The 144,179-nt window shown below is 39.3% G+C and overlaps 5 protein-coding genes across 9 annotated transcripts in view; 3 read left to right on the plus strand and 2 right to left on the minus strand.

Annotated features, from left to right (window-relative positions):
- galr1a (galanin receptor 1a) overlaps positions 1 to 913 on the minus strand; it is a 6,861-nt gene extending 5,948 nt beyond the window's left edge. Inside the window, exon 1 of the mRNA XM_049730112.2 lies at positions 1 to 913. This exon is cut by the window's left edge and continues 70 nt beyond it. Coding sequence (XP_049586069.1) covers positions 1 to 587 — 587 coding nt within the window. The 5' untranslated portion in view covers positions 588 to 913.
- A 7,446-nt stretch (positions 914 to 8,359) lies between these two features.
- On the plus strand, positions 8,360 to 32,497 carry LOC125975040 (myelin basic protein-like). Its single transcript, XM_049730113.2, has 4 exons — positions 8,360 to 8,578; positions 18,101 to 18,159; positions 21,719 to 21,818; positions 31,971 to 32,497. The coding sequence occupies exons 2-4, from the start codon at positions 18,115 to 18,117 to the stop codon at positions 32,267 to 32,269; spliced, it is 444 nt and encodes a 147-aa protein (XP_049586070.1). The 5' UTR covers positions 8,360 to 8,578; positions 18,101 to 18,114; the 3' UTR covers positions 32,270 to 32,497.
- On the plus strand, positions 32,367 to 43,771 carry LOC125975041 (myelin basic protein-like). 4 transcript variants are annotated; one of them, XM_049730115.2, is made up of 7 exons: positions 32,367 to 32,510; positions 38,644 to 38,748; positions 38,864 to 38,890; positions 39,355 to 39,384; positions 40,750 to 40,827; positions 40,916 to 40,931; positions 42,605 to 43,771. In XM_049730115.2, the coding sequence occupies exons 1-6, from the start codon at positions 32,391 to 32,393 to the stop codon at positions 40,916 to 40,918; spliced, it is 363 nt and encodes a 120-aa protein (XP_049586072.1). In that variant the 5' UTR covers positions 32,367 to 32,390; the 3' UTR covers positions 40,919 to 40,931; positions 42,605 to 43,771. The 4 variants fall into 4 exon arrangements, with proteins under 4 accessions (XP_049586072.1, XP_049586071.1, XP_049586074.1 ...); XM_049730114.2 differs by lacking the exon at positions 40,916 to 40,931; XM_049730117.2 differs by lacking the exon at positions 39,355 to 39,384.
- A 2,572-nt stretch (positions 43,772 to 46,343) lies between these two features.
- On the minus strand, positions 46,344 to 68,993 carry LOC125975032 (zinc finger protein 236). Its single transcript, XM_049730084.1, has 32 exons — positions 68,846 to 68,993; positions 67,088 to 67,221; positions 66,265 to 66,429; positions 66,008 to 66,186; positions 65,686 to 65,816; positions 65,438 to 65,610; positions 64,253 to 64,375; positions 62,519 to 62,686; positions 62,202 to 62,382; positions 61,803 to 62,075; positions 61,328 to 61,531; positions 61,044 to 61,176; positions 60,658 to 60,918; positions 60,284 to 60,516; positions 59,327 to 59,428; positions 58,891 to 59,033; positions 57,920 to 58,023; positions 57,497 to 57,648; positions 57,113 to 57,289; positions 56,485 to 56,785; positions 55,972 to 56,075; positions 54,834 to 55,268; positions 53,786 to 53,925; positions 52,683 to 52,914; positions 52,412 to 52,597; positions 52,064 to 52,216; positions 51,493 to 51,650; positions 51,257 to 51,388; positions 50,846 to 51,040; positions 49,410 to 49,539; positions 47,959 to 48,132; positions 46,344 to 47,293 (listed from the first exon to the last, which is right to left on the minus strand). Exons 1-32 carry the CDS (start codon positions 68,895 to 68,897, stop codon positions 47,172 to 47,174), a joined length of 5,550 nt encoding a protein of 1,849 aa, XP_049586041.1. The 5' UTR covers positions 68,898 to 68,993; the 3' UTR covers positions 46,344 to 47,171.
- Positions 68,994 to 83,815: 14,822 nt separating this feature from the next.
- LOC125975325 (zinc finger protein 516) lies at positions 83,816 to 120,064 on the plus strand. Of its 2 annotated transcripts, XM_049730695.2 has the most exons (6): positions 83,816 to 84,098; positions 102,999 to 105,191; positions 107,595 to 108,836; positions 111,258 to 111,362; positions 113,838 to 113,908; positions 116,711 to 120,064. In XM_049730695.2, the coding sequence occupies exons 2-6, from the start codon at positions 103,475 to 103,477 to the stop codon at positions 116,768 to 116,770; spliced, it is 3,195 nt and encodes a 1,064-aa protein (XP_049586652.1). In that variant the 5' UTR covers positions 83,816 to 84,098; positions 102,999 to 103,474; the 3' UTR covers positions 116,771 to 120,064. The 2 variants fall into 2 exon arrangements, with proteins under 2 accessions (XP_049586652.1, XP_049586650.1); XM_049730693.2 differs by lacking the exon at positions 113,838 to 113,908.
- Positions 120,065 to 144,179: the final 24,115 nt, after the last annotated feature.

Below are 144,179 nucleotides of genomic sequence, written 5' to 3' on the forward strand. Positions count from 1 at the left end.
ACCTTTTTCTGGTTGTGGTTTGGCCACACTTCCCAGCAAAATGTTAGATTTTCTACCGAGTGGATGTTCTGGTAATACATGATCGGCGCTGCCATGGCCAGAGAGAGTATCCAAATGATGACCACGCCGATGAGGGCATGTTTGGCCACCCTGATGGTGGAGGACTTTCTGGAGTGTACAATTGCCACGTATCTGTCCACAGACATGGCCGAGAGGGTGAAGATGCTGACCAGCATGGACACTGTGAAGAAATAATGGATGAATTTGCAAATGAACGCACCCAGGACCCAAGTGGGCAGCGTGTAGATGGTAGATTGGAAGGGGATGCAAAAAAGTAGGTAGGATAGGTCCGCGATGCTCAGGTTGAGGATGAAGATGTTCGTTGTGCTGCGTGGTTTTCCTGGCTTGCTCCTTGCCAAGACGGTGATAACCATGGAATTACCCAGCACACCGAACACGAAGATGAGACAAAAAACCACCAGCGTAATGACATTCTCCGTTCCGATCTCGAATAAAAGTTTCTCTTCCTGCGTCCGGTTAGGGTTCCACGGCTCTTCCGTGAGCCACGCCGACTCTGTGAGATTCATGATTTACTTCTGAACTTGGAAGGGTGCCAGACGAATCGATCAGAGCTCTTTCTGCGCTTCTGCTTCTTTGTGCCTCGTATTCTGTTCGAAAAGATGTCAGCTGTCCAGTAGCCTACGTGCGTCACGGGAGCTCCCGCATGAACACATTCGGGAGTCGAGCCAATCGAGCTTTAAGAAATCCCACGGTGTTTTCTTCAAGTTGCATCACAAAATGTATTATATTAAAACATACAAGATATTCTTGGAGCATTAATAAGCCATCTGAATGTGAGTCTCTAAGTGCACACCTGATGCGTGCGCACCAAACGCGCGCAACCACGCCAGGATTTTCTTCAATGCGCCTACAATTTTCCCATCCTCGCATTATATCAGGCGCTGGTCTGAACACACACGTCATCAATTAGCATATTTTTCATGCTTTCGTGTTTTTATTATTATTTATTATTGTTGTTATGTTAGTCCTTCAAATGTTTATGTCATGTAACGTTATAGTTTCAAAATATGGTACTGTCTGCCTTTAAATCTCTGTGAAGAATTCTCAAGTGATTGGATTACGGTTTGATTGTCTTTTACGGTTAGATCGTCAATCAGCAAACCCACATTAGAGTTTGTGCATGATCATCGGAAGATTAGTCAATTAAGTTATCTCAAAGAAACATCAATTTCCGCCTCATCACATGCACAGTCTAATCTATCATAAATTTGTATCCAAAAGTCTGCCTTTGGAATAATATTAATGGCCAGTGATTTGATGGGTATAAATGTAACAAGATGTTTATTGATGTGCTTGTAATGTGCTGTACATCTGTCTTGAACTAAATGCATAATGAGAACCATTTTCATTTACTCATATTCGTCAACCAAAGTAGGAAAGAAAATCTCTCAAAATTATTGGAAAATTGTGACCAACAGAGAGGTGATGAGTAATAAAGTAATCTTTGTTTTGACTAGTCTTGGAAAGATTTCGACATATTTACTTTACAGTTTAAAACATGAATAATCTATTGTTCACACTGTATAGGAGACAGATCACAGACAGTGCTGGTGTACAGAACTTTATACAACACAAATACCAACCTATACCTATATTCACCAAACCATACTACCTACCTACCTACCTACCTACCTACCTACCTACCTACCTACCTACCTACCTACCTACCTACCTACCTACCTACCTTAACTATCTTGGGGCCAGATGAAGTGGCTCCGGCATTTTATTAGGAGGCCACCCGGACGTCTCCCTTGTGAGGTGTTCCGGGCATGTCCCACTGGAAGGAGGTCCCGGGGATGCATGAAAATTTGTGTCTCATGATCGTACTCTTTAAATTATGTTCATTTAAAGTTGTTTTGGAGTGATAATAAGTCAGGGTTGGGATAGTCCCACTGCAGACACTGGTTGCCATGACAGGAATTTAGTTTTGTACTCTTCAATTTTCACCCTTTGTACAAGGCAGGGTTTCATTAGACTCTTGTGTGTTCGGAAATGAAACAGCACCATATCCTTTGTGTTCAACCAACAGCAATTGCACAGCAGCTGAAAAAAGAAGTTGCAATAATTAAATATTTTTCAGTTTGGGTTGAATACAACTCCTTTACTGTGTGTTCCAACAAGCAAGAATGATGTAGTAAAGAGCAGGGAGAATGGAGAGTGCAAGTCATGCAACAGACATCCATCTGGTGGAACATGATTACATTAAAATTCTAATTGGTCACCAGATTATACTTGAAAGGCCAACTACCAAACAAAAATGATGCCGGAGAAATGTACATTTTACAAACACTTGTTTTGTATAATTAAAAACTGTCAGTCTTTCTCCACTTTTATGTAGATATCCTTTGTCGTTTCTATCTGTAAGCTTCCGTTTAGAATGGTACCCGATTTTTATATTTCAGACTTCATCCTTCCATTAATCTTCTTTCACTCACCCATGGTTGGATGGCCTAATACAGGCCCAGACGTCCCTGTGCCTGGCCACTATATCCAGCTCTTCCAGCAGAATCTCTTTGTTCCCAAGTCTGCCAAGAAACATAAGGCTCAGCACAAGTCTAACTGCCCGCATGGGCAAGGTTTGCTTTGTTTTGGTATTTTTGCAGACACATGTCTACAAAAACTTCACATATGTGAAGTTAGAAATGGGCAGGTTGCACTGTTGTGGGCTGCTACACAGACTAGCTTCACGACCTATGATAGCGGCTCGGCTCGTTCCCTTTGTATTTGGCACTGGAGGGGTGCAAAGTCTTTGATAGTAATAAACAGAAAGTGCAGTCCATGTAGGACACAGGTGTCAAACTCAAGGCCCGGGGGCCAGATACGGCCCGCCACATCATTTTATGTGGCCCGCAAAGACAAATTGTGCATCAAATCCGTGTCATTACTAGAATTGCAAATTGTCTTCACTTTTAATAATATCTTCTTTTTTTTAATATTTGACCAGTTTTTACTCATCTGATTTGAAAACGAGTTATTTGTCAGTTTGTTTTGTAGCTTTTACTGTATAAAATATGAGGTGCTCATACATTTATTTGGGTTGACAGTCATAATGGCCCTCCGAAAGAAGCTATGACGACAATGCGGCCTGCGAGAAAAAAATGAGTTTGACACCCCTGATGTAGGAGATTGAAGGGTGCTAAATACATTACAAGGAGCTGCAAAGTTGATGTGTGCAGTGCGTGTCCTGAAATCTGCCACATGATCACAGGATTTCATGGTGAAGAGCTGAGTTTCCGCTGGAACAACTGTGCTTATAGAGAACTATTTGTAAACAATAGCCACACTTTAGTTCGCATTGATACACCTTTTGGTCATTATTTCCAGAACTTTCGCTCTTCTAGTACGTTTTGTATTTAAGTAGTATTATTTTGTCATGTTTAAATTATTTCAAGCTTGTTTTTTGTCTTCTACATGTCTGATTCATGTCAATCTATGTTGTTAGCTGTAAAGCTGATAGCCCATGAAGAAGAGCGATCATATAGCGAGTGGCTCCAAACTATGCTCGAATGATTTTGAAAGAAAATATCAATATAATAATCAGACAATAGCCCATTTAAATTGAGTTTGAGATCCCTGCTGTAGACAAGCAACCTTGTCACTGAGCATGACAAGTGAAGACATGCTTTTCATACTGCCTTCCCAGGAAAATTAATCACTACAGCAGGCGGTGACACTAAAAATAATTATCAACAATAATTTTATCCCCTTCACCAAATAGTCTGAACACTTACAGACATAAGAGCAATTTTCATATTAGGCTTTTATGTTATTTTGAAAAAGAGCTCTTTAAGGTGTTTTAGCATTGTTATGAAAACTATCCATCCATTCATCTACCCATTTTCTATGCAGTTTATCCTACATGCAGGGTCACTAAGGATAGTTATCTAACCTTAAACTATCCCATTTCCAAACTATAACATCGTAGCCACATTTGTTTCTGCCTTGTCGATGTTATCAATCTTATCCATTTTCCATGCGATGAAAGTGAAAAAGAGGAAACAAAAAAGTATTTAATACCCATAAGCTTTCCAGGTCATTTACAAAATGTGTAGAGATAAGGTGACTGCTTGTAAAATGTCCCGAGATGAACTGTGCAGTACATAGAATGCTAGATGAACGTAAAAGATCCCATCAAGTGTTCTGACCCCACCCCTCAAAAAAAATAAAAACAAAACAGTGGTCTGGTTTTATGTTCATTATGATACATGAACTTTAGAGCCAAACTGAAAAAAAAAAAAATCAATCAATTTTGCTCCTTGCTCCTACCCCTGTTTAGATCAACCCCATCCATTGACTCATTGTAGCCACTGAGACTACATGCTTCTCTTCTTTATCAACTGGAAGGCTGAATTACAGAGCATAATCGGAAATTTTGTTTAGCATAGGTTTAAGTCTTAAAGTGCCACCACTCTAAAACATTTAATATCTGACCCTACAAAAACATTCTATAATATACATATGCATTGTTTTCACCATCATAGCTCAATGTTTGTTTTTTTCCACACAGTATTGTTTGATGATAAGAGTGAACCCTGGAACCCTTAGTCATCTTAACATTACCTATTGCCACAGTTTTTTTTTTTTTACAAGAGCAGTGTACCAGATCTATTGCCCTGCGAGCTATTGGAAGTGTCATCCAGTCTACTTCTAAGAAATCTCCAGCCATCTTCCAGCCATGATATTCAGGGGCAGAAAACTCTGGTTTACACCGAAGACTTCTGTGGACTGCAGCCTACTAGTCAGCATGCTAGATGTGCATGTGTAAAGTCTTTATTTGAAGGTAGACTTGAACAACCTACTGTAACTGTTGCCTTGTTAACATCTATAGACTCCTCAAACTTTTTCCTAGTTCTCTAAACAGACTGATGGACTGTATCGTCTGGGGAAACAAGCTTTTTGTATGATCTGGTTTTCCCCACCCCAAGAACAGCACGTACAGTTTCACATCCAGAGAATGGATAAAAGAAAACAAGGGCATTGCATTTGTCGTCCCCAAGGTGGCCGATTGATCTCAGTAATATGTGGACTTCTGCCATTGAACGTATCAAAGTACAGGTGTCCATCGATTTTGCAGCAAAACCCAAGAGCAAGCACAGATACATCTGTTTTTGGGCTTTTGATTACCAGGTAACTGTTGCATTTTATGTTTGTCTGCGTGAGCTGCATACAGCAGAAGTGTTGTGTTTTCTCCAGCTCCTCAACACCCTTTAAGGTTGGAAATGAATGCATCTGATGCCACTGCTGGGTGTTGTAATGACTCAATGCGTTTCTGCGTATTCAGCAGAAAATGAAGAGGAGCGCGAGATAAGGCCCATAGGCCTTGAGTTTGACGTCAATCAAATGTTATGCAAATGAGATGCTTCCTTGAACAAATGGACAGAAAGTATTCATGTATTTGGGGTTAAACAAGGACTCTGAAAAATATACATAACTATAATGGCACCTATTCTCTACATAACAGAAATACATGTCTTTTAATATGTATGAGCACTTTCAATCAGTCTAATTATATCTGTGACAAGTACAGATAGGAGAAAAACATGGATATTTTTTTTAGCTAGTAATCAGGTAAAGCATCCAGTTTACATTTAAGCATGAAAGCAGGATGTCTGTTTTTCCCCAAACATTTTTATTCCCCATCTGTCCATTAATATAGTTGAAGAACCCTTGTTCCTAATAAGAATGACAATGATTCCTATTTTAAAAGACAACAGCGCCTATCTTGCTGATCAGTGAGCACAATTTCTCCAGACAAAAATGTATACTGATGATATATTGATGATAAAACCAGCTGTTCTTTCTCCCTCACTTGCTGTGATGTGTGATGGATAATCCATTACCTTGACTAAGGTCTGGCTATTGCCAAGGCAACAAGTTCATGTATCTCTTTTGAAATCTGTCCAGGCTCTAAGCTAATGAGGTATCATTTTATGGCTGACAATGTTGAGTCATTTTCTTTGAAAGAAGCTGAGCTCTCCAGAAAATTGTTGAATCGTATTGCCAATCTTTTTTTCCTATAACAAGGTCCCATTAATACTATAGTTTCATAGGATCTTTGAGTCAGGATCACTTGGACCCTCTATTTACGCAACTCGATGCAGTGTCATTTCACTTGTGTACATTGCCACATCATTCTATTTGACATTGAAACAAACAACAATATAGTGGAACCTCACATTAAGAAACTAATTGGCTTTGTGAGCCTAAATGTAACCTGAAACTATCATAAACTTAGTTAATGTTTCCAATTGAAATGGAATTAATCCATTTCAGGCACCAACTAAGTGCTTTCGTTGAAAAGTTTTATTTGTTTCACATTAGGACCCTTATATTAAATATGTGGCCTGTATGGGGTTTGAACCCTTGACATTATTAGCATCAAACTCTAACCCAGGGATTTTTTTTTTTTTCTTCTTCTTTTTAAAGTCCACTTTCCAGACTCCGCTGGGTAGGACTGGATTCTCAATATGGCTTTCTTCCACTGGAGGTGGTCCATGGCCAGTGGATGAAATGCCATACTGAGAATATTTTTGGAGCAAAGGTTTTTACAGTCGGATGCCCTTCCTGACACCAACCCAAGGGGAAATTGATTTTCTGTAGGGGTTGACTCCCTTAGCCCAATTCCAACTCTTTAATGCTGAGTGCCAAGCAGGGAGGCAATGGGTCCCATTTTTATAGTCTTTGGTATGACCCGGCCGGGGTTTGAACCCACAACCTTCCAGTCTCAGGGCGGACACTCTACTACTAGGCCACTGAGCTGGTAGGGATTGTCAGCAAAAAAGTAGTACATTTTGAGTATTTTGTTGGCATGATAATGGCGAAAATTTTTAATTTTACAAAGTAGGAATTTTTGGCATAGGGATTCTACTCTTGTATTAAAAAAAAGGTAACACACTCAGGCACCATCGCGTGACTTTTATGCCCTGTAATGTTATGTGACCTGAGACTTGGTAAATTGCTGTGGTTCCTAAACACCCAAATCTTTATAGGTGATGCAAATTGTAAGACAATATTGCAAATGTGATGCAGTGGATATAAAAATCTACACACCCCTATTAAAATACTATTTTTTTTTTTTACCAAGATAAAACTTTCCCAGCATTAGTGGGACTTCCAAAGTAATAAAAAATGAACAAATTAATAAAAAAAATTGGGAGATGAAAAGTTAAAACAAACAAACAACTAATGTGGTGTCACAAGTGTGCACACCCTGTTCATACTGCAATTCTCTCCACCTTGAATTAGGCCCAAGTTCTAGCTGAAGAACAGTCCCAAAGTACGATGCTGCAGAGGTGGATAAAGTACACATTGCACTAAAGTAAAATGTTTAGTGGAAAAAGTAGTACATACTCGTGTTAAAATACTCTGGTTAAGCTAATGGTTCTACTATTTAGTATAAGAAGCCGAGTTAGGGAATACAGTAATCCCTCGTTTATCGGGTATAATTGGTTCCAAAAACCAGTTTTTCCTAATTTCTTCAACGCTTCCTCATTTACACCACCCCACCTCCCACTCCCTCAGCTTCTAAATCTGAGAGACTTCAGCTAATTAGTAAATAAAGATATTGTTTGATTGTTTTTTACTCTCTATTGTCTTTCCTATATCATATTGTCAGAGGTTGATATAAAAACCCAAGTCTAGTTTGACAAAGAGTGAAGGAAGGAATATTTTCGAAATAAAAGTCATCAGTAAGAAAGTGAAATTTAACCATCTTCTTAAATACAGCAAGTAAACAAAGTTGCGAGTGTTATCCCCTGCTGTAGCTGGAAAGTGAAGGATTGCACTGACGGCGGCGCTCTCGTCTGGTTGCAACACACCTGCTTCTCAGGTACACACCCGCAAGGAGGAAGCGGTCACGGGGCGCGTCTTTGACAAGCAAGTCGGAAGTGGGCTGGTCGGAGAGCTTGAGCCAATGCACCACAATTAAGAGTCTAGTTTTGCTGTATAGACTACATATACCCATCAACATACAATGAAGGAGAGACATGCGGGTTCCAAAAGTCATTTTATTCATTTAAACTACAGACATTAATGTCATGATATTTAAAGCACAGCATTTCCAAGAAATGCCAACTTTCGGGTAATCGTTTATATATGGAGATAATTTAGGGAGCCTCTATGGCAGACTGTGATTTCATGCATGCACGAGTCCTTCAATTGTTGGAGTAAATATTTAACCCCTCCCAGCCATTTACACGCAAGCAACCTATTTTCACGCAATAAAACATGCACGGACGTGTTTTAGCTTTCCCGGAGCCGCATTCCGCCCCACCCCTTGCAAACATCATCATCATACCTACCAGCGTAGCGAAATCAGGAAGCGCCGACACGCGCCGTTGTTTTATTTTTCTCCTTGTGTGAAAACACGTTTTGATGAGAGCAGCGTCTAGAAAAAGAGATAAAGGGCTGACATATTCCATGTTGACACCTCGACAGGACTGGTACTGACAGCGAGGCTCAGCTGTGGATGCTGTTGACAGTGTAACTGGAGAGAAGGGTACGTGCACGCTATAGCCACAATAACAACTGTGATATAGTGAAGTGAACGATGATATGATTTTCTATATATGATTGTGTTTGACACGCTTTGACTGCAAAAGCACAGCGCGAGTGCCTTTGTGGACGACAAACACGCGTATTTACTACGATCGGTACAGTCGTGTTTCACAGCAGATCATGTTTTATGAATGGCGTTTTCAGATATTTCTTCATCTCTCAAATATGCACTTTTTGCAACGAATTTTACTTACTACGGCCATCACACTCCCAACTGACATGCCCCTCGTGAAACCACTGTTCATAAATCTTATGATTTAACACTAAAATAAATAAAATAAATACATAATAAAACACCACTTACATGACGTTACCCTAAAAAAAAAAGTCATACACTTAATTTCAGGTATTATATTAGTTTATTCAATCTTTTTATTGAAGTATGTTTTGGTAGAAGCCGAGTTTGTATTGACAATTAAAAGTGTAGTATAAATGTTGATCAACCTTTTTAAAACAAAGAGCTACATTTGGAGTATTGATTACTGGTGAATGTCAAAGGTTCCCATAATTTGATTTGACTGTTTATATTTGATATACACAGATAAATAGTAAGCAGCACTGGAAATCTCTGCAAGTGTTTACATTTTCAGATGCTCACTTCTACAATTTTCTACAATGAATAAAGTTATATCATCATCATCACTTCTACAATTTTGAATCGGTTAATACATACTAGTAATTGATAAATAAAAAACTTTGTGCTGGCCAAACTAACACGTTGACACATTGCGGTGCTCGTCGCACATTGAATACGTGGTACTGTAAAAGTCAGTCACAGCATGTGATGTAATATCCAAACCAGCTAAACTAGAAAATATTAATCTCGGGTTTATTATGTCTGTGGTCATAAGGAAGGAACACCTAACACATCAGTGACGTAGTATCTCAGGGCAATCCCTCTTTTATTATTTACGTGAAATCCGTTTGTGTGATAAAACACAGTCCAATACAAACATTTACTACTAACGTTGTAATTTATGCATCTTTTATTTTGTTTAAATACAAGATAAGTTAAATATACCTTGAATTTATTTTAGAAATGGAAATAGCAGTTATTAATACTGCATTTAAAATAGTACACCATGAATGCAATTTATATTTTCCATCCACACATCCATTTTCTGTACCATCGATAATACATGACTCAAAAACAAAGTTGGTGTTGCATCTCAAGTACATGTGAAAGAATTTCTGTAAGGTGTGATTTCTCACAGTCATGAGTGAAATATGAAAATACACACTTGTTTTGTCCCAATATGGATATACAGGGTGGATGAAAAGTAACCAGCTATTAAAAGTTTGTAATTGCATCCATGTTTATCCTATTACACATTTATTGAAACAAATGATATATGTGGTAAAATTAAAGTACAAAATCTTTATATTTCAACACAAGCACCAGTGGGATCAACCTTTTCCATAAACGGCCAAGAATGAAATAAACAACCTTCTGAGGGACGTCGTCAGGGATCTCCTTGAGAATCTCCTGAATCTGTGTTTCCAAGTCCTCCAGTGTGCAATGTTTTGTCTATGTCAGATAAATACCTATTAGTGTTGTCTGTTTAGTTTACTTTGTAATTCCAATGAGTGATACTGAAATATCTATAAGCAAATTCTAATGCCACGCTAATCTGCCATAATACGTCACCAGTCTAAATTTAGTTTTCACAAAAATGATAATACTCAATCTGAACAGTTAAAGATACAGTGCATAGACAATTTTGATATATAAGTAGGAACCAAAAAAAAAGTGATATACTATTTATAAAAGCGCAGAGTTTGTCAAATCTTGCCAGAATTTAAACAAATGATCACAGCAAGTTCAAAGTTGACGATAGCTGGCAACTTCTGTTACACACTTCCTGAGGTTGAATGAAACATAAATACAAAGAGGCCTGCCTGGCACGCTGCATTAAGAGGTTACATTTAAAAGCTTCACATTTTCCTGTATGTGAGTCACTCTTGTGATTCCTTGTGGACTTTGGCATAAATGTACTGTTGTCTTGGCCAGGGATCAGGAAGCAACCTTCTTTTTCTTATAGGTCTTTACTGGTGAGCACCTTTAAAGAGTAAGTCAACCCAAAAATAATATGTTCTGAGCAGCCCAACTAGACAAAACACAGTGTTCAGATAAATGTTTCTTTTGTGAAAATCAACCTGTTTTCATCCATTTCAGGACACGGCCATTTTGCCACTGACTGTGACTGAAAATGGTATCAGTTCCCAGGTAACAGGTCACGACCAATAGTGATGTCACATGCCGTGATTAGTTGTGACTTGAGATCTGGCAACTCTGATGTCATTTTCAGTAGACGCCAAGTGGCAAAATGCCCGCCCCCTGAGATTGATGAAAACAGTAGTACTTTATCTGTTTGATCCATATTTCACAAATTCAATATTATTCAGAAAGCTGTGTTTGAACTAGTGGGGGCACATACAACATATTATTGTAACGAAATTGTTTGGGTTGCCATTTCATAGACTCATTCTGTTCACATTGGCAGTCATACTTGCTTTTCTAATGTGAACCAATACATAAAAGGACATGATGTACAAAAAAATCCCAAAAGGTCATCATGCTCTGCAGGGTGAATGTAGCCTAAATGCAAGCGCTCCGGTTCTTCCGAGTGATGCACATGCTTTGATGAGCAGTGGAGACGTAGTTCTCGGTTCCCTAGAAGCCCTCTCAGTCACCACCTACTCACTTGAATTCATTAGCGCATGGTTGCATCATCACAGCATCATTTTTCGTCCGTGTTGCGTTTGTGACCAAAGACTTTTGGACCGAATCCAAGAATGCACTTTTGGGCACTTTGCAGCCAAAAACCTTCTATGGATGAATTTTCTGTGAATTTTCAGAATTAGAAGATACCAAAATATATTGCTCTTGGTCAATTTTGATTATTTACACTTATTCATTGTGCATGTTCCAAAAATAATGTCTGTTTGGCTGCGGTTCCAAATTTCCTGTCACCAGGGAATGTTGAGCTGAAATGTGGCTTTCATACAACCAACCGTATGTGCATGTTGTAATCCTCACCTTTTTAGTTGATGAGGGATTTTGTGTTTTGAAACCATCAAATTCCAGGCTGCATGAAAGCAGATGAACACATTCACAGCAATTTTAGATATTCATATCATCAAGCTAATTTTTAATTTTTATTCTATTGTATTCTATATTAATTTCTACAGACAAATTTTGAGTAATTGGATTAGATTACTGGCATACAAGAAAGGATGCCAGAAACCGCAATTCAAGCTTCACATAGTTTAAGGCCAAGGCTCTGTTGCCTGTGACTATTTGGCTGGGAAAGCCGCAGGAATGCATTCGTCTGAATTTCTTAGGATTATCTTTAGCACAGTTGGCACAAAATATAATACATTTGGATTACTTTTATGCAAGTTCCCTAAATTGTAAGTGTATGTGAATGCACTGAACAAATTTGTTGAAGGTGATTCAGTATACTGAAATGAGTCAACTTCCGTTCTCTCTTCCTCCTCATTTGTGCCGCTTCTCGGTCAACAGGTTGAGTCACATTACCTGCATTATGAAGAGCACCAAAGCTGCAATACTGTTGTTGTTCTTTGACCATAATGGCAAGGTGCTGTCAGTCAGAATAAGGACTAGACTGACCACATATCCTGTTCTCTGCAACAAGAGCTCAGCTTGCATTCTTGCTATAGTTCAATATTTTCACTCCAGATCCATGTGACGAGTTTGTAATTTGGCTTTTAAGACATTAAATCCCACGTGGTTTACGGTCTTCTCCATTTCATACTTATATCACAAAAAAAAAACTCCTGAGGAATGGAAGTGGCCCATGGATAATGAAAAAACAAATAAATGCCTGAATCAACAACACATCATTTATGCACACTTGTAATAAAGTGACATGTGGTAGCTATCAGCCTCACAACTGCTTTCATTGTAATCTGAAGTCTGTTATTTTCCAACATCTTTCCTGCGATACATTCTTTTGACAAGGCATGGACAGAACAGATGCATTTAAAAGCGAGTAAATTTTATCTAATGTTAAATTAGCAGTTTGCTTTATGTTGTGTACAAGTAGGCTGGATTTTAATGGGTATATAGTTGAATAAGAATAGAAATTAAACTTTCAGGGTTCCTGTGCAAGTATGGAAAGTATAGAAAAGTATGGATTTAGAATTCATACATTACCAGGTCCGGAAAACTATAGAAAAAGAAAACTATTGTATGGGAAATTGTATGTTTCCAAGACTGTTACAATGGATCTATTTTCTAAATTTCCAAAGAATTATCTAAATAATTTTGGATCCATGTTTTTTCAAGGCACTTGAAGTACAACTACAATGCTTGTGAGAGCACACGGTAATATCATATGTTCTTGGTGAATACTATATTCTGACTGGCTATGAAAATTATATCAGTATGCATTGTCGCCTTTAGTGTAGACAACAAGATAGGCAATCCAAACGCTTTTTGGCCCCAAAACAGACAAATACAAACACTTTTAAGTCACTGTCTGTCAACAAAGACCGACAGAGTGCAGCATTGCCAGCTTCAGAGCTTCCATCAACCATCACACATATACATAGGCTGATTATGTGTACTAGGGCTGCTCAATTATGGATAAAAATCAACAGTTTGTGACCAGCATTGCCAAATCCTTCGTCTCCCGCCTTGTTTACAGTGTGTTTATCGAGGTTTTATTTTAAGGTCTGAGAAGAGAGAACCTGGCATCCTTGAACCAAAGTAAACTTCCATTCACTGAACCCAAAATGAGTGCATACACAAAAAAAGTTCACGGAGCAAATATGCGCTATGTTCAGTTCACGTGGGAATTGTTTAATTAATTATTATAGTTGGCAAATGACTATGGTATAAGTGGGTTAATGCCCTACAAGGTTATCGAGGATTAATGGATTTTGCAGACTATGCGGAGGCAACCGTCCGCCGGTGTACATCGGTTCACACCTGCACATCTTCCAATAATCCATGAGAATTGTACACCTCGATGGGCAATAACCCGGATGTACATATGTCAGATTTGGTCACGAAGACTGGAAAATACTGTCTGGAAAAAATATTGAAAGAACTCTTAAGTAAATCATTTACTTATTTATCAAAATGTTTGTGAACAAGCCATTCTTCAGTGGTAACAGTGTGTGAGTGTGTGTATGCGTGCGTGCGTGTGTCTAAGATAAATATGCTTAATTATGTGTATTATCAGTGTTTGCTTCTAATAAACACCAATTACTTGATTGTCCCGGGAAGTAGTTGGGGTGAAGTTTATGCTTATCATTCATGCAGGGTGCTATTGATGTTTGACGAGAAACTCCAGTGTAATGGACAAAAAAACTTTTCAACATAATTTTGCTTGATTTTCAACTTCATCATTTTATTCTCTTATCCCCCAAACGGAAGCTACGGTTCTAAGACATTTCCTGGATTCAACCAACCTCTTCCCAAATTGCTTCTCTGTGGATATAAGACCATAAGCCCGTGGCGCCTACTCGCTAGAATACATTTACCTCCACAAATACTGATTTAATGTGGAATGTGAATGCTTACAAAAAAACAACTGGATTTCACCGAAAACCTGAATGAAGCATTATAACCTGTGGTGAGAATGTAGCCTAAAATACACCAGGAAGTCTGCCACATCCACACCACAGAATAAACTACTCAATCTTTGTGCTTGCGGCTATGTAAGGATTAAAGTAATACCACAGTCAGCACCTCCAAATCCGAGTCCATGGTCCTCGATCGGAAAAGGGTGGAATGCCCTCTCCGGATCGGGGATGAGATCCTGCCCCAAGTGGAGGAGTTCAAGTATCTTGGAGTCTTGTTCACGAGTGAGGGGAGGATGGAGCGTGAGATCGACAGGCGGATCGGTGCAGCGTCGGCAGTAATGCGGACCCTGTACCGGTCCGTTGTGGTGAAGAGAGAGCTGAGCCAAAAGGCAAAGCTCTCAATTTACCGGTCGATTTACGCTCCTACCCTCACCTATGGTCACGAGCTATGGGTCGTGACCGAAAGAACGAGATCCCGGATACAAGCGGCCGAAATGAGTTTTCTCCGCAGGATGTCCGGGCTCTCCCTTAGAGATAGGGTGAGGAGCTCGGTCATCCGGGAGAGACTCGGAGTAGAGTCGCTACTCCTCCACGTTGAGAGGAGCCAGATGAGGTGGCTCGGACATCTTATCAGGATGCCTCCTGGACGCCTCCCTGGGGAGGTGTTCCGGGCATGTCCCACCGGTAGGAGACCCCGGGGACGACCTAGGACGCGCTGGAGAGACTATGTCTCTCAGCTGGCCTGGGAACGCCTTGGGATCCCCCGGGATGAGGTGGATGAAGTGGCTGGGGAGAGCGAAGTCTGGGAGTCCCTCCTAAAGCTGCTGCCCCCGCGACCCGACCCCGGATAAGCGGAAGAAGATGGATGGATGGATAATACCACAGTTTACCCTTATATCACGTTCATGCTTACCAACAGTGGTAACGCCATTGACCAGTATAATTTATTCTGCCACTATTCCTCTTTCATGCATAGAGGCCTTAGTATGGCGTGGGACCAGCTGAATACTAAACGGACAAAAAAAATAAGAGGAATAACAGTTGTTGTTAATAATAGAACAGGTTCGTAGTTGACATTGCAATGTGTTTTGCCCTTGTTAACAAAGAGAGGAGGACAGCAGGCAGTGGCCCTGATGTTTCAGAGCAACAGTGGAAACCCTCAGGCTTTTCTTAGTGGAGGAGCTGTACTCCTCACCAGATATTTACAGCTGACTGATCACTGTTCTGACATGTACTTGTTGTTCTCTTCTCTTGGTTGCATTTATAGTCATCCTCATTTATTAACTCGCATTGTTTTCTGGCATGCAACAATGACACCATAATCAGTTGTGATGATCAGCTGTCTTCTCTTTTGAGATTTTTGTCACTTTACAGGGAGGGGACGGACCATGGTTTTCATAAATCTCTTTCTGTCTCTCCTGTCAGTGTTGTCTTGGGGACTACCAACGTGTTTATGAGCTTCTCATGACATTATGGGCTATACATACGTATATATAAAGTCAATTTACAGTGTGTATGTAGCCACACGCAGATTGTCTTCATCTTCAACCATAGCTGCACTTCTAGCACTACTAATATCATGCATTGCACCGTCACATACTGTTAAGCGTGAAATAAATTTGACTTGGTCCAGATTGGATAAATGTGTCCTTCTCGATCCCCAGTGTTCATGCATGGTTTCTTTAGGCCATGACTCTTCTTAGTTGCTGTTCTTAATGGGAAATGTTTATCAAATAGAGAGATTACGGTTGTCAAGGTCTTCATTTGAGAAAACCCAATTTACTTTTCCGAGAAAATATCAGCCTATAACTACATCTTGGACATGTTCGAGAGTCACAATATACCACTTAAGCGATGACTGTTGTGCGCAAGTGCTGCCAAGTCAATGACAGGGACAAAAGATGAGTATATGTACTAGGCATGTAAGTATTTCATGATAGTACATTTCATGTTAATTCTAAATCATCTCTTTTGAGATTTTGACTATGATGAAATGCTAATTCCTTACCAAAAACCCCTAAGTGGTCTTTTCCTCCATTCACTCATCTTGGGCCATTACTGATCATTCGTCCTTTCTATGCACCAACCCCGCCTGATCGAAGAAAATAACCGGGTCCTCACTTTGCAACGTCACATCGCCCCTGCAGACTAAACACGTGCCCAGTTTATCAGAGCAATTGTCGCTGCGTTGACATGTGGCCGTTCTGATTGGTGCATCAAATACATTATAAAATGTTTCCACGTAGCACCTTGCAGCCTGTTTTCGTGAACCAAACGTCTTACTCTCCAGGTTAGAAAAATAGCCACCAGAACAACTCATATTTCATATTCATATTTCATAGGAGATAATTGTGCCAAAGTTAATACATATACAATCATATATACGTATGCCTATAGTGGAAAGCTGTAGCAAAATGTGACCAACTTTATTAATGTGCAGATACTGGTACACTGCAGAGCTTTTCCAGAGTTGTACCTTGTTGCTGGTCTCTTTTATGTGATTGTCTGACCCCACCCTGTTGGCAGGAAGCGACATTGAAATGGTTTCTCTCATAAGCTGGCGTTCCCACATTAAGTCTGTAACGGTTATAGAAAGTGAACTTACACCAGCAGTTTCGATAAAAACAAAACGCTGCTTTCACCATATCATCCATAGTTCACGCAAAGGCTAATGGGGCGCAGGAATTATATATGTTGTTGTGAAAGTTGAACTGTGATAATGCAGAGTATAATACTATAAAAGGTTAGACTGTTAATATATTAAATCCTTGCTGCATGTTTGCCAGCGGATTGCATTTGCCTGTTTTGTCTTTTGAGAAGTAATGCTGCTGAATTGTAATTGTAGGCTTTTACCTCCCCCCCTCAACATCCTTTTCTGCCTTTTTCCGCTATATTATGCAACAGTCTTTTCTTGCAAGTCCTTGCAGGATCACAGCTCTGATTGTGTAACGTTGTATAGTGAAACTGGCCGTGTGTTTACTGTTGTCTATGTGACATCTTTCTATGCCTGGCCAAGATATTGTGGTTTGCAGTAAGGTTGAGTGTGGTTCTAAATTGAGCACAGGCTTAGGCAATTGTAATGTTCTCCCCTTGCATAATTAGCCGTTACTTACAGGGTTGAATTAAGTAATTCAATTGATTTTGTGCATATTAAGGCCTTACATGGCATTAAAAACCATTGTCCAGAGACATTAAAAAAATAATGTAATTGATGAAAAAAAAATTGTGAGGAAGCGCCACTGTCAGTCTATGTGTGTACCTCAAGCTCCCTCACTCAAGAAAGCGCGGTGCAACCCGCTTGATGCATTTTGATGCACCTATCTATTTCATACACTGGTGGATGTGGCATTATAAATACTGTTTATCAGTCATGAGCATTCCGTCCAGAGACGGAACGGTCCGTCCGTCCAGGATGGACACCCATTATCTGGACAGAGAAGGGAGGACTTAATTTAAAATAAAATGAAAAATAGGAGAAAAAAAGTCAAAAGGTTTTGCAAGATACTCCTACCCGGTTAAGAAAGCTGGCTCTGTTGTTATTTGCCTCTCGGTCCCGGTTACGTTTACATTCCTCAATATTTAGGTTAAGGTCAAAATTCCGGTTATTAATACATTTCCAATAACTCATTTACGTCTGGATGGACAGAGCTACACCCGCATTTAAATTTCCCCAATTGAACTTGTGACACACATCGACGTCATGATACAAATAGACATAATTTCTGCTGGTTATTCTCTACCATAAAAGAAATGCATTATAATCGTGTCATTCGTCAATATTTTTATTTCTGTATTTTTATTCATACTTTAGTAATTACTCGTCTTGCTTATATAAAACTAGTCCAACACACGTTTTATAAATCCCTGTTATTTACTGGTGTTTCATTTTTTTTACCCCTTTGTGCAGCCTCTGTCAGCATCATGGGGCAACGTCATGGAAAGCGAGAGTCACCAACAGACACCAAGGTATGAATCCCCCAAGTTGCCTGTATGTCAGTGTGAACATTATCTTTTATTAGTTGGAGTTTGGACTGATTGTGGACAAGCAGTCACGCTCCTTTATTCTCACTGAGTTACTGTAGTCAGATGTTCAAATCCCTTCAAATAACACAGCATAGTGTATAAAATGTATCTTTACTTTTGACATTTGATGTTTGTACTTGAGTAATTTTTGATAAAGGTAATCATATTTATTAAACCATCCTATTTTAAATATATCTTACAATACATCTTTATGTAGCGCTTTCACATGTTTTTCACCGTAACGATGGATGGATGGATGGATGGATGGATGGATGGATGGATGGATGGATGGATGGATGGATGGATGGATGGATGGATGGATGGATGGATGGATGGATGGATGGATGGATGGATGGATGGATGGATGGATGGATGGATGGATGGATGGATGGATGGATGGATGGAAATCTGTTAAATGCAGATTGTATCAAGTGCAAACCTTCAAGGGAAGGCTTTATGTCAAATAGAGCAAACTACAGCATATAGAGATTATATTTTTAAGCATCTCTCTTACAGCATTACTGTAAACGGAACATGATTTTCTTTGTAAAAGTGGAATGTTTGCTATAGTTCTTGAATTGGAACTTAGTATATTGTGCTATAGTGGCTATACCTGGTCAGTGTATATCTAATTTTCTCATTTATTGCCTTTTGATTTCACTATAGTTACATCAAGGTTAATAGCGGTCTTGCAAAACAGCTGGTAGTCATAGCAACTATTAGACGCAACCAGAACATGACAGAATGGCACAGGTTGTGTTTTTGTGCTACTCAGGTCTAATTTGTAAACCCCTTTCAATTGGGAAGGGTATGATATCACTCTCATCACACCTCAAACATGGCTTTGTTCTATTGTTAGTTTCTAGCTCTCTGAATGATTGGCGCCAGTGGAATGTATTAAAGAATAGATGCTCCCAAACTCTATTTCTCCAGAGGAGGCATGGTGCATTGCACACGTGCCTTATTGTGACACATCACTTTAAGATAGTTCCTGCTGAGTTGCTGTAAAAAGCATTTGTTTTTCTGCGGTCTCAGCATCAGCATGTACTTGAGGATGTGGTGCGAGGCTTTGGGGGACACTCTACATTCAGACTGCTTGTAATGCTAAGCAGAAATATGTACTGCGGTAAAAACAGTGTATTTCACTCGTTACCAGTTTCTCAAGTGGTCATTCTGTAAGAAGACAAGGCCACAGTGTCAGATTGACAGCCACATTTTACAAAATGAATACTTTGGCATGGTGAAAAAGCAGTCTGCATTTCAATGTGCGTGTATATATTTAATAACTAATATTATACATTTACAAGTTAAACAGCATTTATATATATATATATAATATGCTGTTTAAGCTGTTGTAAATGTTCATTGTAAAATATAATCCAAATATTAAATATTAGTGGTAAACATAAAATTAAAACAAAATGAGAAAACTGACTAAAAATGCCAAATGAACTCTCCAGATGAGGGAGCCTCAGGCCCAGCTTGACACACCGCTATTGTTTCCAATTTGGGCTTCGTGACCAACCCACTTAGCTTGTCCCTGTCTCTCAGTGGGCTGTGTTGTCAGACTGGTGTCTCAAAAATAACTGTACTGTTAACACTGTAGCGTTTTCTTGGTCAGAGTTCTTAGGGTTTCCCCTGAATCAATCTGCTCTAACTACACTGATGTTTGAATCAAGATTAGATCACATGATGCTCCATCGTAGTTTTTAATGCACGCAATTGTACTCTTTCGTTATTCGAGTCGGACCATAGTGTGTCATATCCCATGCAAATGCTTTTTGAATATATGAATTTGTCTGAGTCAGAAAATCACAAAATGCAAAGTGCATTTATCCATTTTGTTTCTCAAATGAGCACCGGATATTGTTTGGTATTCTTTTTTTCCTGATTTGCAGATTTAATAGATGAACTTAATGATTTAAAGCACATGTGAGAAAAGTAGGTCCTGCGGCTCACGTTGCGCCCATGCATGGTCATTAACCAGCCCTCGCAGCTTTTATGAAGCAAAACATAGTGTTTTTACGCACAGTCAGCAGTGAAAGTGAACAGGGAATATGAGACCAATTTGATGCTGTGAAAGCTCTTTGAGGACCATAGTTTATATGACTACAAAGATAGAAAAGCCTATTAAAAAAAATCTAACTTTACTTTGGGTTAATCAGTGGCACTTTAAACTGTGGTAGGTGTGTGCGACAGGTGGAGACAGAATAATATAGATTTGTGAATATATATAGTTGAATATACCCAATTCTGACTTGGGAGCATTATACATATGTATCTGTATGTGTATCTGACATAGACCATAAATGAACCTTGAGTACTCGTTACTGCCTATGGTCTCCATTATAAAGAATATGGTACTTATACAAATTATCAACGATCAAGCATAATTAGTACACTTATGTCTTTTTTTCAGATCCAGGTACAAATTTGCATAATTTCTAAGGTTGGAGGTCACAAGCATAATGCAAGGCTCTTAGAATAAAATGGAAAAAATGGCTAGAATAATCTTTCTGCTCTGTTTGACACGTGCCAGAGTCAGGGTCATGTGATAGCACCTAGCTGTATGCAATTTCTGGTGTGATATGATGCTAAAAGCTTTTGGCAAAGACAACCTTCCCTCAGTGCCTATACATTTCAGTGCATATACGTGTGTGTGCGCGCGTGCGTGTATATATATATATATATATATATATATATATATATATATATATATATATATATATATATATATATATATATACATATATATATATATATACCATTAAAAGTTCAAGAAATGTGTCTAACGTCCCTCAATAACAAATTGCAATGTTATTAAATGAGGAAAAACTAATAATAATGAAAGCTTTCCACAAAAATCTTTTGCACTTACTCTGTTGATTCCAATTGAAAGCATGACATTGGCCATAATAAAGACCTGCAACTGGTCATACACCGCATTGACAGACGTAAATGAAGCAATTGCTCTTGCGTGCAAAACTAACAGATATTAACCTAACAGATATTTTGAGAAAGTGGCCTCATGTACAGTATATCATATGTCCCCCCTCCCCCCCCCCCCCCCCATATGATCATGGTAGAAAAAAAATGGTAGGACAAAAAATATATAAGTGATAATATAATTAGAAACAACAAAAATAATACTTTTTTTTTTACATGAATGCTCTGTTTTTGGACTTGTGTATTTGGATGCTCATTTAAGTTAGTCAAAATGCAAATAATAAATATGTAAATCCTTAATCAGCTTCAATTAGCCATCTTCCCAGAAATTAATAAATCTGTATGAATAATTATAAATCAAACAATTTCTCAATCATTTATATCGCCAATAAATGTATATAGGATAACATGGAGCACTACTGTACAATGATATGTACAAAGCATAGCTGTTTAAAAATAGCAAGTCAATTAGGGTGTGACTTTGTTTCTCACCATTGATCCAGCACTGCTGTTTCCATGGTAACTCACCTTGCAAACCTGTTTTTGTATGCCAAAGGCCTTATCACCTGAGACCAATGATGAGAGAAGACCACCAGCAGCAACAGCAACCACATTAGCAGAAGAGCCACAAGAAGAAACACAAGATGAAGTTTTCGGTAAGAGGTTAATCAATGTTTGAGTTGGCATTTGGATATGTACTGGCACCAGACCAGCGTATAAAAACCATTTGCATTTTATAACATACGTTGGAGTTGTCAGTGTCATCATCAGATAAGGTTAGTATGAGTGGGCAAGGGAGGAAGTTGCGTAAAATTACAGCCACTTCACAGGGTTACTTCTTACATGATTCTTCTTGGACTGTTTTCACTCTATTAATTACATCAGACTTGATGCTGTATCTATAGTATATTCACAACAAGTAAAGGGAAGAGCTAGAAAGTTTTATTCGGGGCCAGGAGTCTTTACAACTCTCACAATGTTTTGGTCAACATCTGTTGCCGTTTTCTATGGTCTACCTGTTTATGTCTATAATCTAGCACAAGTGTTGTTTTTATGTTTTTATTTCCCTTCATGTCATCCCAAATGGTTGGACTCAATAGCCAGTTATGCAATGGTTCTGATTAATGTAACAGTACTGGCCAAGGAAACATCTGCCAGTCACATATTGTCATACTTTTGCTCAAATTTAAAATCATTGCTGTTTCTGCTAATTGTGGTTCAGATCCAGATGTAGTACCTGGAACTAAAAGCTGAAATGAAACAGCCAACAATCCAAATTTGATGGACACATAGATATTTGCTTCAATGTTGAAATGCATTTTGAAAGAGAATGCATTTGAGGTTTGGTGTTTGTGTGTCATATTAATAAGGCATTGATTGATTATAAAGCAAACATAAACTCAGTGAGTGCAGCTCAGAGTGGTGATGCAAACTGTAATTTTAAAGACAGGTCAATATTGTGATTTACTTTGCTGGATATTTGGTGTCCACATTTTGACAGCATCTTACTTGTTATAGCCTTTAATTCCAGAGGCAGCGTCTTAGACCTTCTCTGAGTGATCTGACTCTCAAGAGTCCACTCGTGTTAGTTTAGTTAGAACATTGACAGAGATGGGGCAGACTTAATCCATAGTCGTGTCCAGTACCATAATGCTGCAAATCAGTCCCAATTACCTTGGATTCAGTCATCCCTGCATTTTGCTTTTTGTCATCTGCAGTGTGGTCGCGTACTGCAGATGTGACTAGACGTGTTAACGTGCCGGGGATTTAATGACTCAATCTTTGACCTTTGGCCAATATTTTTTTTTTCTATTGTCACACACTATTATGTGTCTTTCTTCTACAGATGTAATGTTTGAATACTGACTTCACTGCAGTGATTCTAGAATTCTAGTTTGCTATTTTTTCTAATGTTAAGATTATATACACATCAAATGGAAAATGAAGACAAGAATCAGAAATCTTAAAAAAAAATTGACAAACTGTACATTTTTGGTCAGTACAGAAAGTTGATAAATGTGCTGTGCTACAATGATTAATGTCATACTGTAAGGCAATAGAGATGCGTGAAAAATAAAGTTTCACAGTCAATTTGTGAGTCAAATGTTGAAAAGGTTTATGACGAGGGGGAAAGCACATTTTGGAATGTAAATTTTGGTATGCAGTGTTGGTCTTGAAACTATAACATGGTGGTTTTACTGCCGCTTCAGAGAAATACTGTAATGCTCTTTGATGCTTAACCTCTTTTTTTATTGACTGAGAAATGCCCCATTTGCTTCTAATGTTGCAGCAAATATTGTATGGGCGTGTCTGCTAAATGTGCTAAAACAGGGGTGTCAAACTCATTTTTTTCGCGGGCCGCATTGTAGTCATAGCTTCTTTCGGAGGGCCATTATGACAAATAAATGTATGAGCACCTCATATTATATACAGTAAAAGCTACAAAACAAACTGACAAATAACTCGTTTTCAAATCAGATGAGTAAAAACTGGTCAAATATTAAAAAAAAAAGATATTAAAAGTGAAGACAATTTGCAATTCTAGTAATGACACATGAATTTGATGCACAATTTGTCATCGCGGGCCACACAAAATGATGTGGCGGGCCGTATCTGACCCCAAGGGCCTTGAGTTTGACACCTGTGTGCTAAAACCACTCACAGCTCAACTGTCAACTATCGATCAAATACTACTACTACTCCAACTTCTGACACTAACTGCACTAGCCTATGTAAAAATCTTCTTACTCCTCTCAGTCTGTAGCAGAATGCAAGTCATTTATGAGTTAGCAGTGTGTATATGTAGATAACCTAAAGCCACTAATAGTTTAACTATCATCAACAAACTAAACGCGTCATCCTCACTTTATCAAATAATGTTATCTGATTTTTTTCATTATTGTAAGATAAATTAAGGTCTTATATACATAGTTAGGGAAGGTTGACTCATGTCATCCATCTATCTGGACAGCAGTTTTAATCATGCACTCAAAATCAGGAACTCAGAAATGGTGAAAAACAGTTTCACAAATTTGTTCTACATAGTTCTGTGTTTCCAAATGTTTTCAGCTATTATCTTCGAACGTGGTATGTATTTAGAAACAAAACGCTGACTATTTTTTTGCAAATTGGCCATTGTGCAGTACAGTACTTTATGACATGTACGTTAGTTCAACTTTATTGGTTCCTATTTTAGCACAGCAGACAGCAGCAGGCGCCATGACTCGCCCCATGATGTTCAGTGTTGGGGGTGCCTCTTTGCTGTACTTCCTGTTTGTGCTACTTTACCACTGAAAGGCAAACACCACCATCAGCTGCATAGCTGTTAAAAGCCCATAATGGCTCCATTACCTGGACCAGTCTAAAGCCGACATCACTACGCAAAGGAGACCCCCCTCTGTCTGTCTGTCGACTGCTGTACCGTGCCGTGTTACCATTTCTCCAATATGGCATGGAGAGCTGAGGTGACCTGAATAGAGGTTAATGCATTGGAAAACAGAAACCCAGCAGCATTGAGGAGAAAAGTACAATGGTCTTTCTTGAACGGTCTGATACAAAGTAATAAAGCAATCAGCTGTAGACCTATTGTTCATGTGCGGAGTAGTGCGCATGTCTTGTTTGGCCCCATTCACTCTAAACTATCTGAAATGGTGTACTATTTCCCTTATCTCTCACCTTTGACTTCTACTCAAAGACTATAAGTTGCATGTGCTATTATTTAACAAGTAGCTGATACAATTTTCTTGTAGTTAAGAATAATCAGTAAAACATTACAAAACATAGATATGGTCCTATAATAGACTGAATGTTTTAAAAGTTTACAGTATGAAAATCCATTTTAGGTAAGCAATCCATTTTAAATGTGTTATATGCCTTGCCAATTTTAGCAGGTCAATATGGCTAGGAAAAGAAAAGCTGCAGAATGGGAACATACTGCTTTCTGTTAGAAGAGATCCCTTAAATCAATCTTTTCTGCCATGACTCTCGCCCGATGTACGGATCAAGGTCCAAAAAGTACATGTGGCTGCTGACGTTAACCTTATCAACATCTTAGAGATCAAGTCTATCAGTGATTGTGAGTCAGGCTCACTCATCCAGCAACAGTGACTTCTGAGCTCACAAATGGTCTTTTGGATGAATGGACGAGAATTTATACAGAAACGCTCAAATCTGTGATTTACGGGATTAACACACTATATCCTGGGGTGCATAATTGTGAGACTGCTACTTTTCCTCGGGTAAAATGCAACGAAAAGACTCTGGTAAGTAAAACGACTGCAGAGTTTAACTCTGAAGAATGGCACTCTGAAATTGCTAAAGTATTTTAGAGCATAATGACTGAACCATCAAATGTTTTGTTCTATTGCAAGAACATGTGTGGTGGGGGGGTGGGCGGTTGTTTTGCAGCTAGTTTTTAGCTTTCTTCAGGAAGTGTTGCACGAGAAATTGTACATTTTTTAAGAAGCCCAAGATTTTTATGAACAATGTTTCATTGTATGTATCAAAGTACAGTTTATAAAGTACACTTGATGATTATCAACAGATGGAAAATGTTAGACACCTCAGATCTAAGTGCTGTGAACTATCAACGAGTATGTGGAAACATTTGACATACAACTACAGAAGTCAAATTATCATCAGGATTTCTTTTTTTCCACACACCCTGACACTCACCAAAAACCTCAAGGGCCTCATTGAGTTTGCATTCAATACTGGCTGCATTTGTATTGTAACACTCAATAAGTGTTTGGGAACTAGGACACCACTTGTTAAAGCTTTGTACGGTACAGTAGGTGGAGTACTTTCCCGTTTTCACATCATAACATCAAATTGCTCAACAGTCCACTGTCTTTGTTGGCGTATTTTGCCCTTGATAATGCACCACACATTTTTAATGAGACGCAGATCTGGACTGCTGGCAGGCCAGTTTAGTACTCAGACTTTGAAGCCATGCTGTTATAAACACATGTTGTATTTGGCTTGGCATTGTCTTGCTGAAATAAACAGGGATGTCCCTGAAAAAGATGTTGCTGGATGATGCAGAATATTTTGCTCCAAAACCTTTATGTACCTTTTAGCATTCATGTTGCCTTCACAGTTGCACAAATTACCTATGCCATGGTCAGATCTCATAGAACCACAGCATATTGAATTTTCAGCCCAGAGAAGCAGGTGGCGTTTGGCTTTGCTTGGTCGAATTTTAAATTGCATCTGAAGATGTAGTGAAGTGTAAAATGTTTTTTTTTTAAGTTTTCCTAAGCCCATGTGGTAATATCCTCTACACTCGGCTGCTGGTTTTTAATGCACTACCACTCGAGGGATTGAAAGTCACAGGCATTTAATGTTGGTTTTCTGCCTTGCCACTTATACATGAAGACATTTCTCCATATTCTCTAAACGTTTTGATGTACGTAATTATGGACTCGAGATGATGAAATCCCTAAATGCCTTGCAAGTGCAAATTGTCATCCTAATTGCTCACACGGTTGTTCAGCGAACCTCATCGCTTCTTTGCAATTGAGCCTTTCGGGTATGTTCTTTTTATACCCAGTTATGACACTCACCAGTCAAATCTTCCAAACAGGTGAACATAAAACAATGTTTATCAGTTTGAACATCAATTTCTTGTTTTTGTATTTGATTTAATATAGGTTGAGAAAGCTTTGCAAATCATTGTGTTCACTTTTTATTTGTTTAAATTGACAGCCTCACCTCATTGGGATTGGGCTTAGTAATAATGTGAAGTGAAGTTGTGATTCAAACCACGAACTGTGATGAAAAGTGATCAGGTTCTGATTTTGTGGAGAAGAGCTATTTTAATTGTGTTGCATGGCTGATCATTGAGTTGTTTGCCAACATCCGATGGCTACCCTTATATAGACGGAAAATGGTTCTTGATTTAACATTGCGTATTGGTTTAATGTAATGATTGTCAAAGTGTTACGCTTGCATTACTGCAGTTGCATTGTTCATAAGTTCTGAAATCCATAATTTTATGGGAGACCCTAAAAAGCAACAAAGTGTAATTGGCAGAGAAAGTGTAGGCTGACAGTTGCAGTACAGTACTAGTTTAATCTTGTCTTGGCAAGATTACGGCTATTCGTTTGTTTCGAAATAAATTGTTGACAGTTCACTCTGTGTCCTAGGACCTTCGTCCAATCTAAGGTGTCCAATCTAACAACTGTGGCGACTGTGGGAGCGCTAGTGAATGTACCTGACGTACTCAGGCTGCCAAATTGGCTGGATAAAATTTAAGAGACAGCAAATGAACAGGGCAAGCCAGTGAGAAGTCCGAATATTAAGGATATAAAATGTGATTTTATTTGTAGCGGTAGACAGGAAATGTCCAATCTGTGATATGCGGCCAAGTGCTGAGCAATAGCTGCATAAAATGATCACATCTCAAATGTATTGGTGTGTTGACGTGTCGAAGTGTGCGTGCATTTGTGTCCTGTTAAGTGTTGCGGTTCAGTATTTCGTCTCTATGCCAGTGTCAGACACAGGTTGACACTTGCCCCATCACTGCCATCATGAAGCCCCGCCTTCCCTCTCAAAGGCTCTGATTGTTAAAGGGAAACATCCATCACTGAAACAGTGGTCTTTGCTTTCACACCATTGTTCACATTCACACATTGCTTTCAGCTCTCTCTCTCTCGCCTCTGATCTCTTTGCTTCTCTGTCAGATTCTTCGCTTTCACTTGCAAAAGGATGAGCTTTAGTTCATTGAAATTGGCTGCAGTTTTTTTTTTTTTTTGTCCCAGATGCATCCTTGATTATGCAGATGCATTCATTTTCCTCTTTCCAGATTACATTGAAACGCACCATGTTTCTATGCATTTTGTGTTGGTGCTCCATGTTATCAGGCTAAGTGCATCCTTGTTCTTGTGGCCTCTTGAACTTGTTATCTGGCCTTGACCAGCTGGCAGGACACTCATCCAAATTCTGTGTGTATGTATTTGTGTGTGTGGTGCATGTTTTTGACTTGAGTCCAAGATGAGGGAATGGTGGGTAGCGAAAATACCAAAACTGACACTTCCCCATTGCACTGATTAAACACGTACATGACTGAATCATAAAAAATGCAGTTATGATAATGTCATATTTTGTCAAGTGAAGTGCTTTGGTGTAACCACAAGAATTCATCACCTTAATTTTACAGCAGCACATTACCAAAGATTGGGTATTTATGAAGGTTTTAAATTAGTACAGTAAATTTACATCTCGTCAAGACTTGGGGATATTATGAATTGCCCAGTCATGTTGCATGTATGAATAGCAAGTGCATTTTTGGGAGCCACATCTGTCATTTGAAATCATTTTGCAAATGGGAGGTCAGATCATTAGAGGAGCTTTGCTGAGAATGTTCTTGTTGTTACATTATCTGTCTTATCGCTGAACATCTGAACTCTTGAATGCTGCCTGGGGTTTTAGAGACAGTGAAGTGTCTTTTCTTGCATTGTGGGTGCTTCACATCCAGCATGAATGTAGCAACAGAGGGGTTTTCACTGCTGGGTAGGAGTTTTGGTCTCAAGCCACATACTGTAATTCCTTTTTTTTTTGTTATCTGGAATGTTTTCCGTTCCACCATCCCACGATGCTCGGCTTCACATCCTCTTCATACCGAGAAGAGGAGGAAAACTGGTGAGCTCTAGGGCCTACTCTCTGCATATTAAACCATTAAGATCTGGATTTTTCACTTTTTGTTCACCAAACCTTCCAGTTGAACTGATAAAAGAAGTGTTAACCAAGACTAAGAGGATGTTAAGTTCAGTCTCATTATAAGATGTATGAAAGCATTTTATAATTTGACCTAACTCTCAGTGTAAATACAATTGCAGAGTCTTACTAAAAGCAATATTATGCTTATAATTTTTAGCATGCACCAAAAGACTAAACAATAATGATTTGAAAAATCGGCATGCAAAGTTATAGTAATTAACACATTTTTAGCATGCACCAAAAGACTAAACAATAATGATTTGAAAAATCGGCATGCAAAGTTATAGTAATTAACACATTTTTAGCATGCACCAAAAGACTAAACAATAATGATTTGAAAAATCGGCATGCAAAGTTACAGTAATTAACACATTTTTAGCATGCACCAAAAGACTAAACAATAATGATTTGAAAAATCGGCATGCAAAGTTACAATAATTAACACATTTTTAGCATGCACCAAAAGACTAAACAATAATGATTTGAAAAATCGGCATACAAAGTTACAGTAATTAACTAATTAACTAATGTCCCTGTAAAATTAAAATAAATGTCATGTATCTAAGTTCAATTTACACAATGTTTAAGGTATATTTTGTACAAGGGTATCTTTCTATGGACATTTGTGGTCTGTCCAAGAGGTATATAACTTTGTCATTACATGCAAATTTCAGCTCATGAATCTTTCCAATATTACTGGAAGGAGCACTCTTTCAAAATACACCTGCTCCCACCAGACGAGTGGATAATTAGCCCTTGGCCTGTTTTGCATGAAGTGCTGCTTCTGCAGTTGTAGTATCCTTACAGTGATAGCTATTCATCAGGTGGAGAGTTGTTAATTTTGTCTTTAATTATTTGGCTCATAATTTTGGCCACTTTCATGAAAGGTCATTCTGTGCCAACTGGACCAAGGGTCACTTTGAGTCATGGATTTTCCTGATTTATTTTTTGTGAAATATTCAAATAGATTTAGGATATTATGCAAAATTGTATTGCCCTAGACCAAATATTTTATATTCTGTAGCGGTTTAAAATTTAGGTAAAATGTATTAGATCTTTTCACATTATTCTGGCAAAAGTCTCACGAGTTGTTTTTTTCTACGACCACTTTCTCAAGATTTGTTGTAGATGGGGAGGGGATAATATACATACAGTTTATTATACAGTTTATATTGAAGTCAAATCTTGAAAGAATGATGTCCTTAGTCCTTACCTTTCCTTCGTCTTGTACTGTTGAGTACATTTGTTGACAATACGGTATCTTGTGAAACTTTGTACAGTGTACACACTGTGAAGCACAAAAATGTAATCAAACTTTGTTGATGCCATTGTTTGGCATGGACATGCTCCTCATAAAATATGAAAACTATGGCAGCAAGTCCTTGCTGGAGACTGTAAACATTTTTGACAGAGTTTTAACATCAAAAGATGAATAATGGTGATGTCGCTGGGTTACAGGCTTGTACCAGTCACTGCGAGCAAATAATTTGCACCGTTTTTATGTATACAACCCATGTTTCCATGTCATTATCTTTCATGTTGTATTAAACACGGTCACTGAGATCAAGGGAACAATTAAAAAGGGGGTTAATATACTTTATTATAAAACCACTTTCTTACAATCTTGGGTGTGGTGATGTGTGCCATCTGACAGATGAGGATATTCTGTAATATTACTACAATATTTGTAATATTATCAGTCTGCAATCTGTCATCGATGAGGTTAACATAATCTTGCAATGCAGTTCCCGCCCGGTGTAATTACTGTATTTTTGGGACTATAAATCGCAGTTTTTTTCATAGTTTCATACCCGTAAAATTATTCAGCCTGTTGTTGCCTCTGTTCTATTTTTATTTTAAATTGCCTTTCAAGATGACATGTCTGTTCTTGGTGTTAGATTTGATCAAATACATTTCTATACTCCAGCGTGACTTATACATGTCTTTTTATGGCTGGTGCAAGTTGTACTCTGGAGCGTCTTATAGTCTGGAAAATATGGTACATCACTGTGTGTTTTGGGCACGCTTGCAATGTTTCCCCAAATGCATGGGATAAAAAAATATTTGAAATAATCTGCATGAACTTCTATTAACTCTGAGAACACACATGAAAAGAAAAACATTGATAAACTAACTACATGCTGGAAGATTAAAGTGAAGAATTTAATGAATCCTAATCACATAATCCTAGTGTGAGTAGCGAGCTAAAATGGAGCAGCTTGTGTCAACAGCCCTGTAGCCTTTAAGTCTCAAATCTGGTAGGTGTCACCATGTTGAAATCCATACTTATAGGAGTTATTTTAGTGACACGAGACCCTTTGTCCCTTTGTAATAACTATGTAGCTCTGACAACGGGGTCATTGTTTCAGTCATATTGCATATTGTCTCATGTAGTGCAACACCATTCCTCCACAGTACAGTGTGTATATTGTTTTGTTGGCAGCAATGCACTAGATGTCTCGCAGCGCTCTGCTTTAGAATTATTGAGTAAAATTTACCTGTAGGTACCCGTGAGGGGTGGTTCACTGTGACTGCCTCCCGATAGGCTTACATATATGTCAATCAAACCATTCTAGCCTATAGAAAATATGTTGTTGTTGTTTTTAAATGTCATGCGATCGACCAGTAGTAGTTTACTTTAGTGATGCCCCTGACCACGGTTGCCGTAATGCTGAAAGCGATGCGACCTTGTAATTGACTAGTCGTACTAAAACGTACTGAAACATTTTGGCAGAGCGCTGTGTACAACCAGTATGGAACAACAAATTCATCAATTGATCCATATATAAGGTACTCTGCATTATAAGGCGAACTGTGTTTTTTTGAGTACGTTTTTAAGTGCGACTTATAGTGCGGAAAATACGGTACTTTTTCCACTGCACTGTATGATAAAGAGAAGGCTGGAAAAACGGGATGAATATTCAAGCAGATGTCAAGGTTCATTCTGGTTCAGATGCTGATGTTTTTGGACCTCTTAACCCAGCAGCAGGAAGGGCGCAGTGTCATCAAAAGGGCCCATTGTGTTCTTGCAGTGTGCTGTGTGCCATGCAGGCCTCAGCCCATAAGTGATCCTTGTTGTTTCTTTGTAGGAACGGGTGAGACAGATACAAACAGGAACAATGGCTGCATCTCGGAGAAGCCGGCGGTGACTGACTCCACAGGCGCTGAGGGCCCCCGCTCAGCCTGGACCTCGGCCAGCACAGCTGACCCTGACGCTGCGACACCGCGCCCCCATCTGGCCCGCCTCTTCTCCCGAGATGCCCCGGGCCGAGAGGACAACACCTTCAAAGAGCGACCCTCTGAATCGGACGAGCTGCAGACTATCCAGGAGCACAGCGGAGCGACTTCAGAGTGTGGGTCGGAGAGCCCCGAGCAGGACCTAGACTAAGCTAGCCTTTCCTCCCTCCCTCTTCCATCTCACTTCCATCTTCTCGTTGCGCTCTCGTTCCAAAGAGAGACGTAAACCCACACTTTTGACAACTTAACCACTAATTACGACTCTCCCAAGAATGGCATCCGCAAGCAGCGCCGCACAGGCCACCTTTGGGTTAGGCCGTAGGAAGAAGAACCCCACCGTTCTGGATCAGCTTGGAAAATTCTTTGGAGCAGACAAAAAGAAGAAGAGCAAGGTGAGGGGGGATGGGTGTGTTTCAGTTTATTCAATCAATTCTCTCCCAGAACTACAATTTTTCTGGCGCTTTAACAAATCGGTACAAAGATAATCCGCCGGACAGGCTTGAGTGTTTCCGTTCAATTTCTCAGTCAATTGTTGTCTTTGGGTTGTCAATTTTCGTAAAAATAACTTTGGCTGGGATTGTAATGCTTTTGCTCTTTTATCATCACAAAGGTTGTGATTTTGAATCATTTAAAGATATCTCTATGTTCTAGTGCTTCTGTTTGAATGGTACTAAAATTATCATTTGTATTAATGTTGTACAGGTAATATAATTGAAATACTTTTGTTTATTTAAACTTTTTATGATTTAAATTCAAGCGCAAACGTATTATTCAGGATGCCCCAAAATGGATGTGAAAGATTAAACTTTTTGCCAATATTATTAGAAATCTGCAATATTGTATATTTTATCTTTGACCCTTGGTAACATTTAAAGCGGAAGTGAGAACTAATAGTAATGTTGCAGTCCAGTACAAGCAAATCACCAAATGTATTCATTCATTCATCCTCCAAACCGCTTTTCCTCACAAGGGTCGCAGGCGTGCTGGAGCCTATACTAGCAGCATCACCAAATTAAGTCGACAGAATTTACTTTTCTTTGAGTTCAGGATGTAATAAAAAAAAACACAAAATTTGGTGAAATGTTTTTTTTTTTTTTTTTTATCAAACAGTAATTGTGCTATTCTAAAACGGTTAGATTCAGAAGTAAATGGATAATGGCAGCGTTTGAATGATTTGTCTTTGTGCACCACCACAATGAAACTAAACCAGTCAAAACATAATTGAATTATAAATGTTCATATTTTTTTTTTCTTTATTCAAGAAGTTTGCTATTTACTATTTATGAATTACAGTCATTTTATGCAGTTCACCTCCAATTTGGGACTTGTGTGATTCATGTCACAGCAGCACATCAGATAAGGGGGTTCAGGTTAGTTTATCATTTATCATACTCATTAACTTTTGCCCAACGGTTCTGATGTTTGGGATTTGAATCTCAGTTAGGAGATCGCCCTCCTCCCACGTCAAAAAAAAAAAAAGTTTGGTAAATTGTCCTCAGGTGGTTTGATTTCGTAAAATCCTATCCTTTTCCAATCGGGCTGTCCCATTAGGGGTCTCTTTTTCCATAATTACAAACTAATTAAATGAAAAACAGCCACTCACTTATTTTTCATGCGTGGTTGATTTGCCCTCTCATTTCTTTGCTGATCATAACCATGAAATATTGTACGTACTGAAAACGGTAAACAGAGAATGGAAAGGGAAAAATTGTGAAGAAAAAAAAAAAAAAACGTTATCCACATACGTCTGTATCTAACTGTATTGTTGGACATAATTTCAGTCTTGTGTTGTCAGAATCCCATTAACTAAGCTCAGTTGTATTGTTTTGGGGCATATCATTGGGCAAAAAGCAAAAGTATGTTTGGCTTAGTGGTTATGAAACCGCAACTGTGATACACTGAAGCTGAATCCAAAGCAAGCCTCTTGTAGTTTTGCCAGAAAGAGGACGCAGATGTTGGCTCCCTGTAATTTGGCATTGTTCGCTATCACTTTTTGATTAAACACTTTATCAGGGAGAAATTGTGCCACAAACTGTTTTGCATTAAGTTATTTTATTCATTTCTGTTGAGCAGACTTTTTTTTTCCTCTATTGATAAAATCATAAGCTTGCCAAGGAACACGTTAACGAAACAAAGGTGGACTTTTTTATTAGGTACAATTATTTCTGCAACAATATTTGATCATTTTTTCTGTGTACGTTGCTTGTAATAATTTAAAGCATTTACGTTAAAATATATATGTATATAGAAATATAAAACAGTACTATGTTTATGTACACGCCAAGGGTTTGCCTTCATATATTTAATGTTCATGTCTGAAGTATCTAAGATGCAATTGGCCCACCTTTGTTGCCTCAAGCCAAAAGGAACCAGCACTTTCTGCTGTAGACGCTTTTCATTCACAACAATTCAGCATAAAGATATTTTTATACAGGTATAACTACTGCACAAATACATTAAATCAGACTTAACACCTGTATACATAATATATGACTGTCTAGGTGTTTGCTTGAGTTTTAAATATCCGTGTGTTTAATGACAAATTTTGCAGGTATGAAAATACGTCCAAATTATCTTTTATTTCAACGGGTTTGCAACTTCCGCTTGCTCGATATGGCCACGTTGCGCGCATCCTAAGCTAAGAAAATATGGCCTCTTGTCAGCTGCAGGAAAAGGTTTCATTTTAATGCCAAAATGTGTCCAGTGGAAGAGCCATTTTTCCACATGAATATTAGTGGTTCGAGCAAAAGAGCTGACATTCACATGAAAACGACAAAATGTATTTTAACCCATGTGTCTTGGATGGAGGAGGGAGCAGGAACATACTCTCCCTTCACATCAGTCGCTTGCCTCAGGTTCATGTCTTTGACCTCCAAGTGTCAACTTTACAGTGGATACTTGTACTGTATTTGTTTGCTGTGAACTCTTTGCTGTGACCAGTGAACTGTTCCTAGCCTGATCCCGTTCTCAGCTTTTTGTATTATTGCTTAATTAAAAATCTTTAACACCTTTTGTGTTTTTGTTTTGCTTTGCTGCCCAAATGTCTTCAATGTTGTGCTGCTTCTGTTTTTATAAGGACATTCTAACTTTTTACTTTATGTCCTAACAACTGAGCAAAAAATTGCTCTGGTGTTGACAATTTGCAATCACTCATTTTGTGAAGTTTAAAGTTCAAACAATGCATAACATATATAGTTCGTTAGTTAGTTACGTGTCTTTTGAAATGTGCATCACATGTAAATAGGTCAAAATCAGATTGGACTGATAAGCTGCTTGGAGCATAAAATCATTTGAGCAAGTAGAAGAATGATTGACAGTTTCTTTCAAATGTGTCATGCTTCAAACCGTGCGCCTGAAGTGAAAGAATAGAATAGATAAGAACGGTATTGTGTTACCCATGAATGAGTTTTGTGAATTGTCATTCATTGCCTCTCGGTGATGAATTCAGTATCATGTATTATGAAGTGATAGATGTGACCTTGTGGTGGCTTCCAACCTCAGAGGAGAACCTGTGATCATTAGCCTGCCCTTTCTTCTATGCAACAATATACTAGTATTTGATCTTTAACCTGCATGCTAAATAGATTATAATTTTTTTTTAGAATACATTGCGTGATGCACCTCACAAAGAGAGCAAACTAGTTAATCATTAGTCTAACTTTATTTCAAAAAGATAAAAGTAGAAAATATTAATTTTGGATATGGATATTATGTGATATGGGTATCACAGCTGTCAATCCAAAGACGTTTTGGATAGTTTAGTTAACAATAGAACACATCAGCAATTCTCTTTGATTGTAAGATAATTCAGGCTTACATAAAAAAAAACAAAAAAAAAAAAAAACACTGACGTTATTCAACTTGAATTATGAATATTTAATGCAGCAGCCATTCTAGTTCCGCTGAAGTCCTGCCACTGTTTGCACAGTGTGACGGACCACAAAATCAAATGAAGAAGGTATTTTCATAGTCTGGATTTGGGAGATGATCTTCTATTTTAGCAAATTCATAAGATGAACCAGCCTTTAATTAAGGCAGAAATGTGAAGTTAATTGTTATCATGAGCCACGTTAGTTGTGGTTTCCCTCAGAGGGACATCCTTGTGACTATTAAAAAAAAATGGTCTATGTAAATTGTCTAATAATAATAATGAATTAGATTCATATAGTGATTTTTTTTCCCCATCCATCCATTTTCTATACTGTTGTCCCCACGGGGGTCACAGGCGTGCTGGAGCTAGACACTCAGAGATGATTTACAGATTCATGCACTCAAACATTCACACTCTGGTGGTGGCAAACTACCTAAGGAGCCACGGCTGCTGGATAACTAGCCGGATCATTTGAATCAGGTTTTGCATTATGCAGCATTAAAACATTAAAACACTAACACAACAATTTGCACATCTGCAAGATTTTGATCTCAAGGTTGATACTATATTGGCTCTTTTTCTGTTTTTCGACACAATCGGGCTTGGTGCGAGCCACACAATGTAAGGATTTGAGATTTTAAAAGCTGAACGTGTTGACCATTTGCAGTTGAGCAGATCGAGATGGATAAAACACTCAACACAGAGGCCAATTGGGCTTTTACTGACATTCTTGGGAAGAGGAAACATTGATGTACCTGGCTCTTGTTCTTGCTGCATTTGCTATGGTATGGATTAATATAGAACTTTAGTATCTACTCATTGAGGTGGGAGGAAGTTTCAACTTCATATTATGGGCCCACAAGATTGTTGGCATGGTATCAAAATGATTCGAGTTGAAAATGAATGAGTTCTATACATTTCCAGAATTCTACAAGCTATTCTTTTAAGAAAGCTACATGAGATGGAAAGAGTCATACATCAAAGTCTGAGATATTCTTAGTGTGTTTCTATTCCTCCTTTGATCTCAACAAGTTCCTCTCACATGCAACATTCAGACTGATAGATTTGAGAAAAATCAGGTTCAAGTAATAAGAGAACATCATAAAGAGGTCACTGTCAGGGCTTCAACAAGAAGGTAGATGCACTATTCAAAACAAATAGACTATGAAAATGCACATCAAAAGCCTTTTATAAACCATCATAATCTCCAAATTTGTGGTCTGACCTCCCTCCTCTTTGTTCCACACACCGCATCTGATTACAAGCATTATCGTTACATTAATGAGGTCAGAGAAAAGAATGGCTCACAAACATAATGCCTGGGTGGAAATGTGTTTATTTTCCCTCCTGTGTCTGCTCCAATAATGATGTTATACAAAATGATAATTTCTACTGTTAATTTCTTACAAAGATCCTTCATTACGTTGTTGTAATTATCGAACTTTGACAGTAATCGCAATAACTAGAGCTGCGGGTAGCGATCAAGCACCCTTGCACCCCAAGTGCAATGAAGTACATCAAATTAAAGACTATTAAATATGACCTCAATAAGGAGCCCAGAGTGAGGCAAATTCTGAAAGGAAATAGAAAACAGTCGAATTCCTGTTGAATTGAGTCCGTTACATACCTGCATGACTTGAAATTTTTAATAGAGCCTGTCTAAAACTGTACTATGTACTTTAGTGACAACAACAGTGTGGGGAAAAAAGGAAAAACATCTTGGCTGATTTTGAAATAGGCTATTGTGATTTTTCTAGGTCAAGGAGGTCAACTCATTTTGTCGTGGACCACATTGTAGCTATAGTGTCCTTCGGAGGGCCATTATGACTGTCAACCCATATAAATGTATAATGGCCTTATGGTTAGTATCATAATAGTTTTGAAATGAGAAGCCAGGAAATAATTGCATTTTTTACATTTATTTTAAAGGAGGGATTGGTAACCAAAATGCTTGCAATGTATTCTATCTCAACATTGTTTAAAATGAAGACAATTTGAAATTAACATTTGCTTTCATGGGCCACATAAAATGATGTTGTAGGCCAGATCTGGCCCCAGACCTTGATTTTGACACCTATGTTTACATATGTGGTTTACATGTGGTTACAGAGTGATTTTTTTGAATTAAGCATCACGTTAACCAACAAACGTTTGTTTCTATGGCAACCCGGGACATGAAGGTTAAGGAATTTCTATGTATTTAAGGGATTTCCATGATGTTGTCGTTTCATTTATGATTGATTGACCAGATAAGTAAGACAAGAGAAGACAATTTTTGATAATCAGCAGCAGAACAAAAGTAGGTTTCACAAAATGCAGCCGTTTATCCGAGTGGATTCACTGTGTTGTTCTCATATCTAAGATGGGGAATCAAAGCCAAGTGGTTTTGCATAGGTGAAGTTGTTTCCAAATTTAAAATTGGAGTAGCATCAGATGAAAAATCAAGTAAAATCCAAACACATTTGTCAAAACTGAACATAGTTACGCATTTATTTTGTACCACATGTACCTGGTAAAGTGGGAAGTGAATATATTGTATCAATATATATATATTGAATCAAACGGCTGCAGCTCAAGTCCTTTGTGACTAATGCTTAATAAGAAAGATGTGAGGACTTTGTCATTGTTTGTCCAATATTTTTGTCTCTTCTCAGGGGTCTTTCCGTGGTGCCCTCTCTCCCGGCCCCCAGAAAGCGTCTGCCACATCCCCTCGTAAGCGAGGGCCAGAGAACGCCGTTGTCCACTTCTTCCGCACCATTGTGAGTGAAGTGCCGCTCTAATGGCCTCACATGAACTAATCTGAGGAGCCTTTTGTCTCCTTAATGCGCTCGAACTGACCAAACTCTTCGCTTTCTCCCATGAAATCTCTCTCAGGTTTCTCCTGCCCCCCCAAAGTCAAGGGTGAGTTTTCACAATATGACACACTGATGACTGCATTTACACCAAGTGGATAATATCGATTATGATGTGAAAACGAGAACAGCATTGGCAGGGCTTTGTCGGGTTTATAGTAGGTCAAATTTGAAAGTTTCAAAACATGCACATTAGGCTTCAGGAAAAGCAAAATAGACTTTTTTGATGCAGTAATTAAATCTTAAAGTATTTTAGATAGAGTGAACCAGATAGTACTGTTGGAGGGGGCTTTCCTTTTTTTGTCCGTTATTGTGCGTCTGTTTTAATGTCAGCCACCACTTTTCTCTCCTTTTCCCTAAGCCTTCTCCTGTTGTCTTTTCACATTCACCCTTGTCGCCACGCATGACCCTGTGACATCTTCCTTCCCCTCAGACAGACTGGCATTTTCTAACAGTTCCTTCTCCCTTTTACTTCCTATCCTGTCAATGTCTCTTGTCTCTGGGCATGTCCAGTGGAGAGGACTAGCAACCAAGATAGGCCTGGTAGGTGCTTTGACAATGCCAAAAATCACAGTCATGACTCATTTTACCACTGGGGTCAGCCAAGGTTACCCTATCAAGTTTTCACGCCTGATGTAAATCTGTTTTCCTTTAGTCTACATCTACCACTTCAGCCATTCTGCCTCACTGACTGCCTGTCCATTAAAAAAAATATCTTGACCATCTGCACCTTAACGAATGCATGTATGTGCGTGTGTGTATGGTGTGTGCTTCATGTAAATCGTACATAGTTGAGAAGGAATATTCCTTATGATGGATTGCAATTAAATGTTAATGGGATGCTAACGAGAGAAGTGATGAGTGAGCTGACGTGCCTACTAAACATGCCAAATAATCTGAGGCTATAATGCACCATCAAAGGTCATGACCTCTGCTAAATTTTGCCTTGTCATGGCTGTTCACTGACATCAAAATGACTTTATAATGCTACATCACTACATCCTATGGCATTTGCAAAGTTATGACATTATAACATGTCCAGTCTTTTGGATAAACTTGATTCTCGGCATATACATCCATAACATTGGTGTGGATGCTGATAATGTGGCTTTGTGCAATTATAATTGGAAATACTTTAATGAGATGAGGAATTTTATTAGGGAGGGTGTTTGTTTTGCTTCTTATACAGCACTGTACTGAATCAATTGTGCTTAGTTCACTTTGGTGAACACAAAACATGTGACAAGACAACAGTGAACAGACTCCTTGTGAGCTGATTAGTATTGTTTTTCTTTCTTTTTCTGTCATGCTGTGAGTGTCAGAGAGCGGTCAACGTATCTATTATCACAAGAAGCTACGTCAAAGATTTTAGCAGTAATTCCACGAAATAGAATGAAAATACCATTTGATACACTTTTTCTTGATGAATTGAAGACTCTAAATTGCCCATAGCTGTGAATGTGGGTGAGAATAGTTGTATGTGTTTTATGTGCTGTATGTGGCGTATTTCGGACAAAGACCATCTTTTAATACTACCACATGTTATAAAATACAATGTCTGTGTGGGATGAGCCAGCACCGGAAGTAGGAAGGCCCTGAGCAATCTGATTGGATAGAAAATAATTACCCAACAAAGTACTTGAAACTGCGAAGCCAAGAAATATGCTATGGTAAATGTAGGACAGTGCTGAGCCAGAAGAATTTTCTTGAAGGCCTTGACTGCACAGGGTGTAAAATGTAAAATGGATGGATGTCTGACTGTTTCATTGTTTAACACATCACAATGTTCACAATGTCATCTTTTAACTTTAACCTCTCTTTAGTACCAGAAACAAGTTTGACTGATATCCCATGAATGTTCTTCATCCAGATCTCTCATACAGAATCCTTTTATTATCCTTGTTATAGGGTGACCAGAAGTCTGCTAAAGCCAAGAGGTCCAGTGGAGGAGATGGCAAAGGCACCCTGACTAGAATCTTCAAAATGGTATTATAAAAGAAAATCTTAGTTTCCAAAAACATCTCCTCTTTCTCAAAGTCCAAAATTGTATATCTATCTTTTGTTTCTACCTCAGTGATAACAACAAAAGTGTGAGTAATTTTATTTACTTGCGTTCAAGGCTGAAAAACTCAGGAAAAAAAATATTAATCTCATCAAATCCACTGCAGTTTTAAGAGCCACGATTGAACATCATGCACAATATACTGTATTATCTGAGCTTTGTGCTAGTGCTTATCTAATCCCGCTGAAGATGCCACTCACTTCTCATGGCAGGGCCCACAAGTATGGGCATTAATATTACATGATTATGTTTTATCATCATGTTGTTTTGGAGAAGCGTTTTACACCTTTGCTTTATGTGTAACAACTTTTAGCTGCTAATCCCATTACAACGAGAACAAAACATTGTGTAGACGTTGTAATCTAAATATGTTTAGAACGTTGTTACTTCACAAAACTACTAATCAAGAAATGCTTGTTTGGTTAATCAAAAACTAAATTGTTGTGAGGTGTGAATATGAATGCAGCTGGTTATTGGTCTAGTGAGTGGCTTGTGACCACTCCAGGTCATCTCAATGTAAGTTGGCTGGGTTGTGCTGCACATCACCTCGACCCTAATGAGGATGAATGGGATAAAAAAAAAAAAAAGTATATTATCATGTTTTATTAAATGGATACATTTGTGTGTGTGTGCGTGTGTGTGTGTGCACGTGCGTGTGCATGTGTGAGGGGGTCTATGTGTGAATTAACCAGCCGCTCTCACTATAACTTTGTTGGTTTAGCACACGCTAAAAGTGAAATTCAATTTCCCGGAGGGTTGCACCCTCATCTGCAGATGCTAAATTGTTGTAATTAAGATACATCAGTGTAAACACCAATGACAAACTTATGTAATGTGTCTAATTAGCACTGACTCACCCACGTCAGACTATCGATATCTTTTGCGTAGACGAGTTGGAGAAATCATAGCAGGGCTATGACAGTAATTACCTTTTAAATATGTTTGAGTTTATTCCCCCCTTCTATTTATATTCCAGCTTGACTGAAGACTTGTTTTCTTTTCTGAAGAAAGAATGAGTTAATAAGGAAGTACAACAGGGCCTTGATTGATGAGGGCTTCCTTGCCACTCAAATCATGGCTTATCTTTATTTCTGAAGAACTCAACCTTTTCTTTCCATTCATCCATCTTGAATGGTAGTAGTAGTATGGAGTAGGAGGAACAGTACAATTGTGTTAAAAAAGTCATTTGAAACTAGCGGAAAAGAATCGTGGGCACACACATGCTAGTAAATTCTGATTACACTTGACAACAGTGGCCTACTACAGTTTTTCGTTTTAGTCAGGAGGTTATCAGAAAAGTTCAAAGATGGGCATCACAAAATATACTACAAGTTTTCCCTTTCAAAACATTCCTCTCTGAGTCTGACACACTGTTATTCGGAGCCAACTGGCCTCCTTGAGCCTGGGCAGGGAGGTTTGGGAGATCACATAGAACCAAATCAAGCCAGTAGGAAGGCTGGTCAAGCACAGCAATTGTCTTCTTGGTGAGGAACTGTTAGATGCTCAGAACAATTTGTCAAGTCACAACTCTCATCTCTTCTCATGCACTGAACAAATCAAATAGTGAGTGATCTTCCTGTGGACGTGCTGTTTGATTGTTTGGCCAATTAAAAGGAGGAAACTGTTAGTTTGTAGATTGGCTTGTCCAGGACCTTTTTCACAAACCTTTCATATCACTCATCACTCTTGTCTGTTGTGCAGGGGAGCCGCAGCTCTTCTCCAGCCAGACGCTGAAGTTCCAACATCCCCTTAGAAGAAGCCAAGAACAGGAATGAGTCACGCGGGCAAGGAGAGGAGGAAAACGAAACTTTGTAACCTTCAAAACTTACCTTTGATAACCTCTGATAACACATAATAATGTATCAATCCTGATGGTCTGCCCTGTTCCCTCCCCCCCACACTGGCTGACACAATCTGTTGCCTGCCTATGTCTTTTTGTGAACGTGACCCTGAAGCCACTCTCGTGACCCCGACACCTGCCACGGCTGTATATGTGCTTGAGTTCGATTCCACTAAAACAAAAATTGTTGCTGAGAAATGCAGACCTGCATTGTGAGAGGAAAGGCCTCGTTCAAAATCTTAACTTGCCTGTAGTTGCTGCCTTAAGTGTGTTTAAGGACCAGGCCGCACCCTCTCTTTGTCTCGTCACCATATCTGTCATGTCCTTACACTCTCCAGGAACTTGTGATGCAATTAACTACACTTACATTATAGTCAAACCATTTTGGTCCTAATGATTTAATTCCACCTCCCTGTGTCTGCTAAGTGTGATGTCTTCAATGTGACCTACTTGTTTGTCATTTGAATGGTTGTGGTTATTGATTGATATTCTCAACCACTTAAAAGGTTTTCTGCAATGAGCACTGAAACAACACATAGATTTGTCTTTTCCAATAACAGATACAATATAACAGCACATTGCAATTTTCCTCTCCCTCCACGTTGCTAGTTTTTAAACATGGAGTTAAAAGTCAGCTTCTTCTTAGTCTCCATTTCTGTCTTCAGCCTCTCTTCTTGCCTGCTCAAACATACTGCTGTTTCCTTTATATGGATTACTGAAACAAACAAAAACACAATTTCAAAAAGGTGCTCCCTCACTAACTAAGTGGTAGTGAAAGATTCCATGGTGCTTCTGTCCGAAACCAAATAATGGCTCATATAAATGCAGACCACCTTTATTCCAGATGAATTAAAATGCAGGTGTGTGCGTGTATGTGTGTGTGCATAAAATATGGCATCAATCTACAATGTGTGTCTGTAAATCTACTTCCAATGCATCTTTTAAATGAATGTAAAGACCCTCCAATTTAATAAATTGAGTAGCCACTTACCTGAAAATAAAAATAAAGAAGCCATATACCTTGGAAAGTGTGTGGTGCTTTATGTAAACCTGATTGAAAGCAAAGTGATGTGGTTTTAAAGTTGGGCATACAAACATTTGATTATGTTTTTCCTACAATATGAAGAAAAAAAAAACATGGCTCATTTCAGGCATTATGCAAACCAAGCTCTTTCATAGGCCACTCTGGTGTATCCTGGTATTATGGTGAGAAGAGCATAGAAAAACACTGAATTGAAGGAGTACTGGAAAGAAATAAGAAAAAAAAAACATCCATGCTTACTAATTTATTTTCTATATTCATTCTTTTGAAAAGAAGCAGCAAACCATTTTCACCTAATAAAAGAGCACCCAGCAACAATACACCACATTGGTCGTATTAGAAAATCACAGCTTTTGAAATCAGATCTAATGACAACCTGCAATGGTTTTCTCTCTCTCTCTCTCTCTCTCTCTCTCTCTCTCTCTCTCTCTCTCTCTCTCTCTCTCTCTCTCTCTCTCTCTCTCTCTCTTTCTCTCGCTCTCTCGGCTCGGTCTCGGCTCTCATTATTATGTATTCAGTAATTTCCAACCAAGTATATAAAGGGGAAGCTTGATTTATGGTTGACAAATTGCTCCATATAACACAGCACCGGTTCTGTGAATACATTGTGAATACTATGTGAAATTACTACTTTGGCACCTCTCTCTCAGTCCATGGCCAAGGTTAATAACAGCTTCCAGTCAGTAGGATAGTCAGCAGCACATTAGTTTGAACACAACCTCCTATAATTTCAATTCAAACACTGTCTGATCACCTGAATTATAGCTGAAACACCAAATAACATCAAGAATTACCTTTGATTGAACGCAGCAAAAATGAGAACTGGTAATGATATTAGTGTGATGGTATCAAGTGGGTGAACTTAAGACATGTGCCATATATCCTGGTTTAAACTAGATTCAGCGTATTGTTTTGTGCACAGTGTGCAAGTAGAACACCTACAATCCGATCTGGAAGTAGTAGGAGAGATTCTGAGCAAACTATTTTATAGGCAATGAGGAATGCTGTATTTTTGTTGAAATATTATTTTTCAAACAAGTAGTACTGTATGTGAGAGAAGGTCAAACTACCAGCCTGCAAACAACTTAAAGGCACATACAATCACACAATTCTCAGTGCATGTCAGAGCACAAACCAAGCATAACAATGTCAACAAATTAACGTGTAGACCTCTCCAGGCACAGATGTGGAAAGGGTACAGAAACATTTCTGCTGCTCTGCAGGTCCTAGTGAGCACAGTGGCCTCCATCATCTTTAAATGGAAATTTGAAACCACGAGGAATCTTCCAAATGCTAGCCACCCACAGCAACTGATCAATTGTAGTTGAAGTGTCTTATTGAAGGGAAAGACACATGGTGGTGGCAGCTAAAATTGTGAAGATGGAACTGAGAAATGAGTCAGGTAAAGATGAATGCAGCAATGAACAACGACTTCCTAGATGAAAACCTGCTCCCGAGGGCTCTCAACTTATGACTTAGGTGACGCAGTCAAAATATCAGAGGAGTGACTTAAAGTCAACTATGAATGCCAAGTCATCCAGCCACTCTCTCTGAAGAACTCTGAAAATGGCTGGGCACTCAACCAACCAATTGATGAAATTTGAGAGGTGCTGCAAAGAGGACTTGCTGAAAATGCCAAAAGATAGTTGAGTCAAGCTTGTGGAATCATATCCAAATTGACTTAAGGTGGAAATTAAATATTTTCTTTAATTTAGTTATTATGGTGTTCTGTTCAATTTGTTGTAATTAAATAGAAATATTTTCTTTAATGTATTATTGTCTTCTATGCACAATTTTGAGCAAACCCGGGCAAAATACGGCCCGCGGGCCATATCCGGCCCTTTGTGCGTCTCTGTCCGGCCCGCAATCATAAATTACATTTGATTACAACTGAATAAATAAAAAAAATCTGTGTCGTACATGCAATACAACTGTGCTGCTTTAAATTTGAAAGGCGTCACACTTCCGTGAAGCGTGCGTGCATGTGAGCTGTGCGTGTAGGTGAACAGCGCGAAGTAATGCTGCTCTCTAAATGTGTGCTGATACAAAGTACAGAAAAGTTGACAAGGAGTGCCGTGTTTTCAACAAGACATGGACTGCCAAGTATTTCTTTACAGAACTGAAAGGTAAAGCCGTGTGCCTGGTTTGTGGCACACAGGTCGCTGTGTTTAAAGAATATAATTTGAGTCGCCACTACACGACCAGGCATGAGAAAAAATACATCTGTCTGATAAACAGCGTGCTCAGGTTTTTCATGTGGCCCCTTGTAAAAATTAATTGCCCACCCCTGATTTTGAGGAATGTGGTTAGATAACGTGGAAAAGGTCAACCACTGTCAATACTTTTTTTTGGTCCATTGTTATTTTTTGATGCCAGCGCTGAGGTACATGTGAAGATGCCAAAAAAGTCTCAATTCCACAAATGGAACTTAATGTGGCATGAGAAAAGATCAAGCTGCCCAGTGGAATACAAACACCTTTTTTTTTTTTTTTTTTTTTTTTTTTACCAAACCGACCAAACTGTCTTTCAAATGAATGAAAACACAGGACAGATTCAGATAGTATAAAAATTACTTTTGTTCATCTTTATATAATTGAAAACAACAGAAAAAAATACATCTGCTTTACAATAAGCACAGTAATATAACAGGATGACCATTCTGCGGAAGATCAACTATAAACAAATATCGCTATATACAAAAGGAGTTACAGAAATTAAAAAAGTACAATATATAAACAAAAACAATTCATCATATACAAAGGGAGCTACAGAAATGAAAAAAAAACACAATATACATATGTATTGTTAACATAAATATACAAGTAAATTAAAGTAATAAAAAAAAAACAAACAGTTGAGTGGGGGATGAGCTCTTGATGCTACTTTGGAAACCATACCAGCAGTACCGTTGGCTGCATTCGTCCCAGCGACCAGGACGGTTAAAAAATAGTAAAAAAAAAATGTTTAAAAAAAGTCTCGTTTCTTCCCCTTTTTTCCTCATTTGAAAGAGCAATCTTGTCTCCTAATTGATGTCCATACTTATGAAAACAAGACTCAAAGATGTCCATTAATTAACCCTTCCACTGTAATACTGGCAAAGTTAACATTTAAGACTTACAATACAGAAAACATTTACTATTATGTTTATTCTAATGCCATAATCAAGTAATTCTCTGAGATATCATTGTTGTGGGGGAATTACATTGTTCAAAACTTCACGTGATGAAAAACAATGACAGAAAATAGAGTCTAGAGTTAGGAAGGCAATTTTTTTTTCAAAGAAATAATTTCAAAGGCAAGATGTTTGGCAAACTTTAGCTGAACTGTTGTCAAACTCTCAACTGTGTAGTTATAACCTGTTTAGGATTTGTGTGATTTGGGTTGAGTCATGGGAAATCATTTTGCCAATCTCCAGATGACTCAGGAACCACTTCCAGATCAAGTTCAGGAGTTACAGTGACTTGAGTAGTTGGTTCTTCTTGGCGCAGGGTCACATCCTGAATTTGACCTGTGAAGATGAAAAAGGGCAAAAATAAAAGCGAATGAATGAAAACACAATGTAAAAAATGATGTAACATGAGAGCGATAAGTCAACCACGATGCAGATTTAACCATGGGTCAGATTTTGTTTGTTTGGGGCCTTGATGACTTAACACCAATGATGCACCCAATTCAAACTTTTAAATTTGGTTCCAAGCATGACCTGTGTGGGTATGCCATGTACCGTATTTTCTGCGCCATAAAACACACTTAAAAGCCTTTGATTTTCTTTATTAAGGTGCGGCTTTTGTGTGGACTGAATTCCAAAAATCTATAAATGTTGGATGTAATATGTAGGCATAATATGTAGACCCATTGAACCAAACAGAGGGCATTACGTTTTACGTAGATCGGGGCGGTAAACCAATCAGAGCACTGTACGTAATACGTAGAGTACGTCCCTCCGCCGTCATTCTCTGTCGTTTTTAACCCACAGCGCCTTATGGTGCGGAAAATACGGTAATCACTGATTACAAGGAGAAGCAAGTTTTATATGGTGAAGCACTAAGATGTTCCACTAAGGTCTGTAACTAGGTGGGATCTCCATTGAATGGCATGTACTGCAATTCTGTAAGGAACTTTCATCATTGTTGAAATTGGAACGTAAAGGTCTTGACGTGTCGAGATGCTCACCGTAGCCGTGGGCTCTCTTCATGTGATGTCTCATGTTGCTCTTCTGAGTGAATCGAATACTGCATATCTCACACTTGAAGGGCTTTTTTCCCGTGTGTTTGACCATATGCACTTGTAAAGAACTCTTTTGGTTAAAGGCTTTATCACACTGAAGACACTTGAAGGGACGCTCACCTGTAGGACAACGAGACCCAAGTGAGACTTGGCGGTTGGCTTTTCACAGGATCTGCTATATACATAGTTATATACACACACATATCTACAGTAATCCCTCGCTACATCGCGGTTCGTTTATCGCGGCTTCAGTACATTGCAGATTTTTTTTTCAAATTAAAAAAATGAAGTTGCCCACACGCCACCAGAAGGCAGGGAGTGTCCACACAATTGTAGGACGTACACTTTTACCTTTTTATAAAAAAAATAGTTGTTATAATAATAAGAGTTCTAAAAACATATTTACAGTATTGTGCCTTGTTATAAAAAAATGTTATAACAATAAAAGAGTTCTAAAAACATATTTACAGTATGTATACTTTAGCTACATCTACACACACACACACGCACACACACAAAGAGGATATGATATCTAATAAAAAAAGAATTAATAATTTGATATCCTACTATGGTGTCCTGAATTATTTTACTGGCGACAACAAAAAGCATCCCCGGTACATAAGCTGGGTATCAAGAATAACAAAATAAAATGCTTGAAAGGGGCTTTCCATGAAAGCATGTGGATCTGCTCAAAACCCTGACTGAAATATGCTGTGCATTTCAATTGGACTGTGAATGACCTGCGAATACCGATATCCTTTACTGAACCTGTTTGAAGAGATTCAAAGCCTTCACCATGGCTGGTTAGCCAAAACTGCACACGCTCACAAATTTATGTCAGCTCTTTGCCAAAGCTGCTTTCCCATGACAACAAAGCGATGGAAAAGCTTCACACAATGTCATGCCCGTTTACTGCACATGAGCAGGCCCTCATGTTAATTGCACTTTTTCAAAAATGAGTACCACTATTGAGTTTAATCATCTTAAAATCGTTGTGTTCACCAAGAAAAACATTTGAATGAAACGGGTTTTACTCAATTATGTTGTATGTCAGTATGTGGAAATAGGACAGCAGCAAATTCAAAATGCTAATGTTGTTGGCACCGTGCTTATGACAGCTTTCTACAAAACGTTACAGGCTGTGGTGGCGGTCTCAGTAGCCTTGATGACAAGAAAAGCAGCGTGATGGTGGCGCTATTGCTACAATATTGCACAATCGCTACATAAGAGGATAAGAGGCCATATGGGTTTAAAGGATGACTATGGTGGCGTCCACATACACTCATGAGTCTATTCAAATGATAATGATCTGAATGTCCCTATGCTTAGAGAGAGGGAAGTGGAAGCCATCTGGTTAATGTTAAAATAGTATACGGTACACATTTATTCCAAATCACCTGTGTGTGTGCGGTTGTGTCTCTCCAGCTGACTGCGCTTAGGGAAGGCCTTCCCGCACGAGGAGCAGCTAAAGTCTCTAGGTTTGAGGGAGCTGGGCGATGGGCCTGGCTGGTGCACTTGTTCATGCTCCTATTGCGAGATAAATGTATCCAAATTTAATGACAGGACAGAGTAAAGACGTTTTCCCAATGAAAATCAGACATTGCTTTTGAATTGTATTTAAACTAAAAGAAAACACATGAAACAGGCCTGGACATGTACTATCAATTTACCATGAACTTTTTTAACAATTATTTCACTCCACAATGACAAAAAAATTGGCATAAGTGTAAAAAAGAACTATTTATATCCAATGTACTATTTGGTGATACAAATAAACCATACTTTACATTTGCACCTATATTATTTGAAAATAAATTACTTTATAAATTTTGTTTAGCCCAAAAGGAAATTCCATAATTAGTGTTTTAAAGAAATGTATTTGTCTTGATATTTTTTATGTTTTAACACTTTATTGTGTTGTACAATAAAAAAATGCTCAAATAATTGTGATTTCATTTAGGTATTACCAAAATAATCATGATTAATATTTTTTTCATAATTGAGCAGCATTGCAGGTCTTATTGCTCATTTGACACTTTTTGGTGAAATTTGCTGTAAGCATTCACATTACATGTTAAATGTCTAGTGTGTGAACCAAATCATCTTCCAAAGTGCCCCGCAGTCACAGGATAGGAGACGACATCATTTAAAACGTAGTGTTTACAGAAGTAAACGTGGTCCAGCGTGTAGGGGCTCATATTTTTATAATCCTATCTTCCCAGCAGAGCGATTCAGGAGGAGGTATAAATACTGTATTTTGAGGAAATGAGGCGAGGCTTTTCAATCTCATTTCATGGCAATGTCACACCATCGCCATGGTCTGCGAGAATCCCTACTATCTGCACAAATTACCACTCTATGCTTCATTTTTGTCCCTGTGAACAAAGTTTATGTGCCTTTATGTTTATGTGTATTCTTTTTTTTCTTTTTTTTTTTATTCAGGTTTGTCCTGTCTGAATAGAACATTCTTCTAGAAGTGATATGACACTAATTTAGCTTGACCTTGGACACGAGCTTTAATTAATTTGGCGGATGTTCCCGCCTCTTTTCTTATTATTTGTATCTTGAATTTGTCATAATTCTTTTTTCTGCAGCCACATCCAGGCAGGTTAGCTACAATCCTGTGGATCCTGCACTTCTGAATAAGTGCAACTGTAGTCACACCAACATCAGCAAGAAGCTTGGAGATGGCATTCTAGCTGTTAACATAATTGTGCTAGCCTATAATTTTCCTTCTAATCTCCTAAAACAACACTTTGATTTGCTTTTAAGGATCCGTGGGAACGGTAACGGTGGGTGTGGAGTAAGAGCTTCTGCTCTGCTACACACTTACCTTAAGATGCATCGCTCGCTTAAAGGCTTTGTTGCAGATAGTGCAGACATGGCATCGGTCTTTACCATGATCTTGTCTACAGTGTCGGCGTAATGAGTTGGCATTTGGGCATACAAAATTACAGTAGAAACATTTATACTGATTATCAGCATCTGAGGGCAGCCCTTTCCTACCCTTACGGCTATCATTTCCAATCTGGAACATAAACCCAAAACAAATAGTGTCAGTGAATTATTTATGCCTCATGAAAACAGAAATACATAATTGTAGGCAAACATAATGTAATAATGCATGCATTTTTTAAAATGTATTTAAGTATTGAAGCGGACGGTATTAGATTAAATGAGCCGCAGCCTCCCATAATCTAATCTATCATCCACTTTGGTCTCCCTGGCTGATTTAGGTACTTACGTTATATCCATTGTCAGATGTTCCCATCACAGATTGGGAATGATGGCTGACTAGTATGACTGGATGGCCTGTAATGGATGGTTGCCCAGGTTGTAGATTCGAGTCATTCAACACTGCAGGGAATGTCTGACCCTAAGGATCAAAATAGGTTACAAGAACTGGAATGCTAAAGAATGTGAAATCTTGAAGACAGTTACATTAATAATTAACAAATGGTGCATGTAAAACATTTTTACCTGTGTATTGAGGTTTACAGTGACGCCATCCAGCATACCCTGGTCATCTGCTAGGGTTAGTGTAACGCTACCATCACTGGCCACACCTCCCGGTGACAATACTAGGCTTTGAGATGAAGTGATGTGTGATAGAGAGGTGTTTGATGGAAGACTGGTGACTGTAGGAAAAATTGTTGTATTTTAGGATTTTCATTTTTGTGTCCCTGATGAACCATAAGGTGCAAGTGATGCTTTCTGGCAAGATTTTATTGAAGTTTTGTAATGCAATTAAACATCTTCTGATATCACAATGTGAGAATGATGATATTCACTCTGTCCAATGTTTTACTTAATAGTACAAGTTAAGAAAATTGCAATAGATGCATGCATTTCACATTTATTTCTAAAATTATGCAATAAACAACAATATGAATCTATTTTAGCTAGAAATATCTTATGGAACTGTTTGGTAAAAGTAACGAGGAGGGCAAGGTACTATAATTTTGATCATCATTACAGAAAGTGAATTCTATATATAGTTGATATAAATTACAAACATAAATAGGCATATTCTTTATTTGCAAAGTCTTACCAGCCATTCCAGTGTCGGTGGGATTTTGAGGTAGAAGATGGTCGTTGGTGATGGTCAGGGTGGCATTGGTGGGCTGGCCTGTGAGTGGTGATGCCAGTCTGAGGCCACTGTTCATCTCTGCATTGTTGCTGTGCTGGGGGAGTAGATCTTGACCTGCAAATGTATTTAATTAATGGGAAATTATAGGTTAAGGAAATGCAACACAAACTGTTAGTTTGATGAAGACATGTCATTAATTACCATTGTTTCATTGTGCAGTAGCTGTGTGTATAGTACTAGTATTATACCAGTACATACTAGTACTATATCCATGATTGAGTGTACACAGGCTCTGATGCTATATAATACCTGATATGGTGAGAGTGATCTCTTGAGGGTTTCCCGATGAGGTGTTGGAACCAGAAGCTGTTGCCTGTACTTGTGCTAGAGCATGTGTGAGGCTGGAATCGTTGATAGTGAGTGTAATCTCTTGACTGCCCGTGCCTGCACTCACCAACCCAGTGCTGCTCATAACATGGTTCAGGTCCTGAGAGCCTGGATGATTCATGATAGTTAAATTCACCACTCATTATTCAGCTCAACGAGTATTGTTAACAATTTCCACAAGTAAGGAACATACCCGCAGTGTCCTGCTCCGAGAGCCCAGCCATTGTGACTTGGGCAGGTGTGATGGTGGAGGGCTGCAAGCCCAGGCTGGTCAGGGGGTGGAGGACAACATTGGCTGACACAGATGGATCATTAGTAGACATGAGCTGACTGCCAGAGTGGAGGACAAGCCCAGTGTCCACACTCAGAGGCTGTGAGAGAAGGCCGCCCTGCTGTAGAGTCTGTTGGAGAAGGGCATGGTCGATCTGCACGGAAAAAACAAGGCGTTCATGACATTAGGATTTAAATCTCTTTTGAAGACATAGTTTGCTTAACATCTGTTACATTTTAGCAACCTATGCATGACCACATGAGTGTGGCCTAATTGTAATATATAGGATTAAAGTAAAATCGTAATTAAAGACTGTATGCATGTGTGCATGGTATGAGGGAATACGTAGATTAAATTAAAATATATAATTCACAATGTTGATTAAGCCACCACAACCAAATAGATATTCTAATGAGATCACGTACAATTCTTGCATAAAGGTTTGCCTTGAACGATGAATGAACAAATAACAAAAAGCTCAGTTTTTAACGACGAAGAGGCAATCAGTCAATCATGTATTATGGTTTTTGTAGTTTGCAGCATTGCAAAACAGAAGAAAGACGGCTTTTAATGTTGCAGTGCAGTAGATTCACATCGACCTATAACATTTTCAAATGAATACCTCTTGAATACCTCTCAAAATTAGGCCTTGTTGTTGAGATTGTATCTAATGATGTATTTGGTTATGTGCTTTTTTCCAATTAATTAAAAATATATATCTAGTAGAAATTAGTATGCCTTTAATTAGTTATACCCCAGTGCAAACAGACATTTGGTTTACAATGATTCATATTCATGTCTCAAGATTATGATGATTTTAAAAAATAAAACAGCTTGGAAAGTCTCCAGCAACCTTCACGACCCTGAACAGGATCTATGGTGTTGAAAATCGATGGATAAATCTAAGGTGGCCTTCATGTTTCATGGGTGAGTAGTTATGGATTGTGAGCAAGGCTGCAGCAGCAAGAAACAAACAAAACCAAACAAAACAAAACAAAAAAGGTTTACTAGGCAACATGCCTAACCTGAAGAGTGATGTTGTTTAAGTTGCTCGTGTCGATACCAGAGATCTGGACATTAGGGCACACCAAGTTGGTGGGAGTCAACTGGAGGTGAATCCCTTCAAATGTGGTCAGCCCATCTGATAGAGACACATTCACATCTCCTGCCACCGCAAACAAAAACAAATGCAGTTGATAAATAGTAAATAAATGTTTCCCAAGAAAAATTGGTGGAATCTGAATTATGAATACGAAAATGTGAAAAAAAATACAGTCTGTGGTTATTTTGTTCAAATCCTTTGTTTTTAGGGCTGGGTAGTCGTTTTTTGTTTTTAAATTAAAAAACATTAAAAAATGAAATATAAGCGCACATATTTGGCATGGATGCAAACATTTTGTCCATATTTAAAATAGTAATAATTTTAGTCATCTGGTCAGGAAGTGTGTGGCCTCTAAGAAGCAATGATGGAAAAACTGCCCCCTCCTGCACTTGCCCATCCCTGCTTTCAAGGATATTGTATTAAAAAAAAAAAGCTAATCCATCCAACAATCAAATGCTGATTGCTGGAGAAGAAAGGGAATAGAGTTGAATTTGTGGCAATAAACCACCTCCTTTCACATCCTGATAAGACACAGACATTTGGCTTGTCGCTGTTCAGCAAAGATGGTACCAGGTTATGATCAAGTATCAAGAATCAATGAAACTTATAGAATGTCAGTTTTACAAACAAGACTTCATTTAACATATCTTGAATTACCCAAGTTGTCATTTGAAGGGTGTATTAAAATAAACTTAGAATGTACATCTCTCGCTCACATTATTTGGAAATGGAACAAAAGATCTTCAACCTACCTAAGTTGTGTCTAAACATGTGATTCAAACTTATCAATTATAATGTTTAACCTCGATGTAGTCAGATTAAACTCAAATTAATCAAGAAAGTAACGGTGAAATACATATGTCTCTTAAAACGACGAGTATCAAATTCAACGGTTCAATTCATGACTATAGTATTACACCAACAGAAAAGGTTCTACCAAAAGTTCATATGGTGTGAAAACTGATCCATACCTGACATTGAGGCTGGCAGAATTGCCTGTCCCACTAGGCCCGACTGTAAAAGATTCTGGTCAAACTGCCCAGTCAGCACTTGGTTTGCTGGGAGGTAGATGTTGTCAGAGTTGGGGGTTTGTAGCAGGCCAACAGTCTGAAGTGCCTCTGATACTGTTGTATGCTGGGCTTGTACCGAGGCCCCGGTATTCCCTGCATCTTCACTAAGACTGTTCTGAGCAGAAGACGAGGAAGGCCGTTTGGACTTGCGGCTCTCTCCATTAGTTCGGAAGTGGCACTGGATGTGGGTTTTGCGATGCCCAGAAGTTCGAAAGCGAAGGTCACAAAAGGGGCATTTGAAAGGCTTGGAGCCAGTGTGGAGCCGCATGTGCACCTTTAAGCTCCCCTTTGTAGAGAAGGATGTGTTGCACATGTGGCAGTTGACCAGTTTCTGACCTGCAAAAATCAGAACAAATCGAAGAAGTGAATGAGAAGTACTGAACGTATTAGGGCACCAAATAAAAACAATTCCAGTCGAAAAAATGGTCGGTTTGATAATTTGACAAACAAAATGAAACCATTACTGTATAAAATCGGCGCATCCTTGAATCGTATCTTCCTCTTATGAGAGATGTACAGCAAATAGAAATTGTTTTGATGTTGCTGATGTGTTGTTTCTTAGAATTTATCGTGATAAACTTAAAAAAAAAACTAAATCAAGGTGCATAAAATCATTTCATTTTAAAATTGTTACGCGCTTGAATCACATTGTATCAAAAATCGTATCTAGAATTGTTTATGTGGAGGAATTCACATTAAAACCGTTCTCAACCTGACTTGTTTCGAGAACATAGCATAATTACCTAAGTTGTTTTTTGGAAAATAAATAAATACATGTATTTAACAAACAAGAAAAATCCAGTTGCCTTGATTCAACTTTTGAAAATTACCATGCCCTTACCTGTATGGCTGAGAAAACAATATTTAGCAAGTGCAATGGTATTTTTATTGATAGTGTGAGAGTACTGTAAGGTAAAAATGACTTAAATAATTATGCTATTAGAATAAAAATATGTATGCAGCCATGTTGTTAACTTACACAGTGACTCCACGTCCAAAAATAAATACAAAGAATTTACTCAACAACATTAAGACTAACCTGTGTGCGTCTTCACATGGCAATCCAGAGTAGATTTCACCGTAAAACTCTTCCCACATTCATCACATTTGTATGGTCTTTCTCCTGTGTGGATTCGAATGTGCCTAAATACAATAGAGGTGGAAGATTGAGAATTGTGCTTCTGGGTTCTCCCTTCAGTTGTGAAGAGGAATGTACTTTAAGATTGACATTGGTAAACAGTTGGAAACTAACAATGGGGAAAAAAAATAAAGAAGTTAAGTTAATGAATATGCAAAAAAATAAAAGCTGGCATAGCCTTTTTTTTTTTAGCAAATCGGGACAGAACTAGATAAGAAAAATTGCTTCAACCTGCTTCCCTTCTGGACAAGTCATGTAAAACAAAATGTGGAATGAAGTCGCAATAAGTGTGTCGCACTTGCCAAAACAAACAAAATCTAAAAAAAAAATTACATTGGAGATGTGTTGTGGGGCACAGTGTCACATGTTGGTATCAGTATTAGTGTCATGGTATTAAAATGGGGCTCACAATACCTGACGAGGTCACTGGGTTTCTTGAAGCTTTTGGGGCAGAACGTGCAACAATTTGCAAATTTGGGTTCTGTCTCCGACACCACCGCCTTGTCTTTGATCTCACTGATACGATCCCTCTCGGCAGCAGACTGGGAAAGGATTCTCTCTGACACAGATGCCTCCTCACCAGGGTCCTTGGCCAGTTCTGCCGCTTGCTCCTCTGTGAAAGTGATGATTTCCATTCCCCGTCTCTTAGATGTTTTTTGATCCCCTTCTTCTTCATCTTCATCCTCTTCAACATCTTGACTTTCGAAACCAATAACTGAGGCAACAGAAGGCAAAGCTTTGAGTTCCAGCACAAATGTATACATAAACTGGGCACATTATTTTGAGTGACACAATCTAATAAGAAAAAATTGGAATTTAAATAGTATGCTGAATTTTGATTGACAGCAAAATAGCTTTGTCTTTGTCATATAGTGTAGCTAAGTAATGTAACCAACATCTCAGCATTAACATTCACCAAACAATTACGACAATACATAGTACTTCAATTCAATCATCATGTTACAAGTTATCAATAACTAATAATTGTCTGTCTTTTTCAGTCCAACGTTAAGTGACCATGTTGTGGACCCAGATTACTTACCTCGACTCACTATAGCATGCTCCTTTTTTATATGCTTTTTACAAAGCAGGCTTGTCCTGAAGCTCTCATCACATGTGTTGCATTTGAATGACTTAACATGGATAATCATGTGGCGATTGAGACTGCCATTAGTTGTGAAGGAGGCATCACAAACATTACACTTGAAGGGCTTCACTCCTGTCAATGGGAAGGAAGTACATAAGGACGTGTCGAAATGAAAATATGCCAACAGAACCTTTCGAATTTGCATGGTAATGAAGACCCAAAAAGTTTGAACTTACATGCAAATAAAACATTAAAATAATCAAATTTAAATACATTTTCATTTTTAAAAAAATCACAGTAATTTGGGGAGAGAGTTTGAGATTTCTCAACATTCTGTACCTGTGTGTGTGTTCAGATGGGATTTAAGAACCCCGCCGGATACAAAAGCTCTTCCACAGAGGTGACATCTGAAAGGCTTTTCTCCAGTGTGGGAGCGCAAATGCTGTTTCAGATGACTTGACTTTTTGAAGCCTTTATTACACCAACTGCACCTAAAGATTTGGGGGTGAGGACCCATTTAGTCCCTTCAGCTAGAAAACGTTCACAAAACCCAACTTCTTCATGTACTTTGCTGTTCAAACATTCCAAACATCTACCAAAGAAGCTGTGTACATTAAGTATGTTTCAGAGGCAAATGTCTGCAAGACAGTTGAAAACAGGCAGATATAACAGACATCAGCTTTTTTTTTTTTTTTTTAGCTCCCAATCTTCATCTTGTCATCAGCCCCAAATATACCATATTGGTCGGAATCTGAAATTAACCTGTACGATCTTTTGCTGTTGTCTTCACTGTCCTCCTGGTAGTCGTGTGGCTCAGTATCCAGTTGTAGGTCTTCCTGGCTGTTCTGCTGGAGAAGCCCATTTGTCTACATGGAAAAGAACAACTACATACAGACTTACATTGGCACTTATAGGATAGGTCTAGTCGTAAAAATGATGTCAGCACAAAGATTTGCGCCATTAAAAGAATCTGTAGTGATTTAATGGCTTATGGGGGATGAGGTTTATGACAAACTGGCCCGCTTAATTTTGGAGCTCACTTCAGCCAGTCTACAACACAGGAGGGAGGCAGGCAAGTGTTATAATGTGTATTGTTTCTTTGCTTGGCTTATCACATTCTGTTGTCAACTAGTGTCTAAAATGGTGATTCATTGCCCCCAAAAGTCATATGCAAATTGCTACTCTTGTTCTCTTCAACCTGTGAAAATATGAAATGGTTCGACACAATATTCTGGATTTAAGCTCAAATGTGAGCAAAACCCACTATCACCTCAAAAATAAAAAATATTGTGCCAATTTTTTTTCAAGTTATTTTTACAGGTTGAACTGGACAATAGTAGAAATGTGCATATGAATTTGGGTGGCGATTGGTTGTAGTTTTCAGACTTGTAGCAACGCTCTGATTCTGCCAGAGAGTGATGACATGCTTTCAAAAAATTCCAGCCTTTCATAATTTTCCTTTTTCTATATACAAGTGTTTTCTATTCTGATGAAGTATGTAGTGACATGCCCACTGCCATCTAAACTAACGGACACGCTCATGTTGAATCCTGATTAGAAGAGGCTATCAATCAAGCAAATTTTCATAGTAATCAGAAATGTCATTTTGTCTTTGGACTGTTCCGTATGAGCCACATGTCTTAGTTAAAATATATGCAATGCATGAACCTCTGTAAGTAACTAAGTTCAATCGAGGCCAGAGCTGCTGTACATGTTTTGAGGCCGGGACTCACCACTTCAGCATTTGGAACATGAAGTAAACTCGGAGGAGGAAAGCTGGATGACAAGGCCTGAGACTCCAGAGTACTGGAGTCCTGTAGCTGCTGGACAGTAGAGAACTGGCTTTGATTGTAACTTGATTCTGTCATGGTAAAGCCTGGGAAGCCCACATAGAACGAAATATTATGAGTTAAATATATGTATGGCAGCAAAAGGCTTGACAACATTTAAGACAACCCAGATTTCACAGTTAATATATGCTAGAAAGTGTAAAATATTCTACAAAAGCTTTTTGCTGTCATCACTCTGCATATTGTCAATGACTATTCAAATGCTATTACATACTTCAAATGTGAAATATCAAATCTAATAGAGATTGCCAATGTTCAATCCAGTGAAACAGAAAAGCATTTTCAATTCACAGACAAAAAAAAATCTGTCAGAATGCACCTTGTGTTAAAGCTTGCTGGTCAAACGTGGTCTGAGGGAGTGTTTGCGTCTCGAATTGGGTGATGTTCTGTGGTAAAGTATGTTGGGTAGTCACATAGGAGTCTGTAAAGATATATAGGAAAACAGATAAATAGGATGCTCAGAATTTAGTCAATAAAAATCTGGGGCTGTGAATAATATATTAAATGGGAATATTCAAGACTTGAAAATACATACAATGTGGGAAGCATTTAATATAAAAATTAAAATGACCTTTTTTGTAATATTACGAACAAAGATGTTGCAAAACTTACATAATAGCCTCAAAGAGTTGTGTCTGGTTGCAGAACAAAAGTACTACTGTATCGACACTTGTTCAAATGGGCATCAAATAGTAAGTAACAAAATATAGGGCAGTATTAGAGGTGAAAATTCACGGTTCAGATCACATCACGGTTGTGTTGTCAGTTACGTTCCATTCAGTATATGTTAACCATTCAAAAATATATATACCGATATGTCTTGTATAGTCATCTTAATATTGAAAGAAGAAGGTAGTTTCACAGTTGACTTGTCAATGTGACAGTTTGAGATTCTTGCTGCAACATGAGACATTACTAACTACAATACGTTTTGGGCCGAAAATTCATCTTAAATACTAAAAACAGTCATTCACTGTCACTTATATCAAAGAAATCGGAATCTTTATGCATTGTATTGAGTTTTAAAAAGAGGATTTTGCGCTTAGTGGAATGGGCAAGCAAACACTACTGAGGTAGAGAAAATAATCATGATCTTTCCAAAATTTTGAAGGAAACCAGCAACCACATAAAAGCCACTTGTCTGTGTAAAACCAAAAACATGCGGTTCATAAGGTACCATGCAGAGCATAGCTAATGCTACGCAACAGCCCTAGTCATTATACATATCTGGCAGTAAGTCAATGACGATTGGTGCGAATGTGACCATTTGTATTACCTTCGCTTTGCACCAGTGCTTGGTCTCTCAGTTGTGCTTCTAATGTCACTGGCTGACCTCCATTGACAGCCTCTGCTTGACCAAGTGCCAGCATGTTTTCTTGCTCACTTGAAGTGGCGGGTGGTTGCTGAAGGGAATTTCCCTCCATTTCCACCTGCATATCATGGGGGACCGTGCCAGCTTCTAGCGGGTCATCAGCTGAGTTCGGCTGCAATTGTTGAGCCAGTTCATATCTAGTTTGGGGGCAAATATGAGGGGAAACAGTACATTAAAAGCTTTGACTCGAAAATATTTTTCATCAAACTAATCACTGCAAAGGAAAAAAATACAATTGAAGCGCCCATTTTTACACACGAGCGAAAAAACACTCAAACCTGTGTGTCTTCATGTGTTTCCGACAGTTTGGAGATGACTTGAAGGTCTTCTGGCAGTAGGGGCACATGTAAGGTCGTAGGTCACTATGGGTCGTCATGTGACGTCGTAGGCTACCACTAGTGGTGAACGTTGTATCACACATGACACACTTGTATGCCTTCAGTCCTAAGTGGGTCCTAATGTGAGCCTTGAGAACCCCCGAGGAGGCGAAACCCCGACTACACTGCACACACTTGTATGGCCTTTCACCTGTGTGAGATCTTGAGTAAACAAAATGACCATTAGTTCCGGGAGATCTATTTTCTGTTTTTACAGTTTTGAGCTAGCAGCCAAAACCAATCATTTATTGAAATGATCAAAACAATCATTAGAAGATTTGTCTCACCTAACGTGCTGTTTCAGATGACTTGATTTCTTATAGGCCTTATTGCAGAACTGGCACTTGTATGGACGATCGCTGCCTTCCACCTCCAGGTACTGTTGGAATGCCAGGCGAGGATTCTGAGATGGGATGAGGCCTGTTGAGCGACCAACACATGATTTTTAATGTGTGATGCAATTGTATTATATACAATGACATGCTGCTCAAATAAATGAGGAGGAGGAGTAAAGTGTTGTACTAACACAAGTAAAACTAGTCTTATTTTGACATTGTGGACATTCTCTTACCAAAGTCCGTAATGAGAATGGGCTCCTGCAGTGGGATGTCAGGTAACGGTAAATTACTCTTAGACACCTTGGCTTTGTTAGTTTTTCGTGGAAATCTGTGTTTCTTCTGCTGTAAGCTTTTGAAATGAGATGCTATATGTGTTTTCCTGTGTCCTGATGTACGGAAGATCTTGTCACAATGAGGGCAGGAGAAAGGACGAACACCTAAAAAGAAAAATTCAATTTGGAAAACTTTGACAATTGAAAATTGTGCTGACTGTGACACATTTACTGTATTAGAAACGTATTAGACCACCACCATCAATTTATCTCAGGGACCATCCCAGCATCAAACAGTGAAGTGCTTTCATGCAGATTTTAATGCTCTCGAGGCAACACGAATGAGGAATTTTAATATCGTTTAAAAAAATCTTTTTCTTATGTGTTTCCTATGGTGTTCTATACAATAATCCTTCAATAAAGTGGACATACTTACCAGTATGCAGTCGCATGTGTACCTTCATGCTGCCAGAAGTGGAGAAGCACTTCCGGCAGAACTGACACTCAAACGCCTTGATGCCTGTGTGAGTTTTCATATGGGCTGTGAGTGTACTCTTGACAGCAAATGCTCGGAAGCACTGCTTGCACTTGAAAGGTTTCTCGTGAGTATGAATGCGGATGTGGCGGACAAGGTCGCTGGGCTTCTTAAATTCCTTGGAGCAGTAAGGGCATCCATGCCAGCGGATGCCATTTTCCTCCCTGATGGAGCCTAGGAATGGAAGTGGACAATGGAGTCAGAATTTCAATCAGCTGTTTCAGCAGTACAAAGAAAAAAGGCGTGTTTTTTCAGCTGAATAATACCCTTTTCCAAAATTGATCTATTATACTTCCATACCTGGCATTTGGATAGGTTTCTTGAAAATGCTTCTTTTTCTTTCTCGCACAGGTTTGTCTAGAAGCGATGTTTTTTTCAAATCCACATTAGTCCCCTCCGATGTCTGGCTCGGAGGCTCCCTGGCATTGGCATCAACATTCTGAGTTGGGGCTACACTGAGCCCGCTGTTTTCTAGAGCTTGCTATAAAAACAGAATCTTCATTAGCTCAAAGAACAACATTAGAATATAGTCTGATACATCATATGCCTCTAATATTAAAGTGCTAAAGCGCGTGACTAAGTCTGGGATGTGCATTATGTGAATGTCCTTGGCTCACCTGTAGGATGTCTTGGTTAATGGCGCTTTCCATGGCAACAGCTGGCTCTGGGGGTTGGGGCTGGGCTGTCTCTCCATTGACTTGCTCAGAGAGTTCTAGTAGCTGCTGGATGACATCTGTTACTGCCTCTCCGCCATCCGACCCTGAAGGACCCGCAGTGTCTGTCTCCTGAGGGACAAGCAGGGATAAGGGGAATGAGAGATGTGACAATTGGCAATTAGGGCAAGGTGATTTTTTAAAGATCTAATCAGTACACTATTATATGCAATGCAAGTCAAGATCATTGTTAATTAATATTGTAGTTGCAGTGTGTTCTAGCGGTAGAGATAGAACTGAATTGCAGCAAATTGAGAACTCTATATTTTTGGTTCTTTATTGAGCTACCGGAGAAGGGAAAATGTCTCTTAGTATAATCCCGTGCATATCTGCACCACTGCTGACTACATCTACACAATATTAACTACGTTTTTAGATCAATACGTCAACCTGTGCAACATTCACTTTTTAAAGGCAGGATTTGATTTCATTCAGGCACACAATTGTCAGTGTTGCAGAAATGGAAGCCATTACACCTAACTATTTTTGACATAAAAACATCCCACTGCCGAACGAGAGAAATTACTTCATTAAAACCTTTGGTACTTGAGGTAGAAGCACAAAATACCATTTGTAACATATCAATACTCTTGGAAAACAGAGGCATTCTAAGCCCTTTTTTGGCCAGATACAACACAATACAATTTGTGGTAATAGGCTTTTCAATGGACAGCAATATCATTGGTATAGATTATTTTATGTATAAAGTGTTTGCATTCTTCTGTTTCAATAAGTGCAGGAAAAGGAAGTAGGGAAGTAGTGCGCACAGTGATGACTTTTTTTTACCATAGTGAAAAATAACTACATTAGAGATTTGTCCCAAGGGTTTGTGGTGTAGAAAACTCTGATAATTAAGAGCACACAGCAAGCTCTCTGGTGAGCAAACATTTCAAATGATTTTTTGCTCAGAAGATAGCGCCACAGTGCAGCAGGCAGAACACATTAGAGGTTTGACAGAAAGCTGTGCAATAATATGTCATTTTTAGTTTGTTTTTTTGTCTGGTACTAGATGGGGTAAGATGACGCTATTTTATTGACTTTGTAGAAAGCTTTTTCTGGCTTCACAAAACATAGTGTATTGAGCAAGGTCAAAGTGACAGATCAATGTAGTGCAGCAATAAGAAATGTCTGAAGAGATATTGCAGGGCTTTAAGTGCTAGCAACTAGGTTTAATCTAAATCTTAATGAATGTTTGCAGAAGGAGCTGAAACGTTGCAGGTGAGACAGCTGGAGCACTTTGCTTATGAAGAGTGGGCCAAAATAGTAAGTAAACCGAGTGAAATGTGCCGAATCTCACTGAAAGTTACAAAAATATATGTATGTGCAGTGATTGCTTCTAAGGTTTGTGCAACAAAATATAAGGTTAAGGGTACAATCATTTATGTCCAGGACTCACACTTTTTACTTCTGTTGAACCACAATTAAAAACCAGTGTCTGATTTTCATTTGTTTATTTTCCTACATTTTTTTATTGATTGCTTTGTCAGATTTGTTTGACTACTGTGGGTTTCTCTTTCATTAACAAACGTTAGAAAAGGTGTCTGTTTTCAAGAAATTATTTGTTAATTTGTAGTAATAACCAGTAGGCTTAAAGTACCACCGCCCAAGATACTGTGCCTATAAACTGTGCTTTATTACCAAAGTGCTGGAAGGTACATCCATGACAGAGATGTGCATCTTCCCGATGTGTGCATTCAAACTGCCCAGCTTTTTAAAAACACAGCTGCAGTCCATACAGGGAAACAATGGCACACCTTTCACCTACAAAAGAATACATTACATAGATACATTAGATGACAGCTCTATGACAGTGGGTCACATATTGTGGCTGATTTGATTTATATACGTATTGTACACGCTATGCAGTTACAAAACACCTCACCAATTCCATATTCATAAAATATTTGTTCCTAAATTGCCACATACTGATTGCACCATTTAAATTTCAATGTCAAGGAGTGAGGTATGAGGCTGCTTATAAATCAGAACATGCAGATGTGGCAACTGGGTGAAAGATATACTGGCAAGATGCCTATACGACTGAGGGCCAGCCAAGTACCCCCTTGACAGATGACAATGAAAGCATCTTTGTGAAGGACAAAGAAGTGGCAATTGTGACGTTGGATCAACGAACGATAAGAGCTGTGAGGAAATAGATGTCAAATATGAAAGCTGTATAAAGTGGAAGGTCAGAAAATCATTAGGTGATGAAAAGACCCTGAGTAAAATGTGGAGTAGGAAAAGAACAATGAAATCTCTATAAGTACTATACTGAAAATAAATGTGAAACAAAAAAGGCTGTATCTGAGTGTCATTATTCACTAAACTCAGATTGGAATTTTGTGACCGTCACAGCTAAAACTGTTGGACTTATACATTTCCCCTTTAAAATTGGACTTATCAGAGCTGCTATCTGTGGGTTGGGTGGATGGATGGATGGATGGATGGATGGATGGATGGATGGATGGATGGATGGATGGATGGATGGATGGATGGATGGATGGATGGATGGATGGATGGATGGATGGATGGATGGATGGATGGATGGATGGATGGATGGATGGAGGGAGGGAGGGAGGGAGGGAGGGAGGGAGGGAGGGAGGGAGGGAGGGAGGGAGGGAGGGAGGGGAGGGACGGACGCATACAGGTTCTCTGAAATTTCATGCATGCAATAGATATATAGCCCTCTGAATTGTAATATAGAACAAGTTGGTAAAGACTTCTTGATTAAGCAACATTTGCATCTAAAAATGCAACTGCTAAACATTCACCAATTACTTTTATCAGTGAAAACATGCCAAACTTACGATGCTACTCTCTTACCTCTGAATGAACCCTCTGTACATGGGAATGTAGGTTCCCCTTTTGGGAGAAAGATGCTGGGCAGAACATACAGAGATGAGGTTTTTCCCCAGTATGTCTCACCATGTGAGTTTGCAGTACCACCTTCTGGTTGAAAGCCTTGCTGCAATGTGTGCACTTGAAGGGCCTTTCACCTGAGGAAAGACGAGGTGAGACACATTAAGCTGTAGCAGGCAACAGGAGAATATGTTTCTGCATGTACCGCTTACCTGTGTGTATGCGTATGTGTCTGACAAGCTGGCTGGGCTTTTTGAATGCCTTTCCACAGTGATGGCAACTGTTGGTGAACCCACTGCGATCAATGTTTTTCTTGTAATTTCTGGAGCTAGATGACAGCGGCCTAAAGGTAATAAAAAATGCGCTAAAATTTGGAGAGCCTGTGGATTTTTTTTGTCATCAACTTAACAATTGTTAAAACAATGTATTACTATGATAAAACAGCAGTGTTAACAGTTTCTATTTTTTTGGAAGAAGGCTAAAGTCCTTTGACTTTTAACATTACTTTTTATTTATTTATTGAAGCGTCCTAACCTCATTTTAATGTGACACTTCATGTGCTCCTTAAGGTGTGCAGATGTCTTGAGCTCTTTCCCGCAGTTCTTGCAGGTATAGACATTAATGCCGGATAACTCCTTGCGATGGTCTTCTGAGTGAAGAGAGAGTTGACTCTGAAGAACAAACTCATCCCCACATTCTGCACAGATCAGGTTCTGAAACGTAGGAAAGTGGAGATAAGATTTGTTATAACTGGGTTTATATTCACCAATTTGCTGCGTTGTTGGACCTACCTCTTCTCTTTCGTGGAGCATAGTATGGGATTTGAGACTGGCAATGCGGGAGAACTTTTTATTGCATACAGGACAGGTGAAGTCAGAGGTTGTGTGAGTGGACTTGTGGAGTGTGAGGTTGAACTCCACATTAAATGTCTGTGGACACTGGTCACATCGATGAGGCTGGGAAGAAGAGCAGAGAGACATAATGTTGCGTAATATTTCAGATATGCGTTATCGCGAATTTACACGACATTCAGGTGTGTTCGGCCATCCGCGGGGGGGAATAGCATACCAGCTCTGCCAAACCCCTAGGGTTCGATCGAACCCAGGTTAAGAACCACTGCCCCTCACCCACACGACACACTACATGCGGTCCGAATGTGGGCATTTGCAAACAACAAACTGCAGTCAGGCTCAGACCTTGATGGGGACGGCAAGCATGCAGATGAGCTTCCCTCGGACGATCTAAACGTCGGTGCAGAAATTTGTTGGTTATGTTAAATTGTTTGTACAGGATAGCGGTTTGGGGACTGGTCTCTGATGACCTTTGACGTAAAGATACTGGATGTGGAGGAGGTACAGTGCAGTTGTGAGGCCAGTTGGATGAATTGCACATTTCTCTGAAATTTCTTTAGAGATGTCAGCATGCCAATAGAATGCTCCCTCATAACTTGTGACTTCTGTGGCATTTATATTTCTGTTCAGTATATCATCCTTAGTAGCAGACATACTAACATAATTGAGTATGAATTATAATCATTATTTATAATGATAATCAGGAAGTAGGTATTGATCACCTCTATAGTGTGTTACAATACATTAGATCTTGACCTCTTACCTTGTCATTGACCTCATGCTCACGAAGATGCCTCTGCAGCTGGCTCTCTGTGGTAAATATTTGTGAACATATTGTGCACTTCTTATCCTTGAATTCACCATCATTGAAACCTTCTGCCTTATTTTCATTAGCATCTGCATCAAAAATAAAGGGCAAAACAAAACATTTTGCTCAGTTCAATCCTTACGACCTTAACCTAAACCTATAAGAAACTGGACGCGATGATGCAATAGCTCTGTGTTGTGTTCACGTGTGAGTATTTTTTTTTTCATTAGTACTCTGTGTATTAAAATGTCGACTTCCCTGGATAGGCCAAACGACCAAATTGTTCCAGGTCCTACAATAAATGAGTAGTGGTGGCCCTGCCAGTAATACAATAAGTTTCAATGATTAAGTCATATTTAGCATCTTTATAACGGGTTTATTTATACTTTTAAAACATTACTTTTGTGTAGTTATTTGTGCACGTTTTTTGTGAAGTATAAAATCTAACAAAATATTTAACATTTGACCCTTTCTTTACTTCATTGGGTTCAAGGCGTTTCTTATGGAAGGATTCAATGTAACGTGCAAATTAATGTATGCAGCGCAGGAAAGAGCTCAATGATGACTGATCAGTTAAAGTAGATAAACTTAAATTCTGTTGATTTGAAGAAATGACATTTGAACTTGATCAGTTGAGACAAGTCAGTGAACTTCAGTTGCCATGACGCTCATAACGTGGCCCACTAAAGCAAGCAAATTTGTGATGAAATGCATGTAAAACAAATTCTGTCTCACCAAATGGTTTGGTAATTCTGTCAATTTACAAAGCATCATTAGGGGAATGAAAGTGAATACTGAAAGCAGTTTATGCACTGGTATTGTATTTGTGTTGGAATTATTATTCTGTTGCTCTTTTATAGCCCATTCAAAAACAGTGGAGTGGAATAAACTGTACTGGGTTGTTTTGTAGGAAGACCAAATCCCAGCTCAACAGACAAAAACAAGCATGGGCACTTCGTGACGTGCATTTAGAGTCTCAACAAATATCCTTTGAAATGTGGCTGGTGTAACTTCTGACACCTGAAAGCAGCATCATGTGTTCATCCAGCAGGTATAGTTAATAAATGGCATTTCCCCGCAACCAAACACGTCTAGATTTCAGTCGTCACAGAATTGACATCCTAAATGTCGACGATTTCCACATTTAGTCACCATTTCAGTTATTTCGCCAGTGCAAGACTTTGACGTTTTTTATGATGTGATCTTTCAAATACAGACAAATGGATAAAGAAACGTATGCATGCTTGGTGAAACTTCTCCCACACAACCTCGCCGGGGCTCGTAGGACTGTTTCACAACACCTAAACAACTACAGCCACCATTTGAGCAAGTTAGCGTCTAAGCTAGCTGTGGCAGCAACGACGAGTTAGCACAAACGTGCTAATGGCAAATAGCTAACAAACACTGGTGCAATACAAAACACACAGGTTGAATTCGATCGTCTAAAGATGAGCGAGCACTTCTCCTTTCGGCCACCAATTCGGTCTGGAAGCTAGTGAGAAGAGCCACCGAGATACTATTAATATCATTCCGCCTCAATCACTCCTTCGCCGCACAAAGCAAAGCCCACCCGCAATACTATATCCGGGGACTATATACACTACATTTAAGTGTTATTAGATACGATCTAGAAGTGTTTATTTAAAAACCACCGGCTTCTTTGGACAGACTAACATCTATATTTTTTATTCGCTACATTTTGGCACTTGTTACCTGTTCCGTCGTTGCTTTTAACTCTCAGTTTGCGAGGCCGGCCCCGCGGCATAGTTCCAGTTCTCTGAGCGGGTGTGCTATGAACAATTTGCCTTTCAAAATGGCGTTTCTGTCATCTGTAGTGCGGAGTTGCAGTGGAGACGCGCAGTTGCGCGACGAGAGAGACATCTACTGTTTGACCTCCTGTAATGCTTCCATGGATGCTCCTCTTCTAAACGCTAACACTTACAAACATAACGAGAGTGGAAACTACAAAGAGACAAAACAATTGCACCAACAAAAGTAACTGAATGTGATTAGCTTACAGAGAAGTAATGTTTTAATCAAGGTGCAGGGTGCAAGACTTCGGCGTATGGATCTGAAGGATTGGAGTGTATCAAAATAAATACTTTAAAAAGCAAAGATTACAGTGAACCTAAAAATCAATAAAATAATAATCACCAGAGCCGGGTCTAGGCAGGGGCAAGAGGGGGCCTGGTTCCCTCTGACTAAATCCCCCAAAATATATTGTATTCCATATGTTTTTATTCTCATGCCTCTTTCCTCCGCCCCACTTCCCAATGTCTTGCTTGCTCCCTCAAATATATCAAGTTGTTTTGTGTGTCATGTTCCTCAGCTCCATCTCTCATGCACTCACATTGATGTGGAAACAAATCCCAAAGGCAATTGAGCTAGTTTATTACAGTGATTGTTTCAGTGTTAACTGTGTATACAAAATCAGACTGAACACTCCCTTTTCTGTGCCCTGACTGATCCTGCTGATTTTTCGACATTTTATATTTTTAACAAATGCGATGGTGTCAAAACATTTAGAACACCAACAAAGTATGTGTTGATCATCTTCAACAGCCTGCCTCCCGTTAATGAGCAAGTCCACAGTCTCAGATCCTCAAGTGAGGGCCTGTTACTAAGTCGAGGGTCAACCCGAGAGCATTCTCCATCATGGCACATTGACTTTGAAGCAACCTGCCTGAATATATATATAAAATAAATAAAAATGGATGCCAACTCAATCACTCCCTCATCAATTTAAACTAGAACTTTTCCGACAGTTATTTTTTTTTCAGTCAGTTGTGTGTTATTTTTTATTTGTTTAGGTTTCTACACTTGTTAGAAGTTTTGGTTGTCGAAGCACTTCACTTCAAAAACACATTTATAAGAGTGATGCAGTATATGAATAATACATTATTATTATTATTATTATTATTATTATTATTATTATTATTATTATTACTGTATTCGGTCTAGTGAGGCCGCACACACTTCACAAGAAAGCTACTATATGCAAAAATAGACACATTTATAAGAGTGATGCAGTATATGAATAATACATTATTATTATTATTATTATTATTATTATTATTATTATTACTTTATTCGGTCTAGTGAGGCCGCACACACTTCACAAGAAAGCTACTATATGCAAAAATAGACTGCAATAAAATGCTTTCATACAAGGTGACTTAAAAACAAAACAGGGACACCGGTTTTGTCGGATTTGGTGCTCTGATGAAGATTATTGTTCCTGTTGTCACGTTTGACGTTGTGGTTTATTTCCCACAATCGCCAGCAGAGAGAGCCATTGGGTAATCTTTAGTCACTGTCAAAAGCAAATTGACTGACAAAACGGATGTTGTTTACATTGCTTGTTGAGTGGGGACTTGAGATAGAAGATATACAATATAACTTGAATAAATTGATTAAAATCTGGTATTCACAAATATAACATGTATTCAGAGTAATTATAACAAGCAAAAACAATAATAGCCTCTGGGTTATTCCATTTCACTGACATAGTGTGTTTTAGCCAAATTCCCATGTTTGTTTGCTTATTGAAGACCTTTGAATCAGCCCTGTTGGGAAATTAAATACAAATTTGGTTTTGATGAGATATTAACCAACTGTTTGGACAAAACATTACACAGTTTCCTTTTTTGTAGCTAACAAGGGGAAGTTTGTGGCTTGGTTTTCTGTGAACAAGTTAGTTGCTATGTGCAGTTTGTGTTCTTGCCTGTCCCCTCAGTGCTACGCAGCACAGGCCTCAAATTTCATCTCTGAAAATAAAAAAAATAAAAATTGATAACATTTTGTAGAATAACAAGATTGATGACGTCGTCCTTTCCTCTTCCTCAACTGTAAATTATTGTCCTTCCCTGTTAACCTGCCTCTTCCCGTTTGACATATTCAGAATAAGAATAATTAATCAATGAAACTGTCACAAATGTGTTTGCCAGAAAACCTCCATTAAAGCTTTGTCAAACAACATGCAAAATTCATGCACTGGAAACATGCGATGTGTCAGGCAGACTCATTCTTGCCAGCTTTTTTTCACACATGACTACACATAGGTCAGACTGTAAAAAATGGTTTGACAGGATGCTATCTGCTGTATGAGTGGCTGATAGATTTCAATAATTCCTCAATGTTACTCAATTGCAATATTTTCTTTCTTTGTTTGGATAGTTTATTGCAATATTGATGATAGAGCCAAACAGACAGTCGTGCTCATCTCAAACAAAGAACTAATTCAGCCGTAACATTCTCACTTTAATCAGTACTCAACCGCTCTGTGAAATGCAATGACGAAGAGACAGGTGGCATCTCATCATGACCTCTGGAGTGACCTTGTTCACCAAGATTTCACATTCTGCCAATGTTTCTTCTCCCAGGTGTGGCATGATTTACCACTGCGTTGTCAAGAGTCCACACTCCAGCTCCACAAAACCAATCATTCCTTGGCATCATGAAAACAGCATGTGACAGCCGCGGTCACCATGGGCAGTTCCCCCTGTGACCATCCCCACAGGGGAGGAGCACTAAGGTAACGTGCATGGCAACATTCTTTGTGCTGCTGGGGTGTGTGAATACAAAGGACTGTAAGCCATTTCCAACAGAAAATCAATAACATAAAATAGACTAGATTACAGTAATATACAAACCACAGAACTGAACTGTATTCAGGTGAGTTGATAGCTAGATAGAAATGGGGATTAATGGGTTGATGATCAGTGATTGTCAACGAGTGTGCTGGGGCACATTGGTGTCCCGTAAGAGTTCTTAAGGTGTTCCGTGGCAAATTATAAAATTTCACTTGAATGGCGCAGAAATAATTCATAACAATGTATGTATTTTTGTTAATCTACCTATGCCAGTTACTTAGAGGGAGACAGAACAAATGAATGGTCTTCTAATAGATGGCTGAACGTATATAATTGACGTGTATCCACTTTTTGTGACATTTTTATCTGGTGGTGTGCTGTGAGAGTTTTCAGCCTTAGAATGTATGCCTTTCATCAATAAAGGTGGGGAATCACTGGGATAGACAATAGGTACCATTAGCTCCCCATCAGGTGTTACTGCAGGCAGAGAGAATAGATAATAGGCATTACACAAACAAAACTTTACAGCCAAGTCACACACATTAATGCAAAGGTGAGCTGCTGTAACATAAAGCACAATAGCTGTGGGCTTGACAGATGAAATGGCAATGCAGCAGTGTTTTATAATCAATAATGCATGACTGTCCATCTTCAGCGAAGGAAAAGCCCATCCAAATACCAAAGGCATGAGGACTCTTTTCATTTTATGCTACTGAAGGTCAGTGCATTCACATCTATACTGTACTGTTTACACACACAACAGAGAAAAAAATTATACATTTTATACATTTGAAGAATTGTGCACATTTGCAGTAATGAAAGGACACATAAGACATACTTAGTGAAGTATAATTAGTATAATTGGTGATACTGAAGTCTGTATCTTATAATGTAATTGCTACATCAATAGGTCACTACAGATTGTTTGAATTATTAATATTATTATTATTATTATTAATATTTTGAATTATTGACCAAGCTTAAGAGCTCTCTTTTATGATGCAAATGGTTCATCAAACTTACCATTTTGGGAGGGGGGCTCCTGAAAGGTGACTATTTTGCAGGTACAAGGTTTTAGCCCAACACCAGTGATATTTTTCTGAGTTCCTGAATGCACATACTACAAAAACAAGCACCAGATACCTCATCCCCTCATTTTTACTGACACAGATGCAAGAAAAACAACACTTTCTTATATTTGTGCAATTGCTAGTACTATATGCATCTGCAGTACATACCTGTATGTTCATGCTGTAAAAGCACGACAATTTCTGCAAGTATGATGCACAAGGATGCAGTCATTTTCCACCTACCACATAAACCCACATCCCCACGATTGCTCGGATCAATTAGATACCGTTGAAGGCTAATCCCAGAACTGTCACAGTGACTTCCTAATATTTTCTTCTCCTTTGTAAATCCATATTTTTCTCACACAAAAGTAAATACAGGTAGAGATGTGCAGTTTGAGATGAAAAACTGGGAGACGCTTTGATGGATGGTGAGCAGGGACTCACAAACAGAGCAAACGGGCAATTAACATGACAATGGGGATAAGGCCAAACAAAGACACAAGTGTGTTTGGTCTGCAGAAGTGGAGGTTGTGCAGATGTCTACTCTGTGTGTTGCTGGGGGGGGGGTGACAAAAATACGGTAAATAAGCAAATAAAAAGCAAGTAATTCGTAAATAATAAGAAAGAAATGCTGAGGGAAGCCAAGATCAAATTTCTGTGTAATGCTTTCAATTTAAAGATGTCGCGAGGGAGAAAATGAGCGTTCAAGTCTACATACTTCGGCAGGGGGTGACCAGAGTCTTAAGAGGGGTGTCGACATGTCGCACAGGGGTAAATAATGAATGTTCTGAAAATGTACACCTACTTCATTTTTTATAGCCGCATATTTCTATAGCTGTTTAAAATGACAGGTAGATAGTAACTTAAAATTCGCCACCTCAGACATTAAATTATCTCTCACTTTCTGATGTCATTAAACTCACAGACTACATTTACATGCAGTCAATATTTGGGTTAAGTCAAAATTACTGCTCCTGAAACGTTCCGAATAACCTGTTTACATGCGTGAGCAGACGGAGTTACTCCTGGATTTGAATACCTCAATGTAAACGGTGACGCACAGACACTGTGACACAAATAGACGTAATACCCTCTAGCATCAATAAAACATTATATTCATGTCACTCATCACAGGAATAAAGCAGACGGGTTACCCCTAGCTGCAAATGTTTCGCTATTATCGTTTACCTCTGCGTTGTGTACCAGAAATAGGTGCAGATGGTACTGGGGATGGAGCGGACACGTCTCCTTCAGTTTCATAAAGGCATAAAAGTAACAAGACAAAAATCTCTGGTAAAACAGAGGAGTAATGTTGCATTTACATTATACAAAAAATAAATTGTACTTCCGAGTGATAATTTTCATCATTTCTCTTCCTGAAACCAGATTGCCAACTCAGCAAGGCAGACGCATCTTACAAGCCAGAGAAAATTAATGCTATCTGCTAATCATGTCAACACGATATGTTTTGTTCCACATTTAAAAGGCTGAGAAACACCGAGAGCACGCAACTCTCATGTTACAGTGTCACAAGCTCTAAATCCCAACTCTCAATTGAAAACAGCATCACGTCTTCCCACGCTGTAAAAACTGGGGTGTTTGCCCAATGGGAAAGTTAGAAAGAGCAATTTTTAGTTGATATCAAAGCATTTTAGAAGATGTTATGCCTTTTAGCGACAGTGAAATGAAGAGAAAAAGTTTATACTTGAGTTCAGTGGAAGGGAAGGCATGTGAGAGCACAAGGTAGCTGGTGAAAAACAACAAACCTCAAGCGATACGCACAGTTGACCACAAAGACTTAGTGGTAAGTCAACACAAGAGTTTGGTGGTGGTTATTTATAACATAACATAACATAACATAACATAACATAACATAACATAACATAACATAACATAACATAACATAACATAACATAACATAACATAACATAACACAACATTAAAATTACAGCTACAATTTTCCAACAGGAATGTTTAACAGACCGCAAACTTATGCTGACCAATTTACTAGTTTGTTGCATGTAGTGATAGTAGCCACTTGTTGATATACGACTCACGTGAGAAGTTTAATTTGTGCCAACTGAGATAAGTTATACTGGTCGGGCAACTGTGCTTTCAGTTGGGCTGCAAGTTGAGTGAAAGCAAACAGCAGTATGATTCCTGTCATTTTTACCCTAAAACGCCTAAAACGGAACACCCAAAGTAAATTTGAAGCTGTTCTTGAACCATTTGGAGTATCTGTATTTTAGTCTCTTTTTAAAGTTGACACTTTGAATTTTTCTCCCCAACTGTCAGAATCTATTAGAGTGCTACTGGCTGTGAGTAATGCAAGTTTGAATACACAAAAAGATGAATTTATTGTCTGCCAATGTATTATTTTAAAACATCTGCCTGGAAAATGAATGTAGCATTAACATGTAAATAAAAACGTATTCTCTGTCCACTACTGTTATTCATCAAATGCAGATGCAAACGCAATGCAAATGCAGTGTGTGGGTGCGTGCGTGTGTGCTTGTGTGCGTACGTGTGTGTGCGTGTGCATGACAAATACAACTTTTTCTAAAGTTTATGGAGAATGTGTGGCGTCAGTCAGATGGTTGTGAGTTCTGGAGGAGGGCAGCAGAGAAAGTGAATGTTTTGCTCTCCGTTAAGCCTCCAAAGAAGAATATAATTAGGGCAAGAACAAAAGAAGCTGTAATGCGCAAGAATGTTGTTACAGTATAAAGGAAGGTAAGCATTTCAAAAGAATGTCAGTAATCTGCTTGTACCGATAAGTTATCAAGTGGCAAGTACAAAAAAGCACTCTTCCTTATTGAACCCAAAGTTAAGTACCCTGAGTTGAAGGAAGCATCATCACGTTGCAGAGGCGGACATTTGGCCAATGACTGACTTGCACTTTGTACATTATAACAAAAATGTGAGTTACGTGTTATGTAAATGTTACAGGGAATGAAGTACTTTTCATGTGGTGGTAAACGTGATATTTTACTTTACATCATGAATTATTGTGGAATGCAAAATATTCAGAATTGTTGCAGGGGTCATGACCTATACCTTAAAGTGGAATCCTGTAAATGTCAACTCTGTGCATAGTGAAATATGTTTCCAACTAAATACTAAGCGTAAAACATACCTATATCTTCTTTGTCACCAAAATCCAAAACAACTAAACAGTGTGCAACCATGCCTGATGGCTTATCACATGGTTGAAATACACAGTAATTTCCAGTCTGTGAAGAAAAGTTTCTATCTGATTAGTGTTGTGGACAAGAGTTCTTTGTTTTGGGTTTTAGTCTAACAGCTTCACTGTCCTGGAATCACTTTGCAACCACAGAACTCCTTTCTTACCAGTAAACAGACACAGTGAATGTCATCAGCCATATCACAATGCAACAACTCCCCCAACTGAAACAGATAACACCATTCTACAGAATGGTCACTGGTTCTTTGTTACAGTAAATATTTTATCTACAGATTGAGGGTGACCTCAAATTAAACAACACATTTTCACCAACATGTGTGTCCAGTTAGCACAATGCAGTTTTAAACGAGAGAAGAGTGTGAGATTTTCAAATGCTTTCAGTGGGGACGCTCTGGAATTTCCAATGCACATTTGTCATGCTTTTAAGTGATTTAAAAGTGAGAGGAATGGATGCATTGTGAGGGAGCTGCGACAAAGGTGGGGTGTTGAATGGCTGCCTATGTCCCTGCCTGACCACTGCATCTAGATAAAGAAATATACTGTTGTGTGTCATCATTGGTTTTAAATTAAGAGATGTACCACAGCCACTTGCATTATTCCAGTGATAGACGAAAGTGCAAAAGGTAAGGCCCATGATGATCTTAATTCTTGTAAAAAGGTTGTTTGTAGCAATAACAGATGCATTATAAAACAGATTTAAAATAGAAAGTGAGAAACTCATGAGGATAACAGGGGCCTCTATCAAATACATACTTTATGCTTAAATGCTGAGGTTTTCTAATTTAAAATAAAAAGAACAAGCTATTTCTTCGTTCACTTATTCATCCTTTCACAAACAATTTACTGTCAGAAGCACACCCACATTACCATAAATAAATAAATAAATAAATAAATAAATAAATAAATAAATAAATAAATAAATAAATAAATAAAGCTTTAGGCCCTACTGCAAATTTGAACCGGTGAAAAAAAGCACATTGACTACTTTCCAGCCACTTTCAGACAATTCTTTTATACTTTCATTCAGAGAGAGGTGGCTTATTTTAGTTGGGCAACCACTGAACAAAGATGTGGGGAAAGACAGTGCAAAAAGACAGAGGAAGAAGGAGGAGTTCAAAAACACCCATCCCCCTCTCTATGTGGGGAAATATGCAGCCTTGCCATCTATTATTGCTTCCTTCAAAGACCTTGGCTTTGAATTAAAATGACAGATTGAATTTCCTCATAATAGCTAAGACCATCTTAATTAGTAATATTGATTTTATGAATTGTGGCTTGATTGTGTTTTGTTGAGATTTTTTTTTCTTGAGGCAACAGGTTTCATTTATGAACTGATATGTACGTATGTTTGACAACTGACTAATTATGAACGTACACACAGACACACTGCTTAGGTCTACTTTCATAAGAGCACATTTTGATGTCAGCTGTTTTGATGCCTTCTCAATTGAGGCTATTGTGTGCATGTGTGTCTGCGTGTGTGTGTGCGTGCGTGCATGTGTGTGTTTAAAAATGGTTGGGGGTGGGTAGAATCTGATTATGCTGGTAGTGCTGTTCCCCCCCACCTCTTAACAGTTAAGACAGTCTAATTACAAAGTGGGTTTGAGCGCTTGGAACATTGCAAACAACAGCTGTCTATGGCATGAGTAGGAAAGTCAAACACACGGTAGAATGAACACAACACACCCTGATTATAAGATTGACACACAATTTATGTGTTGTCTTTTTTTTTTTTTTACTGTGAACTGGGGGGGGGGGGGGGGGTGAAGCATTTCTAGTAGTAGAATTTGAAAGTAGAATGAAATATATTATCTTGAGGTGTGTGTGTTTTTACAAACAATTCTGAGATTTCATCCAAAGAATTTCGTACCAGATCGGTTGTGCCTCAGGTTAAAAACAGCGGCAAAACCTTACAAGGTGTCAGTGGAAATTCAGCTACTGTGCGTCAAAGACATAGGAAAGAAAGAAAGTGGGTTCATAGGTTTAAAAAAAAAAAAAAAAAAAAAAGAACACAGAACCAACTGAATGAAGGGATTTTTAATGTTGGGACTATAACAGGAAACGATGATTTGGACAAAAGTAGCTATACTGTGCGTTCAGTAGGGCAGGTGGACAAGCAGTAAAGCTTAAAGCTTATGATGGTTCAAAATTTTTTACCATAGTGTTTATGCTGAGAGAAATGAGTAGGAGTTATCTGAAAGGAAGAGTGAGTTAAGTATGACAGTAAAATGATGAGACTTAATCTTGAAATCGGCCTTGTATTTATTTTTAATGTAATTAGTTGTGATGCTATGACCCTCGGGCAGGATATGAATTAGAAGCGAAAGAAGAATTCAAGATGGAGCTAGACTAAGCGGTTCATAGCTCCTCAGGTAGAAAGTTGTGATTGGTGAAGATTATGATGAACTTGTTAGCGCCAACATTTAAAGTAGAAATTGATGGAGCAATGTTTTGTTGATACAGAAGTCGCTATGGCTTCTTCTTCTACTACTACGTTATTTCCAATATATTTGGTCACTCTGCATGTCAGAAGAATTTGTTCTGCCCAAAAGTGTTACGGATCAATATTTTAAGCGGCCATAAAAACAATGCATCAGATTATAATTTTAATTCAAACTCCATTGAAAAGGTCACGAGAGAAACAGATCATTTTATTCTCATTCAGTTTGCTCCACATGATGTGGTCAAACCCAGTGAGGAAATGCTATGCGTCACTTCGACTAATTTGAGTAATAGCACTTCACTTTAAACATTAATACAAGCTAATTCCTTTTGGGCAAGGAGCTGCACAGATAGGCAAACAAAAGATAATCAATATCATATGGTGCATGGCCTCAGTAGCTTCCCCAGCATTCTCATCACATGCCTCTGAGCAGTTGTCTATCAGCAAATTCAATGTCAGACACAATGTCAGACAGGCAACATGTTCAGGGCACAGAGTTAATTATGACACCATCATTCATGACGTAAAACACGCTCCTCTAATATGGGACCATCAACGCAAAGAATCATTGCATGCCCTTGCCTCACATAAGAAGATTAAATACAGTTATGACATTCAATATGGAATTACATTTAATATTTTCTTGTGTAATGTTTGCGCCGTTTTGTTGTAACCCTAACCCTTGTTTTTAATTTAATTTCAAAGGTTTCCAAGGCCTCTCAGTGTAACCCTATATTTGTGGCCCATGAATGTACACAATAATTACTCTTTTTTGCCCTTCATCATATACACACACTCTCTTTGAAATGTGAGGACACACAGAGTCTTTCCTGTATGTGATGTACAGTACCAGGCTTCACCTAGGGTGTATTTTTTTTACTTGCCTTGTGACAGCTGTATGTGAAAGGGTCATTGTCACCAGTAAAACAAATCACGTGTGTCAAGGTGTTTCAGCTAATTTCCTGTTTTTATAATAATAAACATCACATTCTTATTTGAACTGAAAATGTATAATACACCCATGGAATGACATTTGATAAGAACATTCCACTTGTGATAGTGTGTGTTTCAAGTGGCTGTTGTTGCCTCCTCCTTGACACCCATATTGCGTTTGCATTTTTTTTCAAAGATGAAAGAGGATTGTCTGTGTTGTTTTCCACATCCTGTGTATTGAATATGATTTGTGGCTCAATATTATCACACTTAATACGACATCTCTCGATAGAGTGTATGTGTGAGCGTGCATGTGTGTGTATGTGCGTGTCACACTGTCTATCTGTGTGTGTTTGTGGTGATAATTCTGCTGAGATGCAGACAGAGAGTAGGGGAGGGGTTGGAGAGGGTGAAGGAGGAAGAGGAGGACTGAAGACGGTGTCAGCGCTGCAGTATGATCCTGTATCTGCCTCCTGCAGTCACAGCTATTTAAAATGCACTGCCATAGACTCTCTCTCTCTCTCTCTCTCTCTCTCTCTCTCTCCCCCCCCCCCTCCCTCATGTACACAGACAGACACGCACGCACACACACACGGACAGACAGGAAATGGCCTCAATCACTATAGAACACAGCCCCAGTTTTTCATTCCAGATGGGATTATGATGTTATTATTGCACGATGACGCCACCTAACTATATTAACAACAGAGCACAACCTGGGACATTTCAATCATTCACCTTCCCTTTAAACCTCGAAGACTTTTCATCAACCCCTCCCTGCTTCACACATTGTACACACCCTGGAATAATACCAGAATTAAACAATTCACCTTTGTGCTCCCTGCTGCTGGTGAATTAGTTATTATCAACATGGTGTGATTATGTTGGCACAGTGATGCGTTGTCAACATGTATGCATCTGACTTGGTGAAGATTCAGTGCTACAATAACTTTTCTGGTGGATCAGATGTTTTTCTGCAGGTGGAGGCTGTGGCCCATCCGAGAGCTTGGCACAGCTAAAATAGCATGAATAGACTGATGATCGCTCGTGTGGGTGGATACGCCTTCACTTCCCCTCCCCACCCAATGGAATGTGATAAGATGGAAAAGGAAAGGTGGACAAAGACTGGAGATGGGAAGAGGCTAAAAATAAGAGGAATGTGAGCATTTCAAAAAGATGAGGGCCAAGAAATGGACAAATATCTGAAGCTTTGAAAATCATGATATCAACATGATAAAGAAAGAGGGCAACAATTTGAAGACATATTGGAATTCTCAAGGATAAAAAAAAGTATAACAAAAAACTGAATTTCACTGAATTAACACTTTATGCAAGTCTCGTTTTATTTTTTTCAAATTGATTCTGTCCAGATCAACCACACTAAAATGACACACAGGCAGCAGAGTCCAAAAGGAGGTGTTATGATTTTTCGTGTTCAAAGGTAATGTGATATCCTATAAATATTGAATGCAGTATGCCGTGATGTGGGCTGTCCTAAACACTATACAGAGCAAAAATACTGCATGCATGTGCTCATGGTCTGCGTTAGCAGCAAAGTGCACGTTTCCCCCCCCCCGGCCCCAGTTTCCACAATCTTATCATCTCCCTGAGGAATCAACATGAGGGCTTGTCTTGCACTCCTATGCCAGCTGACAATTAGCCTGTAATTTCTAATGCACTACAAGCTAATTGAACACAAGGGGCTGAAGGTGTCAGTCACCGTTAAATGCTTGTCACAGCGGCATATCTTATTACTAACTTATAAAGGATGATTTTGGTGAAACCATTTGGAAATTTTCAAACTGACTAAAAATGTGTGTGTCATTAATAAAAATGTATTGTATTTGAGCCTGATTCCGCCGTATCACCTAGCATAAAGAGCTGAGCTTGTGATTCAAATGTGTAATAATAATAATAATAATAATAATAATAATAATGTATACAGCACTTTTCTGGACACTCAAAAACCTTTTACCGCGGGTTAATGCGGCAGCGCACATTGTTACGCTGGATTGCGCAGGGAGATTTCCAAAGATTTGCCCTGACCATGTGCTTGTGTCTGCAATGCATGCAAAATCAGCTTGGTGCGCTATCAGGAGCAAATGCATGGATACGTTTTAAAAATGTGCTTCCATTGCAGTGGCATGCTTGGGGAGGATTTTCAAACTTCTATCCTTCTTCTGTAAAGGTGAGGGGTCACTGGTGTATGTTTCCTAAAACCCTACGAGCGACCAGCAGATAAAAGGGCACGTGCTAACGACAGAGAAGTTTTTTTGCTGATTGATTCCAAAGGAACCAGAGAGAGGACACCTTGGTGTATAATGTGCCTGACAGTCATACAGACTGGGAAGCATGAGAGAGAGAGTGAGCGAGCTCAGGAGTTAGGAAGTACAGTATCTAAATCATGAAGCACACTGCAAGGAGAGAGAAAGAGCTGGTGACTATTGACTGTGATGTGTGGTTGTTTCCTTCTGGGAGTCATTGTTGATCATTAACAATAGGACAATGATGACCAATATTGTAAAATGCGTGTATTCGTGTGTGGGTGTGTACTTGTATACATATATATATATATATATTTTTTTTTTTGGGGGGGGGGGTCACCTAGACAGTTTAGTGTTTTCCATGAAAACTAACATAACGGCACAAGGGTTTTCTAATCATCCATTAGCCTTCTAACATAGTTAGCAAACACAATGGACCATATTAGAACACTGGTGGGATGGTTGTTGGAAATGGGCTCTTATACACTTCTGTAGATATTGCATTAAAAACCAGACATTTGCAGCTAGAATAGTCCTTAAAAATGTATAGAGTATGCATGATTGGTTTAATGTTATCCTCATTGAAACAATAGCTATTTTATTGTAAAAATAAGGTCATTTTTAAGTGTTTTGGCAAAGTCACTAACAGCAGTTAGAAATCTCTCTCTCTCTCTCTCTCTCTCTCTCTCTCTCTCTCTCTCTCTCTCTCTCTCTCTCTCTCTCTCTCTCTCTCTCTCTCTCCCTTTTTCTAGCTCTTGCTCTCTAACGTTCATTGCATAAATGCTGAGTCAACAGGGCTTTGTGCAGAATGCCCCTAACATTGTGGAGTGGCAGTTATTACCTATGACCATAGCACAGACACACTGGAGAACACAATACCTGTTTGAATGCGTGGGAATGCGATGTTTGTTTGTTTTTTCTCAATGAGATGAATCTGTTTCCCCATTTGTCACAGTTATCTTCCTTGTTTCTCCAGAAATTCCAGTCTTCCAAGAAAGTTAACCCATTTTCTGCCTGTTTCTCATGAGGCTCGAGGGAAACATGACCTAATTAATCACCTCACTTTAGTTATTTTTGGTAGATTATCTTACAAAACATTTCCAAGGGATCACCAAGGATCCCTTGGAAATGTTATACCAAGTATATCAGACCTGCAACAAGAGGAGAACATACTGTAAAAAACAGACTAGTTGTTAGATAAGTTGTGTTTTCCACAACAGCGGTCCACATCGTTTTTACGAGTGTATAAAACTCTTCAAGTCATCATAGAAATCACGAAAAATCCATAGATATACCGCACCGGACGACCAGCCGCAGGGTTCAAAACTTGAGCAAAAAGTAGCGGCTTATAGTCCAGAAATTACGGTAATTGAAATGAATAGAGCTGTTAAATTCAAGTTCATATTAATCATAACTGTGCGGGTCCACATTCTATGACAGATGCAGACTTTAACGATGTTGGAACATCGATTGTGCAGTTTATAGAAGACATTTTAAAAAACAGGAAGCGTCCCACTAATGTAAGACATAGAACAACCATCTGAAACTCACAGCCCGCGAGCCAATTGCGGCCCGCGGTACAATAGTTTGTGGCCCTCTCCTTAATATGAAAGTTTAATGTTATAAATAAACATAACTAATTACTTGACAGCTTTTATTGTGTCATTGTCCACCACTGCTTACTTTGGGGACAAACTTTGTGGTGTTCTCCATTATAGCGTCAAGTCTCGCTCAGGACTTTCTGCCGCATGTGATACATTCATGGACAAACTCCAAACTCCGAAATTCCCTATTTAACTAACAACGGATCATGCACGGCAAATGATTCATCCCAAGGCCAAGTGTAGTTGCAAATTTACTGTCTAAAAACCTGCTAGACAGCTGTATGCATACGGAGATTGATCATGGATGGCCAAGAACATGGATATCAGTCATGGTACAAGTCTCCCATGGTGTGATCCTGAGGACAGAGAGAACGGATGAAACGCAAATCTTGCCTAAAGTAATGTCGAGCACATTGTGATCCAATTGTGGTCTAATTGCGGTCTAATTGCTAAGTTTGCAATTCATTGCAGACAGCTAAAAAACAACCATGATAATCATCGACACTTGCGCTGCACATACGTACGTCTACTGTTCTTAAAGAAAGTAAACTTTCCACAGTGTCAGTGAAGGCAGCACCGGTGAAACGACAGAGACCAGAGACACACACAGAGTAGAGTGAGAGAGGAACCTGTACTCTTCCACAACATAAGGAGACGGGAATACACAAGAGATATTAATTATTTTTGCTCGATTTATGCAAAGTGGACTGTCAATGCCTTCAAGAGAAGACACATAATACTCCGATCCTTGTTTTACCTTGGCTGGATCCGGACTCTTGACAGCCTATGCTTTTTTGGAGCGGTGCACCGGTCTTTTTGTGTGTGCGTGTTGGGGCTTCAACGGTGTTTCAACTGGTAAGGAAGTGAATGCAGACATTTATTTGTTATTTTGATGTGGTGTGTTTGCTGTCGTTAGAGTAGCATGGATGAGCAAGCCTCCTTTTAACAAGTCATTTCCCTTAAGAGTGAGAAAGAAAAGTGCATTTACTATAATGCAGATAAAGGGTCATTCTGAGGAATGCTTGAACGGCAGAAAACTGGAACCCCTCCGGACTAGAGCAAACAATCCGTTTGACGTCTGTACAAGATTGGTAAGATTAAGTTACTATATTTTGGGACCGACTAACAGAGAGCAGACCCATTAGGTCAAGTTAAAAATAAATCCAAATGTCTTAATAACTGATATTTAACGATTAAACATAATCTTTATCCAGCCATCCTCCCCTGGGGGCAGACTTATCACAATAGTTATGTAAAACATTGTTAGTAAGGGAGCGCGCGAGAGAGCGTGCGCACGGATGTGCTTGTGCGCGTGCATGCATGCCAAAGCAGGCTCACTGGTTGTTTTACAATTTATCTAGCAGAAATGATCAAGAATCAAGGCGTGTCCAATTTTCATGTTGCTGGACTTTTTCTTGAATAGTAGTCTTTATGACACACGCACGTACTTGCGTGCGCACGTACGCACACATATGCACGCACTCAAAACCAAAGCTGCATACTGTCACTTATCTTAGGTTTAAGGATATTTATTTACAATCGGCTCTGGTATGCCAAACAATTCAAACAACCTCCTACATGTCTGTGTTTATTTGTGATCTCCTTTATCTGCACTTGATGTGATAGAAGTAGGCCTATTTATTTCCTTCACTGGAAAGAGAAAGAGAAAGAGAGAAAAGGAGGACGGAGACTGTAGATATAATCATCTCACACGCTATTTGATTTTTTTTTTTCTTCCATCGACAGCCAGCTGCTCTCACTGTGTAATCACATAAAAACCAGCCGCACGACACACCAGTAATTTATGATTCATCGTAGCCAAGGTGACTGAGTCAATGACAGTCATGACAGTGGTCATGGTTAGTCACCAAAGCTTTATGGAAAATGTGAAGAAGGTCTAGATTGAAATATTTTAGATCCTTACATGTGATTCAGTTAAAAGAGAGAACATGTCAACAAAAAACAACAACAGTGTCTTCCTGCATTGAGGTTTTCCTAGGAGTCTCCATAACAGTGGTTGTGAAGCATTGTGCGGATGAGAGACAGTAAAGTGGGATTCACCAACTATCTTCATGGACAGTCAGATTAGGGGCTTGAGCCGCAAATAAAAATGAAATAAAAATACCATTTTGGAAAAACATTATTTGACATTTATTATATATATTGGATGGTCTGACGGGGCGGGATTGGACAGTCCGGATCTGGCCCAAGGGCTGCCAGTTAAAGATCACGCTGTATAATAAAAGAAAAGAACACCACTCGCCTTTTGTAGTTACAAATTGAGTAATGACTAATGATTATATACCACTGTAGCTTTTTGTATTGAATTCTTTCTGATTTGATGTTTTAAGTAGGGCTGAGTCTGATATATGAAAAAAACAACCAATTACCGATTAATCGGCTTATTAATTTTAAGAATATGTACAGAACATATTAACTTATTTTTTTGTCACTTCCAACAAATATATAAATTAAAGACATTTGACTGTTTTACAATACATTGCCCTTCAGTATTTGTTTGTTTTTTAGACAGAGAAATTTAGGGACAAAAAATTGCAAAAAAAATGCAAATAAAAGCATTAAAACTTTGGCAAATGTATGCATGTACTGTTTTATGAGAGACTAATCGAATATTTGGACAAATTTAAGACAATGTTGATTATTCTTCAAAAGCGCTATAATCCGCAGATTTAATCGGCAGAAGGATTAATTGGTCAAATAACCCTATTCGTGTCATATTCTGGTTTGTCCATGTAACTCTTTGGCTTTTGTTAGTAGCTTATGTGCTTCACATCCCATATGCGTATCATTAACTTTTAAACTCTGTTATGACTGTAAGTTTTCCAATTGATTTTTGTAAAGTTACCCCTAATACTCTCACCCCACCCACTCACAAACTTACACAAACACATTTTGTCTCTGTATTTATTTTGTGGAAAGTTTCTTACATACAGAAGTTAATATATATTATTTTGCAAGAAAGCGTTTTACTCATGTGTCAAGAAACAATGAGGACAAGGCAGGGCTTTGTGATGGTAGAAATGCATGTTTAACCCATGTGAATGAATGAAGCCTCACATTCCACAGCAGCAGCCTCTTTGCTGAATGGCAGCACAAACTGCTGTTTTCATTACTCATTACTACCCCCTGCCTTCATCAGTAAGGACACAGTAATTTACCTCTGAAGATCTTGACCCGATCAAGACATCAAAATAGCTGTATATGGTAACATTAGTATAATTATCCCCCTGCCCAAAAAAACAACAACCTGTGCCTGGTAACCATTGCATTTTACTCCTCACACATACCCAATCACATGCAACCCCCTACCCACTTCATCGACTTGTATGCAGTCTTGTATAAAGGACCTAAAAGTGATACTTGATAAAAGTATAGGTGTTTTAACTGAAAAATATTTTTTGACCTTGTGGAATATAACTTAAGTAATGTGCTTAAATATCAAAAGTCGTGTTATTACGTTCAAGATAACTAAAATGCTCCTTTTTTTAAGCGAGTAGTCGTACAAATTTTAAAGACTTTCTGATTACCTGTGTCTCATTTTCACAACCTCCTTTTTAAGGTATCACCACCACATCAGTAACGGCAGGACTGGCTTTCTGCTTTGTGGTCCTCTTTTTTTGTTGTTATAACAACGTTGTTATAACAACAAAGAATTACTTCATGTTTTATTATGAAGTATTGAGTAACTAAGATTATGATGAATGTGATGGAATAAAATATATAATTTTGTATACATACTTTACATAATAGTATATTTTTTATTTAGGCCATATAGTGGAATAAAAGATGCCAGAAATATAAACCTGTCAGCCAACACTGCCATGCTTTGTTGTTCAGAAAAAAGGTGAAAAATAGTTAATGAATGTACTCGAAGAATACAATCAAATAATATTGTGTAATATCATCTTACACAATGCTTGCATCTCTCATCTAACTTATACACAAAACCAATGTGTAAATGTTGGGTGGTTTCGAACTGACACATCAATGGATTTGAAAAAACAAAAACAAAAAAAAACTACAACCTTTATCTGGTTGGCCCTGCTTCTGATTTTCTCCATTGATCATTTTCTCAATTAAAATTCACTTTGCGACACTTCAGTATCATCACTAACGCTAGGAAAAAATACACTGCACAACTCTCAACTCAGTATTGATACAAGGTCCGCTGTCTATTTTGCAGTGATGGCATTGATCCTTTGCCGCTTGGTGGGGTTTTTCATTCTTAAAGGGCAATCTCACTGTGTTAGCCTAGAAACGCTAAGACTCTGGATTAAATAATAAAAGAGCCCTCCGTGGGAAACACTGCTTAATCTCATGGAATGAAATTTTTATGCATCTTCTATCTTTCAACTTGTGATATATGTACTGTATACTGTAGTGTTTTACTACATCATTCCGAGTTGGCAAATTTTGGATACCGCAGTAACAGGTGGACAGTTAATCTCTTTATTTGGGTCACATCTGTATCCCCCTCTTCTCATAAGGATCAATGCAGTCAAAGTTATTCACTGTAAAGCCACTTTGCTGTCTAAATTAGAGTCCAAGACATTAATGTAGTGATCAGAGGCTTATTATAGCAGAGGGTTTGGAGTTGTTGGGTGGCAGGGGAGGTGCCACTGTGGGGATTCAGGCACAAGCACATTTTAATCTTCACCCTTGCTGGCAGGGAGGGGAGAGAGGAATGTGTTGTGTTGGTCTCAACTGTTGATAATACTACTATTGTTTAGTCAGTGCGGCCAAAAGTCTGGAATTATCTTAAATAGTTGGGCAAGGAATCCACTGATATGAACCAATGAGTTGGCTCAATTTAGTCATACTGCCTGTTCATATTCCCAGCATTGTTTCTTTGAATTATAACAATTATCTGGGGAAATTAATGTAGGCTTTAGAAGGTACGTATAACAGGAGACTTCCCAAAGGGGTTGATGGTTAACAAAAACAGCTACATGTGAGAGAATAATAGCATTTCCTATACAGATAGAACAATGCATATAGAAAACAATGTTGCTTTTTTTGAAAGTGTCTAATTACGAAACAGATTAGAGATCTAAGGTTGTAATCAATGGATTTGGGTGAACCTAATTGTAGTTCAGGGTTGTAGTATCCTCTAAGAAGTCACAATAATAATGCAACTGGAGAGGTTTCTACGGCATACTATTTTTTGTTTGTTTTATTTTAAAGGGAAGGAACCAGTTTTTGATGCAATTACTATTGGTTCACAGAGATGACTCAATAAAACAAGGAAAAAAATTATAGCAGTGTTCTTTATTCATTACCAAATGTGTTTTGGCAATTATATTTCTGTCCTTTGTTTAAAAGGCTCCATTATCCTATCAGCGTTATGCACATTCCAGTTGTGTAACCTTATTAATTGCATGCAAAACAATGAACCACAGCATCACAATATAGGGCCACATTCTAAAAGTGTGGTTTTAGTCAACGTGTGACCGTTAAATGGTTGAGGGCAAAAAAAATAGCATATGTATGCATGATTTTGACAAAACCACTCATTGTTGATTTTTATTGAGTACGAGCAGAGCATTAATTACCAAGAATAAAATCAATGAATCTGGCCTATTACTGTTGATAACTCCATTGATCCAATTTTAGTTTCAACCAGTGCAAAATAATGATGCAACATATGTCGCAGCAATTTGCTATTAGATTACTTAATGGTGATACTTTTATCGGTGTGTCTGATGACCGAGGTGTTTAATGTGAGTAATGCTCATTTGACATGCTGATGTTTTCCACAGTCATCTGTACCTTCGCGTGGGTGTGAATTTGACATATTTGCTTTTTGAATACTTCTCCACTCTACAAATAACCGCACTAGAATAACTTGCCCGGCTCGCGCACTATTTCCACTCCTATGATAATGGCTATGATTAAGGTTACATAGCACTGTCCAAGTCTTTAACTTGCAGTGGCAGAGACCCTTATCAAACAGAAGCTGTATCTTAATGAGCGGCTAATAATCTTTTGATAATTGCCAAGTATAAACCCCATTTATTAGTGTTCGGACTGCTACAAAAGATGAGCTTTCATTGTGTTGCAATCAGATTTAAAGCTCTGTGAAGACTAATACCTTTTCTTGCTGGGTCGTATAAAATGACATTTTAAAAAGAGAACAATCTTACATGCCAAATTAAGCCATCAAGCTTTGAGTATTATCCAGTCTGCATATGCGTTCGTAAACATCCAGTAAAATAGCAAATGTGACCACAGCGCAACCATTTGAATGTTAAGGATCAATTAAGTGTACTAATCAGTTTTAGTTAACGTAGAGATCATAGTTCTGCCTGCATCTATGACCATTGTTGGTGGTGATTGCTGCAGGATTAAAGAAGAGAAATAAACTTAGCTGGGCGAGAACCACGAGGCTGTGATCAGGGATTGAATGAGAGAGAGAGAGAGAGAGAGAGAGAGAGAGAGAGAGGGAGAGGGAGAGGGAGGGAGGGAGAGTGAGAGAGAGAGAGAGAGAGAGAGAGAGAGAGAGAGAGGGAGGCAGGGAGAGATGGACTGATTCACTCATTAGAATTACTATATTATTTAAATCCTGTATTGGGTTACCTTAAGAAAATAAATCTGAACGCAAGTATGTTCGCAAGTATGTATGCATGTATTTCCATTAAAACTAGCTCACACAATGTTTTCGGTAAAATCGGTTAGTAAGTATATTCTTCCTTTATCAAATTTATTATATTCAAAATTATGGCCACTAAATCAACATTAAAGTTATAATCACTTTATATCTTTAAAACCTGTGGTCAGACAGATAAATGACATATTTTGCCATTATATATTTTATAAGTGGGGGCGAATGAGTCCATATATTTAGAAGGAGTGACAGTGGGTCTTCTTTGGGATGTGACATGGGACCTAAACTTAATCCAAACACACAGCAGCCTGGAGGGCATTAAGGGTGAGTGGGGGTTGGAGGAACAGATTCTTAAGCAGAGAGCTTCCCTCTTGTGAGCATCTGCTGCTTTGTTGCAGTTGATAAACACGCTCCACATGTTTTAAACAGCCAATAATTGTCTATAGTGTATATAAACAAACAAGGGTTCCCCTATATTGTTTTTAGTTTATAAATAGCATATTGTATGAGATAAATATGCATTAAATATTTGTGAAGTTATCACTGCCCATTTCATAGCAGTTTTAGAGAGTTTGCATTGCTTTTATGCCTCACTGTTTACGATAAACTTCATAGATGCATACAGTTCAGATGATGACAATGTTGGCCAACAGAGGAAGTAGAAATACTGTAACTTAGAAAAAGTCTAAAGAGACAGTTATGACATTGCTCTTGAATAACACACACACATGCACACATAGACACTGATGCTCTCGTCCAGCTGCTAAGTATGTTGTGTCTTTGAACATCCAGCCATCTGTCCTTCCATCCATGTATCCATTTCCTGAGCTGGGTATCTTCACTATGGTTGCAGGTGTGCTGAAGCCTATCCCAGCTAATTTATAACTCACAAGACAACCTGATTCAATTTGGCAATCGTTTCAACTATTCAATTTGGAAACTGTTGAGCATCGTAAGAATACATATAGCATGAGAAGGAAAATTGTTCAAAGCGATGTGGTTTTCAGGCTTGTTAATTAATAACTACTGGACCAACAATTAAAGTCCCAATGATCATCGTCACACACACATCTGGGTGTGGTGAAATTTGTCCTCTGCATTTAACCCATCCCCATGTGATTTTGATCCATCCCCTGGGGGAGAGGGGAGCAGTGAGCAGCAGCGGTGCCGCGCTCGGGAATCATTTGGTGATCTAACCCCCCAATTCCAACCCTTAATGCTGAGTGCCAAGCAGGGAGGCAATGGGTCCCATTTTTATAGTCTTTGGTATGACCCGGCCGGGGTTTGAACCCACAACCTTCCAGTCTCAGGGCGGACACTTTACTAATTGTGGACAATATAGTGTACAAACGTGGTCTCCAAACCGTGGCCGCATACAGAATTTTTTTTAAAATTTATTAATTAAACACGCTGAGGGCAATAAATGTATTGTTTATTGTTTATGTTTTCTCTTTTTTTTTAAACAGCTACGTAACAATTTTCTGTTATAGCGTATAAGACAAATAGTTTAGATTTTCAAGATTATGGTGTGGTCTCAGGCCTGTATGCGACTAAATCCTATCTCAACATTCAGAACCACAACACCAGAAAATTGTTGCAAGCATATCATCTTTAAAACCGTTACTTGATAATTATCAATGTTCATAAATCAGACCTTGCTACAGAGAAGAGTGGAAGGAATCATTTTTATTAACTTAATTTTTATAATTATTTTTGTTGTAAATAGTTTTTTCCTTGTATATCTTGTAAAACTACAATATATCTATCTATTAGTCTATTAGTCTATATCTATCAATTTATTAGTAGTAGTATTGGCATCTATGTTTTTACACCCTCCTTTCTTGCTCTGCCCACCTCTAGACTTTTTTTAAACTAGCCTTTTACTGAAAAATGGATGGGGGGCCGCAAATGGCCCCCGGACCATAGTTTGGACAATTTAAGGGAACAATATGCATCATGCTTCCCTTCTAGCTACAACCTGACTAAAAGTAGTCACTACAAAATGAAAACCCAACTATATTATTTGAGGACACAAGCCAGAGTGTGCTTTACAGTATGTGTTCAAGACCTTGTTGGGAAGTTTTCCAAACGAGATATTATTATTGTATTATATTTAAAGAATGTCTTGGCAGTACCTATTCATATATATATATATATAGTATATGTGTGCTGCATGCTCACAAACTTCGACAACAACTACATGTACTACTATAATGTAATCATTACTTAAATACAAAAATCACTTTGAATCAACAGAAAACACACACGCACTCTCTCTTCCCCAAATCCTTCAGTTAACTGTCTTTTTTTTTTTTTTGGGTGAGTAAGAAGGTGGCTTTTTTTTTTTGGGTGAGTAAGAAGGTGGCTGCAGTGCAGATTGAAGGCCAATGATTTTGCCTGTCTGACTAACTTAGGGAAACAAGCTGGAAATGTCTCCAGGCTAGTGCAGCTAATCATTCAGCTCACAGAAGAACTAATCGTTAGCCCTCGATGTCAGGCTAACCTTGCCATGCTTTTTAGTGAATGTGTGAATGCATGATTGCATCTGTATATGGGAGAGCATGTTAACGAAAACTGGACCTCATCCAGCCATTCCATTGTATGGGGAAAAAAAAAAAAAAAAAACAGATACTGCCGACTATCGAATAATTTAGAGCTGCTTGACTGTTTAATTGTATGAATAAGACAATACACGTGCCAAAAATAGTTTATACTCAAGGTAGACTTTTAACCTGTGTCTTATCATTGCTCTCTTAAATCCATTTTTTGACCACTTGTGTTTTGGTGTTGCAGGGTATTATGAATTGTTTTATATTTTAAACAAATCTGAATAAGCAGATTTGTCTTTTTTACACGTGAGTCTTTAATGTCTAAGAACAGAGTAATGTAGGTAACAGCCCTTGATGTACAATTTTGTAGTGATGACAAAATGAAGCTTCAATTTTTTTTCATGAACCAGATGTAGGTTTTGATTGTCCGAAAGCACACTGACTCGCCACTTCTTTTAACCAACTGAGTAGTCCAAAAGTACAATTAGTTGAAGAAATGAAGAATATTTGAAGCTTCATTTTCCCATCAAATCAAGCATGTACAAAGATAAGCAGCTGGCTGTTGTATCTGATGTTGTTTCCTGCCATACTCTAAGATAGTAGTTTGTAGTTTAGCCCCCGGATTGTGTTTTGGGGGCTGCTTTTTGCTACTCACCTCAGCTCCCAGCTGTCTGCCTGTCTGTAGCTTGGAGGCCTTGCAGTCAACTACACAGGAAAGAAGAGACAAAAGACAGGGAGCCTTTTAGTAGAACCCCCTCCCACCTCGCCTCCACTGCAATACACACAAGCCCACATCCACCATCATCACCACCTTCTCCACTGGCTCCTAAATCTTTAAGAAAAAAAAGAAAAAGAATTCCCCAGCACACCCTCTCTTCAGCTATCCCCTTGGCCTCAATGCCCTAGCTGTTCCCAAACCAGATGTGAGGATGATCGCTGGGGAGCGAATGCCTTAGGCAAGGCCTGTTTGTTATGACCATCACTTTTTTCCATCAATATTTTCTTATATTTCCCCATAATTTTTGTCTATTATCACATCTAAATGATTAAAATGTATTATTTTTCTTCTTCCTTTCCTAACAACAAAACGATCTTAAGTTCAGTGCTGAGTTTGTTTGTCTTGGTAATATTGTAGCAATGTCATGTTAATTTTCTTTCACAAATGGAATTTTCCAACAATTAAAGTAAAGTAATTAAAGTAGTAGTAGTAGGAGGAGGAGGAGGAGAGAGAGAGAGAGAGAGACAGAGAGAGCCACACAGAGAGGGAGAGAGAAGAAAGAAAATTAAAACAACTTTCTGTAGACAAGAAACATGTCCGGTTGGTTGTGTCTAAAGCTCATCACATTTACTGGTATAATGGATAACGTTTCCATTGCATGGGAACCTCCCAAGCAACGCCCTGGGGCTTGACAAATACTTGACGTGTTCATTGTTTGCTTTTGTGTTTGTTAGCGTTTGACAATGCTATGCAAATTAACTTGGCTATGATATTAAATTCGCTGTTAGCTCTGAATGTTGCAAAAAATTGCTGGTACAAAGAGCTTATGTTTGCTCATTGTCTTAGAATGGTGTATTTCGATTTTAACTGCCCGTGTGGTTAATTTAACGGTTACTTTATCTGTCTTTAGTCTTAGATGAGCCAGCAGTTTCAGCAACAGTGAACCACAGAATTTGCATGCTGCAGAGGGTTTTTGCTTACATTTCACTTGGCAAATTATATCCATCTGGTTTTGGAAATGAAACTTAATTACTGACAAGTTTGTCAACATTTTTTAAATTATTTTTCCACGGCGCTGCTCTTCCTAGACTGCAACTGTGTGCAGGGGGGCGTGGCACTCCAGGCAACACTGGGAAGCTAGCGCAGCAGCTGCTTTCTCTGTTTCTTACTGTTCACGTTTCTCACTGATCACAGTTGTACGTACTGGCCCAGCCTTAATAAAAAATTCAGAGTCAGCCCTTTCCGACACCGAGACAAGACCATGTGAAATTGCCTATTCTAAGATAAGAATTGATTTTGGTGACCATTGGTCATAACTTGCAGACATTCAGTGGTGTTAAGCTTTTTTAGACTTACTCAGCAGCAGTAAACTGACCAATGGCAGAGACAATGGTCCCTGCATCCCCCCATTCAACGATGTATGGCTGACGTCGCAACTCCGAGCTGGTGCTTCATGGTGCGCAATGTCATCATGACTGTGGTGGGTGAAGAAGCAGTGTGTAGTGTGAATAGAGAATTTTTTTGCAGCCAATGAACAAGTGCTGTATAGTGGGAGAACCCTATGGTCCTCGAGGAGAGCTGTTCTGTTTGTTTCTTTCCCTCTTTCAACACAATTGATTCAAATGATCATCTCATCACCAAGCTCTAAAGAAGTCGTATAACAATCTTGATTAGTTGAATCTTGTGTGTTGGATGACGAAACTATATCGTGATCTTTTTTTTTTTTTTTTTAAAGAAATCGCTAGTTTTATTTTCCCGAGCAAAAATAAAAAACATAAACAGCTTGACAAAAGTTATTTAATCATTTTATTAATCATGTTATTTAATAATTTTACTCTAAAATATTCAAGATACAACAGCCTCTCTGTCCTTGTTGCTACATTATCTGTCCCCCTTGATCGCACTCCATCAGCTTTTCCTCTAGCACTCTATCTCCTGCCCTGAATTTACATCACAACTTAACACTTATCTTACCTTTGCTGCCTTTCCTCTTTTCATCTGTTCTGGAGAATAGTCTATCGAGCCTGTCCTGGATCGTCCTCTGGGCCTCCCCCCAGTGGGACATGCCCTGAACACCTACAAACCACCACCTCTGGAGGCGTCATGGTGTAGTCCTAACAAGATGCCCAAGCCATCTCATCTCCCTCCTGGGTGACCGAGTGCCTCACCTTATTTCTAAGGAAGAGCCCAGACGAAATTCATTTCGGTTGCTTGTATGCGGCATCTTATTCTTTCAGTCATCACCTGCAGCTCATGATCATAGGTGAGGGTCAAAATGTAGCGTGACCAGTAAATCAAGAGTGTCGCCTTCCGGCTTAGCTCCTTCTATGACAGACTGATACAGAGCCTGTCACTGCAGACGCTGTACCGATTCGTCTGTCGAACTTACGCCCCATTACCCCCTCACTCAAGAACAAGACCCCAAGATACTTGAACTCCTTGTGAAAAAGGGGAGCCTTGGCAGAGTCCAACCCTCACAGGAATCAAATCCAAGTTACTACTCGATATGCAGACTAAACTGAAACCGGTCATGGGGATCGAACGGCCCGTAATTATTGCGTCCAATACCCTCTGCTCCCAGACCACTCTGCACAAGAGTACAGGGTACACGATTGAATGCCGTCTAAGTCCACATAGCACTTGTAGAGTAGTAGAGTGAGCCTCCAGGCAACCTCCAGTACCCTGTTGAGTGTGCAGAACTGGTCCACTGTTCCATGGCCAGATCGAAAACCACACTGCTGAAAATGATATTCAACTCCTCCCCAACACGTCTGAAAAGACCTTACGAAGGTGGGTGAGGAGTGTGATACCCCAGTCATTAGAACACAACCTCCGGGCAACCATCACTCTAGTCCGCTCATCCAGAGGCACGAGCTCTGATGTCCATGTTGTGGAAGTGTGTCAACCAGCACAGACCCACAACATCCAGGCCCTTTAGGATCTTTGAGGGCATATAATTCACCCCCGGGACCTTGCCATGGAGGAGCTTGTTAACCTTATCAGTGACCTCAACCCTCGAGAAGTCTCTGCTTCCTCATGTGGAGACATTCCTTTCTATCAATTTACAACATAAGGTCAGCAATGCCCCATGCCAACTAATTGTTGTTGTTGAGGCTTCCCCCTCATGAGACAATTGAAGAAGAATTAGAATTTAAGACTTTTTGGAAGTTGCTCACCTTGGACTCCTAAAACTCCTCCTAAGTTTGAGTTTTTGCCTCAATGACTGGCAAGGTTGCATTCCGCTTGGCCAGTCATTACCCTTCAGCTGCCTCCGGAGTCCTACGTTCCAAATAAGCCCAATAGAGTTCCTCTTTCAGCTTGACAGCATCCCTCACCACTGTCCACTTACATTTGATCTTCGAAGTCAAAATCATCGAAACAATCACTGCAAATTACACTTTTCTGCTTGATCCATCCCATTATTTTTTTTTGTTTTTAGTCCATGTCATTTACTTTATTATTTTTGTGATGTGAGTTTCACGAGAGAATGACTCCCGGCAAGTAAAGAAACAATAACATTTGGTTTGCCTCGCCTCTGCCTCAAGGTCATCAGTTGTGGTACAGAAAATGGATGGATGGATTATGATTATCCAACAGAAGATACATTGTACATTAACATCACAATTTTTGACATGATTGAATGAGACAGCAATGGGTGAGATACCAAACAATGTTGTTTTCTGTTTGAGGCCACACATTTTCTATAGATTTCTGTGCAAAACTATCATTGTTAGTGTAGACGTGTTTGTGTGGTATGAATCTGCCGAGTGTGTTTTTGGATATTATCTTCTTTTCCTTCCAAACTGAATGGTCAGAATAGCCCCACTCCAATTTGATTATCTTGAAAACAGGAATATCAGAGGGAACAGTCTCCCACTAAAAGACACTTTGCGCAGCTCCCGGCATTGAAACTGTTTTCTGATGTTGTAAAGGACGGATGTGCCTATGTATTGTACACGTGAGTAAAATCCTCGCTTCTCTGATGGCCGGGCTTTCTTGGCGCAATGACGAGTAAAATAAAATGGTTACATCAGTGTGAAAGACTGGTGGGTAGTGTTGAGGTCACCAGTTTAATTACACTTCACAGAGACTGATTTAGGTCTTGCAGAGGTTGTTTGGGGCTGCAGATGGATGGAGGACAGCAGAGTCTTCTCTGCTGAGAGTTCTAAGAGGAGCTTACATTCTGACATTGAGGAAAAACATCAAGAGGAATTTCAATTTAGATTGAAATCAAGCACTGAAGTATTCTATCAATTTCCACAGATATTTTAGCATTCGTTTGCAGATTTTTTTTAACAACATGTGTTTAACCACAGTATTTATTTTGCAAATGTTTTGATGAAAACACTTCAGACATTAGTGATACTGTTATCATCATGTTTACTTGTCGTGGTGGATTTCTGAATGTTTTGCACCGTATGTGCTAATGTACAGAACATGAAATTTTAGTCTTTAATTTACAGTATGTCCTCATCATGAAATTAACAAGGTCCTTTTGCATTTGGAAAGTGTGAATATCATTTAGGGCAATGTTCTCTTGTGTGCACTTTTGCACTTTACTGCCTGCCTAGATTCTCCCATTGGTTTAAGTCATCACAGGAAGTTGCGCCCAATATCATTTCAACATCAGAGCCACCGGAAATAAGTTGAAAAGTCCCTGCAGTTAAACTGGAGCATTTGTATAATGTCAACATGAGTTGTTTCTGAGTTTGTCAGAAAAATAACAAAATTTGGCAATGCCGAAAGAACTGCAGACCGCCCACTGGTTATTTGGGGTAACAGACTAGTCAAAAAAAAAACATGATCAGGTAAAACAATACACTTACATTTGAAGTACTAACACCCAGAGTAAGTAACATATCAAGAGAACGCTTTCCACTGTGGGTGGGTTTAGTCACATGCTGAGTTAGACTGAACAATTCAAGGAGAACAGTGAATTCTTTAGCATGCCTGAAGGCTGTCACTGGCTACACCCACGTGTACAATTAAATCCCCTGTAATGACTAAACATTTGAAAGTGGTACACATAATTGAAAGTAATTAAATATAATAATAGAGTATAGTTTTATGTCAATGCCAAATGACATACTCAAATGAATAAAAAAAGACGTTGAAAAAAACACAATGACAATTTGTGGGCGGATATATTTTACCCGTGAATGTCACAAACAACCCGACCCCTGTGGTTTTGTTGTATCAGACACACAATTTCAAGTGAGGTATACTAGACTAAAAAAGAACTGCATTAGTTATAAAGTAAATACAAAACAAATCTTTTCTGATGTTCAGCTTTGCAAGGTGCATTTGTAGCTTCCCAGTGTCACTCATCCAGTATTCCACACAGAAGTTTGATTTATTTCTGATCAGGTTTCAATTTATAGTTTGCTTTTAGAAAACTCTACAATATACACCATGCCCTTATAAGACTTTCTTGGACACACAATTTGTGTTTTTTCGCATGACAGAACATGTACAGTTAGTTACTTTGTAAACCAGCAATTATATGAGGTACTATGGTGCGCTATGCTGTATCTTGAGCTAGAGAAATGGACGACACACGTTTGGAATATACAGCTTGAGGCAGTGCTCATGTTTACTCCTTTCCTGTCCTAATACTATCCTGAAAAGTAAATATTGTTGATGATGAAGTACATATACTGTAAAGAACATGCCATTTTCTTAAACAATCAAGTGGATCTAGTTATGGAAATAAAGTTAAGTGTGCGTGTGTGTTTGTGTTTGTGTGTGTGTGTGTGTGTGTGTGTGAGAGAGAGAGAGAAAGAGAGAGAGGCGGGGGGTTAAGAAGAATGCTGCTGTGCTGCAGGGGGACATGATGATGGTGGGGGTTCTACAGACTGGAGAACCCAGGGGTTAACGAGTAGTGTGAGAAAAACAGCCAGAGTTTGAGACAGAGGGGGAGGGAAGCATGCATACTCAACATTGATACACACACACACATACGAATATATAAAGTACACTAACACGTACACTATCAAACAACAGAGTGGAAAAATACGGCATTTTGTTGTGATTACTAGATTGCACGGACATTGTATAAGCGTAGATAATTATTTACATGTTTTGCATTCTGATTCTCTTATTTTGATACTCGAGTTTGATTTGCAGGTGATTATCAATAAATGTGAATAACATTTAGCCAACAGAAAACTACACGTCACATTTGTATGACTTACAAAATGACCTGAGACTGACCATCCTTTTCCCTTGTGGACTATTCAGTAATCCCTCTAGCATGGAGCGGTCACCAAAATGTAAAATGACAGTATTGACCTAAACACCTGCTACTTCCTGCAGATGCATACACACAGACCCAGTGGATTCTTTATCTAATGGCCCTTCTCACGCAAATAGGTTGGGGTGGGCGTTGAGAAGGGACGAACACAGGCGGCCCCCCCCCCCCCATTGTCCTGGTTTAGTTTAATGCTTGGGGGGTTTACTGATAGAACCAGGGATAGTATGGGAACTGAGGAGCCCAACAATGCTGCCCCCCCCCCCCCCCACACCCCCTCCCAGTGCTCTTCCTGCTTATGAGCATGACCTGCTGTGACAGTCCGGGACATAAGACAACTAAATTGTGGAAAATCAGAAGTAATCACAATTTTGAGGCACAAACTACTACATAACAGACTCATTCAATTTATGATTTGGTATATTTAATTTTTATTTAAATATAAATGACATCAGTCGCGATACTTGCAAAGCAACAAGTAGAACTAACTACATTGGCATTCCTTTACATATACCATCACTGTTACGTAAACTAAACTTTGATATCTTCATATTTTTTTTTTTTAAATAATCCCTTTATTTTACATCACCTACCCAATAGCTGGTACTCTAAATTTGACTCACAATGAATAAAAAGCAGAAACCAAATGAACTACCAACCTTAAAATCAACATTAAGCTGCTCACATGGCAATATATTCTATGCCTCATCCACAGACTTTATTAAAATACCTTTTTTTTCCAAGACATTTAATAGCAGTCAGTGACATTAATACAGACCATTCCTTTTATATTTATATTACATTTCTAAAGTAAAGATAAATTCCGCTTTCACCTGCAGACAAAACTTTTCAGGCGCATAATATAACATTTTTTTTCCCCTTAAAAAAATCGTTTTTTCATTACAGCTGACCTGGAAACCATCAGTCTTTTGTGTGTGTGTGCGTGTGTTTTGAATGGGCAGTGTGTGTGTGTTTGCGTGTGTGTGTGCGCATGTGTGTGCTGTATGCATACATCCAGCTGAGCTCCATTCCTCTCACTCATACTTGCTACAGCAGAACCCCTTGTCTGGGAGTTTAAAGCAGGGATTGGGCAGGGGATGAAGAGCAGTTTGTTCATAATGGATTATTGATTGGTCTGAGAATACACACTATGCATGTGTGTCACTGCATTTTAGGCATAGTGCCACTTTCTTTGTCCCACTCTGAGCAGCTAGTGTCTCCACTTCATGATCAACTGTGCGGAGGCTGGCAAGATTTTTTTTTCTCTGCAAAGCCCTCACTGTATGTTGTCCTCTGCAAAGTAGTGTCTGTATGAGTTTGTGAGTAACCCTCTGTACAAACGGTTAAACTTGCAATGCTGCCTTGTATGGAACACTGTGGTTTCCAAAAGATGTGTGGGCAAATTTAAAAGGCCCTCTGTTTTGCTCCTTACACAGTTGAATTGCTTGTGTGCGGGTGTGTGTTTGTCAGCATTCAAACAGAAGGTTCACTCTTGATTTTTTTTTTTTTTTTTTTTTACTGTGTCTATTTGTCCCCAGATTCAAATCAAAAGTCTCTTTGGTTGCTAAGGAATCTCAGATTATATATATATTATATACATATGTCATATATAATGTTATATTATATATATATATACGTATATATATATATATATAATGTTATATTATATTATATTAATTAATATATTGTATACTATATTATAATATATAATATATTACATTATTAATTACAGATACATGGTACAGATAATGGATGGATGGATATGGATGAATGGCTATAATACATACATCAAACTTTTAATCTACCTCTGACTCATTTATTCTACTTTGTAGGTTTGTAAGTAGAAGCCTTGAGGACTTAAGCAGGAAGCATCGTGATACATTTACTGATTTCAATAAAAGAGAGAGTCTCCATAAATAGGTGGCTCCGGTACTGGGTATTAATTTTAGTGCAAGTTATAAAGACGTACAATTGTTCATGTTCATGTGCTAAAATCCTCAAGTGGTAATGATCAGTTATCCTTTTATAATTAGAGCCTATCACTGGTTCTATTATGGTCTTTAACAATTGCATTTGTCTAATTTCTTATTGTCCACCTTTTGAGTTTCTAGGATCTCTCCAATTAATAAAAGGCAATTTTCATCTTTCAAAAGTTTCTGAATTGTGACATAGACACTTGGTGAAACCTTGTTCATAAGTAAAGTATGTCTTTTTAAATTGGGGTACTCTAGCAACAGTTTATCAGGCTAAGTGAAGGTTATTCTTATTGTAAATATGATGGACATATAAAGTAAAACAGATGTCTTTTTATCTCAAAAACAAAGTAATCTGAACAATAACTGCAAAAGCTCAGTGTCCATGCCTAATGTAAATATACAGTATATGGTCTCAAATTTGTCCCCTGTGTCAAAATACCATCCTTATTCTTTCCCTTTCATTTTGAGCCTCACTGTGACAGCATTCAGTTCCAGTTTAAGAATGGAAGGCGATTTGTCTTAAGAGCCACTTCCTTTTGTGTACTTAAGAACCTTGTCATGTGAGCAGTGGCAGGTGTGTGAGGCCATTATGGGGAGGGCATATGGTGGCATTGCTGATGTGAACATGGAACACCCTCCTCTTCCCCCACCATGATTGTGTAAAGTGTCAACTCAGCTGGTGTGGCGTCAGAGCCCCCAACCCCTCCACAAATCATTGCACAATCATTCAGATGGATGTTGTACATAAATAAATTTAAAGGGGAGGGGGCACACCGCTGAATTCAATCTACGCTCAGTAACCAAAATATATAAGTACAACTTTGCAATTAATGTTATCATAATGTGTATCAAAGCATTAAACAAGGTCAGCAGGTCATCCTCACAGTCAAGAGATTTTGGGTTTGAATCTCTTCCTTCCTGTGTGAGGTTTGCGTACTCTGGCTTCCTCTCAAAAAAAAAAAAACCCAAAACATTCATATTAGGTTAATTTAAGCCTCTATTGGTAGGTATTTTGTTGGATAGGGAAAATTGTTATTTGTCAATATCGTATGCGCCCTGTGATTGACTTGAAAGTTATCTTTCCGCCTCTTGTCCAAAGTCAGCTTGGCTAGATTGAAAGGGATACTCGGTAGAAAATGAGTGAATAATTAATCAGCTCAGTTTTTAGTACACAATGAGCAATGTTGTGTACTGTATTTCTAATGATGCATGGGTCAAGTATTAAATTTTTTCAGGATATTGTGAGCAATTTTCACCATTTTGAATGTCTATCTCAATGAAAAAAAAGACTCGTTGAGTCATTATGAAAAAATTTGAAACATATTTCCTGTTTTGGTTTTTAATTAATTGCTACTGTCACAACCGCAGCCTCTTATGTTTTTTGACAAGTGAGTTAGTTTAGTTAATTAAAACAATCGAGGGTGTATCCACTTCTCGCCCAAAGTCAAGAGCGGATAAAATTCCCTTACGCGTGATTCTATGAAGACCGGTTTTATACAAAATGAATGATCAGATGTAAATTACTACTTAGTGAATGTCTGAAAACAATTATACTAACTTTATTTCTCTTTTTGTCTCATTCCACTCTCGTCCCCATTCTTTCCACCTCAATATCCCACTTTCCTTTTCATTCTCAGGTGGATTATGTAAATGATTGCTGATCTGTCTACAAAGATGGAGGAGAAATGTCAGTGAAATGAATGAAGAAAAGAAGCGTTCTAATAATCGTAATATCAAAACTTTTTGGTACCTGGAGAGTTGAAAACTCAATTTTCATTCGCAGATAGTGAAACGTCAGATACATTTTGAGATATCTATTTCAAATGTATTATTATTTTTGCAATTTAGGACATACAGAATAACTCAGACTGCCTGAATTAGTGACAGTGATAGATGAAGATGGCATTATTTCCTATACCCAGACAGTTTTAAATTAATTGATATGATCTCATTGATACATCATCTCTGGATGACTGCAGACTGATAACATTTTAATTGACACTTGACATCCCTAGATGTGCAACGGCAGATAGCAGTAGATTGATCCTTTTTTTTTTTTTTTGCCTAAAAGAGGTACAATAAACAGGGTAGATCAAATCCCACTGTGGGCACGATGGATACTCAGGCTAGAAATCAGAGGGAAAAGTTGACTCCCATCAAGGTGAATTCCAAACATGATACTGAGGGTGAGGATGACAAAATACCAGAGACTTTTGACTGCAATGTTTGTGGTCGCAGTTTCCCTTTCCTGAGCTCTTTGTCACAGCATATGAGACGCCATACTGGCGCACGCCCTTATAAATGCCCCTACTGTGACCACAGGGCCTCTCAGAAGGGCAACCTCAAAGTTCATATACGCAGTCACAAACTGGGTACGCTCTCTCGCCACCACTCCAATGAGGAGGAAGAAGGGGGCGCAGAGGAAGAGGAGATGACTGTTTCAGAGGGTCTTGATGGAGGCACAAGTCCAACCAAGAGCAGCTCAGCCTGTAATCGGATGATCAGTGGTCATAGTGCAGAAGAAAACCGCAGGAAAGTGCCAGTGAGGAGCGTAAAAAGAGAGAAAACTATAAGTGATCAGCTGCCTTACTGCTGCCGTCTTTGTGGCTACGAGGCCCAGCGGGAGGACCAGCTCCTAAGCCATATTGAGAAGGTCCACATTACTGTAGACATAGGAGAGCAGACAAGTGTTAAGGAAGAAGCTGTGGCTGAACCAGATGAATCTAAGTGTGATGGGACCTTTACCTGTGAAACCTGTGGCCAGGTGTTCACCCAAGCCTGGTTCTTAAAGTCACACATGAAGAAACATGCTGGGATCCTTGACCATTGCTGTCAAATATGTGGACGGGGCTTCCGCGAAGCTTGGTTTCTTAAATCCCACATGAAAACACACAACACCAGATCACGGTCTCGTGCAAAATCTGATTCTGCTGAGCATCCTGCCACTATCAATGATGTAGTACAAGATCCTGAAATTGTTTGCTCTGTTGAGTCGGTTTACCAAATGTGCTCTAAATGTGGGAATCTGTTTCATAGCAAAGAGAGCCTGAGGGCTCACGATAAAGTCCATGGTCTCAGTTATGGAGATCAACCTCAGAACCAGTCAGGACCCAGTGATGGTGAAGATTCACCAGCCTCAAAGAGACGTTTACTTGACTGCTTAGGCCTACAGTCTGTTGCAGTAAAGGCTGCGGAGGTTGAAAGTGATCCCATACTGGGTCGAAGAATCCCAGAGCTTGATCCAGTTTGCAGTTACCAAGCATGGCATTTAGCTACAAAAGGAAAAATTGTAGAACCAGTTGAAAATATGAAGGTTTCCAGTGATGGAGGAAATATTGGAGAAGAAGACATTGCTTCAGCCACTGTCGTTTACAAGAAAGAGAAGAACGGTTATGCCCTTCAAGTTCAAGAAAAGCGCAACACAGAGCGCCGCAGCAGCTCTGGTTTGGGAAACCAAGCATCATCTGGAGACCAGACACCAGAGAATCTCAGCGATTCGGAGTACCGGCCATCATCTCGCCACGAACGGAGACGCTCATCCCAGTCTCAAGCTCCCTCTAAATCCCTTGAGTGTTTTGAATGTGGGAAGATGTTCCGTAGTCGTCACCAGATGATTGTCCACCAGCGACTCCATAGAAAGGATGGTAGCAGGACATCAGTGAGCGACAAGGAAAAAAGTAGAAGGAAAGACCAGTGGAGCTCCATGAGTGACCCTGAATCAGGCTCCCCAAACCGACCTTTAACCCCGGGGTATGGAGATTCTCCACCAGCCTCCACTTTCAGAGACCAGGCATCTGAGATGGGCACTGCTAACTCAGGAGAGTTTCCAGGTTAGTCGAAATTCTTTACAAAATGTAAATGTTGCCTTCACAAAATGTCCTGAAAAAGATTTTTATGCTTATCATAGCTTTGTAGCCTCAGTTTGTTTTGTGTGTATGCTCAAGCGTGTGTATGTGTGTCCGTGTGTGTGTGCGCGTGTGTGTTTTATCTGAACTCGTAACACTTCACAGTGTCTTTTTCTGGCTTTGCAAATGGTGAGGTTATAAAGTGGGTATAGCCAAAGTGGGTATAGCCAAAATCTGTTAGTTTCTTTTAGCAAGGCTTGAGAGCAGTGTATCTTTTTACACCAAATTGATAGCAGAAAGAATCCCAAACTATTCCCACAAATTGGGAGCTATTATCATCTACAATGTCATTATAATACAGTTATTCATTCATTTAGATTTATTGATGCCTGCATTAACGACATTATCGTTTCTTGAGATGCTGAGTTATTTTTCTGGCATAGCATAATAACCATGCACTGAAATTAAAACGTAGTGGCTCATTTTAAACCACTCACTACAGTCTCATGAGTCCACTATGTCTGTTCATAAACTGGACTGAGGTCAATTTCCCCTCAGCTCTTTAGTTTGCGTGAAGTGGGGACAGATGCCACCACGTGGCCGAATATAACAACTACAAAGGCCCTCAGACTTTACTGCAAAAATCAGTTTCCATAAATGATCTCTATGGTTGAACAGTGAGAGAAAGGTCACGTATTTTTTGTCACATAAAAAAAACAAAAAAAACACAGCACATAAATTCTATTGTAAAACAAAACAAATAGAGTTTATCTGTCCCTACAAGGGCAGGCACTAATCATGATGGAATGTTACATTGTCCGTGTGCAGCATATGAGCGAGCTGTCTCACTAAACTTTTCAAAACATTGTGAGTATTAGAATTGGGATGCATTTGCTGTAAATGCTCAAAAGCGGAAAGAGGTGTTAGTAGTGGCTGTTCCTAATCTTCCCTGCTCTCAGTGATGATCAAAAATAGCAGAAACATTTCTTCAGGCATGATTGAGCTGTGAGCTATTTCAGGTCTTCCTGTCTCAGGAAACCCCCCCACTCTTATCCCCCTGAGTGAGTATAATTTTTTTATAGGCCCGGTTTTCTCTCTTTTAACTGTCTTTATGCACTGTTTTACAATCGTGACCGCCGATTGAGTTTATTTTGCGACATCCAAGAAACATCCATTTTAACAGCTTTTACTTAAATGACTTTGGCTGTGGTTTTGTCGAATGTTCTTTAGTGTCCACTCTGAGATGGTGATGGAATAGATATTGTTGTCGAGGGTTGCAAAAATAACAACAGTGTGTAAAGAGTTGTAAAGTGTGTTTTGCAATCATCATATGTACACCCAAGAACAAAAAAAGAAAAGAAGTAACATACAAATGTCATGCACAGTGGTGTAGAAATTACATAATTGAAGGTATATACATAATTTAGTAACCTTATTTATGCATATGACAGTGGGACTTGAAAAAGAAAACACTGCTCCTTTCAGGATGCTGTGTAATATGATAGTGATAGCAAATCAAGTCATTATATACAATGCTGTGTCTTAATTGACCTTTTATAGTTAATTGATATTTTGTGGTGATCTTATTGTCTGTTATGTACATATATGATTCATGTGTTGCACAGTAGTAGACCAACTTGTTGACATTTAATTAGACTTAATGGGTGTACTTTTTTTCCCATTATTTACTGATGTAAAAGTGTATGGGGGGAAAAAAGTGGCCTGATAGTTTATATACACGTAATCTTGGCACAGTGTGTATTGGTCATTTACTTTAACAAGTCAAATGAAAAACAGATGCCAAGTTCCGAGTGTGCAAAAGAAAGGGTTAGTTAAGGAAATTGCTACTGAGTATTGTGCCAGGTGATGTAGCTGAGAGACAATACTCTGCCTTATTACCAGGTGTGTGTGTGTTTTAGGTCTAGTTTTTTTATTTGCATGTAAATCTTAGATAAAATGGCGGTCGTCCACGACTATGGTAGAGTTTTATTTCTCAGAAAGATAGGGTGTTGCCGCCATCAAGTGGATAGGCTTAAAAACTGCACAAAAAACTAAATCACTGCATTCTATTGCCTCAATGTAGAACACCTAAACTGGCTAAATTTACTACAGTGTACTATTAGTTTCATAATAGTATTTCAATTTATATTTATATGATTTAAACAGGCTACATTTACTACAGTGTTGTATGAGTTTCATAATAGTATTTCAATTGATATTTATATAATTGGAATGTTTTTAGTGAGTATAATTCTGGGTTATTGTTGTAATGACTAATTAGTGACATATTTGCCGATTTTATGATATATTTAAAATATATGGTGGAAAAATAAAGTCTGATGCTTTTTTTTCCCCACAAACCTTTGATTTGCCATTGCTTTGTTGCAGATGAGAGGCCGTACATCTGCAGCCTGTGTGATTTTGTCACCACTGAGTCACATGCATACCTGGCTCATGTCCGTGTTCAGCATTCAGCTTCCTCTGAAGACAGAGCCAACCCCACACCTAGAGTCACCCCCAATGGATACCCCAAATTGAAGAAAGCGCTCCTGCAAGGTCTGGAAAATATTCCATCCTCTCTTTCTGATCTTTCAACTTGCTCTCCTCTCCATGAGTCTGTTTTGGCCCCTATGGATTTATGTATGAGGCCCGAAGGTCAAAGGGGCCAAGCCCCCATAACCCTTGACAGGAAAATCCTCCCGAACCATAAATGCTCCTTCTGCTCCCATTCAACCCTCTACCCCGAGGTTCTGTGGATGCATCAGACTGTTGCCCACCGCATGACCAGTAGTAGCTCCAATCTGGTGCCTAAATGGGCTCTGAAAAACAACACCAAGGGGCCAAAAGACTTGTCCTCCAGGAGACGAACTGCCCCCCCACCAGTCTTGGAGGGTAAAGAATGTCCACCCCTGCCAGCAGCTGTGCGTGTCCATCGCACACGACCCCCAACCCAGTCCAACAAAGTACTACAAAAAAGCAAAGCAAATTTTCATGCAGACACAGCAGCATCAAGATCATCCCCTCACTCTTCATCGTCATTGTCACGACCATCCACATCCACCTCAGGATTTCACGCTGCAAGAGTTCCTCAGAGTCAACCTCTGCACTCCAGACCCAAAAGTGATGTTTCCTCTCGAAGGAGCTCGCTGTCGTCCTCCACCTCTAAGGAGAAGAGCTTCAGCACACCTTCCCTTTCTTCAGCCCCAAGCCTCAGCTCTGCTACTGCTACCAAAAGGGCAGAATGTTATAAAATGCCTCAGGAGGGACTCGGCTTCATGCTTTCTAACAAGTACGGTACCCAAGCAGAGTTCGACCAAGCTAGAGGCTCTTCTTATCAATCACTCACCAACTCCCATGGCCAGCGACAGACTAATGCTACCAGGCCTAGTAGCATCATCCACAACTCCACAGTGGGGCACTATGGAGCGACGCAGACATATGGAGGCATTCTTCAGACTTCATCATCCTCCTTGCCCTCAGAGGCTTATGGGAATGTGAAGCAGGAACAAACATCAGAAATCCCAGAAATGCCAAACAACATCCTTAGCTTCCTCAAAAACTACAACCCCCATGAACTGGCTGCACTGTACCATCGCTGGGGTGCCACCAATTCACTTTTGGATCCCACTGGTAAGAAGCTACATTTGTTTTCTTTTTTATTCTGATCATTCAGGCTCGCAAAGCTATGTGGTATATAAATTACATTTTACATGTTACACTCATATCAGATTGAATATTTAATATTCAATTTAAGCACCATAAAATAATATTCTTCTATGAGTCGTAATATGTTTGGATTTGATTTAGACTTGGCAGTGGTTGTATTGATGATGTGCAAACGTATTTCTGTATCAAAAAATACACTCACCGGCCAAACTGTATGTCTAACAAAGAGCTGTTTCTAAAATGATTCCATCTAAAGTAAATAATATTTTTTTCAGTTTTTGATTAAAAATTAATATCGTTATTGTTGTTATGGGACAGTACTGCCATTCTACAAGATGTAAATATTCGTATTTAGTTTCCTCAGAGGAACTAAACTGTAAGCACAATAAAACTGTCACCACACACAGCCTTAACTATATTGACGAATTCCAAGGCCACCATCACTATCGCCCCCAAAAAAAAAGATTTTGAACATTTTGCAAAATTAGTTCTTAGAATTACCACATTGTGTGTTTGTGAGATGATAATAGGCTGCATTTGGGTCAGCAAGTTTGTTTTCAGTATTTGTATTCTGTTGTTTTGCTTTAAAAAAATAATAATCTATTTGTCTGTGAAAGACGTGAGAGAACCTCTGGTGCGCTCAGGTCTGTGAGGCATGCCTCGTGTCCAGCTCCACTTCTCCCAGAAAGCTGTCACAAACTGTTTAGGTCATGACTGTGCCTGATGAGAGACTCGCACAGATGCAAATGGGGGAGGCAAAACATAGGCATGCGGAAACATAAGAGGCAAAGAGAGAGAGCAAGCGAGCGAGATGAGACAGAATAATTACCCCACCAGCTGCTTCGGAAATGGTCATTACTGAACATCAACATTATTTTCCCATTTTTAGTTGTGTCGCTAAGGTCAAGTGGGGCTGTGTGGTGCTAGGGGTCAAAGACAACAGCCCCAGAGCAGACGCATGACATCACTGTCACCCGTCCAGGCGCATATCGTCACCATCCGCCTTAGCCCTTTGAGTCACATGCTATAAAGTGACCTTTTTTGAGCAGCTACGTCTTTCTCCCTTTTCCTCTGCAATTTGTGTGTGTGTGCATGCATGTTTGGGTGCCTGTGTTTCCCATCCAGCTCTGTCTTGTCTTTCATTAGTGCATCAATGAGAAGGGCTGGCAGCTCAGACTAGAAGTGAAGTAACCAGAGGCCAGCCAACAGTCGGGGTGCCAGAGATGCTCTCTGTCACCTCTCTCCCCCGCCCTGACTTTCTTGTCCTGTTTCCACCCGCTTTCTTCATATAAACATGAAGAAATACACAAAACTCTGCTGAGGCTTTGTGTGACTGTAGACTCACCAGCATGCTCCCCAAAAGTAGAGTGAGTTTCATGTCTTGGGTACTGTGTTGACAAGCAGTTATTTCACCGTGCCGTGTCCATGTAGCTTCCAATGCATTCATAATATGAATAACAAAAGTGCTAATGATTGTCATTCAGCACATAGGTCACCATCCAGTTAGCAAAACATGAGGAATGATGCAGGAAAATATACGCATAAACTCTATCTGTAACTAAGTTACATAAGGAATGGCTTTGGAAGCAATTGATATTCAACAAGTGACAGTTGTTATCCTCAATTTTTATTAAATGGGTAAAGTTGATCAACTTTAGGCCTGTGCTGTCCTGAGCTGGAGCAAAGGCACACATACTGTATATATAACTGTTAAAACATATACAGGCACACACACCTGACATGTGACACACGGGCAGCGGAGCGGGCACATCACAGCCGGGGCGTTTTAATTGCCTGTAATTTATGCGGTGTGTGTGTCTGGCTGTCAGCCTGTGAGATGATGCTGTGTGACAGCAGCAGTCCAGCCCCTGGAGCTAGCCGCTCATAATGACACATTAGACATACTAATGATGCCTGCACTTGTCCACTACTCATGCCGCCTACCTCCATTGCCGCAGCCTTGCTTCTGTGTGAATGTACACATGATCAGTGTGTGCACAGTACTGACCTCTATGACTTTATTTGGCCTCAAACACAGCACGATTTTGGAATGAACCAAGGTTATTATAGAGAACGGAGATTCATGTAAAAGCTAAAAGTAAAATTAAAACGACATTTTGTTCATGAAATAAAATTTAGAAAATATAGTAATCAACAAATCTGATTAACCACTCTTGGGGTCGCTACACATACATTTTTTTACTCATGTTTGGCGACTAAAATATCGCATTTTTTGTCAGGCCTAACGTCTGTACAATATTTGAGGAGTTTTTGTTAGTTCTTCAAAAATATCTTTATGGAGTAGATCAATATGAATTTCTACAGAAACAATAGGGTACTTGTAACATTGCAACAACTTTTGTTTGTATTTATGTCTATCATCAGGGATGCTGAGGTCTGTCATGCGACAGGGACAGCATTTCTGCCATGAGTGTGGGAAGAGTTTTGGTCAGCCCAGCCACCTTCGCACTCACATGAGGTCCCATACAGGTAAATAACACTTCACACCATTCACAACAAAGATTATATACTCCAGTCAAATGTGTAGTTCTACCTGCATTGTTCAACGTGATCCACTGTGGTTGAAACATATTTAACAGAGAGATTGGTGAACAATAGTTTACACTTCAACTTTTGGTTGCCTTATTTAGTTAGAGGACAGTGGCAACATATTCTGTATGAATCTTCAATATACACTGTAGCACTGTAACACACATCTGGGAATCACGAGAGTCGCATCTGAGGCTGATAGTGTAGTTAGCCAATAAAAGTAACCAAATATGAAGCAAGAGGAACAGCAAAGGAAGTTGATTCAACATGTGAGAAACAGCCAATAGTTTTGGTCCTTTAGTTTGTGACATAGCCCCCCCCCCCCTCCCCAAGCATCTAAGTATTCATCTTATAGCACATTTTCAGTCATTCACCAGTTATGACACCTGTGCACACACATCATCGCCTTCTCACCCATTTATCCACTCAGAGATTCCAACATGAGTTATAGAGAATATATGCATGGAAGGATTCACACAGAACAATATTTCATTGTCAGCCATTCCTACATGTACCCATATAAATCAAACCAGATCTTTTTGTTCAGTTGAGTGTGACAGCTAGTCTGTGAGTCCTTCCTTGCCCTGGGCTGGGCAGCTGTCGCTATTTTTTAAACTGAAACATGTTTTCTCTGGATACTGACCTGTGACAAATTGTATACATTATTAATCACATGTCAATTAGAGAAGTGCAATTTTGCATTCCAATGAAGCAGACCATCATTTATTCACACCAGTCTCATGAGTCCATTTGCATGTGCTTTCGTGCCATTTGTTAAACAACTTGACTGAAGCTATAGCCACATGTGCATGTTTTGTTTTTTCATGATATATCATTGTAGAGTTAAAAAAAAAAAAAAACATGTGCATTCCACTTAAGAACAACAAAATCTCTCAAGCAACCTTTGCCAAATTTGTAGGCTGTCAAACCTATGCCAAAGCAACAGGTGGCATGATTTTTTTTTCCAGTCAGAGGCCTGACAATAAATCGCAATCAAGTATTCATGCATGAAGTTGTGCTTTCATTTAAGACCAGGATATATAGTCAACAAACAATACAGATAAAAAAGTAATGAGGATAAAATGTTCATTTTACATGAAAGTCCTAATATTATGAGAATAAAACCAAAGGTATTTCTATATGACAAAAATCCACATGTTGATTGGTTAGAACCATAAAATATTAATCAAAAAATAATTTAAAAAAATCTTTACACACTCTGGGTACACTTCCACCCACATTCCAAAAACATTCATAGTGGGTTCACTGAAGACACAAAATTTTCCATAGATTTAAATGTGAATGTGGATGTTTGTTTTTCTCTTTGTGGCCTGCTGGTGACCTGACATGCAACCCATAAGAATGAAATAGTATCGAAAATAGATGGATACTTTGTGGTTAGATGGTTGAACAGATTTTAAGAGCTGATTTTTCAATTCTCAAGGCGACCTTAAAGTTTGTTACTGATAATAACTAACTTGTGATATTACTACTTAATTCCCATATTATTTGGACTGTCTTTATGTATAGTGTTAGTTTCTTTTCTTTTCACTTGTTCATATGTGTTTTTGTGGATATTGTTTTATATTTTCCGTACTTCGCCATCTCTTCTTTTCCTTCCCATTCCTCTTCATCCCGCTGACATCCTCTCCATCTCATCCTTTTTTGCCTGTCTCAATTTCAACCATCCCAACCATCCCTTTTCCTCTTAACTTCTATATTTTCTTTTACTCCCTCTGGATTCCCACACTTGTGTTCTTTTGCTCCCTCTGCCTCCTACCTCACTTGTCTCGGGCTCCTCTATTCCCTCTCCTGTCGTGTCACGTCCATCATGTGAGCATGCAGTGATCACAGCAGACAGTGAGATAAGTAGCTTCTTTATGGAGAGTGTGAATGATATGTGGCATCGCCAGTGATTCTAAGTGACAGAGGCCAAATGGTAAGTGATGCAAAGCTCTGCTTCCCCTAAGCCCTATTGTAAACACACAAGCACGCACGCACACACACACAGCAAATTAACACACTCACGCCCGTACACAGACTGTGTAAACACTAGCCAAGACTGTAATTAATGTTGTCACCGACGATTGTCCTCAGCATGGACGTACGCACATAGAAAAGGCCATCCACCCCGAGGCCTCTATTAACATGCGTCATATTAAATCACTGACTTGGATCAACCAAGTTCCATCGCCATCATCATCACCTTCATCGCTGCCATCATCATTACCGCTAGCTCCCCTCCATTAGCATGGGCACTGGTGGCGAACGCCGCACTTTATTGTGCGACTGGTGGCACAAGGAGAAAAGCAAATGCTTGTGTGGGTCTTGATAGAGCTTTTAACCGGATGCCCCCTTCCTCCTCCTCCTCTTCCACCTCCTTCCCCCACCCTCCTCTTCCTTCTCACCCCACAGTTGGGTTTGATTTTAACGGACTCCACAGAGGTACTGACGCTCACAGCACCGCTTCTGAAGCTCCCAAACAAGTATGTGGCACAACGGCTAATCACTCGGCTCCACCATCACCTTTGCATTGTGTCGTCTTTTTGTTGCACCTGTCAGCATGCGTTGTCAACCTCTTCCCCCAGTCCTGCTCTATATTGTCTATTTTCTTATTTAATGTTACCTGGTGTCCTTAAAAAAGATTTTGTCATGAGGAATCATATTTGCGCAAATTGTACATTTGTGCAACTTATGTCAAAATCAAATGCAGCAATTGTTTTGCTATACTTATAAGGCCCCAAAGTATTTCTAACCTGGCCCAATTTTTAGTGTCAGCATTTTATTTGATGAATGAGCGTTACTGTATTAAGCTGGAAATTACATGCAAAAGCGATTCAAAAAATGGATGGAAGTGGTTAAAAAAGCCTCAATTAGTTATACAGGAGATATTATTGCAAAATATTTGCCATTGGATAAATTTATTTATTGCTTTTACGTTCTTAACATTTTTTATATTTGAACATTTTCACTCCTAACCTTCAGCATAAATTATCAGGGCTGTCAAACAGATTTTATTTTAGTAAATACATTAAGCCAAATGTAATCTTAGGTGGCCTGATCCAATATATATTATATATTTACATTTAGTATTCATTATTATCTTCTTGTGAATCTTGTTTCAAATCATTTAAGCAATCGGAAATTTTAGCGCAAAAAATGGAATCATGGCAGTATTTAGCAGAAAACATCAGCAATGAATCTAGTTTGCGATAAGCAATCCTCTCTATTGACAATTAACAGTGCATCTACAACTATTTGCAATTAGTACATACCACTAAATGTTTTTAATAAACGTGGACCAAGTAACTTCGCAATCTTGTTTGTAACTTCACACTTGCATGTGAAATCACTTAACAAACAAAACGATACATTGTGATCTTTTTCTGCACAATTGAAAAGGAATTTATCTCCTTTTTTCAACTTTGACAAATGGTTGTTTATGTGTCACACAAACCCAAACAGCTTTTCGATGCTTGCGTTAAAATAAAAGTCAATGTTAAAATGAACTAGAAGTTATCTGACAGGTATATCAATCCCCACATTGTGGATAAGACCCCTTGACGGGCCGGTTCTGGTTTGTGGGACGTACATTTGAAAACAAGACCATTCTGGTCAACTACTGTACGTAAATTAATAAATAAATAGATTAAAAAAAATATTGCTAAATAAATAAATGCATACATACATACATACATACATACATACATACATACATACATACATACATACATACATTTAGGAAAATGGCTATGCATGTATACGGTACCCTTTCACCTGAGAATGTGACAAAGCTATAACTAATGTTAGACGTAAATGTAATTACGCAAATTACAAATTACGTATATTTGGTGATGTAGAATTACAGTTAATCATGTTCCAATATACTATAGCAATACAAGCTATATATTGCCATATTTAGTTAACTGAGATGGCCAAAAGTTAAAGGTGGAGACAATAAGTAAGTAGAAAACAATGTCACTATCAGAGCAAACATATTGCGAAATAGCAGCTTTCCATCCGTTAGTGCCTTCTCTTCGTTTTCAGAGTCAGTCACAGAGACAAGAATTGAGGCCGAGTGAGAAACAAGTAAATCTGCTCGGCTTTGACATTCCCTTGTACACGCTGCACCTTCAACTTTATTAATCACACACATCACACACACACACAAGCTTGCCCCACATGACTGAGATTTACCGCACAGTGTATGAGTGATGGGAGCAGGCGTCTGGCGGAGGGGTCCAATTAGATGCAGTGTTGACGCTGCTTTACGGTGACGATAACCTTTAGTATAATGTAGTGCAGCGGTCCCGTCAGCCGTGTTTCCTCACAGGACGATGTCGCCCAGGTTCTTGCTTTCCTCTCACGTCTAACCCTCACCTTCTTTTTCCAGCTGTTTTATTATTTTCCTTTATGATTAATTATACCTATTTTGTTGTTATCGCTCTCTTCTTCAAACACCCCTCTTTCTTTCTCTCTGTTGTGCTTCTGATGATGTATGATAACTGCTATATTTTCCTGTGTCTTCTTCGGGGAAAATACAGGGGGGAGGGGCACGGGGAGTCATTTGTTTTCCCGCTGTGATATTCATCCATTTATCAAAATGATAATTAGGTGCAATTAAATGGCAATCTCATTTGTTTTCTTCAGGTGTGAGTTGCTTATTTTTTATTATTCTTTCTATTTTTTGCTGAGGTCTGATGTCTGTCCCATTGTAGGTCAGTCTAATTAGAAGATGGGATGGGCATGTGTTGGGGGGCAGGGGGTTCGTCAGGCTGCTGGCTTGATGGAGTAAAGTACATGGAGATAAAATATTCGTTCAGGTTTGTGCGGCTTCTCCTGAAGGAGTTGGGCTGGCATGTTGTAATGTATTGAAATAAAACCTACACTGAATGGACAAAAAGTTTCGTGACACTTTTTAATGGGCTTAGAAATTAGTGGAATAGACGAGCAGCATGGCAGTCTAGTGGTTAGCACAGCTGCCTCACATTTCCGAGGGTTGGGGTTTGAATCTTGCTTCAGCATGTACAATTTGGCTGGCTGGATCTCATAGTATTGGGGTTGCTTGGTCCATGGCGTATTACATTTTTAGTTTCTGTTGATGTATTAGCCAGGTCTCCTAATATTTGTATCCATAATGTGTATGCAATATGTGACTTATGCATGTCTTTTCCTCCCCATTCTATTTTAACACTCACATCTGTTGTTTACATGGTGGATGTCATATTTGTGACCAATCTTTTGTTGCCACCACATGACCTTTGCAAATGTTGTGTTTTGTTGTTCAGGAGAGAGGCCTTTCTGCTGCCAGCTCTGCCCATACAGAGCCTCTCAGAAAGGGAACCTGAAGACACATGTCCAGAGTGTCCACCACATGCCTTTTGACAACAGCAACTATCCAGATTCCAGAAACTTGTTGCTGAGCCCCAAGGAGCGCAGAGAGTTCGGACAAACACCAACCCCACAAAATCAGCCTTAGCGCTTCTTATGGACTTCTGAATTTCAGTCCAGGCTAGTCAGGGACTCACATCAACTGAAAAATGCCATCATCACATTGAATAATAGAAAGATTTGATCAGCGTTGGATTTTATGGTTGACAATGGGAAAATGTTTTCGTCCTTCAACCAACCCCCTTTAACGAAGGCTTTCTATATTTCTTGTAGTTCAACAGTGACGTTTTGTAATGAATGAATGGCTGCTTTTCACGACCCAAAAATAATACAATGGGTAAAGTCAGAGTAAGGCACAAACCTATTTTGCTCCGCTTCTTGCAATTGAAGGTTGAAAATAAGGATCACAGTGTGTTTAATGATATATACTTTCCGAGGACAATACTGAACTCATTGGCATATGAAAATATATTTTAACTAACTGCCGTGGCACGCTACTTTAGTGGACAACTTGTTTCTCCCTTTTCTTATCGTACTTGATGCATCACTTATTGCAGCATGCTATTGTCCATAATCTGCTGCAAGTAATATTTTTTTATTCACTTCTTTAATTACTTTATATTTTAATGAATTTAATAACTGATTATCAAATGAATGAGCTCTCCCTTCAAATATTTGGGCACAAAAAATAAAAATAGTTGAGCGCTCACAGTGGTAAACCATCTTAAAATTGACTGAAGTAATTACATGATTTGCAATATAGTGGCCAATAAATGCGATCTGCATTGTATAACTGATTAATCGACTAATCATCACAGCCATAAAGACTTCTTCTGGCCTAAAAGCCATTACAGTGTCTTGTATGATCCAGCATGTGCAAATGGGTTAAAGTCACTTCACTCCACTCCTTAGTGAATTCTTAAGAGTGACCACTCCGAGGGAGATGATTAGAGAGACTGGGGGGTGGAGAGCGCGAGAGAGGGAGAAAGACAGAGAGAGTGACTGCTCTAATGCTCATTAAAAAGAGTTGCTTTTTAATAGCCATTATAAATGAGTGTACCACTTTTATGGCCATACAATTATTGTCAATTGAAGAGGAAGGGGCTGAGTGCTGGCACTTTCCATCTATATAACTCCTTTATATTACTGAGCCTTTCTCACACTGACACTTTGACTTTGATTTACACTGCAAACCTGCAGTGGGAGCAGCTTGAAGACTCAGATTGAAATTACACAAAGTAAAGGGCAGCTGGTACACGTTTGGAGGCAAATATGAATCTGCTAATGCTAGCCAGTGTGATTGCGCTGTGAAAATTGCATATGGTAATTGGAGTTAGTGTTATTTTAATTTCAGTTACCTTTAGCTGAAGGCCGATATTCAAATCCCCCTCAACTGATTCATGGTTTAGACAGCAGGATGCAAATTGTGGATCACACCATCAGACTTTATTTTTTCACCAAACGTTTCTACTTGAAAAAATGTTTTGTTTGATCTTATGGCATGTAGTCGCTGCAATACACGGCCACTTCAAGATACCTGTCGTGATCTGTTTTGAGTTACAATATCGTAATTTAGTCATCTGCTTTGTGTTAATTGTTATTTGCACTGCTTTTTGGCACCGGACAAAATCATTGATCAATTTGGGTTTTATTACTGAAAGAAACTACATGAAATTCTCAGCCCAGTGTTTTATTTTGTATGATTTGTCAACTGGTAGAGTGGTGGGCCAAAGTGAAGTGTTACAAAATAGTCCTTCTTAGTCGCAAAGGGGCTTTGGTATCTTCCATGAGGATACGTCCAACTTGTCTCATGACGAGAAGGCCATTCCATCATATGCTACCAAATAGTGATGTTGAACTCTACTGGATTGTAGAGCAGCCTTAGCCAGATGAGGTTGCATGTCTTTGTGCATTATTTTCCAATCTACTGAAAAGGATGATTAACATCCATCCTTGTGTTGTGCCTACCTCCTTTCAAATTGCATGTTAATATGGAGGAGGGGCTGGTCTTTACAGTTTTTTTTCTTCATATTCTCTACTTGGGCTTGTCTTCAGCAACCCCCAAATTGAGTAAGCCATGCCTTGACATATTGGATATAAGCAGATTGTCACTTGTCAGGGAATGGAATTGTGAGGTACATTTTTGCACGCATAGACTATTCAAACGAGTTCGCATACCGAGTACGAAACTGTCTATTTTAAAACCTCAGTAGTTTTTACAACAACAAAAAAATAGATGTAATACCAGCTGAGATATGCATACTATGTTGTGTACCTTAATATGTCTAATGATACACCTAAAAAGTGTGTTTTGAAGCTGTGGGTAGTGAAAATACTTGAAAAGAAATATTCTAGCCTTGTAGTGTAGAATAGTACTAATAATACCCACATTGTACAGAATTCCCTTTAAGATTAACTCCTCAGTTAGAAATTTGTACTCCGAAGTGTGACTTAGTGAAAGTGTGAAGCTGGAGTGACTGTAATATAAACTGTTTTATCTGTAATCCACTCTTACCAAACTCTTTATATACAGCAGTAGAAACCAAATGGCATTATTAGTGCACTTAGACTAGTTTACAGCTTTAACCTTTCATTCTGTTCAAATCTAGTCAAGGTTACTTTAAGAATGTTATTATAGCTAATACACTTGTAAATTGGGGTTTAGGGGCTTTTTGCATAGATTTTAATGACAGATCTTTTTTTGTAATGACTCTGTGTCACACCATTTTACTTATTTTTTTTCCTGATGGAAAGTTTGACAAGTCGAGGTGCAGCAGTGCTTATTTTTCATGAAGATGTAAGAGCTTGTTTTTAGTCACTCTGCTAAATCGTAGGACTTTTGTCATTAGCTCGCCCTGTCTGGCCTTCCACGGGGGTTGTTTTTTTCCCCTTTGGTTGGGGCTTTATTACATATTTTAAATTGTGTTTTTGTGTCTGAACTTTTTATTTGTATCGAACCTCATGATTAATCTACCTATCAAGACCTTGTTATTCCAAGTGGTTTGGTTGAAAACTGTATTTATTATCACTTCAAAAAGGACAGGAGGGCAGTAGCAGGACAGGTGTTTGGTAATTTTGATTTTCTAGGTCATTATTTTGTGTTTAGTTAGTTTGTTTGTGTTGTCATTTTCAAGCCAGCAAAGCGACGTGAAAGCTCTACCTCGTCTGAGCCATTCTCAGTTCTGTTATACTTTTGTAAATTTCAAAAACATATAATGTCATGTCCAAAATAAAGACACATAAAATGATAACTTTTGCCAGCCTTTCATCTGGTTGTCCTCACTTGATTTAATTGTTCCTTAGCCACTTATGATGGAACACATCCATATTTAGATGAGACAAGGTTCATAATTAATTTTTTTTATTCATACTCACCTTTTCTCATTTGAACTTTACCATGAACCCGTCAGTGCATCGCCTCTAAAAATCACAAATGACTTGGCATGTATTGTACACTGCTTTGCTGTTCACAGGACCTACTTGTACTATTAAAACTCACTGTCAGGATCTGGGCACACATGAGCAAACATTTCTTCGCACATCAACAGATTTCATAGACAAGTAGATTCATCTGTTGCCACCATAATGATTAAACCAGTGAGCAGTCAACCCCATTATTGTGACATTTAAAAAGTCAGTCTTGCCACTTTAGAGTTCCTGTTTTACAGATGCTCCACATCAAACATTGCCTCTCGGGAGAACCTGGAGTGGAGTGCACTAAGTTTTATAAAAGCTCACCATCCAATGAATACCCAGCTCCTCTACCCAGATATGTATTGTAATTGGGGAGAAAATGATGGATAAGCTAAACAGTAAAAAACCTGCAGATTAACCAAGGTTGGACTGTTAACAGAAGCGTGGTGAAACATGGCTAGCCACGTATTTGTGTTTATCTGATCCCAATGTGAGGTGTGTCAATTTCCATCACTTCCATGACAATATGTGGCGCCGCAAACCTTTGTTTATAGAGGTTTTGAGTTGACAATAGTATGACTATATTCATGAGAAAATAAATCTCACAAGTTAGCAGTCTGATGGAAGTCCATAAAATTATGATGTATGGATGAGTCAAGTCTACGTGCAAAATTGAGTAAATGCGGTCCTGACTAGTGTAGATGAGGTGAAAACACATGAGACCAAAGCTATACTTCAAGCTGTTCCCTTTCATAGCATATGACACATCTGATGGATGTGGACTTTGATGGTGAGGCCGCCTGGGCTGTTTGCACCTTGATGTCCACGTGTGGCCATGCGTTTGAAGGGGATCTGCCATGCAGCAGTGATGAGAAACCCATATCCTTCAACTTTGAAGGACCACGTTGGGATTTGTTGCTACTTTGCCAGTCTCTTTCATGTGCTGTGTCAATGTGCACCGTTTGTCTGTCAGCTTGAGTGACGGCAGAGTGACGGGTTCCCTCTGAGAACATGGCACATAACGCTAATGCCAGGCAGGCCCGCGGGCTGAGAAAAGACTGCAGCTGCCCGTCACTCTTTCCAACCTCATCAGTCACTGTGACGGCCCTGAGCTCCCTGAAACCTGTTGGCTGACATCTCTTTTCTTTGTCACAGCACAGTCAAATAGAGTGAGTGACATGGAAAATATGCAAAATGTCAGTCAGATATGGATGCGACAGGTAGATGTGATGGAGAAAACAATGCTTCAAATGTTGATAAATCAATCTATCACCACAAACATCTATTGAAGCTATATTTCATTTTTCGACGTTAGGACTGACATATGCAGAGGCAAAATCGAAAGTCCCCTAGAGTATACATTTGAGAATCGACCAACAACAGTCAGACAAAAATGAGAGTGCAGTTCAGCGGGCATCAAACAAATAAGGCACATTAAATGACCGCAACTTACAACATACGAACAAATATTGACAGCCACTAAAGTAGTCTTTAAATGCCAGAAACAAAAATTAAGCACAACACATGACTTGTATGCTGTTTCCGGCTTCCCCGAAATAATCAGTGATAGGTGGCACTTGCATCTCATTCATCTTACGCCATCACCCAGATCAGAGTTTTCACGGTTAAAACCCCTGAGAGCTACCAAAAGTGCCAAAATTATGACTTTTACACCATTTGTTTCATCATCTTTCAACAGTAGATCACGCTCAGCATGCCCACTGACAAAGCGCACACAATCTGATCAAATGAATTTTTCGGGATCTTAGTGAATCATGCCCATATATATTAACATAATATCCATTCATCCATTTTCTGAACTGCTTCTCCTCACGAGGGCTGTGGGCATGCTGGAGCCCATGCTTGCTGACTATAGGCAGTAGGGGAGTGGCCAGCCAATCATCTCATCGACGGACAACCGTCCGCACTCACACCTACGGGCAATTTGAAGTGCTCAATCAGCCTAACGTGCATGTTTTTGGAATGTGGAAGGAAACCGTAGTACCCAAAGAAAACCCACGCAGGCAAAGGGAGAACATGCAAACTCCACACAGGAAGGCTGCACCCGGAATCGAACCTTTGCACTGTGCGTCACTGTGTCACCCCTTTAATATAATACGTATGTAGTATTAGTAGTTCATAATATTAAACTTTTGTAATGGCAACAGTTTGCTCCTGTAATCGATTATTTCAAATTCTCTTCAGATTTACGCTTTTCGCGGGTGGTTCTGGAACGCATTTCCCGCGATAAACGAGGGATCACTGCATTTCCAATAGAAAAATAATATGAAACAAATTGAAGTTTCCAAAATGGAATGTGTTTCTCCTCCCCCCATAATCTATTTCTAATTCAAACTATTTAACCTAGACATCTCTTGAAGCAAGTAGTTTATTGTGTTTCCTTATCCGTTTAAAAGGTTCCTGTAAAATCTCTCCCAATATAAAGCGGAGAAATGAGCAAACATTGATCTGTATCTGCCACCAGGGAGCACTATGTCTCTCTGGTGCCTCCCGAATAGCTTTCCTCGGCAGACAAGGGTAACATCAGAGACCAAATGGCACTTGTACATGTACAATTGCTACAGCGCCGTTGCTTCCGGAGGGGCAAATACATTTCAAAACACTACAGTGTGTATCGGCGCAACAGCCTTGACAATGCAGCTCTCACCGAGAGATGTACGGGCTCCTCTACATTTCCCAGGCAAAAGGCCAAACACATTTACAACACTTCAAGTATGCGCGACACAAAAACGCCCTCTCTGCAGTGGAATATGTAAATATTGCACTAATCAAAGGGTTGTGGTATCGCAAAATGCCACAGAAAGGTTATGACCCGGAGCCTGTGCTAATAGGGGAGCAAGGGAGGGGGAGAGGATATGAGACGTGGAGGGAGGGCTGGCGGGTTGAGTTGTTGTGGTGGGTGGTAGGAGGAAGAGGAGGATGGGCTGTGTGGGGAGGTGCAGAGGAGTGACAGCTACCACAGGCATTTCTCCTGCCTGAGGAGGACCTTCACTTGCTGACCTCCGCCGCCTGCACTCCAACGTTCTGACAGTAATGAACAGGAAGGGGCTGTTTATGCATATCAAATGTTATTTACTCTCCCACAGTCAAGTGTAGCCACAGAGGAAAAAACGAGGATGGCACAAAAGGCAGGATATTCCCAAAGACCGTGGGGCTGCCATTAGAACAATATGTACCAGAATCTAAAGGCCTCATTGGAGCACTGAGGTTAATGTATCTATCGCAATGAATTACATGCAATAGTTTGTAGGCCTTTTTTTTGTTTTTTTTTAGCTTGAGTCTCTTTTTTTAAACACTACATCGTTCCATGGTTAAATGTTCGTGCCTGCAAGTATATGAGAGCTTGACAATGAACTGCTCTTACTATCTATTTACTTCAAGTAGTATCTGCCAAACAAAAGCTCATATCCGGAGACAGAATCAAGAGGATGCTAGCGCACACTCTAGTCATGTAATATATTTTAAGCAGGATTAATTCTTCTTCACATTGACATGATTGGTCTTAAATAGCACAAACCTCAAAGCCAGAGGGAGGAAAAGGCTCAGTGGAATTATTCAAGGGAATGACGTTGGACGACAAGCTCAAGAACATAACCTTGAGCGAGAACAATGAAGAATCAGCCGCCAGAAAACGTTTGTGTTTTCACAAGCCTGCGTGTCATCGTCATTGCGTTACGGCTCAGCTTCATTTCCCATCAGCCCTTGTGAGAATTAAGTTGGATCTTAAGTATGCAAATGAGAACCTATTCCTTGGCCCCCGCCCTCTCTTTATATGAATCCCAGGACAGACCATGACATTTAACATCGCCTTCACTAATTTGTGCTTAATAGCCAAAAAGTGATTAGAATTAACATTAATGACATTTCATATGTCTCCCCTTTTCCATTCATTAGCTCTCACTGCTGCTCGTGAGAAGTTAATGCTGTTTCCTAAATCTTGGGCTTTGCCCCCACACTTTTTTTCTGCTCCTTTCAAGAACAGAACAAGGAAGATATATATATAAAAAAAAATGGGACTGCTTTAGGGTCGTCATAAAGCTTTTAAATTGGGAATTTAATCTATCGGTCATATCCTGTTTATCAATTGAAATACATGTCACTGAAGATCAAAAAAAAAAAAAAAAAAAAGGGGGAAGGAAGCACATTACTTTTTTTTTCCTTCAAGATTTCTCGCTCGAAAAAATGCTGTCCAGAACACTTCATCTCATCTTCTCCCCCAGTAACTATAGAACCTTTCCTCAGAAGAGGCATATCATTGGGGATAACACGACCTGAAACATTTCTATTATCCTTTCCATGCTTGGGTCAGAGCATGGAAGACAAAATGAGCATTGTGTTGCAACCAACCAGAGGACACTCCAGCTCTTTGTGATAATTAGTAATAATCCCCAACCTTGGTCAAGGACACGTGGCCTAGTGTTATTTTAAGAGTTGTTGTGAGGTCACATGTCCCTGTCATGCATGTGAAAGAGGCCACCAACCTTACATTTACATGAATTTGTTTGGTTACGGTAAACCATAAAAGCAAATCGTGGAAAATGTAGACACAGATAAAATCTGTACCCGGGTTTATTAATAGTACAAAGAAAAAACACCGGTACAATAAAATGTGCTTGCCAATATGCAAGGAGTGAAAAATAAACAAGTCACCCGCAAAAAAGGCAAAAAAAAATATTCCCCAAAAACTACACGGAATAATAATACACTCAAGGATGACTACTAACAAAAGGCACTGGCAAAAAACACAAGGGGGAAATACTTACATGCAACTAAATGGCAAGGAGCCAAAATAGAATTGAAAAACCAGTTGAGTAGTACCAATTAACACACGGCAGGGAAAACAGTCAGGCAACAGCCCCCGATCCAAGCTTTATCTAGCCATTGCAACAAATGTTGTAGGCAAAGGGAGTAGCGGTATTTTAGTGGTATTGTGAAGCGCTAAGGTGATCATGGATAATGGCAGGACCCTCGCTTCTGAGGGACAGGCCAATCTCGCGCCGAGACAGACTCAAGAGAGACGTGTCTGTCTCCACCAGTACTTCGAGCCAGCTGCACAACCCCTGTGCTAAATGTGTATTGGCAAAGTGTCGTGCCAATGCTATTAGCCGGCAGACCTGAATTCCCCTTGTAATTTTCTGTGGCACTCCTTGTTATTGGCACCTGTGATGGGTGCAGTATTTGAATCCTAGTTCAGGTTAAATAGATGACCAGTGGGCTGATATCTCATCACTTGTACAAGACCGTGTCTACATGCACACGCTGTCCTTTGCTGACTATTCATTGCTCAGTGCATAGTGCTCACCAATGTAAATCTCCAACGAGGAAGTCTAAATTCTAGTAGAAAATCTATACCGTATTGATTCTCGCATTTTAGTTTTTATTTTCAAATGTCTATCCATTACTATGGATCACTTACAATAACATTGTTTATTGTCGTGTGCTTGCCTAATGTATGATGTAAAAAATTGCATTACACTTAAAGATTTTATGCTGTATGAATTACTTAGTCACTTATAGAGCAATTTTTTTTTTCCCTTTTCACTCAAAATATTAATTTATGCTCAAATCTGAATGTAATTAAATATTTGCACTGGATGTAAGCCAAGAATAAACTATTGATAGGGCCGATTTAAGATAATAATGTGCCTTCTGCTACATATACTAGTTCAAGAGTTTATTCCCACAAGTGTCTTTAGGATTTCCTCCCCAAAATAATGGAATACTACAGTATATGCAATTTATGTTTTTTTTAAATTTGTTCCTCCCTTTACTTAACAATGATCCTGAAAATAGTGTATCTTTCCGAATTTGACATTTTGATATTGTTTTGAGGGTGGCGTTTGAATTTACTCACTATGTCTGTGTGGGTTTTTCCAGGTCCGGTTCCCTCCCCCATTCCAAAACCATACATAGTTAAATGATTGGCTGGTGACCAGTTTAGGGTGAACATAACTTTCTACCATTTTGTAGGGCACCTCCCTTCCATTATCACCTTTTGGCACTTTTGACATTATTTACGGCGTTAAGTCTTTAATACTGTCTATCTTCTATGACCTAAATATTTTGTTTAACACGCTGACAGATCAATTATATTTTGTTAAAATTTCATTTTAGTAACCAGTCTTCTTTAGCTCTAAATTTATGAGGCTTGTATCCATTCCCTTTACCTCCTGTGACCTACAAACACATTAAAAGAAATTGAATTTTCACATCTGGAATGATTTGTAGCTTTGAACGTTCCTTTCGCTATTTTACAAATCTTGCCGCACTTCCCCTCGGAGTGCTCTTCATCAGGCGAAGACAAACAGACAAAAAATTCAAGAGCCACCCAAAAGAAGTTAAATAGCCATACACAGGAGCAATTTAGCTCCAGTGTAATTAGTATATGGTGTTTGACAACCTTGCTGAAGAAGTTTTCACCCCAGAAATGCTAAGTAGTCCCAGCAGGAGTCAGTCAGGAAGAGGAGAGAGGCTCTTAGCTGTTTAATGTATTCTTCGGCAGCCCAGAGGCCTCCAAAACGCTGTATGTCTTTAGCATCCCACTCACACACACACCGACACACCAACACACACACGCACGCACACTCACATGTCTGTCGGCAGTCAGGCTCTGAAGGAACACTGCTAATGGGGCTGTTTTTAATGAGGCAGGAAGAGGAGAGTGACCCTTGGAAGGTGAATATCTCTATCGCTCTGTTTTGTAGTACCCAAACAAAATGTGCATGCCAGCCTTCCTCTCGAGTGTGCGCACAACTGGTTTTATGCAAAGTTGTACTTATGTCTAATTTGTTTTAACTGCCATAATTACGTGCAGCTCTTGACTCTCGCATTCAGCCACTTCTCTCGTCAGACGTGTGTTTTTATGGCTGTGTTGATTCAAAAGGTTTTGGGGGGGGGGGGCAGCAATGGAGCAATATTCCTTGACAAAGATGCAAGAGTATACTGCTATTAAGTTCCACTTCACGTTACCAAGGACATATCCATCCCCAGACCATCAATTGACTTCATTTCACTTATTTTATGATCTTGCAGGAGAGAAAGAAGCAAATAAGGTGAGGTAGTTCTCACAGCATCCAAAAGATGGCACACTATGTATGGCAGGAGGAGGGCTGTGAATATTTGGGAGCCTTGTAGCAACTCAGTGGTGTCTGTATTTAACCTGGAACCCAGAGAGCGTCTGTGTTTGCTCTGCTGGGAATCTTCTGCTTGCAGGATTCAAAGAGGAGGAGGGAGAAGAAGAAGCTAGGTGCATGGATCATACGGATGTCATGCTTCTGCTAATGCTGCTCTACAAGGCAGAATGTGGCTGCTTTTACACTAAAATGAGCCTGAGGATATATAGCATTTCATACGGGAGCACTGTCTGCAGGACAAGTTCAGTTAAGTGCAATCGGAGTCTAATGTTCTGCTTAGCTACGTTATACAAAAAATCTTGGCTTAATCAGGGGCATCTTTGGGCTCTAAAGAATAATAGATTGGCTATTTTCCATTTAAATCCATTTGTATACTACACTCAAAAGAAATATGCTTAAGCGTGCTGAAATAACCCTAGAAATGTTTTTGAAGCTGTTGATATTCACACATATTCTCACATATGTTCAGAGACCATTGTCTGGTAAAAAAAAATAAAATAAAATAAATAAAAAAAAACAATAAAAAAAAAAAAGGGGGAGGGGACTACACATTTTGATTGACAAAAAAAAAGCCACTTGAAATGCTGGTCAATAAAACTACATGCATAAAATGGCAACAAATTCCAAATTAAATCATGCAAACCAAATTAAATGTAACCAAACTGTCTACAAATTCCCACATTTTCACAAATGCGCATTTGTAAATAATTCATACCTATTTTATTCTACAAACTTTCAGGTGTGAACAACCGTCTGTACAGTCTGTTCCTTCTGTGATCATATTTGGTTTGGTACTTAACATCATTCTTGAACATGCTCCCATTTGATAACACACATACCGGCGTGCACACGCTCTACAGGACCACTGAAAATCAGTGTGACAGGTTTCACTCGTCCCTCTGTATCCACATCCCCTTTCAGACTCTCTGCTGACATCTGCTCGATTACCCCCTAAGTCGCACGCTCGGACGCCTGCGTACACACACACACACACGCACACACACACACACGCACACACACACGCACACAGACACACACACACACGCACACACACACGCAGAGAGACGCTCACCATGGCCGCTCTAAGCCCCTTTGAGCTGTATGAAATGTAGTGCAGGAGAAACCAGATACTGCCGGCTGTGTCACATTGCGTTTGCCGCCACCCGTCAGGAGTGGGTCTGTTTGACTGCCAGACGTTATGACAGCGTCACTCATCCTCTACCCCAACAGCATGCTACAGGACACAGAGGAGGAAATAGACACAAGCTGAGGCAAAAAAATGGCCCACTCTAGTATTAACAATAATTGAAAAAAGGGAGCATGAAACAGAATAAACATTCATATATTTATATTTTCTGCATTTTTTGCTTATGCTTTGGGTGGTTATAATGAATGAATTGATTCCAGTCAAGGACACATAAAAAACTAAACAAAAAAAACCCCACAGGTGGGCACTCCAATAAAGTGGACATTTTATACTGCCCATGACATGTAGATGTGAGGTCTGCTTTTCACAGGACATCCGACAGAGCCGTCAGCCCTGTGAGCTCCCATGTGGCACAAACAGTTTCCAGACAGCAGGACGGGACGCTCTGACATGGGCAACACCAGCGTCTCCTCAACCCTACCTCCAAGCTTCACTCACTGCCTCACACCTTTGAGGACAGCAACCCCCGAAAGAGCCAGAAGAATGAGAGATGATGGACAAGGCAGACTTTGGTACAACCAACTCGTCCTCTCAGGCTTGAGACACACAAACTTTATGGACAGACACCTCCCAATGACATAAACATACAGAGGAGGAGGAAAAACAGGTGAAGTGGCAGTCGTCAAAATGTTTTGTGTTTTACTCATTTGTAGTCTGTGTACAATGTTGTCATTTCTTATCCTTAGTAGTTCCTTTAAATGTATATTGTTCAAGAAATCTAATCAAGTTTTCTGGTTGATTAGGCTATACAAACCCTCAGTTCTTGTATTTGATTTTGAAATTTATAACTCTTTCAACTCATGACCCAAGGCCGAACAATACCAATTTGGATCATTTGTGATGGTTCATACTGTCTTCTTTAATTTACTATTTTAAACAGTTCTTTTAATCAGACAGGGAAAGGTGTTTACCTACTTGACATGTTTTGGCTATTTCCTGTAGCCTTCCTCAGAAGCGTCACAAGACTGTTGCAGAAATGTGACTCTTTTGAGAAAGTACATAATAGTATAACAATGTGTAGCGTACATAGCATTCAGTGGAAAACTTGGATATGCAAACAGCTAGATTAACAGAATGTGCATATAGCAAGAAATATTTTCCACAAAAAAAATGGGTTTGGCTCCCAAAAACAATCAAAAAGCCAATCCCCCCTTAGAAAAACACCATGAAGTCAGTGAATAAATTCCGTGGGTAACAAACCATGACTATACGGGGGTCTATTATATTTGACTCTATGGATTTTAGTCTTGGATATAACTGCTGTTTGTGTCCTTGTCCATCTTCCTCAGAAATGAAGGCCCGTCGTGAATAATTAATAAACAAAGCTATTAAGGATGCAGCAGACATTTCACTAAAGGTCCATTTCCCAAATACAATCTCCCTTTTGTTAATAAAGCCCATTAATCATGCAAGGATGTCACTAAACGCAAGGTTAATGAAACACTGCTAATGCCTGGCTAATCTATTTCCAGTCAGAAAGCTGTTGTAAGTGTGATTCCTAACCTTTTAAACTATTTACCCGGCAATCCCATGTGTTGGATTGATGGATGCCGGGCAGGGAATGTTTTCAAGTGAAGCGCAGAGGCAGAATGTGGGGTCAGCTGTGTGCCCAACTCAAGCAGCTTCACCTGCCCAAAAAGGCTAATGAACCACTGACAAGATGTATGGCAACACTTCAGGTATGAATGAAAGTAGAACATAACAACTTGATAATGGATTTAATGTGGTCCACCGAAGCATCAATTCATAAGCATGGCTGATGTTGAGCATCATGCATACGGCTTGTGTGCTTCATGTATGTGGCTTGTTTCCACTTCCTTTTCCAGCTGTCAGCCCGACCTATTAAAGAGTGTATTATTTTTTTATGTTCCGTGTGCATTGTGGCTGTGTACGCGTGGCGTGGTGTAAGCACAACGTTACAAGAGATGTTTATTGTAATGTGGTGCCAGCTGAGCTGAGTTGCGAGCTGCTTGGAGGAGCGAATGACTCCTTGATTGTTTGATGACAATGTGAGGCTCACATCTCGCTTCCTTTTGTCTGAGTCTCTGAAGAATGCTGACATTAAATGTTTGATGTTGGCATGCACAACTGATGTACAAATAAAAACCTTACCAGTGAGACATGGGGGTTTGTTTTTTCTGTAATCTCACAATCTATTGTTGTTTTTTTTTCATTCTTTTCTCATTCTATTCAACTTTACCTTTTCCCCCTTCTTTTAAAAGTTTGAGTTGATTTCCACGTTTTTGAACTAGAAAGTCCCCGCTATGGAGTTGTAGGGGGATGACCCGGATGACTTAGGTAGACTTGCACCCACTCAGGTCAAACTATCCTAATTGGGATCTTCACTTTTACATATTTGAATGTTGCCATTGCAAATTAAGGCAAATGTGAAAGTTCCTAGATCCACTCCAAAATGGAAAAAAATGAAAATTCTTCAGTTCCCCATTAATGATTCCGGTAGTTGTTACATAGTCCACCCAAAATATCTGGATAGTGCTTGATACCGTGAATAACCCAGTCATTGCAATCAAGTGCAATGTCAATCCTGAAACATGTCTGGTTTACTGATTTGGTCAAAAAAATAATCAATGCAAATCTTTTGCACTTGGGCAAGCAGGTGCAGTTCCTCATGCTGCTGCCCACTTTCTTTTGACGATGGCCCAAGCAGGGCTGCAATTTTCTCCCTCGTGTAGGTTTCTCCACTCAATAAATATCAGAGCTTTCTAACATCTTCCTGACACCCTATAATCCCATAAGGTTCAGGATGTTTGTTTCTACTATCTGGCAATGTTGATTTTTTCCAAGTTACAATCCTTTACAGTTGGTCGTCACAGCCTTTCTTGGCTCGCGTTCTAGAACCAGGATGGACGAACAATGCCATTGTCACTGCCCGACCTGGAAAAAATGTATTGGAAAAGCAACCGCACACAGCAGAACCAGGCTGTTCTGGAATACAACTAGTAAAATGGAAACGGGGTATAATTCCTGTATTTGCGACACTCTTGGGACCCTAATCAAAAGTCAATGGGTTCTTCTTTGGTAAATTGATGAGCCTTTTTTAAGGTATTATAAAAAATAAAAAATAAAATGCTTGTGGACTTTTATTTTATTATTTTTTTTTAATCCTGCTAACAAAACGAACTAGCAAACGGGGATCATAACAAAGCTTATTGACCTCACATAAGGCAATAAAGATAAAACTATATGTGGGATAGTGTGTAACTAACTTTACAAGTGAACCTCCCGTGGAAATGCAATGCAGCGTGACACCATGATGTCAGTGAGTGGAGTTGATGCAGGAGATGTTGGTCAATATGACTCCTAATAAAGCATGAGTTCATTTCCCCGCTCCGCCCCCCCCGGCTGCTCCATATACAAGTCAAATCAGCTTTTTGCCTCCCAAAGCTCTGTGATTTATGACCTGGCTCCATTGACCAGAGCAGCTAGTTTTCATTTTTGTTAAATCATGCGGCCCCCTAAATGAAACTATTGATTTAAAGTCAGTTTACTGAGGATTTAATTTGTATTTGGAAAATTAAAGCAGGTAGCGCTTTATAATTTCACATTGCACTGGTGTGGAACCAGTTATCCCTCGACTCGCAGTATCCTTATAATAACCACTAACCCGCCCCCCTCGAATACAACACATGCACACACATACACTTTTCTTTCTCATTTCTCTTTCCATCTGGTCTCAGTAGCCACTTTGTGTGGCCATTAATGAGTTTTGGACAGTGAGAAAAGGGATTTATAATCCTGGGACTCCAGCCCGGACTGTCCCATACTTAGTGCCCCTTTGCTCAAGGCTGCTGCCACAGCACATCACCACTTAGTGACTGTTTTTATCCTGATTTCCTGTGACCTTGACAGAGGCACATAGTTTCTCCATTTGACTTTCCTAGGGTAACCATAAGTCAAATGGAGAAACTATGTGCCTCTGTCAATTTTTATTATTATTATTTTTTTTCTCAAAGAAAAGCGTGAAAAAGTGCTCCAGTGCACAAACGAGACCAATACAATTATTCTATTGGAATGAACTTGGTTGGGAGGTACCTTAAGAGCCCTGACTCTCAAATACCTTTGGGGTGCCCTCTCATTTATAATACGATTATTATCACTATGTCCGAATACTATTGGACTGTAGAGTTAAATTGTTCCCTGTGTCCTCTGGTTTGTCAGCATCACAAACTCTTTGTATTTACCAGAACATTTTTAAAATGATGAGTTGATGACATATCAAAACCGAAAACAAAACAAAACAAAACAAAACAACAAAAAACAACTGTAACATATCATCCCACATCGACAGCAATACGGTGTCTCCAAAATGGCACAGCGGGTACAAAAAGCTACTTTGTTAGTGTTTCCATCACAAGACGTCTCAGACACCGCTGCTTCTGGTTTTGACAAGAAGCAGAGAAATTATGCATCTCACCATTTCAACAAAATGATACTTCCTGGCCAAAAAGCAAGCTACAATTACAGCTCATAACAGGGTGACATGTTTGTATATGATTGTACCTTATTTGTGAGCGAAACCACATTCACTGTCGCCTTGCCACCGCTACATCTCGAAGCTCTCTCGGCCTGCTTGCCTTCCCTCCACTGAGGTTGTGTCAGCCAGGCATCCCTCCTCTCTACCCCTCTCCCGACCCTTCACTCCACCATGAGCTCCTTCATCCGGCCCTTCATTAACCTCTCCTCTTCCTCCTGGCATTGAAAAGGCACTGTCTTTAAACCTCCCCTCTTTCATCAGTTTTTTCTCGTGAGCATATGGTTGAATGGGTGGATCACTTTCTCCGTGAAGGCCTGGTTTATATTATATTTAGTAAAAATAATCACAGTTATCACACCTCCTCCTCCTCCTTCCTTTTTGTCTGAACCTGCCGCTCGCCGGGTGGTGGGATGGCATGGCTGTCTCTCTGGCCTTAGCACCTCTGAAAGGGCTGTGCCTGTCGCTCCCCCTCCATAAAAGAGAGGGAGGAACGGCGGGTGGGGGTTGGAAGCTCTAGGGTGTCATTAACTCCTTTCTTCTAACCAGAAGGAAACAGCAGTTTGACTACCATGATCCCGACCCCTTCCCCCACGTCGCAATGCACCGCATTCGGCAACATCTTCTGCACCACCCGAAGCCCCCGTCAGCCCTCTCGTTTCATTCCATCCTTCATGAACTTCACCACCCAGGATGGCAATAACTGTTTATTAACACGTCTGTGACTTCACTAAACTCTTTAAATGGCGCTTACCCCTCCACCCACCACCTTCGCTCAGATGTCGCTGGAAACCTGTGCTTTCCCTTTCATTAGCTGCGACCCGTTACAGCTTTGGGTTTTTCAACTTTTAACTCCACATGCTGCGTTTAGCTTGTGTTTGATATTTCTGAGTCCCTTGTGTGTACTTGTGCCTATCTTCAATATCCCTTGTGTGTATTTGTGCCCATGTTCAAAATGTTCAAAAACCAAGAAGGTTTTTACTAGCCAATCCAAAGTTTTCCCCAACCAAGCTTCCAAAATAAAAAAGGAATACATTGTTTGATAAACATACAGTGGCAGAGAGATAAGGTCACAGTCATGAACTCCAATGGAATTACTTATATGATTACATGTATAGATTTGAAATATATCCTTGCTGATACCAGTCCTACAACTTTTGTGACACACCTCATCTACTAACCATGAGGTTTGAATATGCCTACATAATGACTAATTACTTGGAGACTGTGCCAAAGATTTTGTTAAATTCCAAAAACATGTCAAGATGATTAACTGAATCCAATACAATGTTTAATAATAATTATCTTCTATACTAAATAATACTTGAAACATTGCCAGAACATTAACTCAATCTTTCATGCTTGTAAATTTAACATAGGAATTGATGAATTCCATTTTCACTATTTTCTGTGAGAAAACAATATTCTACATCAGGGGTCTTCAATCCTGGTTCTCGGGGACCAGTGTCATGCACGCTTTCTCCCCGCTGCAACACTCCTGAATCAAATAATCAGGATTGCTCTCCAGCTTCTGGCTAATCAGCATTGGTCTTGGAACAGACTGTGCTCAAGCCGAGACGTTTCCTTGTGTTTGAAATCTGTAGATACATCTGTAACATGTATCCTAGTTGTGTTAATTCCCCATTGATATGGCAAGTAAATGACCACCCAAAATACCCACCATGCTGCTCACAGCCTCTCTTCGAGTCCCCTTTTTAACTGATATCTTGTTTTAAGACATATAACATCTCAGAGGGGTGCATTTTTGCGCTCTTTCATACTTTGTAAGTGGTATAAATGATCTTTTAAAAGCTTAGAATCACAGCAGGCGGTCGAGCTCATTCCCTGAGAGACAATGAAAAGTCCAGAGCACCAGAGAGGATGTATGTGGAACTGGTCTTTCAAATATTTTATAGACATCGTCAATCTTGAGTGAGGCTGTCAGTCAGATCCAGCTTTGATAGTCACGGTCCCGAGAGGATAGGGTGCGACTGTTTCCAGGGTGATCCAGGACAGTAGTACGTTGACTGACTGTATGAGTGTCCCGGAGGGAGCTTGCACGAGGGTCTTTGGGCTGGGCTTCCAAGCTCATATCTCTCTTCTCCCATAAACATCACAGAACACTGATGTCTTTAAAAGGTCCTGAATGACATCTGGGAGTGGAGGAACATTGTGATTAATCACCACGTTGATTCTCATGGAAATCACCCCGGGTCGATGCAGAGAGAGCAGAGGAGGAGGAGCCGAATACCGTGTGAAACCGACTCTGGCCAAACACACAAAGATGATTGCTCACAAGGGATTTTTTTTATGTCATCAAAAAGAGGTTTGTGCTTTGTGCAATGGCCTCCTTCTTTTGGCAGCACTTTAAACTGTCGCTATTTCAAATCCATACCTCATAAATAGATTTGTCATGTGCCAGTCACAACTATAACAACACAAATTGAAGTAGGAAGAGTGGAAATATACATCAAAACACATTAATTTTAACATTACATGATAAGCATTTTGATGTAAAATATGTGCTTATACAGCATGCATATTCCGCTACTGATTGACCAGCATCAGTAAAAACACTTGGGTTAATTGTACATTGGTAAATGTGGGATTATTTATGATTTTACTGGGATACTGGGTTCTGAGTCAGGGACTCTAATTTCCCAAAGGATAAAAAAAAAAAAAACATCCATCTATTCTAAATGCTGTGCATGTACTGGTCTGGGTAATTCATCTAGGGGATCATTCAAATACAAAGCTCTTGGTGATAAATGTAAGCTTAGAAAGACATAGATAGATGTGTGCACATTCAAAAAGGTGTGCACTATATTTGAGGAATGGAGGGTTTCACAGCACTACCTCTTCATAACAAAGCCCAGGAAAGTTGAGGCTGACATCCAAAAAATGAATGAAAGTTCAATTTCGAATGTTCGTCAGGAGGTGTAGTTTATACTGTTTGGCATACCTGCCTTCCCCAACCTATATGTCTATGCCAGCATTAAAAACAAATAGCTGGACAGGGGGAAAACTCAGCGAAAGGAAATTTGCTCGAGTGACACATTGATTTTGTCTGACACAAGAGAGCCCTTCATTCTCAAGCTGTGTCGGAATGTCCACCCTTCTCTAACCATTTTCCCTAACCCTTCATTCAATATATAGTCCCGCGCTGTGTATAGCACTAGAAAGTAGTTTCTTCACACTGTTTGGCGATTCAGAGAGACAACTAACAACTTTTCTCCTCGTCGCATATCAGGTGATCATCATATGTCTCATGATAAAGCAGCAAATTAAGATATCCGACCATTTATTGAGAATAAAAAATAGATTTATTTTAAAATGCATGCAGGTTTGTTTTCTATTCACCACCGTTCGATTCTTAGGCAGGATTATGCAAAAGCCATTGAACCGATTCTCACTATTGTTGTGGAAGGGATGGACATGAAAAAAACTCAAACTCAATCAAGCCGAAACTAAATTGAAAATGGATAAATGGTTCTGTTATCATTCAACCATGTGTGCTACACCCTGATTCGGTCATCTTTTCAAACAAAGGTAACACAAATACATTGCTGTAGCAAATCTTTAAAGGAAAATCACAAACCTCTTAAAATCCTGTCTCCGCAACTTCACGTAAAACCCAAATTGTTTTGTTTTTGTTAACAAAGCAAAACCCTGACAATAGAAGGTGACAAGAAAGAATTAATAAAACATTCAACACTTAATAAACACCAGTCTGGTCTTACAGGTTTGAATATAGTACAGTTATAATAGTCATCCATCCATCAATTGTCTATATCTTCACCAGGGTCGCTGGCATTCAAGCCAACTTTTAACTGAGTGGTCTCCAGCCAATCGCAGCGCACACATTGACAAACAACCACTAACACACACTTTTACACCTATGTAGTTTTCAATTAACCTATCATGCATCTTTCGGTCATGTGGGAGGCACCCAAAGTGCCCAGAGAAACCCCACGAAGCATTCAAAAGCCACATTGGAAGCCTGTCCTGCGGCTTTAAACTTATGATCTCTGAACTGTGTGACGGATGTTCTCACCTGTCCGCCATGCTGCCGAGTTATAATTAACATAATTTGTCATTAGCAGCTGAACTTGTCTGATTTTGTACATAGGTGATGAGAGCAGCACTTTGATGTCACTAGTGACTGCTTAATAATAATAATCATCATCATCGTCATATTTATTCCATATGTAATATGAAGATATGTATCTCATTACAGTGGATTACAATTCTTCTTATTATTATTGTTATTATTGTTAGAGATCTCAGAGTTATGATTCACAGATTTTTTAAAAAAAAAAATAAAGAACCAGATCAAATCAGGAATTTACCAGCTCTAAATCACATGGGCTTATTCTTGCATCAGGTTGTGTTTCCCCACATATACAGTAGCTGAGGTGGTGTTTTTGCCAGAACTTCCATTGTTCATTTGACACATGCATTCCTCTAAAATGTTGTTCTGTGCTGCATACCTGCATTTTTGTGAGCTGACAATAAGGGCTGTTAATCATACTGCATATTGTACAGTAAATTACTCAATATCATTAAACATATATCAATTTCTTGCACAATAGAATTAATGTAGGTATAATGAAATTTCTAGATTGCCATTGTTTCTGTCTTAGCCGAAGTGGCTGGTTTTGTAGGCTTGGTAAACAGCAAAACGTGAATTGCAAATTTGCAAAGCCTTACTGTCGTCCTCATTTAATGGAAGAGCTCATTTTTATGTGAGCACCGTTCCGTTTCTAAATGTGCAACATTGTTCTAAGGCAAAGAACAACAATGTGAATAATGAAGCACGTTTTACTTTTGTTGCTGCTTGTTTGCAAGAAATAAAAGAAAAGGAGAACATTGCTATAATTGTGTGCTAAAGCTGTGGTGAAGATAGTCAGAAAAAAATCCGGCAGTCAGCATACGGCAAGATGATGCTCTGCACAAAAAGAAAGTAAAGCACGTTGGTGCAGAAGCACAACCATACTCACAAGCGCACACATGTGCGTCTACACACGTGTGTGCAACACATAGCAGTTGTGGCGCCTAATGTCATGTGTGTTCGTGTATGTAGGTTGACAGGGATCAGTGATGGGTGTTAAAACATTTCAGGGCCTTGCGCTCCGCACAGCCATAGCATTGACAGTGTGAAACCTGCCACTGAGAGCAGCCTAACCTGACACTATTTATCACTGAGAGCATGCAGGAGTCAATGGTACAGTGCACACAGCGACACACAATCTCCCTCACTGTCGACTGCACTCTGTCTCACTTCCGCCGCTTGCCGATTGCATTCGCCGTCTCTGTAATGTGTCTCTTTGTCCCTCTTTTTCCCCTCAAAACAATCTCGGAAGATCCTGAAAGTCTTGCATGCATTTATGCACATCATAAATCAAAATGATCTTATCAATCTCAACTGCAGCGTTTTATTTATTGCAAGGAGTGATGTTACAATAGAGTTCATCCTCTCTGCCTGATAGCACATTATCAGTTGAGGATTAAAACTTTAATATGTGCAAGCCTCATTTTCAGTTACACACACACACACACACATGTACACACACGCGCACGCACGCACGCACATACACACACACACTCTCTCTCTCCAACAGTACACCCCCGGGTGCCTTGTAGGGCTACATCTGTTTGTGATATACAATGTAATACGAGACTAACCCACACTCCACAGTGTCACAGATTCACAGTACGACAAGGGATTGACACAGTGGAGTTTCCCAAAAGGTCTTGCTCTTTACGACAGTGCGCCCCCCACCCACCCTCAACCCACCCCTTTTCAAATTCTCACCCTGGTAACATGGACAGGCCATAATAGCAGACATGAATCTGTGTCTCCCTTAGCTCCAAACAGATGCTGGCTGTCCATAAATCACATGCCTCCATTTTGTTGTGGAGAACAAAAAGCGCTGTTTCCGTAGGCCTGGTAATAATCCCCGTGCCCCATGTTGTGTTTTGTCTGTGGGCCGTCTCTCGTCTCCCCTCTCCTCTGTCACGCTCCGACTTCTCCACATGCATTACAATAGGGGCAGCCAGGTGATGAATATTTGTGTCTGGCCTGCCGTTAAGATTTCATTAATCAAGCCACAACTTGAGAGGAAAGTGGCGTACCTGGTCGGCCAGCAGGCACTAGGCCTAACATACAACCTCCAGGGGATGACTCGCAGCCTTGTTGTTTTATGGACAAAGACTTATTTGTTGTGTTGCTTCTCCAGATTTCCCTTTACTTTACTCTTTAGCTTAAAGATTATGAATTTGCTTGAAGCAGCAAAAATAATAGTTCTCGATAATATTTCAGTATTATTAATGTCGCGATGGGCTTGCATATATAGAAGCAGGATTACAATTGAACCAATTTAGGTAAAACTTTGTGGAAAGGTGGGTCATGGGACAACTCTTCCATTAAATGTTGGTGCCGAAGTAGGTAATGGTGGCGACCCGGTGTTATTGTTTTCACTTAATTAGTTAAACAGATGGCATGGTGGTGGTGGTGGTGTTACGGAATAACGACAGAGTGCACAAAGCTTAAACATTTATTACCTGCAAAATCAATGATGAGCAGGATCGTAAATATTATCTATTCAACCAGATGAGATCATCGGGGACAATACTACCTTCGAATTTCATAACCGCTTATGCAATGATTTCAGGTTAGTGGTTTTAGTAGTAAAATTATTGGCTTCAGTTCTGCAGCGGACGAGGCACAAGTGTTTGAATGTTTGTCATAGAGTCCATGACAAACATGACCAATAGGTGGGTGGCTGCAGGCACACGCAGTTAGCTCTTTTTTCCTTACACCGTTTCTTTTTACGGTGTTGGTGAGGGAGTAACAGATGGAGAGTCAGAGCACGAGGATGATGAGAACGTAAAATGTGCAACGTTTACTCATTCGCTTCTTTATTGTCTTTCACTGCAGGAGTGAAGTGAGCGAGCAAGCGAGCGGGTGGAAAACAAACGGGTGGCGACAAGGACACGGGCCTCCTGAGCCTCATTCACCAACCAATCGGCCTTGATAGGATCCAGAACCAGCTGCCAAGGCACACTCACTTCACTCTGTTCCCTCTCACTCCATCTCTCTTTCTATCCCATCCACTTCCTCACTGTCAATCAATTTGTTCTCTTTTTACTTTATATTTGCACCCTTCCCCTTCACTGGCCTCGCCTTCCCTTCCTTTCCTTCCTGTAAAACTGAGCATTGATGGATAGACGTGCTGGCGTACAGAGGAACCTATTTGGACTCGTGTGTCAGCCCATCTTTATCAAATGTTGCAAGGGTATATTCTCTTGCTATGCTTCATTACGCTGGAATGGAGGGCCCTGAAATGTTTGACTGCTCTGTCTTCTCTCCTCAGATCCCCACCACCTCGTCCCCCTTCACTCTCTCACTCTCTCATTTATCGGCTGTGAGCTGTAGCATTGGAGCCGTTGAGTGGGTGTGAGCACTGCTGTCTCCCTCTCTCCGGACTGGCCAAGGGTACACGCCTTGTGGGGTATACTTATCGATTCTGTTGCTCAGACTGAGGTGCTAACGAAGACCCTTCCCTGCCTGTCTGCTCCTCTTGACAACCAGCTGCCACGCCGGGTCGCCATTGGCCGAACCTCAATGAGGTCTCTGCCAATCAAAACGCCACTTGACAGGGCCTCTTTCTGAGGATGACCTCAGGATGACATCACTGGTAAGGCATTAATGTAATAAAGAGCTTGGTAGTACAATATCGTAAAGGGCAATGCAACATAAAGACGCATTGATCAGAACACAAGGAATCCAAATTGAGGTGTTTCGCTTGTGGTTGAATGAGGGGTCAACTCTCACGAGAAAAAAAACGTTTCTTGGTGCTTTCTAGCGAAACGTTATAGCTTTGCTCAACACCATATGGACAAAAGTCATGAGGTGTGCTCATTATGTCTACAGAACCTGGAGAAAATGGGAACTACGCAAGCTCTTTGCAGCTTCCATTCTTTCTACAAGAACATTTGTGAAGGCATTGGTCAAATACTGAAGTTCATTCCAAAAGTGTTTGATGGGACTGAGGCTCTCAGGTTGTTACCAAACTTTTCCAACTATGCTTTGTCTTTAAGCTCTGGGGCACAGTGCATGCAGTTTAAGGCTCGTGTCAAAACTGTTCCCACAAAATTTGAAGCTGAAATTTGTCAAGAGTGTCTGAAGTCTTGTTCAGACTGCCAGTCAAAATATGATTTTTAGTCCATCCAAAATGAAACTGGATAGCTCTTTTGTAGTCTGAATAGTCACAAAGCACATGAAATGATTTTTGCAAGATGGATCAAAACCATATTAGTTTCATATGTGATTCGGACAGGTTGCGTATCAGTCTGAACAGCTCCAAACACATTAATCTGATTTGAATATCTGTGATGTCACTCATCATGGCACAAGACCCAATTCGCCAGAGCGCCATCCAGAGAGCGCCAATCAAAGTACAGAGCTGTAAAGAAAGGAAAAACAATGAAGAAATTCAAACCAGCAGTCCCGAGACAGAGAAGGAAACAGATTGCCCTATTGGTCCGTGAGGAGATACAAGCAAAGTGTGACAGCATGTACACTTTCACTATTAATGAAAGTATTTTGTGTGTTTACGCTGTCTAAATTATATGATGTCACATATGACTCCTCTGCTCCGACCCTGTTGCCACAGCAACCTGTCAGATGGGTCAATAATGTGGTCCACTCTGAATAGTGCCAAATCCAATTTGGACACTTACTAAAAACAGTGCGGACAATCAACCCGATAATAGGACATGAAAAGCAATCTGATTTGAAACAAAATGCAACAATGACAATGAACCAACAAGGACTGAAAGGTCCTAAATACAAACTCATGGGACAACTAGACAAGACACAAAGGTTTGGAGGGAGCTCAGGGCCCAAGTTCACAAGCCCAGGTGGACACTAAGCACAATATCGTAATGAGACACAAGGAATACTAGGAAAAAATGAAATGTATTTCTTAAATCAAACCTGAATTAACCGCCAGATCATGACAAAGATGAACGACATTGGTCATGTAACAGAGTGACAACTATTCATTAATAGTCGCTACTTTCTGAATTCTTGCTGGAGACGGTGAGGCAATGAGCAATCACAAAAGCTCTGAGGCGTATCAGTACGGTAGAGGTACTGAGTAATAAAGTAGGTTGCGTTTTGTTAAGAGGATGGTCACAATCTTATTAACCTTATAGCAGACGGGCCCATCCATACCCTTAATCTTATATCGACCCGACTACTTCCCACACAGTGCTAACCACTGTATGTGCTCCAAAAACGAAGGAAAACTTGGTACATAATAGCAACGATATTAATACAATGAAAATGGAAAAACTATTTATTGTGTCTGTGCTGTTATTAATTATTATTACTCATCAGCAATACAAACACGTTAGAACTGTAGGCTGAGGTAAAACTGCATGTTTTTGCTTGAGTGATATAAAAGTGTGTTTTTAAAACAAGCACAAAGTTCAAAATCACGCGTTTGTTTTGAATATTTTTGAGCCAATAGATAAATGCATATAGGAAACACTTCAGACATTTTTACATCCATAGGCATTTTTTGGGGGCAATAAATCAATTTAGACAAAAAAATCTAAAGAGCAGTCTGTTATCTTAAAGAGCTTTTTTTTTTTTTTTTAGTGAGCCAAGCCAAAAGAGCCGGTTCTCTAAGAAAGCGGAATTTCCATCACTAGTAATTCTTTCAGCAGTTGTAAATGTCCATTACAGTCTATTTTTGTCCTTCTCCCCGACAACGTCAAACCAGACTGATGGATGAACAACAAATTCAATGAAGGCTGTGTGGAACTGAAGCCCCCCCTGTGGCAGGTCATGTGCTTCCTCAGTAGCCACATCAAGCACATCTTCTGTTGGGCCTTTTGCAAATGGAGTTGATGTTGGACCCTCACATTTAGTCCCAAAATAATGTTGTTTCCAGGAATTGCAGAGTCACAGTGGTTGACACATGACTGTTAGACAGCATGAGGGTCAGCCGCGGTAAAGTATGTCTTCTGAAGACCACATTCATCTTCATAGTCTTGACTGTGTTTCACTTCAAATTGCGCTTGCTGCACCATAATACCAGCCATTTTACCTCCCATTGATATGTGTACTTGTTGTTGTTGATTAGGCTAATGACTGTGGTGCCTTCTGTAAACGTCAGGGGCCTGACAGCTGGATGAGTTGAGGCACAGTTTTTTGGAGAAAGATGAGACAGAACACAATTTACTCTCTTTGAAGGAGGAAACATTTAGCAGAAAAGAACTACTGCCTCGATCAGTTGTGTTGACAGACAGACAGACAGGCTGGATGGATGGATGGATGGATGGATGGATGGATGGATGGATGGATGGATGGATGGATGGATGGATGGATGGATGGATGGATGGATGGATGGATGGATGGATGGATGGATGGATGGATGGATGGATGGATGGATAATTTGATGTTTGTCAATGAATAGTATTTCACCTCCTCTGGACACAATGGCAATGCTATAAAAGTTGCTCATTTTGCAATGTAACCATTATGCTAATACGGTTCAGCTTTGTGTTCCTCCATTATTGTTGTGGTTGTGACATACTTGCAAAAATGACCAGAGTCAATTTGAATATTCTCAATTTTCAAAGATGGTCATATTCAGCATAAATCAAAGCAAATAGGGTAACCAATAGTATAGCACCAAGTCAAACCAATATCAGCGTTGAATGCACAAACATCTAACAAAAAATGGATCTTATTATTGGCTCTGTGTGCAGATTTTCCACTAAAAGATGAAACTGACTCATACAGATGGCGCCAAATTGTAAAGTGGCCAATTACGAATGTCAAGATATCTTGCTCATTTTGAAATTGTACTCAAGGCCTGAGGAGACAGTTTTCTTCCACCAGCCCCATTTGGACCTAACTGGCCTTTCACCAAATAGCCTTTTTGGTCCTTATGATCCAGACAGAAGAAAGGCAGGGGCCACTATGGGTTCAAAGAAACAATGCACAACCCTAAAGAAGCCATAACTCTGGACTTTAATTTCATCTCAACTAAATGCCAGCGTGACCCAAGACGCCTGCTCAT

This window comes from Syngnathus scovelli, chromosome 9 (genome assembly GCF_024217435.2).
Source record: "Syngnathus scovelli strain Florida chromosome 9, RoL_Ssco_1.2, whole genome shotgun sequence".
Classification (NCBI taxonomy): domain Eukaryota; kingdom Metazoa; phylum Chordata; class Actinopteri; order Syngnathiformes; family Syngnathidae; genus Syngnathus; species Syngnathus scovelli.

What these genes read in the sequence shown, in the direction of transcription:
- LOC125975325 (XM_049730693.2), top strand. Translation starts at nt 103,475, where the DNA reads ATGGATACTCAGGCTAGAAATCAGAGGGAAAAGTTGACTCCCATCAAG. An exon ending in TAACTCAGGAGAGTTTCCAG is followed by an intron (nt 105,192 to 107,594) that starts GTTAGTCGAAAT and finishes GCTTTGTTGCAG; the next exon opens with ATGAGAGGCCGTACATCTGC. An exon ending in TTCACTTTTGGATCCCACTG is followed by an intron (nt 108,837 to 111,257) that starts GTAAGAAGCTAC and finishes GTCTATCATCAG; the next exon opens with GGATGCTGAGGTCTGTCATG.
- LOC125975040 (XM_049730113.2), top strand. Translation starts at nt 18,115, where the DNA reads ATGGGGCAACGTCATGGAAAGCGAGAGTCACCAACAGACACCAAG. An exon ending in AGTCACCAACAGACACCAAG is followed by an intron (nt 18,160 to 21,718) that starts GTATGAATCCCC and finishes TGTATGCCAAAG; the next exon opens with GCCTTATCACCTGAGACCAA. An exon ending in AACACAAGATGAAGTTTTCG is followed by an intron (nt 21,819 to 31,970) that starts GTAAGAGGTTAA and finishes GTTTCTTTGTAG; the next exon opens with GAACGGGTGAGACAGATACA.
- LOC125975032 (XM_049730084.1), bottom strand. Translation starts at nt 68,897, where the DNA reads ATGCCGCGGGGCCGGCCTCGCAAACTGAGAGTTAAAAGCAACGACGGA. An exon ending in CCATGTGAAGACGCACACAG is followed by an intron (nt 55,269 to 55,971) that starts GTTAGTCTTAAT and finishes TGATTTTTGCAG; the next exon opens with GTCAGAAACTGGTCAACTGC. An exon ending in CTGTAAACCTCAATACACAG is followed by an intron (nt 51,389 to 51,492) that starts GTAAAAATGTTT and finishes TTTGATCCTTAG; the next exon opens with GGTCAGACATTCCCTGCAGT.
- LOC125975041 (XM_049730114.2), top strand. Translation starts at nt 32,391, where the DNA reads ATGGCATCCGCAAGCAGCGCCGCACAGGCCACCTTTGGGTTAGGCCGT. An exon ending in TCCACTTCTTCCGCACCATT is followed by an intron (nt 38,749 to 38,863) that starts GTGAGTGAAGTG and finishes AATCTCTCTCAG; the next exon opens with GTTTCTCCTGCCCCCCCAAA. An exon ending in TAGCAACCAAGATAGGCCTG is followed by an intron (nt 39,385 to 40,749) that starts GTAGGTGCTTTG and finishes TCCTTGTTATAG; the next exon opens with GGTGACCAGAAGTCTGCTAA.